The sequence below is a fragment of the Micromys minutus genome (genome assembly GCF_963924665.1).
Source record: "Micromys minutus genome assembly, chromosome: 26".
Lineage (NCBI taxonomy): Eukaryota > Metazoa > Chordata > Mammalia > Rodentia > Muridae > Micromys > Micromys minutus.
The window spans coordinates 39,036,961-39,181,139 of record NC_137961.1 but is presented as its reverse complement, the minus strand read 5'-3'; the positions used below and the strand labels follow the sequence as shown (position 1 = coordinate 39,181,139).

Genomic DNA, 144,179 nt, shown 5'->3' with positions numbered 1-144,179 from the left:
CAATTTTGCTTTCAGGTCAGTTTTCTTGGACTAAGTTTTTAATTCTTTTTACCTTGAAATGGTGTCTATTCTTACTGCTAAAATGTGTTTTTATTAATGCAGCTAAAGGATAGATCCAGCTTTTGATTCCATTCAGCTAATCTGTATCTTTTTATTGTGTAATTTAGTCTATTGATTTTCTGAAAATTCTTAATGAACAATGTAGGTTGATTCTTGTTATTTTGTTATAGTATTGGGGTTTTCCCATTTTTAAACTTGCTGTCCTGAAATTATCTTTTTGCTTTCTGTTTTTCTGTGTATAGTTAGATACTTTAGGTAAACTTTTCCTTCTAATAACTTTAATATAGTGTGTTATGTACACTTGAATGTATAAAAGATGGTGTCTTTACATGAAATGCCTTTCTTCATTTATTTTGATTAAAAATTTCCTTAGAGTTGTCTGGGTTGGAATCTATCATCACTTGGAATTTGTAAAATATTGGACCAGACTCTTCTGGGTTTTACAGTCTGTATTGAAAAGTCAAGTGCTATTTCATAGGTCTTCCTTTATAAATTATTTGCTCTTTTTCCCTTGAAGATTTTAAAATCCTTCTATTATTTTGTACACTTTCTGTTTTAATTATCATGTGCAATATGGAATTTTTTGTAGTCTGGTCTATTTGTAGTTATGTATCTTTCTTGTACCTTGATAGATACATCCTTCCTTAGGGTGGTGACATTTTCTTCTATTATGTTATTGAAATATTTTCTGTGCTTTTGACCTAATTATTCTTTACCTTTCTACATTCTTCCTATTATTTTTAGACATTATCTTTTAATAGTGTTCTAGATTTTCTGGATATTTTGAGCCAGAACTTTTAAATATATGTATTTATCATTCTTTTTTTCAAAGTTATTCATTTCTTCTACCTTGTTTACAAAACCTCAGATTTGAATCTTCCCTCTTCTGTCTTGTTTTCTTTTGCTGTGGTTTGCTTTTGGTGTTCCAGTTATCCATTAGTTTTGGTAATTTCTTATGATTCCATTTCCAGTTCCATGTCATAAGCTCTTCCCTTCATTTCATTCAACTTTATATTTTCATAGATTTTCTTAATGGACTTATTTATATAATCTTCACGGATAATAAATATATTTGTAATAAGTAGTCTAAAATAATTTTTCTTTTGAGTGTTGGTTTATTGGATTTCTCAGGGCCTATTTTTCTAGGGTATCTTAGTTTCTGGATTCAGTATAATGTCTTGGATGTTAATTATTTTGTTTTTCTGCTGGCAAATAGACATTTGATGTAAGATGACTGTGATTGTATGCATTTATATATGATATTGTATTGGTTGGATTCTTGGTTTTCATTGTCTTCTCTGTATCTTGACAGAGTATGGTAGCTAAATGTTGCCTGTATGAGACTGTTTCTGAGCCCGTGCCAATTACAGCCTATAGTTCCCCGATGTAGAAAGTATTCCTGGGAATTGGAAACTGTCAGAAAGGAATAGGAACCAGGCTTGAATGGTTGAATGCTGAAAGGCTTCACAGGTAAGAAAAGACATGGGTCTTTTATGAATATATGCTTCATGCTCTGACAGTGGAGTTAGAGAAAAAGGAGAGACTGCAGTAATGTATCTGCTACAAAGCTAAGTATAAGGCAGGGTATTGTAATTCAAGTAAGGAAAGAGAGTGAAGAGTACATATATGAAACCCTGATTGTTTTACTAGACTTTTCCTAGGAACAATTATCCATGGGTTTGCTACTGAGACACGGAAATGAAAGAAGGGAGTAAGGCTATAGAAGAACCATATTCTTCCATATGAATATGGTCAGAGAAGAGGAATAGGCTGCAGCAAGTATTTTGCTATACATCTGCGATAAGATAGGCATTGGAATTGGAGTATATAAGGAAGGTTTTTAAAAAGTTTTAGTGGCTGTATATGAGGTGGATCCCTGGGTGAGGCAGTTTCTGAATGATCTTTCCTTAAATACCTGCTCCTCTATTTTCCCTGTATTTCCTCCCATGAGTGTTTTATTTTCATTTCTAGAAAGGATTTTGGGATCCACATTCTGGCCTTTCTTCTTTTTGAGCTACACAATGTCTGTGAATTATTTCTTGGTTATTCAGAACTTTTTGGGCTAGTATGCACTTATCAGTAAGTAGATACTATGTGTCTTTCTTTGTGACTGGGTTATGTCATTCAGGATGATTGCTTCTAGTTTCATCCACTTGCATGGTAATTTCATAAAGTCATTGTTTCTAATAGCTGAGTAGTACTCCATTGTGGAAATGTACCATACTTTCTGTATCCATTCCTCTCTTGAAGAACATCTGGGTTTTTACCAGCTTCTGGTTATTTTTTATAAATGAGGATGATATGAACATGGTCAAGCATGTGTCATTGTTATATGTTGAAGTGTCTTTTAAGTATAAATGCAGGAGTGTTATAGCTGAGCCCTCAGGTAGTACTATGTCAGGTTTTCTGAAGAACCACAAGACTGATTTCCAGAGTGGTTTTACCACCTTGCAATTCCACCAAAAATGATCCTCTTTCTTCAAGTCCTAGCAAGCATCTGTTGCCACCTGAGTTTTTGATCTTAACTATTCTATATATATATATATATATTCATGCATTGAACCGTCCTTGCATTCCTTGCTTAATAATGGTGAATGATAGTTTTGATACTTTTTTGGATTTGGTTTGGATTCAGTTTGTTAAAATTTTGTTGAGTATGTATTCATCAATGTTCATGAGTAAAATTGGTCTGAAGTTCTTTTTTATGTAGGGCCTTTGTGTGATTTCAGAATGAGCATAGTTATGGCACTGAAGAATGAGTTGGGTAGTATACCCTTTGTATCTATTTTTTGGAAGAGTTTGGAGAGTATTGATAATAGGCCTTTCATGAAGGTTTAATAGAATTCTGCACATAACCCATCTGTTCCTAGACTTTTTTTGGTTGGGAGGATTTTGATGACTTTTTTTTTTTTTAACTTCCAAATGCATTATTTTGACCAGAAAAAATAAGTTAGGTATATTTTATTTATATTTCTTTTTATTTCAATTTTATTGTATATTTTCAGTATTTTCACTTAAAATTTTAAACCCTTTCCCCCCTAATTTTTTATTTCCCACCCCTGAACTTGCTTTCATGAAGATGCTCACTCTCCCAATCACTATCTTCCCATAAGTGCCTTGGCTCCTTGATGATGTTGTTCTTCCCATGAGGTTGAAAACCTTTTCAGCTACTTCAGTCCTTTCTCTAGCTCTTTCATTGTGGTTCCCGTATTCAGTCAATGGTTAGCTGTTAGAATCCTCATCTGTATCCATATGAATCTAGCAGAGTCTCTGAGGGAAAAATCATATGTGGTTACTGCCAGTCAACACTTCTTGGGAAAAGGAATAGTGCTTGGGTTTGGTGGCTATATATGAGGTGGTTCTCCATATGAGGCAGTTTCTGTAGATCTTTTTTCAATCCCTGCTCATCAGTTTGAGCTTGTATTTTCTACCATGAGTGTTTTGTTCTTCTAAAAAGACTGAGTCATCCACATCCTGGCCTTTCTTCATTTTGAATTTCATATGTTTTGTGGATAGTTTCTTAGGTGATCCAACATTTTTGGGCTAGTATCTACTTATAAGTGAGTACTTACCATGAGTGCTAGTGCTCTTTTATAACTCGGTTACCTTACTCAGGATGATATCTTCAATTCCATCACTTTCTCTAGGCATTTGTTTCATGAACTCGTTGCTTATAATTGCTGAGTAGTACTCCATTGTGCATATGTACCACAAGTTTTGTAACCATTTCTCTGTTGAAGGACATCTGGGTTCTTTCCAGACTCTGGCTATCATAAATAAGGATTCTGTAAACATGGTAAAGCAAGTGTCCTTGTTAGATGTTAGAGCTACTTTGCGTACATTCCCAGCAGTGGTATAGCTGGGCCCTCAGATGATTTCTAAAGTTGTTGTGTCAGCTTACAACCACACCAAAAATGGAGGAGTGTTTCTCTTTCTCCACATTCTTGCCATCATCTGCTGTAACCTAAATTTTTGATCTTAGCCACTCTGACTGGTGTGAGGTAGAATCTCAGGGTTGTTTTGATTTGCATTTCCCTGATGACTAGGGATGTTGAGCATTTCTTTAGGTATTTCTCAGAAATTTGTTATTCCTCTCTTGAGAAGTCTATATGTAACTCTGTACCCCATTTTTAAATACCATTCTTTAATTTTCTGGAGTCTACTTTCTTGAGGTTTTTGTATATATTGCATACTCACCCTCTATCAGATTCAGGTTTGGTAAAGATATTTTTCCAATTACTTGTGTGCCATTTTGTCCTTTTGACAGTGTCTTTGGCCGTACAGAAGCTTTGCCATATCATGAGGTCACATTTGTCTATTCTTGATCGTAGAACATAAACCATTGGTGTTCTGTTCAAGAAAATTTCTCCTGTACCTGTGTGTTCTAAGTGCTTCCCCACATTTTATTCTAATAGTTCAAGTGTACCTGGTTTTATGTGGTGGGCTTTGATCCATTTGTACACGAGCTTTCTAAAAAGAGATAAGGAGGGATTGATTTGCATGCTTTTACCAACTGACAGCCAATTAAATCAGCACTATTTGTTGAAGAGGCTCTCCTTTTTCCATTGAATATTCTTAGCTCCTCTGTGAAAGATCAAGTGGCCATAGGTATGTGGGTTTAGTTCTGCGTCTAGGATTCTATTCCATTAATCTACTTACCTGTCTCTGTACCAATACCAGACAGTTTTTATCACAATTGATCTGTAATACAGCTTGAGGTCAGGGATGTTGATTCCTTTGGAGGTTTTTTATTGTCAAGAATGTTTTTTGCTATCCTTCATTTTTTTATTATTCTAAATGAATTTAAAATTGCTTTTTCTTATTGTATAAAAAATTGAGTCGAACTTTTGATTAAGATTGTATTGAATTTGAAGTTTGCCTTATGCAAGATGGCCATTTTTACAATATTGATGCTTCTGATCCAAGAAAATGGAAAATCTTTCCTTCTTTTGAGGTCTTCTTTGATTTCCTTTCTCAGAGAATTGAAGTTTTTGTCCTACATACATATCACTCTCTTGCTTGGATAGGGTCACACCAAGGTATTTTATATTCTTTGTGACTATTGGCTAGGAATCAATTCTCTAATTTTGTTCTCAGCTTTTTTATCTTTTGATTAATGGAAGGCTATTGATTTATTTGAGTTACTTTTATATCCAGACAATTTGCTCAAGCTGTTTATCAGCTTTAAAAGTTCTCTGCTTTAATTTTCGGGGTCACTTATGTATACTATCCTATCATCTGCAAATAGCGATATTTTACTTCTTCCTTTCTAATTTGTATCCCTTTGTCCTTTTTGTTGTCTTATTGCTCTGGCTAGTATTTTCCTGTACAATATTGAATATGTAGGGGGAAAGTGGACAGCCTTGCGTAGTTCCTGATTTTAGTGTGATTGCTTCAAATGTCATTCCATTTAGCTTGATGTTAGTTACTAGTGTTCTCTATATTGCTTTGATTATGTTTAAGTATGAGCTTGAAACTCCTGACATTTCCAAGACTTTTTTTTTTTTTTAATGAAGAGATGTTGAATTTTCTAAAATCTATTCTCAGGTTCTAGAGAGATAATCGTGTGTTTTTTTCCTTTGAGTTTGTTTATATAGTGTATTACATTGATGAATTTTTGTATATTGAAACATCCTTGCATTCCTGGAATGAAGCTATTTCTTCAGGGTAAAAATGTATTGGTCTTGATGTATTCTTTGATTTGGTTTGCAAGTATTTTATTGAGTATTTTTACATCAATATTCATGAAAGAAATTGGTCTAAACTTCTCTTTCTTCATAGGGTCTTTTTATGGTTTAGGAATAAGCATAATTGTGGCTTCAAAGAATGAGTTCAGTAGTGTTCCCTCTGTTTCTTTTTTGTGGAATATTTTGGAAAGTACTAGTATTAGGTCTTCTATGAATGTCTGATTGAATTCCTCACTAAACCAATCAGTTCTTGGGCTTCTTAGATTAGATAATTTTAGATGATGGCTTCTATTTCTTTATGAGTTATGGGGCTGTTTAGATAGTTTATCTGATCCTGATTTAGCTGTGGTACCAGGTATATGTCTAGAATTCTGTCCATTTCCTTTAGATTGTCCAGTTTGTTTAAGTATATTCTTTTTGTAGTAAGATCAAATGGTTTTCTGACTCTCCTGAGTTTCTGTTATTATGCTTCCCCTTTTGTTTCTTATTTTATTAATTTAGATATTCTCTCTTTGCTTTCTAGTCAGTCTCACTAAGTGTATATCTATTTTATTTTCTCAAAGTACTAGCTATGGCCTTTGTTGATTCTTTGTATATTTTTATTGTTTGTTTTCTCTTCTTTTCTTATTTGATTTCAGCCCCAAGTTTGATTATTATGTGCTGTCTACTTGTTGGAATAATTTTCTCAATTCTTGCATCCACTTGGGGTTATCCCCTCAGCAGGCTTGCATACCTGGACCCTGGGAGAGATACACATCCCCCTTTTGTTATAATATTTGGCCCAGTGACAAGCCACTTGACACCTGGCCTTCCAGTTCCCAGTTGCTAAAATATAATTACAGACTTTCATCCTAGGGGGTGACTCTTACACCCAGCAGCTTGGGAATTTACATTCCTCCTTTGTAATTACTTGAGGGTATAATACTAGGACCACTGTCTAAGTGAGGGATGACTGCAGGCTGCCCTGAGAGAGGGCAGTTCAAGATGGAGTAAACTTTCTGGTAACACAAATAATGGACTTGTGTCTTTCTTTCAAACCCTTTTAGGCCTTCGCCCAGTTAGGAGTAGCTGTTAGTGGTACAGGCACCACAAATGGAGGACCACACCATCTCCTGCATCTACTTCTCTTAGGTATATTTGATTCTTTTTGTTCTAGAGCTTCCAGGTATGCTGTCAGTCTTCTAATATATACTCTTTCTAGTTTGTTTTTGTAGGCACTCAAAGATATGAATTTTCCTTTTAGTATAGCTTTCATTGCATCCCTTGCATTTAGGTATGTTATACCTTCTATTTCATTAAATTCTAAGACATTCTTTATTTCTCTATTTTTTTGACAAAGTTTTTATTAGGTAGATCATTGTTCTGCATCTAAGTGTATGTGGCCTTTTTGTTATTTTTGTTGTTATTGAAGACTAGCCTTAATCCATGGTTATTTGATAGAATGCATGAGATTACAATCTTTTTGGATCTGTTGAGGTCTATTTTGTGTCTGATTTTGTGGTCAATCATTTAGAAGGTACCGTGAAGTGTTCAGAGGAAGGCATATTCCTTTGTTTTAGGATGAAATGTTCTATAGATGTCAATTAAATTCAGTTGGTTCATAACTTCTGTCAGTTTCACTGTGTCTCTGTTCAGTTTCTGCTTTCATGATCTGTCTACTGATGAGAGTGGAGTATTGAGGTCTCTCACTATTAATGTGTGTGATGCATTTTGATATTTGAGCTTTAGTAACATTTATTTTAGGAGTGTTGGTGCCCTACTATTTGGAGCCTAGATGTTCAGTATTGAGTTTGTCTTGGTAGATTTTTTTCTTGATGAGTAAAAAGTGTCCTTCCTTATCTTTTCTGATAACTTTTGGCAAAAAAAAATCTTATTTATTTGATATTAGGATGGCCACTCCAAATTGTTTTTTGGAACTATTTTCTTGGAAATTTTTTTCTCAGCCTTTTACTTTGAGGTATTGTCTGTCTTTTTCACTGAGATGAGTTTCCTGTATGTAGCAAGAAGCTTGATCATATTTATGTGTTCAGTCTGATAGTCTATATCTTGTTATTGTTTAATTGAGTCCATTGGTGTTAAAATATATTAAGGACTAGTGATTGTTGTTTCCTGTTATTTTTGTTATTAGGGGCAGAATTATATTTGTGTAGTATTTTTGTTTTTGGTTTGGTACAAAAAGATTATTTTCTTGCACTTTCTAGAGTGTAGTTTCCCTCTTTGTTTTGGGGTTTTTTATTGATTATCCTTTGCAGTGCTTGGTGTTTAGAAACATATTGTGTAAATTTGCTTTTGTCCTGGAGTATCTTGGTTTCTCCATATATGTTAATTGAGAGTTTTGCTGGACAAAGTAACCTGGGCTGGCATTTGTTTGCTTTTAGGATCTGTATGCCATCTGTCCAGGATCTTGCAGCTTTTCTAATCTCTGTTGAGAAGTCTGATCATTCTGCCTTCTTGTGATATTTGTTCTTTTTTTCTTACTGCTTTTAGTATTCTTTCTGGGTTTTGAAAGTTTGGCTTTTTGACTATTATGAGTCTGGGGGTTTTTGTTTCTGGTCCAATCTATTTGGAGTTCTGTAGGCTTCTTGTATGTCATGATTAACTCTTTCTTTATGTTGGTGAAGTTTTCTCCTATGATTTTGTTGAAGATAATTACTGGGCCTTTTAGTTGCCAGTCTTCACTCTCTTCTACATATATTATCCTTAGATCTGGTCTTCTCATTGTGTACAGGATTTCCTGGATATTTTGTGTTAGTGGCTTTTTCATTTTTGTATTTTCTATGAATAACATGTCAATGTTTTCTATGCTATCTGAGGGAGAGTGCTCCTGCTGCTCTTCTGTGTGTTTAACAATCTACAGGCGAGCAGAGTCCTCATAAAGATGGACTGGTTTTCCCATAAGAAAATCCATGGGAAATCTCTGCGGCTAATGAGTAGATTCTAATGGCAACAACTTAGCAAGATTTTCATTGATAGTCTTGTTCTCTGCACATTTTATGCTAGAATACATGAATTTCTATCAAGTTAACTGGTGCACCTCCCTTTAGTAAGAAAACAAATTGCTTGTAAGTTGTAATGAAAATTGATCTTCTTTGATCTACCTTTGCCTTGTTTTACTGACTTTAGCAAAATTAATATATATACATATAATAGTTTTGTATACAATATAAAATTGTTACCAAGACCATGCCAATTAGCATATTCATTACATCATAAAGAAGCTCTCTACTTGTGTACCTGTGCTGAGAATACTTAATCTCTTTCTTAGCAAATTTCATATATGCATTACTAAACTCAGTAATTACGTTGTATAGTATGTTCTCAGGGCATACTATTCTTAAATATTCTATAAATGAACTACTTCTGACATTTTTGTTAGACATGATGATTTCACTGAAAAGGTCTCTGTATTACTCACTGAGATCTATATTAGGAGAGAAAAGGGAAAGCTCAGTTGTGAAGAGAATCTTTAGAACATATGGGATGCTAAAATGTACTCATCTACCTTAATTTTAATGTAAGGTAGATTCTTAGCTCATTGCTCAAATTTAAACAGTCCTAAAGTGAAAAAGCAAAAATTCTTTATCAATGCATTTCATGACATGCTAGTTTTTATAAGAAAGTATTTAAAATAAAATTATCTCTTTAAAAAAAAAAATATATATATATATTGCATGCTTCTAGTACCAGTATATGGAAAGCTAAAGCAGTATGAAGAATACATGAGATTAAAGACAATCTTATCTATTCATCAAATCTCTATAAAAGATTAGAGAAATATAAAGAAAGGAAGGAAGAAAACAGAAAAGGATAAAGGGAACAAAAGTTGTGTGTATTAAGGTAAGGTTTATTTTTATTTATTAAAATATTTTTCTATGTACACTAACAAAGATTCCAGTGTTGGCCAAGTATATTTAAGATAAATAAATTCATTGTAGTATTACTGAATACATTAATTTCTCCATATAATATACTATACTTGAAAAAAAAAAAAAAAAAAGATGACGTCCCGGGTTTCGGCACCAATATTAGTGGAAGGATGAAGAGAGTGGGACGCAAGGGAGATGCTTCTGTGGGGCCCATGTTGGAAATCCTTTCCCCCTGAGGGACCAGCCATAGGATTGTATAGTAGAGAAAAGAGTTTATTCAGGTCATGGGAGAGTTAAGAGGGTGGTAGAGGCAGAGAGAAAGAGAGAGAGAGAGTAGCAGAGTAGAGGCCCGCCATGAGCACGTGGAGGGAGAGTGGGGAAGGAAAGTGAAGAGGAGAGGTAGGGGTGGGTAAACAAGGCTGCAAGAGCACAAGAGCAAGAGACAGCGGAGGGTTCAAGCAGCTCCTTTTATAGTGTCAGGTCACTGGGGCTGAGCATACCTGGCTATTGCTGGGTAATTGAGGGGTGGGATTTACAGAATCCCAACAATACTAGTATTTGTAAGGTTTTATTCTTCAACAGAAGAAAGTAGTCTATTTTAAAGTAAAAAATGATACTTCCTGATATCACTATAAGATTATGATATCTCTGAAATTACATTAAAATCTTTCTGTTTGTAGTAGATTATGACACCACAAAGACCTGTAGTTGTGCATGATGCAATGATTATGTGAACAGATAAATTTTATTCAGAAATGAATCATATATATTATACCACTCAGTTTCAGAGATCACTATGGGGATAGGGCAAAGAGAGTATTTGAACCATAGGTAGAAGATGACCACAAAAAGCATATGTTCTGGACATAGCAGGATACTTGCATGTATAAACACACAGTAGTTATGAATGAATGTGTACATTAAGTATTTGTGGGCCTAAGCCAGGAAAAGATTACAGTATGGAAAGGGAGTTAAGTACAAGTTCCACCCATACCTTAAGAACTATTAGGAACTTATTCTGAGAAAAGAAAGATCAGTTTTCTCCAAGTGCATATTCCCTGATAAGTCAAGCAGACTCTAATAGAAGGCTACACATCTAAGGAACATGAACAACACAAGTGCAACTTGATGGGAAAATAAAAGACTAATTCAGCAGTTAAAGGAAGAGAACATGTATCTGTAATTGGCAGAAAGGATGTTTTTATTTATTTTCTTATTGCTGTGATAAAAAGGCATGATCTCAGCAATAAATGAATAGACAAAAACAATTGTCTTACAGTTACAAAGGAATAAATGATAACAATGGAGAGGAACCAGACAATGGAAATAGACAACAGGAAGTTGGATCAGCAGCACATGGCTTTTGACAATTCAAAACCTACTTTACTGTCATCCTTTCTCCTGTAAGACCACACCTCCTAAATCTACCCAACAGCAACAACAAATAGTTTTCAGTTGCTTAAAATATGTGGATATCTTATTCAGAGGTGAGAGAAAAGTTAATCAAATATGTAATATAGTATAATTAATATAGCTTGTAGGAAATTCTAAAAAATTAATTAAAACATAAAAATAAATACATATTCTATGTATTTAATGTATATTTAAAATCTTTTGACATATGTTTATATTTAAGTTTTTACAAGTCAAATTAATTTAACAATAAAATTTTTACAAACCTATTATTTTTGTAGTGAAACATTTAATTCTATTCTAGCTACCTTGATGCCATCCTTCATCATAGAATATGATGCATTATCCTTCATCATAGACACTTTTCCATGTGTAACAGCATCACAAAGCTCATTTTCATATCTACTTAAAATGAACTGTGTGCTTTGATCATGATGTCCCTTCTCTTGTTCACTGTTCGCATCCTGATTCCAAATTATATCTCTCTTCTTATGAGTTCAATACTATCAGAATTTAGCAGAAGTAAAACACTATAAAGTTTTCTCTGTTGCTCCTGATTCATTTGCCTAAGCTGAGCATTGTCGATGTGCACACATTTTGCTTACAATGACAAAAATTATTTAATTTTTAAGGCAGGATATTATAATTAATGTGTTTTATATAATTTTATGAGTATATATTAATATTTATATACACATATATAAAATTATGTTTTTATATTTTATCTTATGAGAATAAAAGAACAATTAAAACAATAATTTGGAAATCTCATTCATTGCAACTCTATTTCCTTACACTCCAGAGATGCATTTGTAGACCAATATGATCAGGAATGGTTAAATCCTTCATTCTATTTCCCACAATATCTGCTCTAATGAATAATTCTTTCAACACTTAAAAATTTAAGTACAAAATGCCTGGGTTTCTGAGTTTTTCCCCATAAATGGGAAATATCAAAATTTCCTTCTGAATTCTAGTAATGCATGCATTAGGATTTTACACAAAACTGTTAATTTTCTTCTGTTTCAAAGTATTTACTTCTAAGTCAAACATCTCTATCATATCTCTTTTCTGGGATTCAGGACTCCTCATAAAATGGCAGATGTAGAGATGGCCATATCCAGAGGTAATGGATGACGCAGTGTAAGAATACTTGCCAGAGGTGGCAGGTCCATTTTCTACATAAACTCACAGTAACTGTGACAGAATTCATAAAATCTGAACACTATAAAGTTAGAGAAGATCCTGGTATGGATGCTCTTCAAATTCCAATCTTATTTAAAGCACTTAAGTATCAGGTATCTAAAGGTTTCTGGAAAAGAGGTTCTTTATTTTCTTTATTGTGACCTCTGAGAAACTATGTGCATTTCAGTAGATAGCCTCACATTTCTGCAAATAAAATAGCACTAAGTGATTCAGCAAGTTTAAAAAAAAAAAAGTACAAGAATTTAGCAAGCAATAATCATAGAGAGTGATAGAAAAGAAATTGGTGGGGAAAAGTATGGTGTAAATTTTAACAAAATCATATTCTCAAAAAAGTAAACCAATACAAATGGGCCTCTAAATACTACTTTTATTAAACTACATGTTATTTTTAAGGTAAATTTATTGTGGAGATTATGATATACCTTTATCATAATTGAATTTCATAATAATCATGAAGTCTTGGCAGTATAAATGGGCTGTACTCATGGTAACTATACAAAAACTAATGCAGATTTATGCTTAGATTCATGCCAATTAAGCAGAGAGAAAGGAAAGTGCATTCATCCTTCCAAAAATCAACTGCCTTGAAATGTCAGTGGTATCATGGTTGAGAAGCACTGTCATAGATAATTGTGACCTTATTACAAAATTGACATGAATTTATTCAACTCATATTTTCTTTGCATGTACCATTTCTCATGAACTGCCCTAGATTTTCCTAATTTGGTGGTGAATATGATACAAAAAGTTATCTAATGGAATTAAAATTGTTAGTGGGGATTTTGTAGAAATTTAACCTGCTGAGCAATCTATAAGCCTCAAGAAAACCACATCCTCTGAAATACATGCACGAATGCTCACTGCTAGAGTATGCTCAGCTTGACGATTTCTTACTCACTTGGTATGAAGTTAAATTTGAACTTTTCACAGAATAATCCGTTAAGAGAGAAAACATTCTATGTTATGTTCCAATATCTTCTCTATTTATGTTAAGTGATTAAGATCTATCTAAATTCTTAATAAAGAAGCACAATTAATCTCATTTTTAAATTTAGGAAGGAAATTAATAAGTTTTATACAAAGGACAGTAGTATTATAAAGATAATTTGAGAAGAAATTCTTCCACAAAAATATTTAGGCAGAAGTATAAAATTATATTGACAGAGTTCAATGCTGTCAACCTCCCTGAACCCAACCTGCCAGACAAGATAGAAGAATATATTGAGAAACGCAAACGGTGAAGAGTAAACCACAAAATGTTTACATATATACGCAGTAGAAGGACAACTTGAAGTTTGAATTTGCAGTGACATCAGCCTCATTTAATTCGGCCTACATTACCGTGGGTGTAAAGAATAAACTTCATAAAGACTGTAGCAATACAAGCCTGACAAAAAATATCCAAGCATTAAAAATTGGAGGCAGATACTAAGTCTCAAGATAACCAACCAAGCAGCAATATGCCACTGAAGCTTGTTGTGAAAGACAAGTAAATTACAAAAATAAAATAAAGTAAAAAAAAAATTAAAAAGCAAAGAAACTTTACTCCAAGTGAATGTGTTTGGTTATCCCAAGCATACTCAAGGCAAGTCCCCTCCTCAGGAGTTCATGAGACAGGCATATTGAACTCCATGATCTCTTTAGTGGCCTTTTGTTTTGTTTGGGTTGCTTTTTGTCTTGTGTTTTTATGTGGTTTTTATATTTTTAAATTGTTTATGTTTTTTTTGGATTTTTTGTTGTTGTTCAGTTTTTGAGAAAGAGAATTGTACCTTGGGATGATCTGTGAGAAAAAGAAAAAAAAATGATTGAAAATATCAAATGAAATAATATTTGGAAAGAAACATATCATTAAAAGAATATGCCCTATCTTTACATAGACAAGGTTAATAGAAACTTTGGGGTTTTGCCATCTTTTTTTGTACTCTTTTTGTTTTTTACTGGCTGAATTTTATTACATTTCAATTGTTAGCCTTTCCCATATTCCCCTTCATAAACTCCCAATCTCACCACTCCCTCTGCTTTTATGAGAGGATTGCCCCACCCACCCCCTCTCGACAACCTGCTCTAACATTCCTCTACACTGGGGCATCAAGCTTTGGCAGAACCAAAGGCTTCTTTACCCATTGATGCCCAACAATGCCATCCTCTGCTTCATATGCAGCTAGAACAATGGCATGTGTACTCTTTGGATAGTGGTTTTATCCAGGGAGGCTCAGGTTGGTTGGGATACTTGTTCTTATAGGATTGCAAACCCCTTCATCTCCTTCAATACATTCTGACCCTTCCATTGGTGACCCCATTCTCAGCTCAATGGTTGGCTATTAATATCCACCTCTGTATTTGTCATGATCTAGCAGAGCATCTCAGGATGCAGCTATATCAGGCTCCTGTCAGCATATATTCCTTGGCATCAGCAATATTGTCTGGGTTTGGTGGCTGTATAAGGGCTGAATCTCCAGGTGGGTCAGTCTCCAGATTGCCTTTGTTTCAGTTTCTGCTTTAAATTTGTCTTTGTACTTGGTTTTGTTAATGTTTTGCTTGCCCTTCTAAGTAGGACTGAAGCATCAGCACTTTTGTCTTTCTTTCTTTCCTTCTTCCTTCCTTTCTTTCTTTCTTTCTTTCTTTCTTTCTTTCTTTCTTTCTTTCTTTCATTTTTTTGTGAATTGTAACTTGAATAATCTGAGCTTTGGGACTATTTGGGGCTAATTATCCACTTCTCAAGGTATGATTGGCAATTTGTTTACCTCACTCAGGATATTTTCTGGTTCCCTTCATTTGACTAAGATTTTCAAGAAGCAATTGTTCTTAATAGCTGAGTAGTACTCCACTGTCTAATATACCACATACAATTTTTGTATGCATTCCCTTTTTGAAGAACATCTGGGTTCTTTCCAGCTTCTGGCTATGAACATGGTAGAGCATATATTCTGGTTATATGTTAAAGAATGTTTTGGGTACATGCCCAGGACTGGTATACCTGGGTCCTCAGTTAGTACTATGTCCAATTTTCTCAGAAAACTCTAGACTGATGTCCAGAATGTTTGTGCCAGCTTAATATCCCAACAACAGTGGAGAAGTGTTTCTCTGTCTACACATCCTCATCAACATCTATTGTCACCCGAGTTTTTAATAATACCCGAGTTTTTAATAATAGCCATTCTGAATGGTGTGAGGTAGAATCTCAGGGTTGTTTTGATTTGCATTCTTATGATTCAGATTGTTGAGCATTTCTTTAAGTGCTTCTTAGCAATTCTATATTTCTCAACTGAGAATTCTTTGTTTAGATCTGTCCCCCATTCTTTAATAGAGTTATCTGTTTATCTGGGTTCTAACTTCTTGAGTTCTTTGTATATATTGGATATTAGCCCTCTATTAGATGGAGAATTGCAAAGTTATTTTTCCATTCTGTTAATTGCTCTTTTGTCCTAATGAAGGTGTCCTTTGCCTAACAGAAGCTTATCATTTTTAATGAGGTCCTATTTGTTTATTCTTGTTCTTAGAACATAAGCCAGTGGTGTTCTATTTAGGAAAATTTCCCCAGTATCCAGGTGTTTGAGGCTCTTCCCCACTTTCTCTTTGGTTAGTTTGAATGTATCTGGTTCTATGTGGAGGTCCTTAATGAACTAGGACTTGAGCTTTGTCCAAGGAGATAAGAAAGAATTCATTTGCATTCTTCAGCATGCAAACCTCCAGTTGGAACAGCACCATTTGTTGAAAATGTTGTCTTTTTTCCAGTGATGGTTTTAGCTTCTTTGTCAAAGAACAAGTGATCATAGGTATGTGGGTTCACTTCTGGGTCTTCAATTTTATTCCACTGATATACCAGCCTGTATCTGTATCATTACCATACAGTACTATTAATACTGATCAAAAAATAGCTTGAGGTCAGGGATGATGAATCCCCAAGTGGTTGTTTTATTGCTGAGAATAGTTTCCACTATCTTTTTGTTGTTGTTGTTATTTCAAATGAATTTGCAAATCGATCTTTTCAAATCTAGGAAGAATTGAGTTGTACTTTTGATGGGGATTGCATTGAATCTGTAGATTGCTTTTTACAACATGTCCACTTTTATTGCATTAATCCTGCAAATCCATGAACATGGGGAAGCTTTCCATCTTATGAGATCATTTTCTATTTTATTTCTTCAGAGACTTGAAGTTCTTTTCAAACAGATCCTTCAATTGCTTTGTTAGAGTCACACCAAGGCCTTTTATATTGGTTGTGACTATTGTGAGTGGTGTTTAACTTAATTTCATTCTCAGCCTGTTTATCCTTTGAGTAGAGGAAGGCTACTGATATGTTTGCAGTAATTTTATATCCAGTCACTTAGCTGAAGTTGTTTATCATCTGCAGGATTTCTCTGGTGAAAATTTTGGGGTCACTTATGTATACTATTCTATCATCTTCAAGTAGTGATATTTTATATTTTGACTTCTTTCTTTCCTAATTTGTTTCCCATGGACCTGAATATTGTCTTGAAGCTGTTTGCATTTTAATGTTATTTCCACTTGCCCAAGAAGGGCTGCCCAGTCAATTACCAAGAGGTGAAGTCAATTGAACCTTACCATTTCAATTAGTAAAATAAAAGAAAGCCAGTGACTGGGCACAGTGAGGGAGGTGGAGAGAGGGGAGTTCTCAGAGATTGAGGACAGGGGTGGCACGATGGAGGTTCCCAATGACCTTCTATATCCAGGTGATAATTGGCATTAAATAGATATAACCATTAAGGATTTTATAGGTCTAGTATCTCATAAAGAAGGGCAGTTTTATTCTTTGTCTTTTTGATGCAATCTTGTTGTGTAGAGGGTTTGTGGATTGAGAGTTGACTATATAAACCTCTATAAAAAAAAAAAAAAAACTATTGTGCTGTAGAGTTGAGTTTGTGGGATTTTGGGGTACAGAAAGACCCTGGGATAGAGGTGGAGAACAGGCAGTAGTAGTAAACTGTAGAGGGAAAGGAGTTGTACGAACAGAGTGAGATACAGGTGGTGGCTTGGACCTGGTACATGAGGCTCCATATCAGAGTCAGGCCTGAGGAGTGAGACCTCAGGTCCAATAAAAAGATAATGTTGATTTATTTTTTTCATATTTTCTGCAACATTAACCTCCTTTCATTGCCTGATTGCTCTGGCTGACTGATTTCCAGGGTTGTACCAGCTTACAACTCCACCAATAATGGATGTGTGTTCTTCTTTCTCCACATCCTACCAGCATCTGCTGTCATCTGAGTTTTGATCTTATACATTCTGATAGGTGTGAGGTGGAATCTTAGGGTTGTTTTGATTTACATTTCCCTGATAACTAGAGATGTTGAGCACTTCTTTAGATGCTTCTCAGCCATGTGATATTTCTCAATTGGGAATTTTTTGTTTATCTCTGTAACCCATTTTTAATAGGATTGTTTGATTCTCTGGTGTCTAACTTCTTCAGTTCTTTGTATATATTGGATATTAGACTTCCATCATATGTGGGGTTCGTAAAGATCTTCTCCCACTCTGTTGGCTGCCATTCTGTTTTCTTGACAGTGTCTTTAGCCTTACAGAAACTTTGCAATTTCATTGAGTCCCATTTATTGATCTTTGACCTTATAGCTCCAGTCAGTGGTGTTCTGTTCAGGAAATTTTCTCCTGTGCCTGTGTGTTCTAAGGTTTTCCCTACTTTCTCTTCTAATAGTTTAAGTGTACCTAGTTTAATGTGGAGACTTTGATCCACTTGCACTTGAGCTTTATACAAGGAGATAAGAAAGGGTCTATTTTCATTCTTTTTCATGTTGAGTGCCAGTTAAGCCAACACCATTTGTTGAAGAGGCTGTCTGTCCTATTTCCATTGAATTTCTTCAGCTCCTTTCTCAAAAATCAAGTGACCATATGTGTGTGAGATTATTTCTGGATCTTCTATTCTCTTCCATTGATCTACCTGCCTATCTCTGTACCATGTTATTATTGAGTAGTACATTGTTCAGTTTCCATGTGTATGTGGGTTTTTTGTTGTCTTTGTTGTTATTAAAGACCAGCCTTCGTCCATGTTAATCTTATAGAATGAATGGGAATAAGTCAATCTTCTTATATATGTTAAGGCTTGTTTTGTGACAAACTATGTGGTCAGATTTGGAGACAGTGTTGTGAGGTGTTGAGAAGAAGGTATATTCTTTTGTTTTAGGATGAAATGTTCTATAGATGTCTGTTAATTCCAATTGGTTTATAACCTCTGCCAGATTTTCTGTATCTGTTCAGTCTTCTTCCATGAGAACTTCTGGAGTAACCTCCCCAGGCCTGTGCCTCAGGTTCTCCCTTGTTCCAAGAAGCACCCATGTAGCTGATCTGGGAGCTGAAGTTAGATATAAAGTGTTTCTTACAAGAGTAAATAAAATTCATTGTCACAGGAAGCGACTTTCAGGATAAAGCAGTGATAGCACAGGCTCACAGAACAAAATTATTAAAATTAAAATTAAAAAATTTCATGGCAAAGGACGTACAAAGCACAGCCTACAGAATAGAATGGAAACTACTTTTACCAAGTGTATATATTTGATAGAGGGCTAACATCAAAAATATATACAGAACAATATTAATATCAATAAATATACCCTAGATATTAGGAAAACAAATAACCCAATTTAAAAATGGGGTACAGATCTCAGCAGAGAATTGTTGGAATGAGGAAACACAAATGGGTGAGTAATGCCTAAAGAAATGTTCAGCATCTTTAGCTATCAGGGAAAGGCGAATCAAATCTACTTTGACTTTTCATAGTACTTCAATCAGAAAGAATAAGATCAGGAAAACAAATGGCATCTCATGTTGGTGAGGATGTGAATTAATGGAAACACTCATCCATTGTTGGTGGGAGTGCAAGCTTGTACAGCCACTGTGGAAATAGTGTAGTGGTTACTCATGAAGATAGAATCTATCAACCTCAAGATGCAGCTGTACAAGTTTTGGCTCTATGCACAAAGACTTTTCCTTATATTACAGAGACACATGTTCAACCATTTTAATTGCTGCTTTATTCATAATAAACAGAAATGAAAACATATTCTGTAGAGAAGTATTCATTCAGAAACACTGCTGTTCTAGCTGAAATATAAATGTGCATTTAACCCCAGAATGCAGAGACCAGCAGGTCTCTGAGTTTAAGGACAGCCTGCTATAGACAAGTTTTAGGGTAATGAATTTAGATCAGAATGTTGTAGTACACATCTTTAATCCCAGCACCCAGAAAAAAATGAAATATATAAATCTAAGTTCAGTTAGACAAATGAATTCAAATCAGTCAGTTTAAGGCAATTTAGAGTTACAGAGTCAATTACAGTTGAGTGCAGGCAGTGGAACTGAGTTCACTGAAATTCAGTTCAGTCAGCAGAGGCATTGGTTCAGTAAGTCAGTGCACTGGAGCTGTGTATGGGAATTTTAGTACAGGTGAGCAGAGGCAGTTGAAGCCACACAGTAAGGTGCCAGAATTTTAAAACTGATTGTTCAAGTTACTTTGAAGCCAAGCAGAACAATTTAGTAAGAAGCCAAGAGAAGCCGGATTGAATCAGCTAGCTTGCAGAGCAGTTTGAGCCACAGTGGCTGAGTTTCAATAGCCAGCCAGAGTTCTAAAAGAACTAGAAAAACTGACCTTATCCAGTAGAATATAACTCAGCTGTTAAAAATAAAATCAGAAAATTTGAAGGTGATTTTATAGAGCTACTGCTGAAGAGTATACCTACACAATTCATCGAACACATAAGTCAACCTAGTAACTACTTAGAGACATTACCATTACTGACTACTGTTCCATGTACTGGAAGGTATTGTGCATGTTACCATATGAAAATTTAACAGCAACACAGTTTAAATACACTCAGTCAACAGTGATCAAATGCATGCAAGATGTGCTATTTATTGCAATTGTGGCACAGGTTTTGTAGAAGAAAGCAAACAATATCTTATTGAATTTAAAACCCTCTTTATTAGTTTGTACAAATCTTTGAAAGGCTTTGTATTACCAGGAACCTGAGCAGGGACAGTCAAGAGACCAAGAAAAACCGTAAGGTTTTACTAAAGAAACAAACAAACAAAAAAAAAAAAAAAGCATAGCAATAAATTGAGTCTCATTTATATTCTTCTATCCTAATAGATCTCAGCCATCACTGGAGAAGCTTCTTCCTGAAGTCAAATACAGAACCTCACAGCTAGACAGACAGTGTACAGAGAGTGAGAGATCTTGGACCATTTATTTCTAAATAGAATCTCTCTATGAAATCCCTTTTCTTGGATCTCAGAGAACTCTACAGAAGAGAAGATCAAATGATTGTAAGACCCAGAAGGAATGGACGACACCGAGGAAACAAAGTGCTGTAAACACAGCAGAACTGAAGTACATATGGCCTTACAGAGACTACGGTAGCATACATGAGGTTTTATTTGTCTGTGCCTTATAAGGTACTAACACTGATTTGAGAAGTCACCTTTAACCTCATTGCTAACACAGAAGTTATTTCCAAAGGACATTTTTGTGTCACTGTCTCACTTAGGTGCACAAACCATTTTAATGACACACCCTGTGCAAAAAACTCCCTGGCATTTCTGGAGTTTCTTTATCTTAAATTTGTTTTTAGAACTTTTCTATCTTTTCCTTTCATAGGCCTTAGGCACATATATTACTGTTTCAGTTTAGGTGATTAATGGGATTTCTTTGTGTATGAGGTTGTATGTCATTGTTCCTAGGTGCTTGTGCTTTCATGAGATAGATCATGTTTCCCCTCATCCAACTGCTCTCAGAATCTCCCTGTCTTCTTACCTATTCCCTCAAATAAATATAAATAAATGTATAAATAAAACATATAATATCTATGCTATATTTTAATTGTGACTTTACACTAACTAAATTGCCAAGAAAATCAATATTTAATAAAACTCAAATCTTAAAGAATATTTATTATAGGATTTCTTTTTATATATAATATAATGGACTGTCTTATTTCATTCACTTTCTTCTTTTGTTACCTTACTTTCTAGACACCATTCAGTGACCAAATTTTTTTAACTTGTTTTAGTGAGATTCAAAATGTACATAGTGCATTTCCACCATCTCTTTCCCATCTTTGTCAGACCTGCTGAGCCTGAGCTATACGGGTAAGCTTCACTTCCTTCTCCCACCCATTTTCCTGCTTGCTGAATCCTCCGGGCACATGCTGCCCTGATCAGCCTGCTATCCCAGGCAGACACTCATTCCCCTGACACTGCTCTACCCACCTTCATTGTATCAGTAGCTCCCGTCTGTTCTTTGGTTAGTGGGTCAGACTCTGAGAGTGTCAGGAGTCCATGGAAGGTGATTTTGTTGGTCTCCATGCACATATGTAACAGACGTGTAGCTTGGTCTTTATGTTTGTGCTGAACTAATGGAGGAGAAGCCATACCAAAAGCTATTGCCTATGTGTGGGATACCTTCTTCTGTCCTCAATGGCAGTTTAAGCACCTAGCTTCAGAGAAATTTGAAGTGCTAGATACCCAGGTTGACCCCTACCTGCTCAGAGAAGAAAGGGATTTGAGGGGCTGAAGAATTATAGAAGCTGGTGCCAGGAGAAGGGTGGTGAGCAGGATATAAAGGTAATAAGTAAAAATTAATTAATTAATTTAAAAAGACCTGTAATTATATATTTAATGTTATTTTATTTATTGTTGTTACCTATGAATAAATTGGGATGAGTAGTTTTCAATTTTTGTAATTAAATGAGAAGATTATAATTTAAAATTCTTTCTAAAGAATTTTCTATGAAAAAAATGAGAATCATTTAACCTTTAACAACTTTATGATCAAGCATTTTTGTTATTGTTTAAGTACTAGTAATGTCACAGTAAGGAAGATAAAAAATTATGAGCAAAATCACATTTTGTAGAATAAGCTTCATGTACTATTGAAACTTAATGCAAAGCTCATTCACACAAATACAAGTACCTTGTCTCCGAATCCTATTTCACTTTGCTATTGCTTTTCTTTGCCAATAAAATATATTTTAAAACTTACTTTTGATGTGTAAATCTAGACCCTTGATTTTCCATATTTTTGTCACTGCTTGGGGACATAGACATTATATTCTTTATTAAGTTCACAAGTTTACATATTTTTATTATTGATACAGTTATTAAAATGTTATTTTGAGAATATGCTGCTCAGTGAATGGTACATCAACCTTTAAAATACATTGTGTAAGTTGATTGGACTTTAATGAAGGCCAGCCAACACTGAACCCATGTCAATGCCATTTCCCTATAGGTACATTTTGGAGGGTTAGGAAAGGAACAGCAATAAAAACAAAGCAAAAGCCCAGATTGAGTGTCACAGAAGTGCCTCTGGAGGATTTCCACCAGTAAGACTAATGTTGGCTATGAGGCTAATTTCAGCATTGCTTTTCTCTAATATGCGATAATGATGTGATTTGGATCATGCACTCTGACTTAGAGATTATTTTGTCTGTCTCAGTTCTCATTTATCAGTCTCAATATTTACCATCACTTGTCTAATTTGATCTCATCCAAATGATAATATCCCTTTTATAGAATCTAGAGGAAAATGTTCTTATGCAATTACAGTTTCCTATTTAGTTTGAAAAATCACCATGTTCTAATTTGAAAATCTCTGCATGGTTAAAAAACAAGAAAATGACAAAAAAACTTCACCAATATACACTGATTCTGTGGAAGCAGTGAATGAGGTCATCCAGAGTTTACTACAATGTGAAAAGTAGAAATACCACCAGATATCACTTGAACTTGGATGCTCAATGTTAGTATTTTTCAACAATGAGCAGTTGTGAAGGACAGTCACTAAATGTCATCATGAAAGCTTGTTTTCTTGTTCTAGATGAACATGTTTTAACGATCACACTGTCTTCTAAATATGTTTATCCATGTCCATAGTTTATGGCAGCTTTCAGCTTCATTCAGAATTGCTTTTCTTGCTACAACAGGAGTAAATGTGGCAACTCACAACTGACCAAATTGCTAAGACTGATGACTGTTTATTCTTAAATTAAACATCTATATCACCCCTCCCAAGGCTCATACAATTTATTAGAAGTACAAAAAGAAGTACAGAGCTTATGGATGGAAATGAGCATTTTGGACTCAGTTTTCTAGTTCTGAACTGGCTGTTGAAGACAGTACCTTACTAAATATTTGGTTACCTGAACAAGTTCTGCACAGATTCAAACTCTTTATTATACTGACATGGAAGTGATGGGTGATTATTCAGCTTCAGATTATTAAACATTGTAGGAGAAACAGGCATTTTTTCTACATTCATAAGTTAAACATGTTTGTGTAAATGTCCTATTTTCCTTAAAAAACAAAAACTAAACAAAAAACCAAAGCAAACTTTCCAACCAAATGAACAAAAACCCAGCTCTCAATTCACAGGGATTAAGAAATAGTTTATTTTAAAACTATAACATGAAGGATCATGGCTAAGGAAAACAAGTTTAGGTGTTTAGTTCCATATTTCAATGTGGAAATAGTTTTATGGTATTTTACAGTAACATAGAAAAAATTATAAAGAATGAAATTCTAAAAACATAATGGGTGACAACATCAGAGGTGTGGGTCATTGTAAGATGGAATCCTAGCATCTATAGGTGTCAGAAGACATCTGATAACATTCTGAACTCTTCTATTGATAAAGAATAGAATTCTGTTAATATATTCCAAAAAGTTTTGTTATTAGGAAAGTAAATCTAACATAGATGTTGGTATGGAATAGCTCTTTGATATAAATTGTGTCTCTGAAAATGCAAAACTTCACCCTCAATATACTTATTTTTTTCAACAGTCAGCTAGTTCATGTGATAAGCTTTTATCTAAAAATTGTTATTCATATCCTTATACAAACTGAGATATTCAAACATAATGGTATGTATTGGAACATCTAAGTGCTCTCTCTCCCTACCTCTCACTCACTACCACCTAACATACATAAATAAAAATAGAAGAAGCATTAGTTGGGAAGAAGAAGTAAGGTGATCAGAGTATATTGGGAGGTGAAGAGAAGAGAATTGGTGTGAATATGGAAAATATATACATACATATATATATATATATATATATATATATATATATATATATATATATATATATAATTACCATAGTTAAATCTTAGATGGATGAAATATGAAAATATACATGACCTTCAAAAAGTGCAAAAAAAGGAAATGTGAATTAATCTATGAATTAACATTCAGGAAGTACATTAGAAAATGTAATAAACACTTTTGGTTTGATTGTCTAAGAAAGACTGACAATCTTCAAAATTATTTTATAAAAAAGTCAAGGATTAAAATGGATGTATTTAATAGTCTGTAAAATAGTCATTGCATTTGTAAATTATAGTCAGTATTATTAAACAATATGCCTGAGGTTTGCCAACTGACTTTATTGATGTCATAATGTAATACTGGGCATCAAAGCAAATTACAGACTTATTAGAACGTGAAACAAAGAGGTCTTATTAGAAAAATTCATAGAAAGAATGACAAGAAAGAAAGATATCAGAACTTTTGATCATATTCTAAATCAATGTGAATATAAAAGAATGGCTGAAATTAAGGGCTAGTAAGATGAGAATACAGTGAAGTTCATGGTATGAAGGAATTCTTACCTTTTGAAAACACCTGACTATGTTATATTAAGAAAACATTACAAAGTAGAAAGTTGTGTCATTATGAAAGGCTACTCTACAAGCAGTTATTTCAAATATTCCACAAAATTTCAAAAAACTTTCAATGTGGTCTTTATGGAAAAATTTTTAAAGCTGCAATTTTAAGAAATGAAAACTTTCAGTTTCCATACATAAAAATGTCATATTTGAAAATATGAAATCTTTTTTTAGGGCCTTCTTGGTATTACCAATACAGAGAGTATTTAAGTACCAAGGCCAAGAAATCTGGATCATTTTGCTTTGGAAATTGCCTTGTTTGTAATTTAGCCTAACAGAGGTACTTTGCTGTAAATGAGCAATTATCCAGAAATCTTAAAGCAAAGGATGAAAGGTTAAGTGAGGAAACCTGATGGGATGCATATTCCCACTTAGTTTCAAACACCAAATATATAATAGATGGTTCTTTTTGAAAACCACAAAAAGATGAAGCTAATTGCTCACTTTTCCATGGCCAAGTCAATGTTAATGTCCACATAATATTTTCATGCTTTGAAGAGACTCATATTTGGCAGCATAGGCCCACTATCAGGCCAAGAGTTTCTAAACGTATGTTGATTCTTATGTCAACACTTAAATTATATTCAGCTTGAAAAATCTATGTTAAATTAATTTATATTATCTAGTAAAACTAAATTATTTAGATTTTCTCTAATAAGGATTAAATTAAATTACTACAGTTAAAATAATACTTTCCGTTTTCCAGAGAAAGCAGTTTTTTTTAAACTTTACTTTTGAAGCACACTTTAAGAGATCAACAAGAACAGATTGATACTTTTGTAAAAGTGAAGCTACTTTTAGTGAAATTTTTAACATTTTAAAATTTACAAAATAATTTTCTTAATTGAATACAAAAGGCTAAGAGTGCTAGCAAGAGCTAAAGTGCTAAAAACACACCTCAACGGTCAGAGGGCACATTTTAGGTGACAGTCCTCTTCTCATCATGTGGGTTCTTTCCAGGCTTGTAATTAAGCACATTTATCCATTGGATATCTTGCTTCCCATGGGATTTTATATTTCATTTTGTAAACTATTATCTGCATGCTATGAATTAGTAGTTCAAGGGATGCTTGTAGTCTATTTTTTTATATTTATAGAAATACAGAAAGCTGTATCATGGCTATTACAGACTGAAGAAAATTTGTTAATCTTTGCATTTTGATATGTTTTCATTCTAGAGTAACTTATTCACAGCATTTGCATGACAGACATTAAACTTTATCCTCTGCTACGATTACCATTGCATTATCATGTACAATACATCTCCACTGTACAAATCTTTCTATTCTGAATGTAATGATGACAATTTAAGATCTTGAAAAAAGTAGTTAAAAATGGTATTAGAAGATGGAAAGATCCAACTATACAGAACATTATTTTATGTTTTTAAAATACTAGTTTGATATATGATAGATAAATGGTTGAGGATATAGAACTAGATGAGAGATTGATGAGATATAGGTTCATGATAGATAAATAGATGGATAGATAGGTAGATAGAAGATAAAATTCTCTGATGATAAAACTCTTGTTATAAACCAGATTCTCTAACAAAAATCCTAATGTCATGTAAGAACTCTAGGACTGATTATTTGGGAGAATACAAGAGACACCCAAGGCAACATAGGCTATTTTCTCTGAATCTAAATATCTCTTAGACATTGGTGAAAAGATATTATTAATGGAAAAATTACACAGTTCAGACACAAAATGTGGAAGAATTGGGTTATGCTAACCTAAAAGACTTATACAAGAGAACTATCCTAATAATTTTAGAAAATGCTAAGAAAGCTGCCAAGGGAGGAAAACAATGAATTGTTCTACCCATCTATAAATACTAAGAACTACTATACTGACCAGAAAAACAAGACAAGATATCATAAAATGTACAATAGTGATGCTTATAATTTGGGGTAATCAAAGTTGTCTAGTTACATATAATATAATATAATATAATATAATATAATATAATTAATATAATGTAATGTAATATAATGTAATATAATATAATATAATATATTATAACATAATATAATATAATATAATATAATATAGTATTATAATATAGTATTATAATATAATATAGTATAGTATTATAATATAATATAGTATAGTATTGTAGTATAATATAATATATGTAGCTTATATTTCTAGATAAGTGTAGCCAATAAACTCCATCTAAGTATTTTTTTTTAATTATGTTATTGTATATTCTCTGTATGAGCATTTTAAATGTTATGCCCTTTTTTCCCACCATGCCCATCCTCACACCCCCTCCACTTGTTTCCATAAAGGTGCTCCCTCTCCCTATCACCCACTCCACCTCAGTGCCTAGGCATTCCACTATACTGAAAACAGTACCTTCACTGGACCATGATCTCTTCTCCCATTGATGTCAGAAATGATATCCTCTGCTACATATGCAACAGAAGCCTTGTGTGCTCAATGGTTAATGTTTTAGAACCTGGGAGTTTTGTTGGTTGATAATTTTGTTCTTCCCATGGGGTAGCAAACTTTTCAGCTTTATCAGTCCTTTCTCTAGCTCTATCATTGGGGACCCCTTGTTCAGTCCGATGGTTAGCTGCAAGCACCCTCAGCTGTATCTGTATGACTCTGGCCGCACCTCTGAGGAGGCATTTATATCTGGTTCCTTCCAGTAAGTACTTCTTGGCATGAGCAATAGTGCTTGGTGGGATGAATCTCCAGGTGAGACAGTCTCAGATCTTTCCTTTAATCCTTGCTCCTCTATTTGACTTTGTATTCCCTCCCATATGTGTTTTGTTCTTCCTTCTAAGAAAGACTGAGGAGGCATCCACATTCTGGCCTTCCTTCTTTTTGAGCTCCATAAAGTCTATGAATTGATTCTTGGGTATTCAGAGCTTTTTGTGGCTAGTATCCACTTATCAGTAAATGTGTGTGTTCTTTTGTGGGTTAACACACTCAGGATAGTAGTTTCTAATTCCATTGATTTGCCTAGGAATTTCACAAAGTCATTGTCTCTTATAGCTGAGCAGTACTCCATTATGTAAACATACCATATTTTCTGTATCCATTTCTTTATTGAAAGACATCTGAGTTCTTTCCAGCTTCAGACTAATATAAATACAGCTGCTATGAAAATTGTGGAGCATGTGTCCTTACTATATGTTAGAATGACTTTTGGGTATATAGCCAGGAAAAGAATAGCTAGTTCTTCAGGTAGTAGTATGTGTAATATTTTGTGGACCACCAGACTGATTTCCAGAGTTGTTGTGCCAGCTTTCAATTCCACCAACAATGGAGGAGTGTTTTTTCTTCACATACTGTCCACCATCTGCTGTCATCTAAATTTTTGATCTTAGCCATTCTGACTGGTGTGAGGTGCAATCTCCAGGTTGTTTTGATTTGCATTTCCCTGGTGACTAGGGATGTTGAGCACATCTTTCTGCCATTTGATATTCCTCAGTTGAGAATTCTTTGTTTACATCTGTACCCATTTTTTTAAAATAGGATTATTTGATTCTCTCCAATCTAACTTCTTGAGATCTTTTTATATATTAGTTATTAGTTTTCTGTCAGATGTGGGATTGGTAAATTTCCTTTTTCAATCTGTTGGCTAACATTTTGTTGTCTTGACAGTGTCCTTACTTAGCCTTACAGAAATTTTGCCATTTGATGAGGTCCCATTTGTTGATTCTTGATCTTAGAGCATAAGACTTTGTTATTCTTTTCAGAAAAATTTCCTCTGTGCATATGTGGTCTAAGCTCTTCCTCACATTTTCTTTTAATGCTTTCATTGTACCTGATGTTATGTGGAGGTCTTTGATCCACTTGGACTAAAGCTTTGTACAAAGAGATAAGAATGGATCAATTTGCATTCTTCTGCATGCTGACTGCCAGTTGAACCAGCACCATTTGTTGAAGAGGCTGTCATTTTTCCATTGAATGTTTTGTCAAAGATGAAGTGACCATAGGTGTGAGGGTTCATTTCTGTGTCTTCAATTCTGTTCCTTTGATCTACCTGCCAATCTGTAATATAACTTGAGGTTAGGAGTGGTGATTCCTTTTGAAATTCATTTATTGTTGAGTATGGTTTTCACTATCCCAGGTTTTTTGTTTTTCCAAATAAATTTCCAAATTGCCTTTTCTAATTCTATGAAGAACTGAATTAAAATTTAGATGGGGATTGCAGAAAATCTGCAGATTGTTTTCAGAAAGATTGCCATTTTTACAATCTTGATTCTTCCAATCCATGAGCATGGGTGATATTTTTATCTTTAGAGATTTTCAGATTCCTTCTTCAGAGGTTTGAAGTTCTTGTCATACAGATCTTTCAGGTGCTTGGTTAGAGTCACACCAAGTTATATTGTACTGTTTGTGACTATTGTGAAGAGTGTAATTTCCCTAATTTTTTTCTCAGTCTGTTTATCCTTTGAGTAAAGGAAGGCATGTGATTTTTTTCAGTTAATTTTATTTTCTGCTACTTTGCTGAAGTGGTTTTTCAGCTGTAGTATTTTTCTGGTAAAATTTGTTTGGATAACTTGGGTATACTGTTATATCATCTGCACATAGTGATACTTTGACTTCCTTTCTAATTTGTTCCATTGACTTCCTTGTACTCTCTGACTGCTCTGAATAGGACTTCTGGTAGTATATTGAATAGGTAGGGGAAGATTGAATAGCCTTTTCTAGTTTGCGATTTTCATGAGATTACTTCAAGTTTCTCACCATTTAGTTTGATGTTTGCTACCTGTTTGCTGTATATAGCTTTTACTATTTTTAAGTATGAGCCTTGTATTCCTTTTTTTTTTTTAATTAAAATAACTTTATTTTACAAAACAAAGATAAGTGTACAGATTTTAAACATTTTTTTGCTTAAAATTATACATTTTTGTCAGTACTTTTTTCAGATTTTAACATAATTTTTACATAAAACTATATGAATATATTTTTTAGTCAGTACTTGATTTTTTTCAATGTTTGATAGTATGCCTTGAAAACTTAATAGTTACAATGAGCTAAAGTACATGTAAAACAAAATATAACATGGAATTAGTTAAAGTTTTCTTGTTTTGTAAATATTATTTTTGTTTTGTTTTGTTTTCTTTATTTCTTGGACTTCATACAGTCTGTGAGTTGTTTCTGGGGGAGTACAAGTCTCTGGGGTTAGCATCCCACTATCAGTGACTGCATATTATGTCTGTTCTTTTGTGACTGGGTTATCTCACTCAGGATGATATTCTCTAGATGCAGCCATTTTCTTAAGAATTTGGTTAAGTCATTGTTTCTGGTGGCTGAGTACCATTCCATTGTGTATATGTACCACAATTTTTGTATCCATTCATCTACTGAAGGACATCTGGGTTCCTTCCAGCTTCTGGCTATTATAAATAGAGCCGCTACGAACATTGTGGTGCATATATCTTTGTTGTGTATTAAAGTGTCTATGGGGTATATGCCCAGAAGTGGAATAGCTGGGTCTTAAGGTAATACTATATCCAATTTTCTGAGGTATCGCCAGACAGATTTCCAGAGTGGTTGTATTAGCTTGCAACCCCATCAACAGTGGAGAAGTGTTCTTCTTTCTCCGCAGCCTTGCCTTGAATTCCTGATCATTACAAGAAGGTGTGTTGAATATTGTCAAATGCTTTCTCAGCATCTAATAAGATAATCATGTGTTTTATTTTTTGAGTTTGTTTATATAGTGTATTACGATAATAAATTTCTCCATATTGAGTCATCCCTACATCCCTGGAATGAAGCTTACTATATCATAGTGAATGATTATTTTAAACATGTTCTTGGATTCTGTTTGTAAAAAATTTTCTTGTGTATTTTTTGTATTGATGTTCATGAAGAAAATTGATTTGAAGTTTATTTTCTTTTCATAGTCTATGTGTCATTTAGGTATTAGTTTAATTGTGACTTCGAAGAATGAGTTGAGTAATAACAATTTTTTTTCTATTTTGTGGAATAGTCTGGAGAGTGTTGGTATTAGGCCTTTTATATAAACCTGATAGAATTCTGCACTGAACTCATCTGATCCTGGGCTTTTTTTGGGGGGGGAGGGGCAGTGGGGTGGGAGGCTTTTGATGACTCCTGCTATTTCCTTAGGTAGCTACTAGATGAGTAATCTGATCCTGACTTAACTTTAGTACCTGTTACCTGTCTAGAAATTTGTTCATTTCTTCCAGATTTCTGAATTTTTGATTAGTGTAGGGTTTTGTAGTAAGATCTGATGATTTCTAGAATTCCTTCATTTTCTGTTGTTATATCTCTGTTTTCATTTTTTATTTTGTTAATTTGGATACTCTCTCTGTGCCCTCTAGGTAATCTGGCTGAGGGTTTATCAATCTTTTTGATTTTCTCAAAGAATCAATTCTTGGTCTATAGATTTTTCATAGATCTTTTTGTTTATATTTGATTCATTTCTTTTCTGAGTTTGATTATTTCCTGCCATCTTCTCCTTTTGAGTGTATCTGCTTCTTTTTGTTCTAAAACTTTTTTTTAGTGTATGCTCTCTCTAGATTCTTTATGGAGGCACCCAGAGCTATAAGTTTTCCTCTTAGTACTACTTTCATTGTGTCCCATAAATTTCTGTATGTTGTACCTTCATTTCATTAAATTTTAAAAAGCTTTTGATTTCTTTCTTTATTTCTTCCTTGACCAAGCTATTCCCTATGTATGTGGGCTTTTTGTTGCTTTTGTTGTTATTGAAGACTACCCTTAGTGCACGGTGATTTTATACGATGCATGCAATTATTTCAGTATTCTTATATCTGATGAAGCCTGTTTTGTGACAAACTATATGGTCAGTTTGAGAAAAAAATAATGCTTGTTGTTTCCCATTATGTATGTTCATAGAGGAAGAATGTTGTTTGTGTGCCTTTATTGTTTTGTTTTGCTTTATTTTGTTGCAAGAGGATCATTTTCTTGCTTTCCTTAGGGTGTGGTTTCTTTCCTTTCTTTTGAGTTTCTGTTATCTTTTGTAGGGCTGGATTTGTGGACAGGTATATTGTAAAGTTGGCCTTGTCCTAGAATACCTTGGTTTCTTTATCTATAGTAACTACATCTACGGTAATTGAGAGTTTTTGCTGGTTATAGTAACCTGGGCTGACTTTTGTGTTCTCTTAGGGTCTGTATGTTGTTCATCCAGAATCATCTAGTTTTCAGAGTTTTTGTTGAGAAGTCTAGAGTGATTCTGATTGGTCTGCCTTTATATGTTACTTTTCCTTTTTCCCTTACTGATTTTAATATAATTTTTTGTTTTGACCTTTTGGTGTTTTGACTATTATGTATCAGAAAGAATTTCTTTTCTTTTCCAATCTTTTTGAAGTTCTGTAGGCTTCTTATATGTTCATTTTTATCTCTTTCTTTAGATTAGGGAAGTTTTCTTCTATAATCTGTTTTACTGGGTCTTTCAGTTGGGAGTTGTTGCTCTCTTCTACACCAATTATCCTAGGTTTGACCTTCTCATTCTGTCCTGGATTTTCTGGATGATTTGGATTATGATTTTCTACCTCTCATAGTTTCTGTTTTGAAGTCTTTTGCAATCCTGAGTGGTCTGACTTTATGTTACTTGTGCTTTTTCCCTTATTGCTTGTAGTATTTGTTCTTCTTCTTCTTCTTCTTCTTTTTTCCCCAACATTCAGTGTTTTGACTATTATGTGTCAGGAGGAGTTTCTTTTCTGGTCCAATCTATTTGGGGTTTTGTAGGCTTCTCATATGTTCATGGTCATCTAGTTCTTAAGGTTAGGGATTTTTTTTTCTATGATTTTTGGAAGCTATTTAGTTGGCTTTTTACTTGGGAGACTTTGCTGTCTTCAATACCTTTTATACTTAGGTTTTGTCATTTCATTGTGTCCTCAATATTCTGGATGTTTGGGGTTAGGAGCTTTTGGATTTTTGTGTTTTTCTCTAACTGTTGTGTCAATATTTTCTATGTATCTTTTGCCCCTCAGCTCCTCTCTTCCATCTCTTTTTGACTGTTGGTGATGCTCGCATCTATCCCTCCTAATTTCTTTCCAAGGTTTTCTATCTCCAGTGTTTTCTCCTTTGTGATTCTATTATTGTTTCAATTTTCATTTTTAATTTTTTCATTTGTTTGATTTTGTTGTCCTATAGTTCTTTAAATGATTTTTGTGTTTCCCCTTTAAGGGCATTTACTTGTTTTCATGTGCTTTTCTGAAATTTTTTAATGGAGTTACTGATTGTGTTTCTCATGGACCTCCATCCTTGTCATAAAGTATGATTTTAAGTCCATATCTTGTTTTTCTAGTGTGTGGAGAAATCCAATACTTCCTGTGGTTGGAGAACTGGGTTTTCATGTTGCCAGTCTGTCTTGGTTTCCATTGATTATCTTCTTGTGCTTGCTTCTTGCCATCTTGTTATCTGTTATACTTGGTGATCTTTTTTCCTCTCACTGAAGCTTGTCTCTCCTATTTCTGAAGGCTCTTGGGCTCAGGAGGAATATTACTTTTGGGTACTTGGCGCTTTCTGGGCAGGCGGCATGTTCTGATGGTGGCGATCCAGTTCTGTCTTCATTGACTTAGATGGGAGAAAACTTCTGAAGCTCTTCTGGGTACTCAGCAGTCTGCAGACAAGCCCTGAATCCTAATGGCAGAGATGTGGCTATATCTCTGTGACAGAACAGACCTGTTCCCAGACAGCACCTTGCTACCTGCACCCTAACAGTTCCCAATCCTCTCTCCCAGGATAGTGAGTGGGTGGGGAGTGGGGGTCTCACCCGTGGGCTCACCTATTGGCTCAGTTGGAAGAGTGGCTGTGAGGCTCTTCTGGGTGCTCATCAGTCCAAGGACAGGCCCTGAGTCTTTATTTGAAAGACTCAGTTTTGTCTCTGAGTCAGAACATATCCATTCCCAGACATCATCAAACTACCTGGGCACTGAGAGTTTCTGGTAGTCTCTCCATGGATATTCAGTAGGGGGGAAGTGGGGGGCTCACCCATGGTCCCAGGTGAGAGAGTGCTTGTGAGGCTCTTCTGGGTGCTCAAAGTTTTTTTTTTTTTTTAATAGTAGATAGATACTATGATGGTTTGAATATGCTTGTTTCATGGGAAATGGTACTCCTAGGTGATGTGGAAGTTTTATAATACGTGTGGCCTTGTTTGAGAAGGTGTATCATTGTACATGGGGCCATTGAGGTCTTTAGGTTCTTAAGTTCCATTCAGAGTGGAACAGAGATATGACCTCTTTGGCTGTCTTCTGATCAACATGTAAAACTCTTGATTCCTCCAGTGTCCTGTATGTCTGCACACACCCAAGCTTCCCACCATGAGAGAAGACTGAACCTGTGAAGCTAGAAGCCAGCCACAACTACCTGTTTTTCTTTTTAAGAATTGCCTTTATCATGATGTTTTTTCATAGGAAGAAAAATGATAACTAAGACAGAGACTATTCTAGAAATCTATAGCTTGTCAAAATTTCAGAAAGAAAACAACTGTATGGCTTTTAACTCAAGTTATTTTATTTACAGCAAAATCAGTAAACAAAAATTTATGAAACAGCCACAGAAGAAGAGATGGAAGGATGGCAAAAGTTAAAGGATCAGAATGTGTATTTTGAGATGGTGTCTTCCAGACATAAGAGAAATTACACCCATAAAATCTATGATTATTTTAGTTTCTTTTTTAAGGTTTCACTACACAAATTAGAATCTAAGGAAATCAATGCATACACCAAGTTACGTTGACATTTTAGCTACATTCATAAACTTTTATTTTGACTCTTGTTCTGTCCTATAACAACCAGCATATTTTAGTTGATCTCTAACTTCATTGGTCTTGTTTAAATGCATTATGTATAGATTTCACTGCTAAAAGGCTATAAAAATGGGGGTAGAAAGTATTGGCCAAGGAACTAGAGACCACAGTTCCTATTGTGCTCTATAGTGATTACTGATTGTGCCTCTTAGTTAAGAAAAACAACAATAAAAATTGCTAAGTCATCTACTAACACATCTGTGACAAAACAAAACTTCTGTTGTTCTTATTAATGGTTCCATCTCCATTGTGAGCTCCCAGAACACCAGTGCTCTTATTAACCTATCTTTTAACAGGTAGAGGGCTCCCTCCTGTGGGCAAGTAGCTGAAACAGTTTCCATGGCAACAGAAATCTCCAAATCCTCATATCAAACCCTAACTAAGAAATCCCAAGATTGCATACAAAGACAATAGAAATTGGAAAAAAACTAAGAAAAAAAAGAAATATTGATTAATAAAGAAAAGATTGCAAAAATTTCTAAAAACTAAGTAGAAAAATTGGAAGAAGAAAGGAAGAGATAACAACAAAAACAAAACACTACCATAAACAAATTTATTAGAACATGAAAAGAAAAGAAAAAGAAGCCAGTAGCAACATTATCATAGAAATGTCCTAAAGTTAATCATGATAATGCATTCACTGTGGTGGTTTGAATAAAATGAACATTATAGATTCCTATGTTTGAATACTTGGTCCACTGTAAGTGAAGTTACTTGGGAAGGATTAAAAAATGGGGCTTTCATGGAAGAAATGTGTTGCTGGCTGTGACTTTTGGGGTTTCAAAGCATATATCAGTCCCAGTCTCTCCCCCCTCCCTCTGTCCTTCCTTCCCTCCCTCCTCCCTCCCTCTTTCTCTCTGTCTCTGTCTCTTGTCTTTGTATAAGGATATAAGTTGTTAGTTACTGTTCCAACATCATGCCATTCTGCTCAGATAATCTCTGCCACTTAAGGGCAGGAATTAGAGTTGGTCAGGAATTAATTCTCTAAAATTTTAAACAAGAACTGCCCCCAATGAAATGTTTTAATGGATTAGAGTTGACTTAGTTAGAGTGTCTCCTTAAAGTAATAGAACTTTTATAAGACACTCATTTATACTATCAAATGATGATAAATATTTAAAATGTGAAAAATGATTAGTGTAATTAATTTATTAAATGTTTCTATAATTAATAGGTTCTGCTGAACAGTATTATGCTAATCTTTCATTTTATTCATATACAAAATAAGAAGTAATATATATATATGTTTATGATAAGAAGACAAAGAGAGAAAAATGATAGATATTCTTATTGTATAAATATATCACATAATAATAATGTTTATGACTATGTTCAAAAGTTTATCAAATAAACTTTTTATTATAAGTCAATAAAATATTATAAATTTGGAAAATATAATCGAGCCTAATTTCATGCTTGACATTCAAAATAAAGTATGTGTGACTAAAAATGAATGATGAATATTTATCAGGAATATGACACAAGAAAAATGAAGGAACTATAAATTTTCAGTGAAGATTAAAGTATTATAAAGTGCAAACTTAGATCGCAGGAAATATAAGAATATTTGAAAGCTTATCTGGAGAATAGAGATACATATTTTCCTTTAATCAGGGTTGTATACTCTGCTGTCTTGAACATAGCTGTAAGCACTCTTAATTGTGTAGATGAAGGAAGATATCAAAAAAGTTCCAAAGAATATTAGTAGTCATTTATATATTATAGACCAAGGGGTGGAATGGAGAAATGTTAAAATGAATTTTCGAACGTGCATACAAAAGTTATTGTTAATGGAGAAGACAGATTATCTCAAATTTATAAGCTTCAAGCACTTCATAAAAGGAGTTCCATGTACTATATTTAGAAAAATAAGATTTGAGTGTCTCAAGAGTTCAGGATAATTTTAGAGTCTTTATTTTTTCATTTCATTAATATTTTATTAGATAGCTATTTTAGTATAACATCTCTACAAATCAAAAACTTTTAGGGATTGTAGCAATTATAAATTAACTGAAAAAACAAACTAGAAGAGAAGTTAGAAAGTATTTTTGGTGCATGACACAGTTGAGAACTACTTAGGTTAATCAATTTCATCAGACCTGTCCATGATGATTTTCTGAAGTCCAACAGTAAAGAAACAGGAAATGTCTAGAAGACACATAGAAGAAGAACCTGACCATCAGTCTTCTGTTTTCCACTACTGTCTCACCATGAGTGTTACACAGCTGAAATATGTTCATATTTTAATTTATGAATACTAATATTATATTCCTAGAAGGCAATAAAAGGCCTTGCTGTGAAACTCAAAATTTTGCAGTTATGATCTGGTCCTTCCATTGTGAAAATTATTTCTGCAGCTACTGGCAAATTTAAGATGAATTTTACATGTTAAAGAAGTGAAAGTGGAGAAAGAATTGTCCTATAGTTATTGACTATATGAGCCACTATGGGCATCTGTGTGATATCCAACTATACATACCAAAAATATGTTACATATATAGACTTTGGAAAATAGGTAAATTTAAACCTGGGTTTATAGTCTTCAAAATTAACAAACTTAGTGGCTTACAAATTAGTAATTTATTCAATATTTTGGTTAATATACAGGAATATAAACAGATAAAAATATAATTAAAAATATAGAGAGAAAGGGGGAGAGAGAGAGGAAAAGGGAAGAAGGCATAGAGGGTAAAGGAAAAGAAAGAGAAAAGGAGGAGAGAGAAGAAAATTTGAATCAAAAGTGAGATTTACATTCCTTTGCTTTATATAAGAATATTTAGCCCCAGAGAATAAAGTGATAATTTGGCTATGAAAGACATTACAAGCTTTTGCAGTGAGGTCAGGAAAACACCTAGTGAGAGGTCTCTGTGTCAGTCAGCTTACATGCTGGCATAATTAGTATATAGAATGGTTATTGTGAAAAGGAAATCAAAAACTTCTTTGCTTAGTTAATGTTGCCTTTTGCTGGGGTTACCTAGGGAATATTGATGTTAAGAATGATAGGAAATCGTTAAAAACATTCTGGCAGTTCATATAACAGAAGCCCCATATTCCAGAAACATCTAAGTTTGTCTGGAAACCAAACCACCATATGTACCTTACCTTCCACTGCTAAGTCAAAATGGAGTGTTTCGAAATGAAAGGGTGTTTCAAAATGCTAGGTGTGATGATAATAGAAAATATATAAAATTAATTTTAAATGTAAAAGGATTAGGGATGAAGTAACTTTCATAAAAGAAGCTTGAAAATTAAATCTGTATATAGGTAGTATTCTTTCCATTTTCTTTTTTGAGCACATGATACTTTCCAATTTGTGTCTAACTGAGTCAATTCTCTTTCTAGAGGCAGTGTCAAAATAGTCTATGTACTGTTTGTTTTCATTTCTTTCCTACGTAATCCAACTAGAATTGAAACATCACTATTCTATCCTCCAAATACTCTGGTTCATTTGTTTTTCAGTAACAGACTTTTAGGGATTTGTTGTATTTATTTATACTTACTGCATCTTTTTTATAAATTATATTCGAGTCCCGGTATTATTCCTTCTCTGCCATTTGATTGGGCATAGTGGGTTTATATTAATTTGCAATTAGTTTATATATACATCATGATATTATAAATTTTATTTGATTACTGTTTTCATTTATGTCTGATATGTATTTTAAATGATCCACCTTAACCACTGTATTTATTACAATTTACATTATTTTCATAGCAGTTACTATGGAGATAAGATACAGCACCTGCATTGTGGAAATAATGTGAAAAAACATGAAGCTATTGCTTTGTTCCTTCTATTTTGTAATATTAATATACAAATTACCTGTTTATAAATGACAACCATTCCAATATTGTTTTGTAATTATTGTTTTTATTGTATTTTTAAACAATAAAAATGGATCCAAACAAAATTTTATTCATACTAGTTTTGATATATGCTCATGTAGTCACATCAAAGCTGCAATATTATTCTATATGAATTTAAACGATTAAATGAGAGAATTTTATCTCCTTTGAAACCAAGTATTGTGTTTAAATTCTAATGAAATTCTGAAAGCATAGTATTATTTTGGCTATTCTTTTATCTTTTAAAAATTTTTATTGCATATTCTCAGTATTTACATTTCACATGTTATTCCCTTTCCCCACACTCCCATCCCCTCTCCCCTCCCCTTGCTTTCAGGAAGGTGCTCCTTCTCCCAACTACCCAGTATCAAATCAGTGCCTTAGCATTTGCCTACACTGGGAAAACAAGCCTTCACTGGAAGTAAGGCCTCACCTCTCTTTGACACCAGATAATGCTAACCTCTGGAGCCGCTGTTCCCTCAATGTCTACTCTCAATGATGTTTTAGTCCCTGGGAGCTCAAAAGAGTTTTGTCGTTGATATTGTTGTTCTTTCCATGGGGTTGCAAACCTTTTAGCTCCTTTATTGGGGTTTGAAATGGTTAACTGCAAGCATCCTCATCTGTACTGTATCAGGAGGGTACTGGCAGAGCCTCTCAGGAGGTATCCATATTAGGCTTCTGCCAGTACGCACTTCTTGCCATCAGCACTAGAGCCTAGGTTTAGTGGCTGCATATGAGATTGGTCCCTAAGTAAGTCGTTCTCAAGATGATCTTTTCTTCAATCGCTGGTCCTGTATTTGTCCCTGTATTTCCTCCCATGGTTTATTTGTTCTCCCTTCTAATGAGGATTCAGGTGCCAACATTCTGGCCTTTGTTCTTTTTGAGCTTGATAAGGTCTGTGAATTTTTCTTAGGTAATCTCATCTTTGGGGCTATTTTCGACTTATCAGTGAGTGCATACCATGTGTGTTCTTTTCTTGTTGGGTTACCTCACTCAGGATGATATTTTCTAGTTTTATCAATTTGCCCAAGAATTTCATGAAGTCATTTTTTTTTTACTAGATGTTTTTACATGTTTTTACTCTACTGTGTAAATTTCCATGTTTTCTGTATCTATGCCTTAGTTGAAGGATTTCTGAATTTTTTCCAGCTTCTGACTATTACATACAAGGCTGCTATGAACACAGTAGAGAATGAGACTCTATTCTATGCTGGAGGATCTTTTGAGCATATGCTAAGGAGCTGTATAGCTGGTTCTTTATGTAACACTATATGTAGTTTTCTGAGGAAATGTCAGACTGATTTCCAGAGTGGTTATACCAACTTGCAATCTGTTGACAAATGGAGGAGTGTTCCTCTTTCTCTACATCTTTGCCTGCATCTGCTTCACCTGAGTTTTTTTATCTTAGCCATTCTGACTGGGGTGAGGAGGAATCTCATGGTTGTTTTGATTTGCATTTCACTGATGACTAGGGATGTTGAGCATTTCTTTAGCTGCTTCTCAGCAATTCAACATTCCTCAGTTGAGAAGTCTTTGTTTAGTTCTGTACCCCATTTTTAATAGGGTTATTTGATTGTTTTGGGTCTAACTTCCTGAGTTGTTTGTATATACTGGATATTAGTCCTCTATCAAATATAGGATTTATAAAGATTGTTTCTCCATCTGTTGGTTGCTATTGACAATGTCCTTTGCCTAAATCTTTGCAATTTAATGAGGTTCAATTTTACATGCTTGATCTCAGAACATAATCCACTGCTGTTCTGTTCATGAAAATTTCCCCTGTGCCTATGTGTTTGAGAATCTTCTATTTCTCTTCTATTAGTTCTGGTGTATCAAAATTTTAGGTAGAGGTCTTTAAACATCTTGGTCTTGAGCTTTGTACAAGGTGATAAGAATGTATCAATTTACATTCTTCTACATGCTGACCTCCAGTTGAATCAACACCATTTGTTGAAAATGCTGGGTTTTGTTTGTTTGTTTGTTTGTTTGTTTGTTTGTTTTAATTTTTTCCCTCTGTATGGTTTTAGTGTCTTTGTCAAAGATTAAGTAACCACATATGTGTTTATTCCTTTCATGGTCTTCAGTTTTATTCAATTGATCTACCTACCTGTCTCTGTACTAATATTGAAAGATTACTGAATTTGGGGAATTACCTCACTCTAGTTCTGGGAGAACTTACAGAAAGCCTATCTTGTTGAAATCAGGCAAGAGTTTTATTAGGTGAATAGGGGGAAACCAGAGCTCTGGGACAACACATAGCTCACACAGGAGATAGAGGAGTCGGCCCCGAACTCAATTAGGGGGGCATATTTATAGGGAAAATTACATAAGCACATCAGGCACATAGCAATTTTATTGACTGATTTAAATTGGCATACTCTGCGTAATTTGCACACAATTTACCTCTAGGTTATTGTATTTTGGGACAAACTGACCTTGTATTTGTTTTTCTCAGGACTGCAGAGCCAGACCTTATCAATGGTCTGGGGTTGGGCCATTTCTTTGAACATGTTACTTTGTTTTTAGCCTTGAGACATACTTGTTTGTCCTCAAGGCAGGGTTGATGGGGCTAGCTTAAAATTTTAATTCTTTTAATATCATACTTTTTTTCATGATTGTTCTGTAATAGAGCTTGAGTTTGTGGTTCTTGATTCAACTGGAAGTTTTTTTTTTTTTTTCCTTTTTATTCCAAATGAATTTGCTAATTGTCTTTATGACTTTATGAAGAATTGAGTTGAAATTTTGATGGGGATCACATTGAATCTGTAGATTACTTTTTTCATGATGGCCATTTTTACTATATTAACCTGGCTAATCCATGAGCATGGGAGGTCTTTCCATCTTCTGAAATTTTCTTTGATTTCTTTCTTCAGAGACTGGAAGTTTTGTCATACAGATCCTTCACTTCCTTGGTTAGAATCACACCAACATAATTTATATTTGTTCTGATTATTGTGTAGAGTGTGCTTTCTCTGATTTCTTTCTCAACCTGTTTGTTTTTTGAGTAGAGAAAAGCTACTGATTTGATTAAGTTAATTTTATATCCAGCCACTTTGCTGAAGTTGTTTATCAAATTTAAGAGTTCATTGGTGGAATTTTTGGAATCACTTAAGTTTACTATTATATCATCTGCAAATAGTGATGTTTTGACTTCTTTCTTTCCAATTTATATCCCTTTCACCTCTTTTTTGTTGTTTAATTGCTCTGGCTAAAAATCCCAGTACTATGTTGAATAGCAGCTAGGAGAAAGTGGGCAGCCTTTTCTAGTCCCTGATTTTAGTGAGATTATTTGAGTTTCTATCCATTTGGTTTGACGTTGGCTACTGCATGGCAGTATATTGCTTTTACTTTATTAAACTATGTGCCTTGAATTGCTGACCAAGTCTTTTAAGATGAAGGGGTGTTAAATTTCTCAAATGATTTCTCAGCATCTAATAAGATAATAATGTTGTTTTTTCTTTGAGTACTTTTTTTAATATAGTGGATTCTATTGATGGATCACTGGATATTGAACAATTCGTGCATCCTTGTGTTGAAGCAACCTTGATCATGATGGATGATGGATATTGATGTGTTCTTGGATTTGGTTTGCAGAAATTGAATATTTTTGCATCCATGTTCTTAAGGGATATTGGTCTGAATTTCTCTTTCATTGTTGGGTCTTTGAGTGGTTTAGGTATAATCATAATTGTGGCTTTGAGAAATGAATTTGGTAGAGCTTTTTTTTTTTTTCTATTTTGTGAAATAGTTTGAAGACTATTGACATTAGGTCTTCTATGAAGGTCTAATAGAATTCTGCACTAAAACCATTTGGTCCTTGGCTTTTTTTGATGGGAGACTTTTGATGACTTCTTCCATTTCTTTTGAAGTTTTTGGACATTTAAGATGGTTTACGTGAACCTGATTTAATTTTAGTACCTGGTATCTGTATAAAAAATTATCCATGTCCTTCAGTTTTTCCTGTTTTTGTTGAGTATCTGGTTTTGTAGTAGGGTCTGATAATTTTTTTTTTTTGAATTTCCTGTTTCTGTTGTTATTTCTCCCTTTTGTTTTCTAATTTTGTTAATTTGGATATGATTCCTATGCCCTTTAGTTATTCTGGCGAGGTGTTAATCTAACTTGTTGAGTTTTCCAAAGAAACAGCTTTTAGTTTTGTTGATTCTTTATATAGTTCTTTTTGTTACTACTTGGTTGATTTCAGCTCTGAGTTTGATTATTTCCTGCTGACTACTGCTCTTGGGTGTATCTTCTTTTTTTGTTTTATAGCTTTCAGCTGTGCTGTCAAGCTGCTACTGTATGTTTTGTCTAGTTTCTTCTTGGAGACACTCACAGCTATGAGTTTTTCTCTTAGTACTGCTTTCACTGCATCCCATAAGTTAGGGTATTTTATGGCTTCATTTTCATTAAATTGTATAAAAATCTTAATTTCTTTCTTTATTTTTTCCTTGACCAAGTTATCATTGAGTAGAGTATTGTTCAACTATTATGTATATGTAGGCTTTTTGTTGTTTTTGTTGTTGTTTTACACCAGCCTTAATCCATGGTGATCTGATAAAATGCATTAGATTATTTCAAAATTCTTGTATCTGTTGAGGCCTGTTTTGTGAACATTTGTATGGTCAATTTTGAAGAAGGTATCATGAGGTTATAGGAAAAACTTATATTCGATTTTATTTCGTGGGGGGGGGGTGAAATGTTCCATGAATATATATCAAATCTATTTGGTTTGTAACTTATGTTAATTTCATTGTGTCTCTGTTCACTCTTTCCATGATCTGTCCATTAAGGTGAGTAGACTGTTGAAGTCTCCCACTATTATTGTGTATAGTACAATGTATGTTTTGAGCTTTAGTAAAGGTTCTTTTATGAATGTGGATACCCTTGTATTTGGAACATAGATGTTTAAAGTTGATAGTTCACACTGGCAGATTTTTTTTTTTTTGAATGAGTAAATAGTGTCTTTATTTATCTTTTTTGATAACTTTTGGTTGAACGTCACTTTTATTCGGTATTTCAATGGCTACCCCATCTTGTTTTTTGTGACTATTTGCTTGGGAAATATTCTTCCAGCCTCTTACTCTGAGATGGTGTCTGTCTTTGTAACTGAGGTGCACTTCCTCTATGCCGCAAAATGCTGGATCCTGTTTAAGTATCCACTCTGTTAGTCTATGTCTTTTTATTGGGGAATTGAGTCCAAGACATATTAAGGACTAGTGATTATGGTTTCTGGTTATTTTTGTGGTTAGAAGTGGAATTATATTTGTTTGAATATATTCTTTTGTGTTTGTTGCAAGAAGATTATTTTCTTGGTTATAGTTTCTCCCACAGTGTTGCAGATTTTCATTTAGTACCCTTTGTAGAGCTGGATTTGTGAGAAAATGATGTGTAAATTTATTTTTGTCATGGAATATATTGGTTTCTTTATCTATAGTAATTGAGTGGTTTCTGGGTATAGGAACATGGGCTAGCATTTGTGTTCTGTCATGGTCTGAATGACATCTGTCTGTGATCTTTAAGCTTTCCTGGACTCTGTTGAAAATTCTTGTGTAATTTTGATAGGTCTTCCTTTTTTTTTGTTTTTGTTGTTTTTTTTTGTGCATTTGATGTTTTGACTATTATATAAGGGGGGGATTTCTTTTCTTGTCCTGTCTATTTGGAATTTTTAAGCTTATATGGTCAAGCTTATCACATTTTTAGGTCAGAAAAGTTTTTTTTCTATAATTTTATTGAAGATATTTACTGATTCTTTAAGTTGGGAATCCTTGCTATTGTCTATTCTTGTTATTCTTAGGTTTGGTCTTTTTATTCTGTTCTAGATTTCCTGAATATATGGGATTAGGAGCTTTTTTCATTTTTCATTTTCTTTGTTTAAACAATGTTTTGTATGGTATCTTCTTCTTTTTAGAGTTTCTCTTCTATCTCTTGTATTCTGTTGATAATGCTTACATCTATAATTCCTTTTTTTTTCCTCTCTAAGGTTTTCTTCTCTAGAGCTTTATCCCTTTTTGGCTTATTTATTGCTTCAATTTACATTTTTTACATCCTGGATGGTTTTGTTCAATTCCGTCACCCATTTGGTAATGTTCTTCTATATTTCTTTAAAAGAGTTAGTCATGTTCTTCTTCAAGTCCTCTAACATCATCTTGAAATATGATTTTAAATCTGAATCCTGCTTTTCAGGTGTGATAAGATATCCAGAACAGTTGGAGAACTAGTTCCGGATGATTTCTTGTAAACTTGGTTTCTGTTGCTTATGTTTTTGTACTCGCTGTTTGCCATTTGGTTGTTTCCAGTGCTCCTGTCCTAGCTGTCTCTGACTAGTGCCTGTCCTCCTTGAGATCCTGATTGTGTCAGAACTTATCACAGTCCAGATATCTCTGTGATTCTGTGATTCTGGGATTCTGAATGTGTCAGAATTCCTGGTAGTTAATTTGCCACTGAGATACTGGACTCTCAAGGTGACCAAACTACTGAATTCCATGAGTGTGTCAGAGCTCCAGTGCTCCTGGGTTTGTCTCATCTCCTGAAAGTCTAGCTTCTTCTATAATTCTGGGACTGTTAGCACACATGTATTCTTCTTATCATGTGTTCCTATAATCCTATGATACTAGGCATTTTAGAGAAGTTGGGCTTCCTCTGCATGTTTTGGATTGTGTGTGCTACCAGTGTCTAAGGTCTGCTCAGGCCTCAGTTCCCTATTGGTTTTTTTTTTTTTTTTTTTTTTTTTTCTTTATCCAATAATATTTTATTTGTAAAGTTTTTTTTTTTTTTTTTTTTAGGGGTTTTAAATTTTATTTTATTTCCATGGTTAGCTTCTTTTTTTTTACAACTTTATTTTACAAAGCAAAAATAAATGTACAGATTTTAAACAGTTTTTTGCTTAAAATTATACAATTTTTGTCAGTATTCTTTTTCAGATTATAACACAATTTTTACATAAAACTATATGAATATATTTTTTAGTCAGTACTTGATTTTTTTCAAGGTTTGATTGTATGCCTTGAAAACTTAATAGTTACAATGAGCATAAAGTACATGTAAAACAAAATATAACATGGAAATAGTTAAAGTTTTCTTGTTTTGTAAATATTTTTTGTTTTGTTTTGTTTTCTTTATTTCCTGGACTTCATACAGTCTGTTAGTTGTTTCTGGGGGAGTGCAAGCCTCTGGGGTTAGCATCCCACTATCAGTGACTACATATTATATCTGTTCTTTTGTGACTGGGTTATCTCACTCAGGATGAAGTTCTCTAGATGCAGCCATTTTCTTAAGAATTTGGTTAAGTCACCTGATTTTTGACAAAGAAGCAGTAAACATTCAATGGAAAAAAGACAGCCTATTCAACAAATGGTGCTGGTCCAACTGGCACTCAGCATGCAAAAGAATGAAAATAGACCCTTTCTTATCTCCTTGTACAAAGCTCAAGTGTAAGTGGATCAAAGATCTCCACATTAAATCAGATACACTGAAACTATTAGATGAGAAAGTAGGGAAAACCTTAGAACACATAGGCACAGGAGAAAATTTCCTGAACAAAACACCAATGGCTCAAGCCCTAAGGTCAAAGATTAACAAATGGGACCTAATGACATTGCAAAGTTTCTGTAAGGTTAAGGACATCGTCAAGAAAACAAAACGGCAACCAACAGAATGGGAAAAGATCTTTACCAACACCACATCAGATAGAGGCCTAATATCCAAGGTGTACAAGGAACTCAAAAAACTAGACACCAGAGAATCAAATAACCCTATTAAAAATGGGGTACAGAGCTAAACAAAACGTTTTCAGTTGAGGAACACCGAATGGCCGAGAAACAACTCAGGAAATGCTCCACATCCTTAGCCATCAGGGAAATGCAAATCAAAACAACCCTGAGATTCCACCTCACACCAGTCAGATTGGCCAAGATCCAAAACTCAGAGGACAGCAGATGCTGGTGAGGCTGCAGAGAAAGAGGAACACTTCTCCACTGTTGGTGGGGTTGCAAGCTAATACAACCACTCTAGAAATCTGTCTGGCGATACCTCAGAAAATTGGATATAGTGCTACCTGAAGACCAAGCTATTCCACTTCTGGGCATATACCCCAGAGCCACTTTAATACACAACAAAGATATATGCACCACAATGTTCATAGCGGCTCTATTTATAATAGCCAGAAGCTGGAAGGAACCCAGATGTCCTTCAGAAGATGAATGGATACAAAAATTGTGGTACTTATACACAATGGAATACTACTCAGCCACCAGAAACAATGACTTAACCTATTGGTTTTTAATACCCATATATTTTTTTGTAACTAGTGAACAAATCATCCTCTTAAATAAATAAATAAACAAATAATTTAACAAGTAAATAATGGGAAGAATATACTTTTTTCTAGAGCCTATCAAGACCATTTTACATCCTATTTTTTTAACCATTGCCATAGTAAAGTGCATAAAAGAATTTTGACTTGTTACATAAACTTGTACTTCCAATAGTTGAGCTTAGATTTGAAGATCTATATTCTGTATCATATTTTGAAAAACTTTACCTCCTATGTTTTTCAAATACTGTTTTTATCCTCTGCTCTAATACTTTAAGTTTCTACAGTGAACTTCTTGAAGGTCTGGGTCTCTCTCAATCTTTCCTGCAGATCTCTTTACAACCTGAACTGTAAAGACTGTACCTATCACTTCAAAGTTCCTCAAAGCATTACTGAAATTTTTTTTTGAAAAATTGGTTTTATTAATTTACATTTCTACTTCTGTTTTGTTTATCATATGATTCACTAGATTATTTGTTTTTTATTTAACATTCTATTATTAGTTCCTATTATATGTAACAGCATTATTATATTTTACTTGTTTAGGTATTATTAATTTATAATTTTGTATTTTTTCTTACAACTTTATATAAAAAAACAGGGATACATGTACATATTTTTAAAAGCATTTTGCTATATAAATATATTTTTGTCAGCACTTGATGATTTTAAAGGTTTGATAGTATGCATTGAAATCTTACTAGTTACAATAAGCATAAAGTATATGTAAAATGAAATTTAATACAGAAATAGTCAAAGTTTTCTTGGTGTGCATACATTAAACAAAGTAATTTTTATATACCAAAAATTTTCACAAGGTTGTCCTCTTGGCTCTTGAGTTATTAATGATTTAAAGTCTACATATACCCCACTCTAAGAGGGTGCTATACACTTATAGTTGTTGTTGTTGTTGTTGTTGTTGTTGTTGTTGTTTCTAAGAAGGACTGGGGCTTACACATTTTGGCCTTTCTTTTTTTGAGCTTCTTATGATCTGTGAGCTATTTCTTGGAAATTCAGATTTTTCAGGAGCTAGTATCCAATTATTAGTGACTGCATATTATGTTTTTTTTTTGTTCTGAGTTATCTCTTTTGGAATGATATTTTCCAGATACATTCATTTTCCTAGGAATTTTATAAAATCATTGTTTCTAATAGCAGGCTAATATGCTATTATGTAAATATATGACAATTTCTGTATCCATTCATCTACTCAAGGATATTGAGGTTCTTTCCAGCTTTTGGCCATTATAAATAAGGCTGCTATGAACATGGTAAAGCATGTGTCCTTGTTATATGTTGGAGCATCTTTGGGGTATATGTCCAGAAGTGGAATAACTGGGTCTTCAGGTAATACTATGTCCAATTTACTGAGAAACCACCAGACTGATTTCTAAAGTGGTTGCACCAGTTTACAACCCAACCAACAGTTGAGGAGTGTTCCTTTTTTTCCCTGCATCCTCAAATTTTGACCTTTTTTTTTCTATAACCCATTTTTAATCTTTGCTGCTCAACTATAAAATATTTACCTTTTAAGGCATAACTCTTCTTCTTTCTCTTCTTCAACTTATTTCTTGACTAATTACAAAATCTTTTAAGTCAGTGGTATGATATTAATCTCATAATAGATAATAGATAATGATTAGCAAGCAACATAAGTTTTATTTTAATAGAATAATGCAGCTATTTGTTGTAATTGAAAGGATGTAATTCTATTTCATTTCAAAATATATTTATGCTCTTTTCTAAGTTTCTACCATATTTTTTTCTATCATAAAATTCTTTGGACTTTTTTAAAATACTGGACCATTTAGATAAAAATATTACAATAAATATAATAGTTTTTTGCTACTCCAAGTTTATTCATTTTTCTCCTTTCTAAATTTTTAATAGTTTAGTCCATCTTTTACTATTTCTTCAGCAATTTCTATGGATGTACTTTCTAGACTGACTCAATTAATAAAGCATGCTATTGGGTAATCCAATTGTTTTTTAAATGTGTAATTTATTATTAACCTTTCCATCTCATAGTATCTTTATGATATATGTTCATCAGCTAAAAATAGATTATTTTTTCTTCAATCTTTCATATATCTGTATTTTTCACTTTGTCAGTTATGTCTGTGGAAATTTGTCTATCCTCCAACTTTAACAGCTTTGTAATAGCCTTAGCGTTAACTGCCTTTCATAGGCTTTTCCTTTTCCAAATTTCTCCTGTGCCTGTGACATTTTGACTCATGATTGGAGAGATATAAGGGTTGTGAAGAATTACTAAATCAAACTGTTTATACTACTAATGTTATACAAACACTGGCCTTTAGTTTTATTTATTTGTTTTTTACAATAGTGACATGGGAAAGCATTAAGTATGACATGAATGAATCTCACTCCACAGCCATGCCTAGAGTGCAATAGCAGCTTTGAACAGATTAGACAAGCAAAATAGTAACACTGGAAAATTTGCTTAACATTGCTGCTCATTGGGATATGGTTTATAACATCCCTGAAGTGCAGATAAAGAAGATTTGATATTTATCCCCAGCCAAAGCTTTTCAGAATTATTGTTTTTCTGAGTATCAATATCTTATATTTTAAAAGTGATTTTCAGTATAATATGTTTTCTAATTTAATTTCCAGAGTCATCATGCATTGCATTTTAGTGCTTAAAATTTTGTAATGAGAGCGTGGTTTTATTTGGCTCTAATTCAGACATCTAAAAAATAAAATTAGCACATCATGGATGTAATAGTTTGAATGATAATGGCTCAGAAAGTCTCATATATTTGAATGGTTGGTACCCAGTTTGTGGTATTCTTTGAGAAAAGGTTTGGAGTGGCCTTTTTGGCAGAAGTGTGACACCAGGAATAGGCTTCAAGGCTGCACATTTTAACTAGCTTGCTTAATTACTAATTGGTTTCATATTGCTTCATTTTAACATAGCCTAGCAAACATATCAGTCTATAACTGTACTTTAGTTTTTCCTTCTGCTATTGGAGAGAAGAATTACAGATACATTTCTTCTCTTTTTGTAGCTATTTTCTAACTCATCAAAAGAGGTTACAAAAAATGGGAGACTTTTTTCCTATGTAAAAATTTTGAAATTTTATGATTATATTTGAGTCTGAGAATTAGCATATAATCTGGTTAAGGGACAACTAATAAAATAGGTATTTCTTACCTTTATGTGAATTCTGGGGATCAAATTATATCATCAGTCTTGTGTGGCAACACTGTTTTAAAAGACATAGTTACTGCTAATTTTGAAAGCTGAAGAAAGACACGGTTTAAAACATGAACAATCAAACATTATTACCTTCTGGTAAATCCCACTTAATTGAGATTATTTACTCAGGAATTATGAGGAATTTCTTTTTTGGTCCAACGTATTTGGAGTTCTTCAGGCTTCTTTTATGCTCATGGTCATCTCATTCTTAAGATTTGGAAAGCTTTTTACTACAGTTTTGTTGAAGATATTTGTTCTGCATCTTAGCTGATATTCTTAGCCCTCTTCTATTTCTATTATCCATATGTTTGGTCTTCTCATTGTGTTCTGGATCTCCTAGACATTTTTGGTAAGGAGCTTTTTGGTTTCTGCATCTTCTCTGACTGTTTTGTCTATGTTTTCAATGTTCTCTTTGTCCCCTGAGAATCTCTCTTACATCTCTTGTAATCTGTTAGAAATACTTGGATCTGTGACTCCTGATTACTTTTTTTTGATTTCTACCACTAGGGTTGTCTCTTTTAGTGTTTTCTCTACTGTGTTCATTTCTTTTTTTTTAAATTCCTTTCCATTCCTTCATCTCTTTGGTTCTGTTTTCTTCTAGTTCTTTGAGTTATTTGAGTGTTTTTCTTGTTTCTTCTCTAAAAGCTTCTAATTCTTTGTGTTTTTTCTCCCATTCTTGTTTAAGTTTCTCTATCATCATCTTGAGGTAGAGTTTTGAGTCTGAGTCTTCTTTTTCTAGAGTGTTTGGCATTCTGCTCTTTGTTGTGATGGGAGAGCTGGGTTCTAGGGTTGCCAGGTTTTCTTGTTTTTCCTGGGGTATGTTCTTTTGCTTTCCTCTTGCCATCTTGTTGTCAGTGATTGGTTCTTGCCTTTCGCTTGTACCTGGCCTGTTTCCCTGGATCTCTGCTTATCCTTGTTGTGGATGGTCTGAGTGCCTGTTCTTCACCCAAAAGCTGCCAGCTGGGAACAGAAGGCTCAATGCTGTCTTCCTGGTTCCTGGATCAGGCAGGGCAGGGGCACATTTTCTGCATGTGCTTGGCAATCTCTCTGCCTCCTGGCTAGTCAGAACACCTTGTCACCAGGCATGGATGTCCGCTGTTCCTGGTGGCAGATGGTCCGAGCCTCACATTGAATTTCTAATCATTCACTATTTCATTAGATTTAATAAAATGCTCCTTATACAAAACTGAAAATAATTCTGCCAGTAAAGCATTGAGGAAAAACTACAATGTACAGTCCAGAAATTTATTTTAAAATCCTCATATAATTTAACTTTGTATCCTCTTCTTTTTGAGTTATAAACTTTGTCTCTTACAAGACATTCTACTAAATGCTGTTTTAATGAGGTTTTCATGAACCTTTGGGGATCAAAATAACTTTCTTACTGAAAAAAGTTGGGGAAATTCTGACTAACTATGTCTTTTCTTTTATTTTGTTATTCACTTGAGTAATGTAAGCATGAAGTATGAGTTTTCTTATTAAACAGGGAGTTATCATATACTGTAGGCAAAACAAACCATGGCTAGGCAACCATATTTTTTTGAGAATAGAATATGAAACAACTAATAAAAACATGTTAAAAAGAAATCTTTTGGGTTTAAAAAATATTTTTTTCTTCAAAATCTTATTCAGTAGTCTCACATAATATAATAATGTAGTCATACATATTGTAATATCATAATTTCTTCAATAAAAGCTTTTTATGATTGAGATGACATGCAAAGAATATGTCACTATTTGGATGAATTAATCAAAATGAGTTTTTATTTCCTGCAGCTATCTCTGCAGCTATGTAGATAATTAAAAATATATTTAGCATTACATAATAACCTATAAGAAGATTATTTAAGTGTTTTAATATATAACCAAGAGCTTTTCACCCATGCCCAAATTCACTGACAAAAAAAGACTATGAGACTTCTTATATATGCATAAATACCTGGGCCAAAAACTTTGACTCATTTCTGCTACCTTATAACTCATTTGTTCTGAATGAACTAGTCTAAATCATTTCACATGGCAAATTACCTCTTTGTCAGTTTCATGCAACCATCTTACTGAGAGTTCTGTGGAAAGTCCTCTCTGTGTTTGACTCTATCTCAGAATCTTCTCTTTCTGAAAGAACTCATAAATTCTATTTCCTGCCTAAGCAGTCCACATTTTAATGATGATTGATGCTTCCATAGAGTATATAATAAATTGTGTCCATATTTTGCCTTTTGTCCAATAAAAGGCTCTTTCTCTTGTAATACTAAAATATAAATAATAATGATTGTAAAAAATATCAGGTAAGGTTGCATTTATAATGTTCAGTCCATATGTATTTGGGAACTACGAATAAAGTACTCCATTCACAGTTCAATCACAGTGAGTTCTGAGTACATGCACATAAATTAATTTCTATCACAACATGCATTACCAACCTAATTTTTTTAGACTTTAATGATTTTCCTAATTCCTAAATAACTTAAGCTTAATTATGAGACCATAGATATCCAGACTTCAATATCATCAGACATGTGAGTAGGAATAGAAACATAGAAGTAGCTTTCATGACTTTAGAAATGTCAGAAAAATCTTGCTTCCTTGGCAGTCCAATAAATATTATCTGTGCTGTTGTAGCATCATATTTACTTATATTTAGCATTCTGGCATAGAATATCTGCCAGATATGTGTGTGTGTGTGTGTGTGTGTGTGTGTGTGTGTTTGTGTGTATGTGAGAGAGAGAGAGAGAGAGAGAGAGAGAGAGAGAGAGAGAGAGAGAGAGAGAGAGAGAAGTAATAATTAGGAATGAAAAACTACTTAATCTGTCTTGGTAAAACTCAGCAATTGACTTACCTGATCTTATTTGTCCAATTTAGGAAGCATACAGTTAACAGTTGAAGAAAGAGCAGTTTGTTGCCTAGTCAACAGATTCCCACATATGAAGCAACCTCCATAAGGAGGTTCTTAGATTCTCAATGTCTCCTTTGAAAAGGAATGGGGGCGTGTCGAGGACTAGCTATGTATCAAAGTCAGGAAAGCTTTTTAATATTAAACCTTTTTACTATTGTTTTTCTTTTTCTTTTTTTAAACTGCAGGTTTTAATCACCTCTTGGTCTACGCTCCAACTGTTTCATATCACATCTCTCCCTACTATAGGGCATTATATCTAAGGTTCCTCCCTTTAAGTGCTGAGAGTATTTAACCTACTACATTTTTGTTACATTTTGGAGGGTCCTCCCAAACTCTGACCTCCCATGGTTGCTTGTTACCACTATTTCTGCTGGCCTTACATTATTCATTCATTTTCTTTCACCCAGAACCAGATTATATTTCCCTCTCAACCCTATTGCCTTTCCCTTCCAGGTCCTTTCCTTTTGTCCCTCCCCCTTGCGGTTGCTTTTTTCTCCCACTGATGTGGGACTGAAGTGTCTACACTTGAACACTTCAGCTTGCTGACCTTTTTGAGTTTTTTGGACTGTATCTTGGGTGCTCTGTACTGTTTTGGCTAATATCCACTTATTAATAAGTATATGCCATGTATGTCATTTTATTTCTGAGTTACCTCACTCAGGCTAATATTTTCTAGTTCTATTCATTTGCCTGCAAAACTCAGGATTTCCTAGTTCTTAATGACTAAATAGTAGTATTCAACTGTGTAAATGAACCACATTAAATTGTTGTCAGACATCTGGTTGTTGCCAGCATCTGGCTATCACAAATAAGGTCACTATGAACTGATAGAACACATGCCCCTGTGGCATAGTAAAGCATAGTCTCAAGAGTGGTATTGCTTGGTATTCAGGTAGATCTATATCCAGTTTTCTGATGAACGTCCAGATTGATTTCCAGAGTAATTGTACTGGTTGGCAAACCCACCAGCAATTAAAAAGTGTTCATCTTAATCCAAATCCTTGCCAACATGTCTTGCCATGTGAAGTTCCAATCTTAACCATTCAGATTTGTGGAATCTAAGAGTCTTCTTAATTTGCATTGATCTGATCACTAAGAACTTGAAATATTTCCTTAGGTGCTTCTCAGCCATTCAAGATTACTTTGTTGTGAATTCTAGGCTTAGTTCTATACACCATGGTGGGGTTTTTTTTGTTTGTTTGTTTGTTTGTTTGTTTTTGTTGTTTTTTGTTTTGTTTTTTTGTGATTGGCTTGTTTGGTATTTTGGTGGTTACCATCTGATGTTCTTTTTCTATATTAGATATTAGCCTTCTATTGTATGTGGGTATTGTGAACATTTTTTTTTCAATCTGTACATTGGAGATTTCTCTCATTGACTATGTCCTTTGTCTTATAGAAGCTTTCCAGTTTCATGAAGTCCCATTCATCAACTCTTGATCTTAAATGATGAGCCATTGGAGTGCTGTTGAGGAAATTTCTCCCTGTACCAATTAGTTGAGAGCTCTTTCCAACTTTATCTTCTATTAGATTGAAAGTATGTGGTTTACAGTTGAGGTCCTTGATCCACATGATCTTGGGATTTGCAAAGATGAAAAATGTGACAAAATTTATTTTTCTATGTACAAACAGCCAGTTAAACCTGAAGCATTTATTGAATCTGCTTTCTTATTTCCACTGTATAATTTTTAGCTTTTTATCAAAGGTAAAATGCGTATGAGTGTGGTCTTATTTCTGGATCTTCAAATCTATTCTATTTCTTAACCTTTGGTCTCTGTACCAAGACTATGAAGTTTTTTTTTTATCTCTATTGCTTGAGGTATAGAATGCTGATTTCCCCAACCATTATTTTATTGTTATGAATTTGTTTTTGCTATTCTGTTTTTTTGCTTTTCTAGGTGAATTTGACAGATTATGTTTTTATGTCTTTGAAGATTTATGTTGAGATTTTGATGGAGATTGCATTAAGTCTATTGATTACCTTTGGTATTATGGACACATTTTACTACATAAAGTCTGCCAATTCATCAGCATGAAAGATAGGGCCTAATGAGTAGTGCTAAGAGAAGATTTCATAGCACTAAGTGACCTGGTTAAAAAAAAAAAAAAAAGAAAGAAAAAAAACAAAACCTGGAGAGAGGAGAGAACTTACATTCCCAACTTACCAGCACACATGAGATCCCCCCCCCCCAAAAAAAAAAGATTCAACAAACTCACCCAAAAGGAGTAGGAGTAGATAGCAGGAACTAGACAAACTCATGGCTGAAATCAAACAGTAGAAACATAACAATATAATCAACAAAACTAAAAGCTGGTTCTTTGAGAGAATAAACAAAATAGATAAACACCCTAGGCAAACCAACTAAAGGGCCTAGAGGTGTGTCCAAATGAACAAAATCAGAAATGTAAAGAGACAGACAACGTCGGAAATCGAGGAAAGTGCACAACAAACAGTGAAGATCCAGGTACATAAGCCTGGTGAAACGGCACTCCAAGTACCTGGGGAACAGAGAAGTCTGTGCCAAGTACTCAGAAAGTGTGCCCGCCCCAGATTACTTCAGGGAAGCAGGAAGCCTGCCTCAGGGTCTTTGTTTTCACCCAGCGGCCCATGCGTGCAGAACAGGCACACAGTTCATCTACCAGCAGAAAGAGCTGAGATCCAGGGACACTGGCCAGGTACAGGGGAGAGAGGAGACACAATCACTGACAACAAGACCACCTATAAGCACAGACAAGACGATGGCAAGAGGAAAGCAAAAGAACATACTTCAAGGAAATCAAGAAAACTTGGCAACACCAGAACCCAGCTCTCCCATCACAGCAAACAGCAAAATTCCAAACATTCCAGGAAAAGAAGACTCAGAACTAAAATTATACTGCAAGATGATGATAAAAATCCTTTAACAAGAACAGGAGAAAAAGCATAATGAAACAGAAGCTTTTAAAGAGGTAATACGAAAAACACTCAAAGAACTCAAAGAACCGGAGTAAAAAAAAAAAAAAAAAAAGAACCAAAGAGATGAAGGAATGGCAGTAGGAATTTAAAACGGAAATGGAAACAATAAAGAAAACAATAAAACAGACAACCCTAGAGGTAGAAAATGATATCAGGAGTCACAGAAGCTAGCATTTCCAACAGACAACAAGAGCTGGAAGAGAGAATCCCAGGTTCCAAAGACAACATTGAAAACATAGACAAAACAGTCAAAGAAGATGCAAAACCCAAAAATCTCCTAACACAAAATGTACAGGAGCTCCAGGACACAATGTGACCAAAACTAAGGATAATAGGAATAGAAGAGGGCAAAGAATATTAACTAAGAGCCACAGTACATATGTTCAAAAAAATGTAGAAGAAAATTTCTCTACACTTAAGAATGAGATGACCACGAGCACAAATGAAGCCTACAGAACTCCAAGTAGAGTGGACAAGAAAAGAAATACCTCCTGAAACATAACAGTCAAAATACCAAGTGCCCAAAACAAAGAAAGAATGGTAAAAGCAGTAAGGTAAAAAGGTCATGTAACACATAAAGGCAGACCAATCAGAATCACACCCGATTTCTCAACAGAGGCTATGAAAGCTAGAAGATCCTGGACAGACACCATGTAGAAACTAGGAGAACACAAGTGCCAGCCCAAGCTGCTATACCCAGCAGAACTCACAATCACCATAGATGGAAAGACCAAAATATTTCAAGGAAATCTAAATTTACAAAACATCAGCCCACAAACCCAGCATTAAAATGAATTACACATAGAAAACCCAATACAAGGAGGGAAACTACATCCTAGCAAAAACAAGAAAACTCATAAGCAAGAAAACCAAAAGAAGAGACACACAGGCACAAATCTACCTCCAAAAGCAAGAATACCAGGAAACAGCAACCACTATCCCTTAATATCTGTTAACATAAATGGACTCAATTCTCAAATATAAAGATATAGGCTATGAGACTGGACACATAAACAAAAACCAGCATTTTGCTGCATACAGGAAACTCATCTCAGAGACAAAGACAGACACTATCTTAGAGTAAAAGGTTGGGAAAAATAACTTCCAAGCTAATGGCCCCATGAAGCAAGCTGGAAGGGCCATTCTAATATCGAATAAAGAAGATTTTCAACCAAAAGTTATGAAGAAAGATAAAGAAGAACACTTTTTACTCATTAAAGGGAAAATTTCCAGAGGAACTCAAAATCCTTAAAATATATGCTCCAAATACAAGAGTACCCATACTCATAAAAGAAACCCAGCTAAAGCTCAAAAAATACATCGCACCCCACACAGTAATACTGAAAGACCTAAACACCCAACTCTCACCAGTGGACAGATCATGGAAACAGAAACTGAACAAGGACACAGTAAACTTAGCAGAGGTAATGAACCAATTGGAATTAATAGATATCTACAAAACATATAATCCTAAAGCAAAAGAATACACTTTCATCTCAGCACCTCTTGGCACCTTCTCCAAAACTGACCATATAATCGATCACAAAACAAACCTCAATAGATATAAGAAGATTAAAATACGCCCATGCATCCTTTCAGATTACCATGGTCTAAGGCTTATTTTTATAACACCAAAGACAACAAAAAGTCCATATGCACACGGAAACTAATCAATGCTCTATTAAACTATAGCAAGGTCAAAGAAGAAATATAGAAAGAAATTAGGGATTTTCTAGAATTTAATGAATTCCAACAAAGCATACATAAATCTATTGGAAGCAGTGTAAGCAGCACTGAGATGAAAACTAATACCTCTGAGTGCTTCCAAAAAAAACTGGAGAGAGCATACAGTAGCAAGTTGACAGCACAGTTGAAAGCTCTAGAACAAAAGGAAGCAGATAGAGCCAAGAGGATTAGATAGCAAGAAATAACCAAACTCAGAGCAGAAATTGAACAAATAGAAACAAAAGGAATCATTATAGAATCAACAAAAGCAAGAGCTGTTTTTTTTTTTTTTTGAGAAAATTAACAATATTGATACACTCTAAGCCAGACTAACTAGAGGGCAAAGAGAGAATATCCAAATTAACAAAATCAGAAAGAAAAGTAGTGACATAACAACTGAAACTGAGGAAATTCAAGAAATCATCAGATTCTACTACAAATGCCTATATGCAACAAAGCTTGTATATCTGCAGGAAATGGCTGAATTCCTAGGCAGATACCAGATACTAAAGTTAAACTAAGACCAGGTAAACCATCTAAATAATCCCATAACACCTAAAAAAATAGAAGAAGTCATCATAATCCCCCCAACCAAAAAAATCCCAGGTCCCCATGGGTTCAGTGCACAATTTTATCAGACATTTATTGACAATTTAATGCCAGTACTCTCCAAACTATTCTACAAAATAGAATCAGATGAATCACTACCTACCTCATTTTTTGAAGCCACAATAACGGTCATTCCTAAACCACACAAAGACCTTACAAGGAAAGAGAAATTCAGACCCATCTCACTTATGAACATTGATACAAAAATACTCAAAAAAAATCCCTGCAAACCTAATCCAGAAACACATTACTAAAACAATAATTCACCATGATCAAGTAGGCTTTATCCCTGGGATGTAGGGAAGGTTAAATATATGGAAATTCATCAATGTAATCTACCATATAAACAAACTCAAAAAAAAAAAAAAAAAAAAAAACCATGTGGTCATCTCATTAAATGCTGAAAGAGCATTTGACAGTATTCAACACATCTTCATGTTAAAAGTTGTGGAAAGAACAGGAATCCCAAGGCCCATACCTAAACATAAAGAAAGCAATATACAGCAGACCAATAGCCAACATCAAATTTAACAGTGGGAAACTTGAAGCAATCCCACTAAATTCAGAAACTTGACAAGGCTGCCCACTCTCCCCTTACCTATTCAACATAGTATTCGAAGTCCTGTCTGCAGCAATTAGACAGCAAAAGGAAATGAAAGGGATACAAATTGGAAAGGAGGAGGTAAAAGAAATCACTGTTTGCAGACTATATGATATTGTACATAAGTGACTTCACAAATTTCCACCACAGAACTTCTACAGCTGATAAACAAGTTCAGCAAAGTGGGCTGGATGTAAAATTAACACAACGAATCAGTAGCCTTCCTCTACTTAAAGGACAAACATGGGAAGAATGAAATTAGGGAAAAGATACCCTTAACAATAGTCACAAACAATATGAAATACCTTGGTGTGATTCTAATTAAGCAAGTGAAGGACCTGTATGACAAGAACCTCAAACCTTTAAAGATGAATTCGGGGAAGATCTCAGACAATGGAAAGATCTCCCATACTCATGGATTGAAAGAATCAACATTTTAAAAATGGCCATCTTACCAACAGCAATCTACAGTTTCAATGCAATCCCCATCAAAAACCAACCCAATTCATTGAGTTGAAAAGAGAAATGTGCAATTTCATCAGGAATAATAAAAGACATAGAATAGCGAGATCCATCATCAACAACAGTAAAACATCAGTGGGAATCACCATCCCTGACCTCAAGCTATATTACAAGGAAATTGTGCTAAAAACTGCATTGTACTGGTACAGAAATTAGCATGTGGGTCAATGGAATAGAATAGAAGATCCAGAAAGAAGCCCTCATGTATACAGTCACCTGATTTTTGACAACAGAGCTGTAAACATTCAGTGGAAAAAGGACAGTCTATTCAACAAATGGTGTTGGTCCAACTGGCACTCAGCATGCAGAAGAATGAAAATAGACTCTTTCTTATCTCTTTGTATAAAGGTCAAGTGCAAGTGGATCAAAGATCTCCACATTAAACATGGTACACTGAAACTATTAGATGAGAAAGTAGGGAAAACCTTAGTACACATAGGCACTGGAGAAAATTTCCTGAACAGAACATCAATGGCTCATGCTCTAATGCCAAATATTGAGAAATGGAACTTAATGAGATTGCAAAGTTTCTGTAAGGCTAAAGACTCTGTCAAGAAAACAAAACAGCAGCCAACAGATTGGGAAAATATCTTTACCCACCCCACATCAGATAGAGGCCTAATATCCAAGTTACACTAAGAACTCAAGAAGCTAGACACGAGTGAATCAAAGAACACTATTAAAAATGGGGTACAGAACTAAAGAAAAAGTTTTCAATTGAAGAATATCGAATGGCTGAGAAACATCTAAGGAAGTGTTCCACATTCCTAGTCATCATGAAAATGCAAATCAAAATAACCCTGAGATTCCACCGCACACTAGTCAGAATGGCTAAGATCAAAAACTCAGATGACAGAAGTTGCTGGTAAGGATCTGAAGAAACAGTACACTTCTCCACTGTTGCTGGAGTTGTAAACTGGTACAGCTACTCTGGAAATCAGTCTGGCAATTCCTCAGAAAATTGGACATAGTACTACCTGAAGACCCAGCTATTCCACTTCTGGGCATATACCCCAGAGAAGCTCCAAAATACAACAAAGACACAAGCACCACAATGATCATAGCAGCCCTATTTATAATAGCAAGAAGCTTGAAAGAAACCAGATGTCCTTTCATTAGGTGAATGGATACAAAAATTGTGGTTTATTTACACAATGGAGTACTACTCAGCTGTCAGCAACAATGACTTTTGACATTCTTAAGAAAATGAATGCATCTAGAGAATATCATATTAAGTGAGATAACCCAGTCACATAAGAACAGACACAATGTGCTGTCCCTGATAATTGGATACTAGCCCCAAAAAGCTCTGAACACCCCAGAAACAACTCACAGACTATATGAAGTTCAAGAAAAGAAAAAGAAAATGAAAAACCATTATGCTTTATCTTTAAACACCAAGAAAGCTTTGACTAAATCCAGGTTACATCTTGTTTTACATGTATCATGTACTTTATGCTCACTGTAACTAGTAAGATCTTAGTGCACCCTATTAAACCTTTAAAAAAATCAAGTACTGACATTAATGTATTCATATAATTTTATGCAAAAATGCATAAAATCTTTACATTTATCTTAAAACCACCAGGTCCTACTACAAAACCTATAATCAACAAAACAGGAAAATCTAGAAAGTATTCTAGACAGCTATCACATAACAAAAATAACCAAGGGCAGTTAAACTCTCTAAAAAGGCCATATCCTATAAGAAATTAGAAGTCAGTAAAATCTCTCAGCTAAAAAAAAAAAAAAAAAAAAAAAAAAAAAAAAAAAAAAAAAAGTCAGGGCCATAAAGACCCATACCTAAACACTAAACATAACAAAAACAATTTACTGAAACAACAGCCAATATTAAATTAAATGGAGAGGTACTTGAAGCACTCTCAGTAAAATCAGGGACAAGACAAGAATGTCCCCTCTCCCCATATCTATTCAATATAGTACTTCAAGTGTTAGCTATCGAAAAAGACAACAAATGATATCAAGGGTATATAAATTGGCAAAGAACAAATAAAGCTATCACTATTTGCAGATGATGTAATAGTATGCTTAAGCAACTCCAAAATTCTACCTAATAACTCTCTAGCTGATACCAACTTCAGCAAAGTGCCAGATATAAAATTAACTCAAATAAATCACTAGCCTTCCTTTTTACAAATAATAAACATTCTGAAAAAGAAATTATGAAAACAATTCCCTTTATCAAAGCTACAAATAATATAAACTTTAGCCAATCAAGAGATCTATCTCAATAAAAAATATTTAGAAGCACTATACTGTGGATCTCTGAAATTTTTAAAAACGTCTGTCTGTCTGTCTGTATGTCTGTCTGTCTATCTACAATATATTTGAATACCAAATAAGAGAAACCATGCTTGTTTCTCACTATTTACTACTTGTTAAACTGCTGAAACATATTTATTTTATAAAATATACTAAGATCTAACATGACTATAAGTTTAATTGTCAGACTACTAACTTGCAGTTCTCAATTATTTGAAATAATTTCTGAGAGTAGCTTTCAAGGTCTAGAACATAATATTACTCATTTAAAAATTAAATAGGTATGATACTTTAAAAATAGTTGGTATGCAGTATGATGTAACCAAATATAAACTTAATATATATACAAATGGAAGATTTTTGGATAGTAGTAGTTTTATAGTTTAAGAGTAGATTCAATAACTCACCATTTATTTCTATTATTCCAGTATTATTTCTATATGACCCTTTCATAATCATTTCTTTCTTTTTACCCAACACTAGAAAAAAGAGAAAAAAATAAAAGAAAAAGGGAAGAAAAAAGAAATTCCTGAATCTAACTTCACTAGTTTTATTTCTATGCTGTCCAAGACAATAACATGAAACCATACCCATTAAATGTTGACAAACATCCATCTTTAATGAATCGCCAAAATTCATCTACACTACCTCTTGGGAATAGAACATCAGTTTCTTAAAATTGGTCCCTGCTGATTCAGATTATCAAGGTTTCTTTTTTTTTTGGGGGGGGGTGCACAACATTGTTGAGAAATTGGATAATATTATGAAAGCTAGCTGTAGTTTTTGTTATCCAGACTTTGCATCCTGCTGGACAATCTACAAAATGTCCTGTGCAGATATCTGAGGAGAGAGCACTGATGCAGTCTGAGGAAAGATCACATTGGTTACTTGTCTTCTTTAATGTCTTCTTCTTCTCTTCTGTGAATATATAAACTTTCAATAGTATTATACATTTCTATATTAATATAAGAATGATAAAATGCATAAATAAAGATGATTTTTACTTTGCTCCCTGTATAAGCAGGCAAATTATCTGTTAATTTTTATAAGTTAGTTTGGAGATTTTATATATATATATATATATATATATATATATATATATATATATATATATATGCAATTCCTTCTGTGTTGTTTAAAATGATAGTGTAACTGAAGTTTTGGCTGGAGACATTTTCATGTATAGCCAATCTCATTGTCGTTCCCAATTAGAAGAAGCATTTTATGTTACTCATTTTGATTATTTTTAAAATTTCCTTTTACGTCTGCTCCTGGCATTCATGTCTGCAGTCAAGAACTTAGAAAGGTCTTTTCTAGTCAAACCCAACTTTTATTTGTATTGAAGGCATTCATAGTTTTTCTTCTTCCATTCAAACAAACTCAATACATCTTCCCCAACATAAAACAAATCAAACTCGTTTAGTTAAGAAGTTTTTTACATTTTTCCCTAAAATTTTGTTTTTCAGGAGCTGTATTGCCTGTTTCAAAGATATTTAAAATGTAAAGTCAATAACACATTATTTAAATTATCTCTGAAAAATCCCATATCCTCTTTTTGTTCTATGAGGATTTCTTTTCAAGTCCTATTAGACCTCTCAACAAAAGATCTAGAATATTGTATTCTAGTGAATACAAATGTCAAAGCATCATCAGATTTAGTCTACAAAGGTGTCTCCAAATAGTCATCACCCATGTGCAAGTTCATTGATAGGGGTTGTTCTTCAGGTATTGATTCATCTAAGTGTACAAACATTCTTAGAAGTTTTATACACTTAAACTATTTTTCTGATTGTTTATCTGTTCAGAATTTTGAAAACATTTTTAACATTTATTTATTTATTTATTTATTTATTTATTTATTTATTTATTTTAGAAATTCGTACTTAAACAGTGTATGGACACCATTTCTTCTCATGCTGTCAACACTCCATTGTTTCCATATACTTCATCACCACACCCTGACAAGTTACCCATCTCTCTCTCTCTCTCTCTCTCTCTCTCTCTCTCTATCTATCTATCTATCTATCTATCTATCTATCTATCTATCTCTATCTCTCATTTTGTCACAATTAAAAATAGCATGCACAGGAGTTTTCTTTTATGAAGTCATTTTGTTGAACACGTACACTGTGCTTTTGATACACATGGTCTGGGCAAAATGTAAATTGAGAAGACATTGCCCAAACTGGGCTGAAGAGCCTTGGTGTGCTAACTACCTTTCTCTGGGGATACTAGTAGACCGCAACCCTTTTGTAGATGTGTTTCTAACTGCAGAGAGCATTCTAAGTATATTTTAAAATTGGATATTTTGAGGGTCTATGCACTTGCTACTTTTGAAAGAAAGTAAAAAAAAAAAACTATAACAAATGAGTTCTTGTACAAGACTCATTTTTCAATAGAAAAATATTGAACCAAACTTTTACTTTTCACAAATATCAGGATCAAAAATACAATCGTAACAGGACCAAACAAAAAATGAATCCTGAGAAACTATTAGATTCTTATTTTATAAGATAAAATCATGCTCCCTTCAAAGTAAATATAAAAGTCATATTTAAAAAAAATAATTACTAATCACTAACACAATTTTTGAAATTTGTAAAGATATGACTTGTACTAAATTCTGCCAGTTATTGATTTTTTAGAGACTTTGATAATGGCAAAGCAAGGGTTCCTTCAGTTTTGATTCCTATGATAGTACTCATGTGAAGCAAGCACAGCCCAATATTGTCTCTAACTTTACCTTTAGAGTGAGTAGTTGTTGATTATTTGATTCCTATAGACTTTGTTTCAATTATATTGGATATTCTCTGTATTTACATTTCAAAAGTTATATCCTTCCCACACTCCATTTAACTTGCTTCCATGAAGGTGCTCCCTCTTCCAATCACTCTCTACACCTCAGTGCCTTGGCTGGTTGATGATGTTGCTCTACCCATGAAATTGCAAATCATTCAGCTCTTCAGTTCTTTCTCTAGCTCTTTCATTGGGGTCCCCGTGTTCAGTTATTTTTTCCTCCTGCAAGCATTCTCATCTGTATATCTATGACTCTGAGAAAGCCTCTGAAGAGACATTCACATCTGGTTCCTGCAAGTAAACATTTCTTGGCATTTAGCAAAAGTGCTTGGGTTTGTTGACTGCATATGGGGCAGGTTACCAGGTGAGTCAGTTTTAGTAGGTTTTTTCTTTAATCCCTTCTCCTTTCTTTGACCTTGTATTTCCTTCCCTGTTTTGTTCTCCATTTTAAGAAGGACTGGAACATCCACATTCTGGTCTTCTTTCTTTTTGAGGTATATAAGTTCTATGGATGGTTTCTTGGGTATTCCAAGCTTTAGGTAAGACTAGTATCTGTTTATATGGGAATACATACCATGCGTGTTTCTTTTGTGACTGGATTACCTCACTAAAGAAGATAGCTTCAAATTCCACACATTTGCCTAGGAATTTCATAAACCTGTTGGTATTAGTAACTGAGTAGTACTCCTTTGTGTATATGTACCACAATTTCTGTACCTACTCCTCTGCTGAAGTATATCTGGGTCCTTCTCAGCTGCTAGATATTATAAATAAGACTGCTATAAACATTGTTGCATATGTGTCCATGTTAGGAGTTGGGGCTACTATTAGGTATATGCTCAGGGGTGGTATAGCTGAGTCCTTAAATATTACTGTCCAGTATTCTGAGGAAGCACCAGACTGATTTCCAGAGTTGTTGAACCAATTTACAACCCCATCAACAGGGAGGAGTGTTCCTCTTTCTCCACACCCTCACCATCATCTGCTGTCACCTGAGCTTTTGATCTTTGACATTCTAACTAGTATGAGGTGGAATCTTAGGGTAGTTTTGATATGTATTTCCCTGATGACTAGGGATGTTGAGCATTTTTTTAAGATTTTCCTAGCGATTTTTCTATTCCTCAGTTGCAAAGTCTCTGTGTACCTCTGTACCCCATTTTTTAATAAGATTATTTTATTCTCTAGAATCTAACTTCTTGAGTTCTTTGTATACATTGAATACTAGCCTCTATCAGATATAGGATTGGTAAAGACCCTTTTCCAATATGTTGATTGCCTTTAATCCTTTTGACCATGTCCTTGTCCTTACAGAAGCTTTGCAATTTCATGAAATCCCATTTGTTGATTCATTATCGTAGAGCATAAGTCATTGGTGTTCTGTTCAAAATATTTTCCCCTGTGCATATGTGTTTTAAACTCTTCCCCACTTTCAGTTCTATTACTTTCAGTCTACCTCGTTTTAGATGAAGGTCTTTGATCCACTTGGACTTACACTTTGTACAAGGAAAAAAAAGGGACCTATTTGCATTCTTATGCATGCTAACTGCCAGTTGAACCAGCATCATTTTTGAAGAGGCTTTCTTTATTCCATTGAATATTTTTGGCTCATTTGTTAAAGATCTAGTAATCATAGGAGTGTGGTTTCATTTTTCAGTCTTCAATTCTATTCCACTCATCTACCTCCCTGGCTCTGTACCAATACCAGGCAGTTTGTATCGCAAATGATCTGTAATACTGCTTGAGGGCAGGGATGGTGATTTTCACAGAAGTTTTTTGTTGTTGTTTTTAAGAATGAGTTTTCCTATCCTTTTTTTTTATTCCAAACAAATTTGCAAATTGCTCTTTCTAACTCTATGAAGAATTGAGTTGGAATATTCATGGGGATTGCATTGAATTTGTAGATTGCTTTAGGGAAGAAGACCATTTGTATTATCTTGATCCTACCAATTCATGAACATGGGAGATCTATCTACCTTCTGTGGTATTCAGTTTCCTTCTTCAGAAACATGAAGCTCTTGTAGTGATCCTTCACTTCCTTGGTTAGGGTCACATCAAGGTAATTTATATACTTTGTGACTATTGCAAAGGGTATTTATTCTCTAATTTCTTTCTCAGCCTGTTTGTCTATTGAGTAAAGGAATGCTACTGATTTGTTTATGTTAATTTTATATCCAGCCACTTTGCTGAAGGTGTTTATCAGCTGAAAAAGATTCCTGGTAGAATTTCTGGGGTCACTTATGTATACTATTATATCATCTGCAAATAGTGATATTTTGATTTCTTCCTTTCCAGTCTTTACCCCTTTGACCTCTTTTAGTTGTCTTAGTACTCTGTTTAATATTTCTAGTATTATATTTAATAGGTAGGAAGAGAGTAGACAGCATTCTCTAGTCCCTGATTTTAATGTGATTGCTTCAAGTTCCACACCACTTGCTTTGATGTTGGCTACTAGTTTGTTGTATATTGCTTTTTCTATATTCATGTATGAGACTTGAATACCTGACTTTTTTAAGACCTGTTACATGAATGGTTGTTGAATTTTGTCAAATGTTTTTCAACAACTAGAGAGATAATCATGTGATTTTTTTTTCCTTTGAGTTTGTTTATATAGTGGATGACATTAATAAATTTCCATATATCTAAAGATCCTTGCATCCCTGGGATATAATCTTTATTTATCATGGTGAATGATTGTTTTATGTGTTCTTGAATTCAGTTTGCAATAATTTTATTGAGTATTTTTTCATCAATGTTTATGAGGAAAATTAATCTGAATTTCTCTGTTTTTACAGGAACTTTGTGTGGTTTAGAGATGAGCTTAGTTGTGACTTTGAAGAATAAGTTGGGTAGTATTCCCTCTGTTTCTATTTTGTGGAATAGATTGGAGAGTATTGGTATTAGGTCTTTGTTGATGGTCTGATATAATGCTGCACTAAACCAATCAGATCCTGGGCATTTTTTGGTTGGGAGGTTTTGGATGACTGCTTCTATTATTTTCGGGGTTATGAGGCTGTTTAGATAGTTTATGTGATCTTGATTTAATTTTGATACCTGGTATCTGTCTATGAAATTGTTGTTAACTCTATATTGTCCTGTTTTGCTGAGTATAGGCTTTTGTAGTAGGATCTGATGATTTCTTGAGTTTCCTCAAGATTCTGTTGTTATGTCTCTATTTTCATTCCTGATCTTGTAAATTTGGATACTCTATGCCCTCTGGTTAGTCTGGTTAAGGAATTTTCAATCTTGTTGATTTTTTTTAAAGAATCAGCTCTTGCTTATGTTGATTCTTTGGGTAGTTCCTTTTGTTTCTATTCAGGTGATTTCAGCTCTGAGTTTGATATTTTCTGCCATCTCCTTCTCTTGAATATATTTGTTTCTTATTGTTCTAGAGCTTTCAGTTGTTCTGTGAAGTTCTTAGTATTTGTTCCTCCCAGTTTCTTTTTGGAAGTGCTGAGCACATTGAGATTCCTGCTTAGCACTGCTTCCATTGTACCTCATAAGTTTGTTTAGGTTCTACCTTCATTTTCATTAAAATCTAAAGAGTCTTTGATTTCTTTATTTTGTTGTGATCAAGCTATCACTGAGTAGAGCATTGATTACTCCTTGTGTAGATGGGCTTTTTTCTTGTTTTCGTTATCATTGTAGGGCAGCTATAGTTCATGGTAATCTGATAAAATGCATGGGATTACACTTATTTTCTTGTACCTGTTGATACCTGTTTTGTGACCACCTATGTGGTCAATTGTTGAAAAGGTTCAATGACATGTTGAAAAGAAGGTATCGTCTTTTGTTTCAGGATGAAATATTTCATAGGTGTCTGTCAAATCCATCTGGTTCATAATCGCTGTTAGTTTCACTGTGCCTCTGTTCAGTTTCTGCTTCCATGATCTGTTCATTGATGAGAGTGGGGTGCTGAAGTCTCCAACTTGTGATATAGTATATGCTCTGAGCTTTAGTATAGTTTCTTTTGTGAATGTGAGTGACCTTATATATAGAGCATAAATATTAAGATTGCAACTTCATCTTGATAAAATTTTTCTTTGATACGTAAAAAGTGTCTTTCCTTGTTTTTTTCAATGACTTTTGTTTGAAAATGTATTTTATTCAAAATTAGAATGGCTACTCCAGCTTGTTACTGGGGACCATTTTATTGGAAAGATTTTTTCCCAGCCTTTTACTCTGAAGTAGTGCCTGTCATTGTTCCTGAGATTAGATTCAGTATGCAGTAAAATGCTGGATCCTGTTTACATAACCAGTCTGATAGTTTATGTCTTTTTATTGCAGAATTGAGTTCATTGATGTTAAGAAAAAGAAAGGAATAATGATTGTTGTTTTCTGCTATTTTTATTTTTAGCACTAATGTTATGTTTCTGTGCTTTTTTTCTTTGGTGTTGGTTCAAGAGGATTAGTTTCTTGATTTACCTAGGGTGAAGTTTCTCTTTTTATGGTGGAGATTTTCCATCTATTATTGTTTATGAGGCCGTATTTGTGGACAAATACTGTGTGAATTATTTTTTGTCCTGGAATATCTTGGTTTATCCATCTATGGTGATTTGGAGATTTGTTGGATATAGTAACCTGGGCTGGAGCTTGTGTTCCTTTAGAGTCTGTATGATGTCAGACCAGGAACTTCTAGCTTTCATAGGTTCTGTTGAAAAGTCTGGTGTGATTCTGATTGTTCTGCCTTCATATGTTACCAGTCCTTTTTCTCTTACTGCTTTTAGTAATCTTTTTTGGTTTTAAGAGTTTGTTGTTTTGATTATTAAGTGTTGGGAAAAGTTTCTTTTTTTTAATTGAACAACTTTATTTTAAAAAACAAAGATAAAAATACAGATTTTAAGCATTTTAAAATAAAAGTATATGAATACATTTTTGTCAGTACTTTTTTTTAAGGTTTGATAATATGCATTAAGATCTTCTTTTTTATGTCATTGCTTAGCTTTTTTTAATAAGGTTTGAAAGTGTGCATTAAGATCTTACTAGTTACAATAAGCATAAAGTACATGTAAAGCAGGATATAACCTGGAATTAGTCAAGGTTTTTTTGGTGTGTAAGGAGTAAACATTATGCATTTTTCTTTTCTTTTCTTTTCTTTTTTTCTTCAAACAGTCTGTGAGTTATTTCTGGGGTGTTCAGAGCTTTCTGGGGTTAGTATCCAATTATCAGTGACTGCATATTATGTCTGTCCTTTCGTGACTGCACAATCTTGTTCAGGATGATATTCTCTAGATGCATTCATACATTTTCTTAAGAATTTCATAAGGTCATTTTTTTGATAGCTGAGTAGTAGTCCATTGTGTAAATATACCACAATTCTTGTACCCATTCATCTACTGAAGGACATCTGGGTGTTTTCTAGCTTCTGGCTATTATAAATAGAGCTGCTATGAACATTGTAGTGTATGTGTCATTGTTGTATGTTGGAGTGTCTCTGGGGTAAATGCCCAGAAGTGAAATAACTGGGTCTTCAGGTAGTACTATGTCCAATTTTCTGAGGAATTGCCAGACTGATTTCCAGAGTGGTTGTAAAAATTGACAACCCCACCAACAGTGGAGAAGGGGGCCTCTTTCTCCACATCCACACAAGCATATGCTGACATCTGAATTTTTGATCATGGCCAATCTGAATGGTGTGAGGTTGAATCTCAAGTTTGTTTTGGTTTTCATTTCCCTGATGGCTAATGATGTCTAGAACTTCCTTAGATGCTTCTCACCCATTCGATATTCAATTGAAAACTTTTTGTTTAAGTCTGTACCCTGTTTTTTAATAGGGTTGTTTGATTCTCTGGTGTCTAGCTTTTTGTGTTCTTTGTATATCTTGGATATTAGGCCTCTATCAGATGTGACTTTGGTAAAGATCTCCCACTCTGTTGGTTGAAATTTTGTTTTCTTGACAGTGTATTTAGCCTTAGAGAAACTTTGCAGTCTCATGAAGTTCCATTTGTCAATGTTTGACCTTAGAGCTCGAACAATTTGTGTTCCGTTCAAGAAATTTTCTCCTGTGCCTATGAGTTCTAAGGTTTTCCCTACTTTCTCATCTAATAGTTTCAGTGTACCTGGTTTAATCTTTGATCCACTTGCACTTGAGCTTTGTACAAGGAGATAAGAAAAGGTCTATTTTCATTCTTCTGCAGGCTGTGTGCTAGTTGACCAACACCATTTGTTGAATAGGCTGTCCTTTTTCCATTGAATGTTTTCAGCTCCTTTGTAAAAATCAGGTGACCATATGTGTGAGGGCTCATTTCTGAATCGACTATTCTATTTCATTGATCCATGTGCCTATCTCTATACCAGTACCATGTAGTTTTTTGTAATATAGCTTGAGGTCAGGGATAGTGATTCCTGTAGATGTTTTCTTGTTGTTGAAGATAGATTTTGCTATTCTAGGTCTTTTGTTATTCCACATAAATTTACACATTGCTCTTTCCAACTCAATGAAAAATTAGGTTTGTATTTTGATGGGGATTGCATTAAATCTGTAGATTGCTTTTGGCCATTTTTACAATGTTGGTTTTTCCAATCCATGAGCATGGGAGATCTTTCCATTTTCTGAGATCTTCCTCCATTTCCTTCTTTAGAGGTTTGAAGATCTTCTCATAGAGGTCCTTCACTTGCTTAGTGTCACACCAAGGTATTTTATATTTTTTGTGACTATTGTGAAGGGTATCTTTTTGTAATTTCTTTCTCCACATGTTTGTCCTTTGAGTAGAGGAAGGTTGCTGATTTGTGTGAGTTAATTTTGTATCCAGCCACATTGCTGAACTTGTTTATCAGCTGTAGGAGTTCTCTGGTGGAATTTGTGGGGTTGCTTAAGTACACTATCATGTCATCTGCAAATAAGGATGTTTTTACTTCTTCCTTTCCCATTTGTATCCCTTTGATTTCGTTTTGCTCTCTAATTGCTTAGGCCAGAACTTCCAGTACTATTTTGAGTAGGTAGGAGAGAGTGGGCAGCCTTGTCGAAGCCCTGATTTTAGTGGGATTGCTTTCTAATTTGATCCAGTCTATTTTGGGTTCTGTAGGCCTTTTCTAAGTCCTGATGCAGCTGCGTTGTTCTGGCCTTGAGCCAGAAGTGTACTGTTCCAGTCAGTACTGCTGCCGGTGCAGTGAGAGTTCTGGGGTGCTTCTCCTGGAGCAGACAGTGGGCAAAAGTAGTTGACTCACCCTTCTTCTTATCATGGAGAGCACTCCTACAGCTTTTTTGAGCTCCCAGAGATCTATGGGCAGGCGATTTCCCTTCGCTTAATTATTATTGTTGCACATACACACATATAAATATATAAATACAGACATATATGCATACATATACACAGACACAAACACACATTGACATATCCTAGTTTCCTTGGCTCTAAAGTCTTTCTTCCTTTCTGTGATGATTTACAAGCTTTAGTTATAATGACTGTGTTGTGGTTATTCAAATGCAACAAATTAGTATTTATTTCCCTATTGTATTCAAATGAGAAGCATAAATTATTTGCATACACATTTTGTGTCCTATCACAAAAATTTTAAAGACAAGGTGTTTTGATTCTTCTTATTCTTAACTAGTTGGCATTCTTACATTTGATATGACTTTCAATCAACTTACTATATTTATATATTAAAATAATTCTTTCATAAGAATAAACTCCATATTTCATAGCATATTTTTATTTTAATTCTTATTAATAATAAATTATTAGAAACATATTAGTACTTAATATGAAAAGTATATTGGACAATATATACAAATGTAAAATTATTTATAGAATCACTCTGTATTAATTTGTATTTTTCATGAATTTGTTTAGATGATAACCTAAAATTTCATGTTTAAGCATGTATAAATTTTCCCCAGAATCCTGGTTCTCTCTCTCTCTCTCTCTCTCTCTCTCTCTCTCTCTCTCTCTCTCTCTCTCTCTCTCTTTCTCTCTCTCTCTTTTTCTCACACACACACACATACACACACACACAAAAGTAAACACATACACAGAGACACATATACTTTTTAACAATTTTGTTTTAACAACTTTAGTTTACAAAACAAAGATAAATGTAGAGATTATAAGCAGTTTTGCATAAAATTATGCAATACATTTTTGTCAGTACTTTTTTTTCAGATTTTAAAATAATTTTTACATAAAACTGTATGAATGTATTTTTAGTCAGTACTTGATTTTTTTAAAGGTTTGATAGTATGCATTGAAAACTTAATAGTTACAATGAGCATAAAGTACATGTAAAACAAAATGTAACATTGAATAGTCAAAGTTTTCTTGTAGTATAAAGGTTTTTTTGTTTTGTTTTGTTTTGTTTTCTTTATTTCCTGAACTTCATACAGTCTGAGAGTTGTTTCTGGGGGAGTGCAAGCCTCTGGGGTTAGCATGCCACTATCCGTGACTGCATATTATGTCTGTTCTTTTGTGACTGGGTTATCTCGCTCAGGATGATATTCTCTAGATGCAGCCATTTTCTTAAGAATTTGGTCAAGTCATTGTTTCTGATGGCTGAATAGTATTCCATTGTGTAAATGTACCACAATTTTTGTATCCATTCCTAATCTGAAGGACATCTGGGTTCTTTCCAGCTTCTGGCTATTATAAATAGAGCTGCTATGAACATTGTGGTGCATATATCTTTGTTGTGTATTAAAGTGTCTCTGGGGTATATGCCCAAAGTGGAATAGCTGGGTCTTCAGGTAGTATTATGTCCAATTTTCTGAGGTATCACCAGACTGATTTCCAGAGTGGTTGTATTAGTTTGCAACCCCTCCAACAGTGGAGAAGGGTTCTTCTTTCTGTCCAAACTCTCCAGCATCTGTTGTCATCTGAGTTTTGGATCTTGGCCAATCTGACAGATGTGAGGTGGAATCTCAGGGTTGTTTTGATTTGCATTTCCCTGATGGCTAAGCATGGTGAGCACTTCCTCAGATATTTCTCAGCCATTGGCTATTCCTCAAATGAGAACATTTTGTTTAGCTCTGTACCCCATTTTTAAATAAGGTTATTTGATTCTCTGGTGTCTATCTTTTTGAGTTCTTTGTATACATTAGATATTAGGCCTCTATCTGATGTGGAATTAGTAAAAATCTTTTCCTATTCTGTTGGCTGCGGTTTTGTTTTCTTGACAATATACTTAGCCTTACAGAAACTTTGCGATCTCATTAAGTCCCATTTGTTAATCTTTGACCTTAGAGCTTGAGCCATTGGTGTTTTGTTCAGAAAATTTTCCCCTGTGCCTATATGTTATAAAGTTGTCCCTAGTTACTCATCTAGTAGTTTCAGTGTATATGGTTTAATGTGGAGATGTTTGATCCACTTACACTTGAGCTTTGTACAAGGAGATAAGAAAGGTTCTATTTTCATTGTTTTGCATGTTGAGTGCCAGTTGGACCAGCACCATTTGGTGAATAGGCTGTTCTTTTTCCATTGAAAATTTACGGATCCTTTGTCAAAAATCAGTTGACCATATTTGTGAGGGCTCATTTCTGGATCTTCTATTCTATTCCATTGATCCACATGCCTATTTCTGTACCAGTACCATGCAGTTTTAAGCACAATTGCCTTGTAGTATAGCTTGAGGTGAGGGATAGTGATTCCCTGAGATGTTTTCTTGCTGTTGAGAATGGATATTACTGTTCTAGGTCTTTTGTTGTTCCATAGGAAATTGCACATTGATTTTTCCAATTCCATTCAGAACTGTTTTGGAATTTTGATGGGGATTGCTTTGAATCTGTAGATTGCTTTTGATAGGATGGCCATTTTTAAAATGTTGATCTTTCCAATAAATGAGCATGGGAGATCTTTCCATTTTCTGAGATCCTCCTCAATTTCCTTATTTAGAGGTTTGAAGTTCTTGTCATACAGGTCCTTCACTTGCTTAGTTAGTGTCACAGCAAAATTTTTCATAGATTTTGTGACAATTGTGAAGGGTTACTTTTTCTAATTTCTTTCTACACATGTTTGTCCTTTGAGTATAGGAAGGCTACTGATTTGTTTGAGTTGATTTTGTATCCAGCCACTTTGGTGAACTTGTTTCTCAGCTCTAGTAGTTCTCTGGTGGAGATTTTGGGGTCACTTAAGTACACTATCATGTCATAGGCAAGAGTGATGTTTTTATGTCTTCCTTTCTGATTTGTATCCCCTTGATCTCCTTTTGCTGTCTAATTGCTCCAGCCAGGACTTCCAGTACTACGTTGAAGAGGTAGGGGGAGAGTGGGCAGCCTTTTCGAGTCCCTGATTTTAGTGGGATTGCTTCAAGTTCCCACCATTAAGTTTCATGTTGGGTATTGGTTTGCTGTATATTTCTTTAATTATTTTTAAAGTATGGACCTGGGATTCTTGTTCTTTCCAGGACTTAACATGAAGGGGTGTTGAGTTTTGTCAAATGCTTTCTCAGCATCTAGAGAGATGACCATGTGATTTTGTATTTGAGTTTGTTTATATGGTGGATTACGTTGAAGGATTTCCTTATATTAAACCTTCCCTGCATCCCAGGGGTAAAGCCTACTTGGTCATTATGAATGATTTTTTTGATGTGTTCTTGGATTCGGTTTTCAAGGATTTTGTTGAGTATTTTTTGCGTCAATGTTCATAAGTGAGATTGGTCTGAAGTTCTCTTTCCTTGTAGGGTCTTTGTGTGGTTTAGGTACAAGGGTTATTGTAGTCTGAAAAAATGAGTTGGATAGTATTTCATTTGATTCTATCTTTTGGAATAGTTAGGAGAGTATTGGTGTTATATCCGCAATAAATGTCCGATAAAATTCTGCACTGAACCCGTCTGGACCTTGGCTTTCTTTGGTTGGGAGGCTTTTGATGACTTCTTCTATTTCTTTAGGTGTTATAGGGTAATTTATATGGTTTACTTGGTCCTGGTTTAACTTTGGGATCTTGTATCTGTCTAGGAATTCGTCCATTTCATCCAGATTTTCCAATTTTCTGGAGTATAAGATTTTGTAGTAGGATCTGATGATTTCTTGAATTTTCTCAGTTTCAGTTGTTATGTCTCCACTTTCCTTTCTGATTTTGTTAATTTGGATACTATCTCTTTGCTTTCTAGTTAGTCTGGCTAGGAGTTTATCAATATTGTTAATTTTCTCAAAGAGCCAACTCTTGGTTTTGTTGATTTTTTCAATGCTACTTTTTGTTTCTATTTGGTCTATTTCTGCCCTAATTTTGATTATTTCTTGCCGTCTACTCTTTTTGGGTATATCTGCTTCCTTTTGTTCTAGGGCTTTTAGCTGTGCTGTCAGGTTACTGATGTAAGCTCTCTCCAGTTTCTTTTTGGAAGCACTTAGGGCTATGAGTTTTCCTCTCAGTACTGCTTTCATTGAATCCCATAGGTTTGGTATGTTGTGTTTTCGTTTTCGTTGAATTCTAGAAATCCTTAATTCCTTTTTTTATTTCTTCTTTGACCCTGCTATCATTTAACAGAGTGTTGTTTAGTTTCCATGTGTATGTTGGCTTTTCGTTGTCTTTGTTGTTATTAAAGATCAGCCATAGACCATGGTGATCTGAGAGGATGCATGGGAGTATTTCAATCTTTTTATATCGATTGATGCTCCCTCTGTGTCCAATTATGTGGTCAGTTTTCGAGAAGGTGCCATGGGGTGGTGAGAAGAAGGTGAATTCTTTTACTTTAGGATAATATGTTCTGTAGATATCTATTAATTCTAGTTGATTAACAGTCTCTGCAAGTTTTGAAGTGTCCTTTTTCAGTTTCTGTTTTTATGATCTGTCCATTGGTGAGAGTTGGGTATTAAAGTCTCCCACTATTATTGTGTGGGTTGAAATGTATTTTTGAGCTTTAGTAGGGTTTCTTTTATGAATGTGGGTGCTTTTTTATTAGGAGCATATATGTTAAGAATTGAGAGTTCCTCCTGACAGATTTCCCCAGTAATGAGCAAAAAGTTTCCTTCCTTATCTTTTTTGATAACTTTTGGTTGGAAATTTACTTTATTCGATATTAGAATATCCACTCCAGCATGCTTCTTGTGGCTGTTTGCTTGGAAGTTTTTTTCCACCCTTTTACTCTGACATAGTGTCTGTCTTTGTCTCTGAGATGAGTTTCCTGTATGCAGCAAAAGTCTGGGTTTTGTTTATGTATCCAGTCTGATAGCCTATGTCTCTGTATTGGGGAGATGTGTCTATTTATGTTAATAGACATCAAGGAATAGTTGTTTCTGTTTCCTGCCATTATTGCTTTTGTGGGTTGAGTTGTGTCTGTGTCTTTTTCTTCTTTTAGTTTTCTTGTTTAGGAGTTTTCTTGTTTTTACTAGGCTTTATTTTCCCTCATTGTGTTGGGTTTTCCACCTATAATTCAGTGTAGTGCTGGGTTTGTGGTCAGATATTGTGTAAATTTTGATTTGTCTTAAAATATCTTCATCTCTCCATCTATGGTGATTGATAGTTTTGCTGGGTATAACAGCTTGAGCTGACACTTGTGCTCTCTTTGGGTGTGCATGATATCTGTCCAGGCTCTTCTAGCTTTCATAGTCTCTGTTGATAAATTTGGTGTGATTCTGATTGGCCTGCATTGATATGTTACCTGCCCTTTTTCTCTTACTGCTTTTAGTATTCTTTCTTTTCTTTGGGCACTTGGTGTTTTTACTATTATGTGTTGGGAGGTATTTCTTTTCTGGTCCAACCTATTTGTAGTTCTGAAGGCTTCTTTTATGCTCGTGGTCATCTCATTCTTGAGGCTAGGGAAGTTTTCTTCTATGATTTTGTTGAAGATATTTACTGTGCCTCTTAGTTGATACTCTTCTCCCTCTTCTATTCCTATTATCCTTAGTTTCGGTCTTCTCATTGTGTCCTGGATTTCCTGGACATTTTCAGTTAGGAGCTTTTTGTTTTTTGCATCTTCTCTGGCTGTTTTGTCTATATTTACAATGTTGTCTTCTGTCCCCGAGATTCTCTCTTCCATCTCTTGTAGTATATTTGAAATGCTTGCTTCTGTGACTCCTGATTTCTTTTTTAGGTGTTTTACCTCTAGGGTTATCTCTTTTAGTGTTTTCTTTATTGTGTCAATTTCTGTTTTAAATTCCCTCATCTCTTTGGTTCTGTTTTCCTCTAGTTCTTTGAGTTCTTTGAGTGTTTCTCTTGTTTCCTCTTTAAAAGCATCTGAAGCTTTTTGCTTTTTCTCCCGTTCTTGTGTAATTATCTCTATCAGCATCTTGAGGTATGATTTCAGGTCTGCGTCTTCTTTTTCTGGAGTGTTTGGCATTCTAATGATTGCTGTTATGGGAGAGCTGGGTTCTGGTATTGCCAGGTTGTCTTGGTTTCCTTAGGACATACTCTTTCGCTTTCCTCTCGCAATCTTGTTGTCAGTGATATGTTCTTGCGTTTTCCTTGCATCTGGTCTGTGTCCCTGGGTCTCCACTAGTCCAGGTTTCAGATTGGCCTAACCCTGTTCTGCACCCTGAGGTCACTGCATGGTGGAAACAGAAGTTCCAAAGTTGTGTTCCTGGTCCCTGGATCAAGCAGGGCTGGGGGTGGGCTTACTGTGTGCACTCCGCAAAGATCTCTCTGCTCCCTGGCTGCCCAGATCTCCTACTCACCAGTCTTTAAGGCTTTAGGAGCTGCTGATCCGAGTGGCAGATGTACCGCACCCTGTTCTGCACTCTGAAGTCGCCACCCGGTGGAAACAGAAGTTCCAATGTTTTGTTCATGGTCCCAGTCTTTAAGGCTTTAGGAGCTGCTGCTGGAGAGGGGACAGGTGGGCCGGGCCCTGTTCTGTGCCCTGAAGTCGCCACTGGGTGGAAACAGAAGTTCCAAATTTGTGTTCCTGGTCTCTGGATCAGGCAGGCCTGGGGGTGCGCTTACCGTGTGCACTCCTCAGAGATCTCTCTGCTCCCTGGCTGCACAGATCTCCTATTCACCAGTCTTTAAAGCTTTAGAAGTTGCTGATCGGAGTGGCACATGGGCCGCACTTTGTTCTGCACCCAGTATTTAAAACTTTAGGAGCTGCTGATCTGAGTGGCTGATGGGCCGCACCCTGTTCTGCACCCTGAAGTCGCCACTGGGTGGAAACAGAAGTTCCAAAGTTGTGTTCCTGGTCCCTGGATCAGGCAGGCCTGGGGGTGCACTTACTGTGTGCACTCCACAGAGATCCCTCTGCTCCCTGACTGCCCAGATCCCCTACTCACCAGTCTTTAAACTTTAGGAGCTGCTGATCCGAGTGGCAGATGGGCTGCACCCTGTTCTGAATCCTGAAGTCGCCACCAGCTGGAAAGAGAAGTGCCAAAGTTGTGTTCCTGGTCCCTGGATCAGGCGGGTCTGGGGGTGTGCTTACTGTGTGCACTCCTCAGAGATCTCTCTGCTCCCTGGCTGCCCAGATCTCCTACTCACCAGTCTATAAAGCTTTAGGAGCTGCTGATCCGAGTGGCTGATGGGCCGCGCCCTGTTCTGCGCCCTGAAGTCGCCACCAGGTGGAAACAGAAGTGCCAAAGTTGTGTTCCTGGTCCCTGGATCAGGCAGGCCTGGGGGTGCGCTTACTATGCGCACTCCACAGAGATCCCTCTGCTCTCTGGCTGCCCAGATCTCCTACTCACCAGTCTTTCTTAACAATTTTTTATACTGTCCACATGCAAAGGATTTCAGTATGGTTGATTTTTTTATAGTTCTCTTCCATCCTCTGCTATTTAGATTAAAATTTGAACTTATCAATATCCATAGGAGAATACTTATTTAATTATTTTAATTTTAATTAATGCTTCTGTGGGTCTATAACAAATATTCATCTTTCAAGGAACCATAGAAGGGAAAGGAACAGGAAAAGCATCAGTGTCTGCTATTCATCAACTCTGGTGCTCTCAGAGACTGAACTACCAACCAATGAATACACACATGCTGAACCTAGGCATCCCTGCAAATATGCAACAGTTATGTAGCTTGGTCTTCATGTGGGTCACAAACCACTAGAATGGGGGTTATTCACAAAAGCTGTTCCCTGCACATGGACTATGGCCTTCTAGTTAGGTTAAATTATCTGGTCTCAGTGCAAGAGGATGTGCCTAGCTTAAAAAGTCTTCATATACCAGAGTTGGAGGATATCTATGTGGTATCTACCTGCTCAAAAGATAAGGGAAGATGGGGGAAGGAGTAAGAGTGGTGGTGATCTAAAGGGGCCAGTGGAGCAGAATATAAAGTGAATATGTAATAAAATAAAATGTCCAAATGAGAAAAAAGAAAGAAATGAAAGGAAAAAATATTGACTCAATATATTAAAAGACCCTGTTTTCATCACTAGCACCCAGATGGTTGTTCAATATGCAATTCAGTCCCCAAGACATTTTACCCACATGATATATTGACATACATGTAGAAAAACCACAATACACACAAATAAAACTTTAAAAACTGTGTGACAGGACTAGTTTCATAATTTATGTAAAAGATATAACTACAATTCATAGTTACATAATTGCATGGAAGGAACTCTTCCCTCAAGGCATTTCATTTTAAGAGAAGAAAACTGATTTCAAAGCAGAGAATATGTTCACAGACTGCACTACAGAGATACCTTGAGCTTTTAAGCCAGGAGCAATCTTAGAGGTTGATGCCTAGGCTTTGTTCAAAGACATGTAGCAGAATCAGGCTGAGCAGCTGGACTCCCATCTGCATGGTGTCTATGTTTGTACACTTATGTTGCATAATGTGTAGAGGATAAAATCTATAAATATCTCTATAATTCAGTAGCCTTTTCACAAAATGTAATCATTACAAAATCTTAAAAAATACCAGTCAATTCAAAAAAAGAAAGAATTTCTGGACTTATGGTATTTCTGGACAGCAGTATGAACTTATGGTATTTCTGTGCATATAGAAATTTAAAAAGAATTGGAAAAAATCAGGTCATATAATTTGAAATATGTGTGGTCCACATAGAGGGTTATCATTTTAGATATAAATGAATGAAATGATAAGTAAATGTATTAAAAATATATGTAGGGTTAAAAATAATTGTTTTCTACCTAATGACAAAATATCTATCACAATCCTGTATTTTATCTACATAGAAAAATGATGTTGATTATTAGTTTCAAGAGAATAAATAATCAAAGCACTTTTATTAAGTAAATTTTAGAAAAGTTCTTCTGTTGTGTGAATAATTTATTCTGTAAAACTGTTATAACTCTTGAAAATACTAAAACATATCAATGTATTTTAAACACACAAACACACACACACACTTGACACAAGGAGCATCTTATCCTTATGGATTTTATTTTCTTCTACAAAAAGTAAGAGAAAAATAACTTGAATTATTTGAGACATTATGAAAAAATTAATAATGCAGAAAACATCTCATAGCCACTTAATCGTTAAGCTGGCATTTCTCAAATGCTAAGCATCTGCATCAGATGGTGTAATTTTGAACAATTAATCTCTTTGCTTTGGAATTTTAATTATAATTAAAAGAGGTTTTTAAGAGCTTGTAATAACTGCTGAGATAAAGATAACAACGAGGTTTATTGACACAATAAGTGGTAAGCAAAAATCAGATGTGATGAAGTAGATGGTGTTATTTTTGACAGATATAATGGCTAACACCAATATACATGCTTTATTGAGATGAGACTGCATACAAATTTATTGTACCACCCTTGGAAGAATGAAGTACTCTGCTAAGATTACTTGTTGTGTAACAGTAACTTCTTCACAAGGTATGACAACCTGTGTATACCTGAACTCAATCCTCATAATTCAAAGTAGAACTATGGGTCATTGATGTAGAAAACTTGTACTTGACCCAGTGATATTATGAAAACAAAACTCTCTGTCTGTCTGTCTTTCTGTCTGTCTGTCTGTCTCTCTCTCTCTCTCTCTCTCTCTCTCTCTCTCTCTCTCTCTCACACACACACACACACACACACACACACACACACACACACAGAGAGAGACACACACACAGAGAGACAGAGACAGAGACACAGAGAAACAGGGACACAGAGACAGAGAGACAGAGGGGCCCAGTAATTTTAAAAGGTTTGAAATGTTTTGGTAAGGATTATTTTCAACATTAATGTCATCATCTGGCATACATACCAGCATCTGAACAATGGAACTTATAGAGCATTTTGAGCATGCATACAAGTCCTTGCTCTGATACTGAGCTATCCCTCTTGTGTGTGTGTGTGTGTGTGTGTGTGTGTGTGTGTGTGTGCGTGCATGCACAAGGGCATCCCTGGATGCTAGAGAAAGACATTGGATCCTTATGATTTGAATGGCAGAAAGTTTTGAACATATCATTTGCTTCAAGGAACTCGAGTAAGGTAATCTGAAAGACCTCTCAGCCCTCTAATTTTTTGTTTTTTCACCTCCTTCTAAGAAGAGGTTGTGTTTTCATAAAAATGTAAAGTTAAGCCGAGAGTGGAATCTCATAATTGTTATATCAGTACCAGGGAGGTGAAACATGAAAATGACTGTCAAAGTCAACTTGAATTAAACATCTCTTTCTCTTTGTGTCCTAAAGTAGGAAACTCTCAAAACTTTCAATGAATCTTCCTATTAATAACAAATGGCATCCACAATTTTTATGTGTCCACCAAAACAAAGTATGTATAGAGAACCAATGGTATATTGTATTAAACATTACCTGAATGAAGAAACCTACAAAATATCTGCTTCTGAATTCCATAAGAGTTTTGAATGGAGTACATGAGTTTCAGTAAATACTGAGATACATACAAAACAGAATCTTACCAAATTTCATCAGCATTGTGTTTAGGGCTTTATTACAGATTCATATTGATCCACTGAGCACATGGTTTCCTATGTCAACCCTCCAGGAAGACTTGGCTGGGCCTTTGATCAACATAGTTGATATTCCTTGTGAATATACATACATTGTGAGTTATCAGGTGACCATAAACTTAGTTTCCATTCATGGTGTCACAGATGATAAAAAATTACTTAAAACTTGGGAACAAAAGGACTAAAGAAATCGAAAAAAAAGGCAAGAAAAGTTCTACATTATATAACACATACTTTTTATTTTTAGACATTACAAATATCAAAATAGTATTGAAAGTCAACAAAATTAAACTTCCATAAACTGTTGTGAATACCAAACATTTCATATATTAAAAACCCATTCATTTCCTTCTCTTATTTTGTAAACACCCTCTTTCAACACAGTGCAGTTTTCAATTATACTAGTTATAGTCATTCTAAAAAGTATGTGTATGGCTGTTTTTTCATAAGTATGTAACTGTGCATTGTATATATTTATATATGCCAATAATGGCCAGATAACAATGTTCTGTCCCCTGTAACATGATTAAGACAGTTGTGAACTTCTATGAGGGTGCTGAAAAGAGAACACCTATCCTCTCAAAGAGCAGACAGTTTTTTTACCCACTTAGTCATGTCTACAAACTCCCACTTTTATTTTTAGGACTATGTAAATGTCTTCTTACCTTTTGCAGAAAGTTGTGCTACAGCTTTTATCTTCTTAAATAAATAAAATCAACATTTCATTTATCTATATAGCTTAGATATTCTACATGTAAATTAACATAGGTAAATGCTTTGAACTATGTCATGGGTGTGGAGATTACATTGCTTGTCCTATCTGTAGCTGGTTGGTTGAGAATTCTAATTTTGATGATTGCAATTATTTATTTGTTTAGAATATGTGGATATTTGCATAAAATATTTCTTTCTATCATTTGTGAATAAAGGTATTTTATTCTGCTTTTTCTTAGAAGCTATTTTTTAATATTTGTTCGAAATTCTATGTATTTACACTTCAAATATTGTCTCCTTCCCCCCACCCTACTTCCATTCCACTTACATCCATGAAGGTGCTCCCTCTCCCAGTCACCCTCTCCACCCCACTGCCTTGGCATTCCCTTATAATGAGAAAATGTACCTTCACTGAACCAAACACATCTTTTCCCATTAATGTCAGATAATGCTATCTTCTGCTACATATGCAACTGGATTCATGGGTCTCTCCATGTGTGCCAAAATTGTTGGTATTTTAGACCATGAATATTCTAGAGGGTTTGGTTGGTTGATAATATTTTTCTTCTCATGATGTTGCAACACTTTCAGCTTCTTCAGCTCGTTCTTTATTTCTTCTTTTATTGGGATTCCCTTGTTCAGTTTGATGATTATCTGCAAGAATCCTCAACTATATCTGTATGACTCTGGCAGAACCTCTAAGGTGACATCTATAACGAGTTTCTGACACTAAGCACTTCTTGGCATCAGCAATAATGCTTGGGTTTGGTGGCTGCCTATGGGTTGGATCCCATTCTGGTCTTTCTTCTTTTTGAGCTTCATAAGGTCTGTGAATTGTTTACTCAGTATTCAGAATATTGAGGTTATAGTACTCCCTTATCAGTGAGTACATACCATGTGAGTTCTTTTGGGACTGGGTTTCACCACAAAGGAAAAACTCACTTGAGTTTTTGTTCTTAGCCATTCTGACTCTATGAAGTTTAACTTCTTGAGTTTTTTGTATATATCAAATATTAGTCATATATCACTTGTAGGATTGGTAAAGATTCTTTTCCTATTTGTTGATTTCCATTTTGTCTTCTTGACAATGTAGCCTTACATAACTTATGCAATTTAATGAGGTCCCATTTTGCAACTCCTGCTCTAATAGCAAATGCCATTGGTGTTCTTTTCAAGAAAATTTCCCCTGTGCCTATGTGTTCTAATTCTTCCCCATTTTCTCTAATAGTTTCAGTGTCCTCAGTTTTATGTGGAGGTCTTTGATCCAGTTCTACTTGAGCTTTGTACACAGAGATAAGAAGGGATCTGTTTGCATTCTTCTGCATGATGACTGCCAGTTGAACCATCACCATTTGTTGAAGAGGCTGTTGTTTGTCCATCAAATGTTTTTATCTCCTTTTTGTTAAATTTCAAGTGTCCATTAGGGTGTGGTTTCATCCTGGGTCTTCATTTGTATTTCATTGATTTACCTTCCTGTCTCAGTAATACAAATGGGTTTTATCATGATTAATCTAAATACTGCTTAAGATTTTAGATGGTGATTCCTCCTGGAAGTTCTTTTCTTGTTGAGAATAGTTTTCAGTCTCCTGGGATTTTTGTTATTTTAAATGAATTTTCCAATTGTTCTTTCCCTGAAGAATTGTGTTGGAACTTTGATGGGGATTGCATTGAATCTGTAGATTGATTTTCACTAGACAGCCATTTTTACTATGTTTATTCTTACAATCCATGAGCATGGAAAATTTTTATTACCTTCTCAGATCTTTAATTTTCTGCTTGAAATACTTGAAGTTCTGGTTGTACAGATCATTCACTTGCTTGGTTAGGTAGGGTACACCAAGGTGTTTTATATTTTTGTGACTATTATGAAGAGTGTTGAGTCTCTGTTTTCTTTTTCATCCTGTTTATGGTTTGAGTAGAGGCTACTCCAGCTTGCTTTTTGTGACCATATGTTGAAAAAAATTTTAAGCCTTTTAATCTGATACAGTGTCTACCTTTGTAGCTGAGATGAGTTTCCTTTATGCAGCAAAATGCTGGATCCTGTTTCTGTATCCAGTCTTATAGTCTTTGTCTTTTTATTGGGGAATTGAGTCCATTGATGTTATGAGATATTAAGGGATAGTGATAGTTGCTTCCTGTTGTTTTTGTTGTTAGAGTTAGAATTATGATTATTTGATTTTCTTGTTTTTGTTTTGTTGCAGAAAGATTATTCTGTTGCTTTTACTAGGGTGTAGTTTCCTTCCTAGTATTGGAGCTTTCCATTTATTATCCTTCATGGGGCTGGGTTTGTGTACATATGCTTTTGTTCTGAAATATCTTGGTTTCTCAGTCTGTGGTAATTGAGAGTTTTGCTGGATAAAGTAGCCCGGTCTAGAATTGTGTTCTCTTAAGGTCTGCATCACGTCTGTCCCAAATCTTCTAGCTTTCATCATGTAAGTTTGGTGTAATTTTGATCAGTCTGCCTTTATATGTTATGTGTCATTATTTCCTTATTTACTTAAGTATTCTTTGTTTAAGAACTGGTGTTTTGACTATTATGTTTTAGGCAGGTCCAGAGTCCTGATGGCAGTGACTAGGAACAATTCTTATACGCAAGGGACACTGTAAAGTTCTGTGATAAGAGACAGTTTGATTTAATGTTGGCATTTGCTCTTTACTCACATGTGAATAATCCTGGATTCAACGAAAACCAGCACAAATAGACACTTTTCTATGGCTGCTGTTTTATGTTGTATGTAAAATTTGTCTGTTTTGTGGACAACTTACAAGTTCTTACTAATCATTTTCCTTAGTTTGATAGTCAGCATGAGAACTTCTTGTCTATTTGCTTCTTTTATTTTTTGTTTAGTTTTGTTTAGTTTTGTTTTTACTATAAAGTATGTCTGATAATTCTTGGTATCTTATATATATATATATATATTTATTGTTAGAAATTATACATCAAGTTATGTATGTAACAAGAAAGTTTTACCTTCATAAATTTGAGGATGATTAAAAACAATATGCTATATATTCCTACATATGAAAACCAGAAATCTTTTTATTCTTAATGTTAAAATGCTTTTCTTATCCCAGTTTACTTAGGATGACTTAGGTTTTTAACATCCTCATACTGTAGATGCATGTATTAGCATGAAGACTGTTCTGTATACCTGTTTTAGTTCATAAGTCTCTTTGCTGCAGTTTCTGGCCTAGGCTATTGTAAAAAAGTCTGGTTTTCTTACTGTTATCATCTTCCCCAGATTTACACACACACACACACACACACACACAAAAACACCAACAACAAAACAATAAAAAGAATAAGAAATCTTTATTATAACTATATACATATAAAATAATTAGCAACAAATTAGCATATATTACATCATATTTCTATAATAAACCTAGAACATTCTTTAAGTTATTGTAATTTTAAATTGCTGATAGACAGACATGTTCAGAATGTTGTCATCAATTGAACTTATAACTAATTTTGATATAACTTGACATTATAAATCTATGACCATAACATTGACACTAGAATTGTTAGTAATTTACCATAAATAGTTATAGCATTGCAATAAAAATAAATACAACATGGGGTCATGTATTTAGATTGTAAAAATTGCCATAGATAGTGTGAGTAGTCAAGAGAGAACACCAAAAAATATTTTCTTCCTGTGCCCAGTGAGACTCTTTCTTTTAAGTCTTGGGATTTAAAAGAATACACAGAATAGTGAAAGAATAAAATTTTATACCAATCATAGTATCAATAAAACTGTGCTTATGTTAATAAAATTAAATAAACGTTCAAATGTGTGTACACACAGTTTTTTGGAAAAAAAAATGTGTTGAAGTTGGTCAAGAGAATAATCTAGACACGCTTTTTTTTTGTTTGTTTTTATTGGATATTTTATGTATTTTCATTTCAAACCTTATCCCTTTTTCTCCTACTTCCATTCCCCTCTCCCTCTACTTGTTTCCATGAAGGTGCTCACTCTCACAACCATTCTCTTTACCTCAGTGCCTTGTCATTCCTCTAAACTGGACCAAAGGCCTCTTCTCCCACTGACGCCAGACAATGATGTCCTCTGCTACATATACCACTGGAGCCATGGGTCCCTCCACGTGAGTTCATTGATTGGTGTTTTAGTCCTGTGAGCTGTGGTGGGTTTGGTTAGTTGATAATGTTGTTCTTCCCATGGGGTTGCAGCCCCTTTCTGCTCTTTTTGTCCTTTCTCTAGCTCCCTCATTGGGGATCCCATATTCAGTTTGATGGTTACCTGCTAGGATCCTCATTTGTATCTGTATGATTCTGGCAGATCCCCTGAGGACTCTTTTAGTAACACAGACTCAAAGAAGAAGAGTATGTAAATGGTTAAAAAGTTTAATGATAAGGCAAAGCCAGATAAATGAAGTCCATACAAAAAAAGGAATATGTATATTTAATTGGTATAATGAATAAAATGTTAAAAATAATGAATAAATTTAAAATAACAAAAAAAACCCCAATATTCTGTAGATGTCCGTTAGATCCATTTACTTATAGGGTCATTGCATCTGTCTTATTTTGTTAGGTTTTTATCATTATGGACAGTTTGTTTGTGACAGTGAAGTATGGAAATAACCCACATTCTCACTGTGGGTTAATCTGTGATCTTACATTTGTTGGCATTTTTTCTTCTGAAATTAGATGAATATGTGTTTAATGCATAACTTCTGGATTATAATGTACTCTGACTAATTTGTTCCTCTAATGAGTATAAACAACCTTAATTTATCTCTTTTTAACATTTTTGGTTTGAAGTCTGTTTCAACAGATATTTTCACATCTACACCTGCTTGTTTCCTAGCTCCATTTGCTCAGAATATATTTCAAATCTTGTACTCCAAAATACTGTTCATCTTTAATATAATGTATGTAACTTGTAGGCAGCAAAAGATGGACCATTTTTTCTAAATCAATCTGTTAGTCTGTACCTTTTGTAAGTCAACTGAAATCAACATTATTCACAGTTATTATTTAAAGGTGTTTGTGTAAATATTTGTAATGTTGTAGATCTTGTGTGTGATATATGTCCTGATCACCTAAGCTGAAACAATGTATTTATTCCTTGTGGTCTCCTGCATGTGTTTATTGTTATATTCACACTGAAGGTTTCCTTGTAGTATCTTTTGTAGAGTTAGTTAGTAGTCATAGATCCTTTAATAATATTTTATAAAAATGTTTTATTTATTTTTTAGATTAATAGATAGTTTCATAAATACGGTGTCTAAGTCAACAATGCTGACATTCCAGAATTTGAGCTACATCTTCCTCTGGCCCTTCTGGTTTATAAATTTCTGTGGAATAATGTGTGGTTACTAAAATGGTCAATTTTGGTAAGTGACATGATTTATCTGTCTTGAAGCTTTCTAGTTCTTTATTTTGTGTTTTTAGAACAACCATATATAATGAGGGTTTTCTTTTTTTATTTTTGTTATTTCTTGGTCCATGGGTTTCTTATACTTGGATGAGTGTCTCTTGACATACATTTGAAATTTTTTCTCTGATTTTATGGAAAATACATCTAAATCACCATTTGCCCTTAACAAAATGGTGATTTGTTCTCTTTTTCTCTCCACTTCTCTCTCTCTCTCTCTCTCTCTCTCTCTCTCTCTCTCTCTCTCTCTCTCTCTCTCTCAAGAAACTAGACTCTAACAAACCAAATAGTCCAATTAAAAAATAAAGTACAGATTTTAGCAGAGTGCTAAACAAAGGAAGATCAAATGTCTGAAAAAATAAATGAATGCCCAATATCTTTAGCCACTAAAGAAATTCAAGTCGAAGAACTTTGCTATCCAACACTAACCAAAATGGCAAAGTAAGATCAATAATACAAGTGACAGCTCATGTGGCTGCTGATGGGGAGAAAGGTAAACCTTCATTTTTTACTGGTGAGAGTACAAACTTATATAGGCACTATGGAAATCAATATAGTAGCTGTCAGAAAATTGGGAATCAATCTACCTCAAGACCAAGCTATATCACTCCTGTATGTACACCTCCAAAATGATCCAAGTTACCACCGCAAGCACACTGGCTCAGCGAAGTTCCGAGCAGCCTTATTAATAATAACAAAAAAACTGGAAACAGCCTAGATGTCACTCAACTAAACAATGAATGAAGAAAATGTGGTATATGTACACAATGTCATATTACTTATCTGTGGGAAAGTATATGACATCTTAAAATGGGCAGGTTGAAAGGGGGTGGGAGGGAGAGGGAACATCCTCATAGAAACAGGGAGAGGATGGTGGGAGGGGAGAGGGGGAAAGGGCATCACAAATAAAATGTAAATACATAAACTATCCAATAAAAAACAAATAGGCAGGCAAATGAATGGAATAACAACAATAAAAAATTAAAAAAAAAATTCTAAGATAACCTAGGCTCAGAAAGACAAACATGGATGAAGTCACTTATAAGTAGGCATTAGTTGTAAAGTAAAGGATAATCATGTTACAGTACATAGACTCAGGCTAAGTAACAGGAAAACTCTAGAGGGAAACTCTTTGATCTACTTGGGAAATAGAAAGTGAGTGAACTGGGAGCAGATGCAGATTTTCAAATGAATTATAAGTTTTAGATTGCCTGTATAAATGGCACATAATCCAGGTACTTTATTTACAAGGTATAAGAATAGATTTTAGGGCTATTGTAACTTACATCCTTGTTACTTGTTATTTCTCCTGGCCATGTGTTCATGGTTCATCTCTTCTCATGGCTGTTTCCTCCTCTCCCTGTCCTTTCTTCCCTCCTGTCTCTGTCTGTGACACATCATAAGGTAACTCAAAACCCTCCTATGACTATCTATTACCCAATCACAGGCTTTATCCTTTTGAGCAGATAACTTGGAGTAAAAAGGTTATCAAAATAAAAGCTTGTGGGTGCGTATTTCTCAATTATTTTACTAACATTGTAGTGTGTGTGTGTGTGTGTGTAAAGATTAAGAAGGACCATTTAGGATTCAAAAACATGACAGAGAGCTCAACCCCAAAGAAGGAATCTCCTTATCTCAGTAGCTATGAATTTCTTACAGTTCTTTATTTAGAGGTGGGATTTTCTTATTTTTCTTATATACTTTGTCATTTCTGTTTGTCATGTGTGTGTGTGTGTGTGTGTGTGTGTGTGTGTGTGTGTGTATGTGTGTGTGTATTGTGATGAGCTAGAAAGTTATGAACAATTTATAGTTTTATTTTATTGAGGGTGGTAATGACATACATATTTGAATTTAAATTACTACAATAAACACAGATCCTTTAGTTACAAAAGAGTTCTTGGGGTATTAGATAGAATGCATTGTATCCAGCTACTTCATACACTTAATAGAAGATAAAGGGCAAGTTCTTTGTCTTCTGAGTCACTGATTATACTACTTCTATGCTATTACTTAATAGCCTAGAGAATTTTTTGTGGTTTATTTTTATTCTTTATATACCTATTTTATATAACTTATTTTGTTCTTTCCCAGGTTTAAATATTTTACATCTCTCTCTCTCTCTCTCTCTCTCTCTCTCTCTCTCTCTCTCTCTCTCTCTTTCTCTCTCTCTCTCTCTCTCTCCCTCTTTATATATATATATATAAAGGATTAAGAACCATATATTAGTAATACATAATCTTGAAAATTTGTAATCGCAAAATTAATCAGGAATCATATTTGCTTATTGCAAACAAACTGACCACAATATTCTTCAGGCAATTTGTAAAAATAAGTAAATTTAAACAACATCCACCTAAATATATGTAACATTTTTACATAAAATTAACATATGGTTATGCATATAACTTTCCAAAGAACATAACAATAGATAAGCAGAAAAACACTGTTGACAGTGATTATTTATGTTACTGTTTCTGTGCCTTTATACAACGTTTGCCAATACAGAAAATGATTATTTTACTTTATATCACCGGGATAGTAATAATATATGTCAAAAAATAATTTTTGAGAGTGAAATTTGATTTAAATTCCAGAGTATAAGGTATATAAGATTCAACAGGAAAAGCAAAGCAAATAGGATTAATGACTGACTTTTTTCTACAATAAAAAAGGAAAAAAATAGAGATTGGTGTATTCCAAGTGCACAGAATATTTTTCATATAAATGATACTGGTATAAATAAGTAATGGTTTTTTATACAACTTATGCTTTGTATTGTAAATAGCCTGTACTTATAGTGATTATGTATCAAGAGAAATGGAACAGTAGATGCATTCCGGATAATGTGAGCAATTTATTAGTTTGGGCTTGAATTCAATTTCTCTGTCATATTTGCTTACTAGAGTATTCTCAGCTTGTGCAAAGACTTTATTATTTTGGAAGAGAAGCAGCATAACTGTAGCCTTCCATATTTAAGGGTAGAATTAAAACCTTCTGTTCTGGTGATTTGTACACAAATTAGAAAGTCAAAAGCTTTCTTATGTCAAGTTTTCTTTTTTTCAACCATAGATGTCCAAGAAACAATCTCATAGAAAATAAATTAATATTAATTTTTCAGTTAAATATTTTAATAGATTTGTGTTAGTATGCTCACTTTACTGCTTATCAATAGGTAGTTGCTTCAAAACGGTATGGTTTATTTCCTTAATTATCATTTTAGTTAAGTTTATTCATTGTTATTATAAAAGTTATTTTAAGATATACATTTTTATAAAAAGGGCATTATAAAAAGGTACCACACAAGTATTTTAAATCCATCCTCATTAAGTTAAGGTAACAGTTTGAGGATCGCTAATTTTGCTATTTCAGTAGTCATATGAATCTGATCATAAATCATTTAAAATATAATTATAAATATTATCATTTAATTAATGCTGTTAAAATTATTCATAAAGGATATTTTGTTAAAATAATCTCTTAAAGTCTATCAATAGTGTGTGAAAGAATTGAATAATGAGAAAAATATATTCAATATGATTAAAAATAAGCTTTCAGTTTAATTATAGATATTAATTGGAGATAATAAACTTGCATCTTCATTTCAAATATTATCTAATAACTTTGCTTCTGCTTTCCCTGAGTAGCTCCTAACAAAACAAACTCCCTGAAGATTAATGTTACAAATATAGTGATCCAGGGTATATTTGAAACAATGGAAAAGGGAAAAATCAGAAAGAAACCTGAAAAAGTTGACTTGCAGGAAACAAAGCACAGGGAATGAACATGTTTCTCATTTTTTACTTTGAATTTATTCTAAGAGCAGAGACAACTAGGGAACAGAGAATTAAAACAACGTACAAATCCCAGGTATGAAAAGCAAACATGTGCAGGACCTACATTGAATATCCAGTGCAGAAGTGTCATCATATGCATTCAAATCTCTTTTCTTTTTTTCATATTTTATTGGTTATTTTATTTATTTACATTTCAAATCTCATTCCTTGTTTCCTCTCTGCAAATCTCCTATCCCATCACCATCCCCTCTGCTTCAGTGAAGGGACTCCTCCCACCTCACCCACCCAATCCTGCCTTACTGACTCAGCATTCTTCTACCTGGGGCATCCAATCTTCAGAAGATCAAGGACTTCCCTTTGCTTGATGACAGTTAAGGCAATCCTCTGCCACACAAGCAGCTGGAGCCATGGGAGCTCTGGGGTATCTGGTTAGTTGATAATGTGGTTCATTCTATGAAATTGTAAACCCCTTTAAATCTTTCAGTCCTTTTCCCAACTCCTACATTCGGGTCCCCTTCCTCAGGCTGATCGTTGGCTGGTAGCATCTGTATTGGTCAAGCTCTATCGAAATCTCTAAGGGGACAGCCAACTAGGCTTGTGTCAGCAAGCACTTCTTGGCATCAGAAATAGTATCTGTGTTTGGTGACTGTAGATGGGATGAATCACTAGGTGAAACAGTCTCTGTGTAGCTTTTCCTCCACCTCTGCTCCACTTTCTGTCCTTCATTTCATTTAGACACAAGCAATTCTGTCTTAATACTTTTGAGATGGGTGGGTGGCCCCATTCCTCAGCCAGAGGCCATGTGTAACCTCTGGATATTGTCTCAAATGTATTCATTCCCATTTTAAGAATATTTCAGCTAATCCCACATACTCAGGGAGACTGGAAAACACTATTGAATTATAAATTGGTCAGAGAATAAATAACGAAATTAAAGACGTTTAAGAACTTAATGAAAATGAAGGCACAACATAAGCAAATTTCTGAGACACAGTGAAAGCAGTACTCGGAGGAAAACTCATAGTTCTGAGCGCCTCCATAAAGAATCTGGACCAAGCAAACAATTGCAACTTAGTAGCACATCTGAAAGCTCTGGAACAGAGAGAAGCAACTATACAAAAGAGGAGAACACAGGAAATAATCAAACCCAGGGCTGAAATCAACAAAGTAGAAACAAAGAGAACTGTACAAGAATCAACAAAACTAGGAGCTGGTTCTTTGAGACAATCAACAAGATTTATAAACCATTAGCCAGACTAACCAGACGGTGCAGAGACAGTATCTAAATTAAAATCAGAAATGAAAAGGGAGACATAACAACAGGAACTAAGGAAATTAAAACAGAAAACTTCAGCTCCTTCTACAAAGGTCTATTCTCAAAAAAACCTGGAAAATCTTGAAGAAATGACAGTACTCTCATAGAAGAAGGAGGAAGGATGGGATTAAGGGCTTTCCACATGAGATATCAGGAAGGAGATAACATTTGAAATGTAAATAACCATAATGTTCAGTAAAAAAAAATAGAAAAATAATTTTGTTAGCTTGAGTTTCTGCCATTATAGCACATTTATATAATAAGTTCAAGTGAGGAAAGATGACTCAGCTTTTAAATGAATTTCCTTGTCTTCCTGAGGATCTTAGCATATATCAGGAGGCTCACAGCCATCTGTAATTCAAGTTTTGTGGGATCCCATGCATTTGAGAGCCACAAGCTAGTGTACTCACACCCACCCCCACATATATATGAATCCAGACACATATATTCACATAATTTAAAGTGATAAAATAATATTTTCTAATAACAAAACACGCGGGAATATTTTTCTGGTTTCTGTCATTAGAGTAAGAGTTATTTTATCAATACCCTATGCAACTTCTTAGGAACTAAACTTCTGACTGAGAAGTGCTCAGCTATGAAGATGTGACTTATATACAGATTTTTGTGGTGTTTCTTTATGCATACAAACACACCAGAATCAATCAGTAAAAATGAAAATGCATTTTCTTGAGTTTAATTGAATGTACTACCAAGCTTTGAAGATAATTGTGAGTTTACTCTCATAGCTTGCTAATTTAATTCTTTAACCAAAGAGTACACATAGAGGGACCCATGACTCTAGCTGCATATGTAGCAGAGGATGATATTGTCTGGGCTCAAGGGGAAGAAAGGTCCAGTTAAGGTGTGTTTTCCCTGTGCAGGGGAATGCCAGAGTGGTGAAGTTGGGCTGGGTGGGTGGGAGGGGAAGCGCCAGCACAGAAGCAGGGTGAGAGAAGATGTGATGGGGAAACCCAGGAAGGACATATATTTGAAATGTAAATACATACAATATCCAATAAAAAATAATAAAAAATCCTCATTCCAAAAGAAACTCATTTTAACCTATAAGGGAACAAATCTTGAATATATGTTAGATATGTTTTTAGTATTTTTTGCCTTTTTACTGTTGATTTTGATAAATTAGTCCTAACAATACTTTGCACAGTTTCAACTTGTATCTTAGCTATGTCTCAGAGTTCATCCATTGCCTACTAAACTCCATTTTCACAGAATGCAGCTACTGGACTTTGAAGCCACTCTAATCAAATTTCCTGATAATGGTTTAAGATTGTGTTTCTTTTATAAAAGGGATGTTTTTATATACTTAGAGCACTAATCCATTAATACTACTAAAGTGCTTGTTTTTACTTTCCAAGAGCACAAGTAAAAGTGTTAAATAGTAAAATAAATAAATAAATAAATAAATAAATAAAAATAAATTAAAAAGCATATGAAACCATTTGATGATCCTGAGAGGCTTTTACAATAAATCATGTCATCTATTGTCTGGTCTTTCATATTAATGAAGTTAAATCATAGCAGGTAATTAGAAAATTATTATTAACTTGACATAATTTTTGTAAGACTGCAGATGAATAGTAGAATGCAATTTCTACTGTCTGGCCATTTTTAAATAGAGAATACCTAGAGCTACTATAATTTGGAAAATAAATTTACACACTTTTTTGTTCCCCATAACTGTTCATCTTGACTGGACAAAGTATTCATTACTTAGTGACAAAAATCAAAACTTTTAAATAAAATAATATTCATTGATTCTTTCCTCCAAGACACTTATAAAATAATCAGAGTCCCATTATGTTTGAGACCCTGTAGTCGATGAGACTGGTAGGTAGGTTCACATGTAGTGGAATCATCATATGAATAAAGGGGCCTCATATAACCAATATTTAGATTTTGAAAGGATAAATTGTATGGCCTATAAAACAATCTCAATTTAACTGTATTTCTAACTGCTTAGTAATCTTAGCATGTCTAATATCCCATTTTTATATCATCTCCTTAGTCCTTCTATCTTCTTCCCATGCTATCTTTCCACTTTACAATGTGTTTAAGTTAATTATCAGCCATATGATATATAACACCATGCTAACATTTACATGATTTTCTTTTAAAAACAAAATTCTCCAAAAAACCCCCATGACTTACTTTGCACACACACACACACACACACACACACACACACACACACACACACACACACACGTATATATACTGAACCATAACCATATATTAGATGGATGTTGGGCAATCCTGGGGAAGAGGAGTGTTGTGGGAGTCAGATTAGTCGAGGACACCACAGAAAAACCCACAGTATCAAATAACATGGGCTCATAGGATATCACAGAGACTGAATTGACAAGAAAGGAACCTGTGTATAGGACTGACGTATGTCTCATGAATATATATTCTGGTTGTCTTCTTGAGGAGATTCCAGATATGGGAGAACAAACTACCTTTGACTCTGCGGAACCCTTTTCTCCCACACAGCTACCTCATCAAGCCTTATTAGTAGAGGGAGTATGTAGTCTCACTGCATCTTGATATGGCATAGCTGCTATAAAGAGGCCTGACGTTTGCTAAGGAGAATCAGAGGAGCTATGGAAACAGAATAAGAGGGGAGGGGGGTTGTGGTGAATGGAAGATGGGAAACTGAACTTAGGATGTAAAAAATACAGAAAGGTAATTGAGTACCAAGGCCAATATAGCATGAAGGAAATATTTCCTTCAGAGGAAACTAAAATAAATCAATATTGAAACGTGAGTGACCAAATGGGCAAATGGTAGTTTTACATTAAGGTAGATTATGTGCAGTCTGGTTTTCCTGGTACAACTACTCTGCCTGTTGTCTCACCAAATTTGTTGAAACTCACCCTTGGATCTGACACATGGGAGTGATGCAGAGAGAAAGCCGTACATTTAGAGAGAAGAAGACTGATAAGGGAGTCACAAAAGTTCCATTGCATAACACATAATGGATATATGACCGATGACCATGTTCAACTCTCAGTGTTGATTTAACAGAAGCCTACATGTATGGTTTTTCCTTTTTAAGGCAGTAGCCTAGCACCTTAAAACTGTTTTATTTTATTCATAACAAATTTCTAATAATCTACATTTCAAATGTCATTGAGAATTTTCACTTCACATATTGATGTTTGGGGAGTATAAATTTTATTTAAATTTATAATTACAATAAAATGTATAAAATGTTTCAAGGCTACAGAAAGGAAACAAAAGGATGTATTATTCTAAGTGGCTTATGTCCCCAATCAGAATGAACACTTTTGATTCTTCAGTCCCTCATCATCAGTGATAATGGACTTATTTCAGACTTCAAAACTTCAGTTTTCAGTGTAATTTCCTCAGTAGTTTTCCGGTCTTTATTACAGTTTTATGATTTTTTGAAGTTTTTATTATTTCTCTGAAAATTAACTACACTGTGTTTTGATCATGTTATCCACTTACTCTGTCTCCTCCCCAATCCATTGATTTCTTTTCCATCCAAGCTTGTTTCTTCTTTATATGTTTGTCTTTTGTTTTTTTTAACCAATGAAATGCTGTTAGTACTCTCTTTACACTCTTAGATGTGTGGCCTTCACTGGTACATGTTCAATCTACCAGAGTCTACAGCTAGAAAGAAAATTGACTATTCTCCGAATACCTACCAACATCCCACAACTCCTTATGTACTGCTGTGTTGTCATGTCTTCCTTTCAACCTCAAAATAGAATTTGATCTGCCTCGAGTTTGCAAAATTCTGTGTGCATTTTCTCAGTTGCTCTCAAATCTAAGTTCACCTGTCCTGCTATTTCCATAATACACTGTCTCTTTAAGTTCTCCATCATCTGTGCCTTTTACTATCTTTCTTCCCTCTCTCATACTGTGATCTCTGAGCCTAGGTAAGAGGACTGTGGTACAGATACTCCTTTTAGATTAAACATTCTGCAACCTCTTATTCTTACAACTGTACCCATTATAGGTCTCCATGTTAATCCTGTTATATTGCAGATCTAATCCTCTGACAAAAACTGATAGAGCCCCTGATCTTTTGTTGTAAGGATAACCACTTCAGCAGCTCATTTCATAATATATCCAAATAGTTCACACAAATAGCATTATATTCTCCTATTGTTCCCATAGTCTGTTTTGACATATATTCTTGATTCCAATATGAATGCATCAAATATTAAGTTGGACTTGTGGACCTTAAATCCAATCAGAAAGTGATTGTTTATTTCAAACCACTAATTTTTCTATTGCATCATTAGTTTTGTCCTAGTTTTGCTGATTGATAATTGTCAGGGTTCACAGTTGGGTGATATTCATCATCACTTTTCTCCTTTATAGATCAGTGTTTATCACCTTTCAGTTATATGAAAGATACTGTAGTAAATGAGGATTCCAGGTGAATATCAGCATCATTTTTTATGTCTTATAGTTCAAGTAAGTGGTGTCCTCAGTACTAAGGTTAGGTTTCCAAATTATAGAAAATAAATAATATGAGCATTAGTATCAACTTATAATGTTTTGGCATATATGGTAACTTACTTGCCAAGAAATCTAAAAAAATATATATAATAATCACTCATTCCTGGTACTTCTATTTTTGTTAGCCTCTGATGTCTATTGGACATTGACATATTGTTAAATGGTAGTTCAATTTAATTTTTTATTACTATGTATATGTTCTAAAATGATTCTAGTATTAGGTTTTTACATGGTATTTTCAATGGCTGCTGTGTTATTTATCCCTTGATATATATCCAGTCTACACCCCCACAATTCTCCTTTCCGTTTAACTCATCTTCTACTATTCATGTTTAACACTTTTTATAACCATGCTATTTTCCTTTCTTTGGAATGTATTTCTTATCATCAGTAATTTTATGACTTCTATAGGTAACGCACACACACATGCCCACACACACACACACACACACACACACACACACACACACACACAAACAAACATATTTCTAGAGGTTTCTGAGAACCCTCAAATCTGCTTTCACAGTTGTTGAAATGGTTCTCACCCTCTTCAGCTATAAAAATACTTTTATCTATACCAGAATCCTCTTCCAGCAAGGACAATGGCAATCCCTAACTACCCATCTCTAAGATTCTGAAAACAGTTCTTATACTGATATTTAATCTATTATGAGTTGAGTTTTGTGCTGAGTGAGAAATAAGAAAACAATTTAATTCTGCATAAAGTTTTCCATGTTGCCCAGCATATTTCTTTAAGGTTTCTTTTCTCCATTCCATATATAATCTGCCTTAAAATATGAACATAATGCTTCCTCAATTTTATTTCACTAATGAATAAAAAAGTTTTTCCAGCACCATGCTGTTTTTATTACTATAGCACTATCACATAGCTTTATTTCTGAGATTTAGATACATAACTCCAACAGGCTTTTATCTCTTACAGTATTGGTTTGACTATCTTGTGTTTTTGTAACTACATATAAAATATGAAGAATTATATTAAAATGTGAAGAATTATATTGAATTTTTGAAAGCTATTGCTTTGAATTTGTAGAGCATCTCTCATATGGTCATATATGGATGTCAATTCTCATAGTATATTAACGCTTCAAATCAATAAGCATGGGTAGGGGGCCTTTCATCTTCTTGCATCCTTTTTAATTTTCTTTATATGTGTCTTAAAATTTTTATTGTACACTCTGAGTCAGCATTGTTATCTCTCTAAGAATAACGTACATGTTCATAGTTAGTGCAGGAGTGTGGGTGGTCTGCCTCCACTTAGTTCTCTACAGCAGTGTCTTCTCATACAGCATGGAGTTATAATTCTCCCCTCTCCCAGATACTCCAGAACATCCTATTATTATACATCTATATCTATGTTTTATGTATGTTCCTGTGTATCTATTATTTATCTCTGAGTATATGTCCATATTTTTGTTCATTCTCCTAAACATGTATGATCTATTTTTGTATCTATTCATCTAAATTATATATATGCATATGTCTATATGTATGTGTAGACAATGACATTTTTTGAATAACAACACAAAAATTAAATTAGAAGTGAAAATGTTCTTGACTCTTAATCAAATCCTTGACAAACAAATTTCGAACACAACTTCTTTTATACCCTTTCCGTTCTCATTGTGAAATAACTGGATCATCATGAGAAGTGTTGATTAAATTTAAAAAATCAGAAAAGTTTTGATAAAAGAACAGTGATATACCTGTGTAATTGTGCAATGTCAGGGGGACACCAAGTGTGAAGTTGATTTTAAATCCCTTTTTTAGTTCATGGCTATGCAGTCATGTTGGTGAGATTTTTATGTGTGCAGGTTCTGACATCACAAGGAGAAACAAGTTTGTAGTGAACTCCTCAGTCTTCTGGCTCTTACCACTCCTTCTGCACCTTCTTCTACAATACCTGCTGATACACAGACTGTGATTTTTTTTGGTATACAACCAGAACAATGACAACAATAGAAATGCTACTGAGACAATTTGTCAGGTAAACAAAATGTTGTCAGTTTAGACTTTCTTTTAGTGGTTTTCACAAGTGTCTTCCCTGATCTTCATAACATTAAAATTTCATGAAATTTTCATCCTTCTTACTGCAATACAGAAAGAACATAACAAAACAAGTTGTAAATTCAATTCCTTAATTCCAGGCACAGGTTTCTATAGGGTTTGAGGCTCTGACTCTATTTGCAGTAAGAATGGCAATAGGCAGACAGGCATGGAGCTGTGGTAGTAGCTAAAACTTCTAACTGAAGAACAAGTACTAACAGACGGTGCTAACTTAAGTCCACATATATCAGGCATTACATGAGCATCTTTATCCCCTTTACGTTTTAAATTTAGCTATGTTCACCCAAGAATGCTAGTCTGATTTGCTGTGTGAATTATGTTATTACTTGAAGCATAATTACTCCAACATGAATAGTTGAGTATTCCTTTCAAATCCTATTGATGACAATATTTAAAGTGTGTTCATTCATTTTCTTATGTACAGCTTTTCTATTTTGAGGAGATTCACTTACCATGTTAGGTAAAATAGACATTAGAGAAAGAGAAGCAAACAGAAGAGTCACAGTTTAGAGAAACAGAATCAAACAAAACAGAGTCACATACATACACACACACACACACACACACACACACACACACACACACACACACTCACACGCACATTCATACACTTATAAACACATGCACACAAACATACAAATGCACATACACTTTCACACACATACATGCACTCACTTACATGTAAAATCATCCACACACTAACACACACACACACACACACACACACACACAGACAGACACACACACACACAATCATTGTAAGAATGTGGAGAATCAACAGTGGACATCTGAATGCTTGAGAAGATTAAATACAGCAATTGTGAAGTCCATTTAATTCCAAAAGAGTGATCCCACTGGGTAGTCTCACTTTGATTTATGATGTACCCTCCTCTTTCAGTCAATTGTTTCTAAAAATGCCTTAAAACATACCGAGCATAATATCTAAACTGTAAGACATTTGACCTGAATACAATGAATAAATTGTATGAATTAATAATTTCTAGTTATGAGTTATAGGTCAGCTTAGTTTTATTCTTTTGCATACTGTACTTCAAATGTATAAAATGACAGACAACTCTTGCTCTATAGAGAACGCTTCCTCTCTCTCCTCACGTACATGTTGAATCTATACCTTCATCCACTAGTCGCTGGAAAATGAGCCTATTAGGAAACAGATTCAGAGAGTCATAAGAGTTGAGCCAGCCCTGATAGATACACCAGACCACTCCTTAATGCCAAGCTATTAACTTGGAATGGATTATGAAGACATAGCAAGGGAGTGAATACACAAGACTTGAAAGGGGATCTCATCACATTACAGATTAAATAAAAATTGATAATGGAGTTTTAGCTTTTATAGTTTAGAATAAATCATGTTCATGTTTAAGTCACTCAGTTTGTTTATTGTTCCCTTAAAATAAACATATCACTTAATAAAGCCTTCCATCAGATGCTTTTAGTGTAGAAATATTATAATAATGTACTAGTAATTATATTATTATTTATCATACTGTATTCCCAAATAATTTTTTATTGTTTACCTCCCACTGAAAAGGTTACAATTGGCAGTTCTATTTGCCAGTTTTTTTTTTTTTTTTTTTTTTTTTGTTAGCTATGATAATGTATCTGGTCTCTTTTGTGCTCCACAAAGATAATCCTTCTGGGATTGGAAGAGAAGATGCTAACTAACAAATTCTAAACACATTCTTACTTCTCATAATACTATGCTGAGCCAGGAACAGGATGAATGTGTGGAGACACAATATCACCAAGCAGAATATACTTGATCAAAAGTGATCTGAAGCCTTGACTCATTTTTGTCATTTCCATAGCACTGAAATCACATTTGGACAATATATTTCTAATGCTGGGAGTCAAACATCCTGTAGTTTAATCAGTTATCCTTCAGATTGTAAATCACTACCCGCTAAAAGCATCCTAAGAGAACCAAGCAATAAATAAACCGATGCAGGGATCTATCATGATTCATGTAATAGTGTCTGCTCTTCAATGGGGTGGCTTAGGCAGGAAATAGAATTTGCTTTATCATATGTTTTTGCTAGTGACTTAAATATTCACTATTTTCAAGCTCTGCGACTTTTAAAATTCCAGTTCACTTATTCTTCAGGGACATCACCTTCTTATGTGCCTTTTAATTTATTTTGTCAGAAAACTCATTTCATACAAGTGGATACTAATCTGCTTGTCCATAGGTGCACAGAAAGATAAATGTAAATATCCTATGCCTTTGTTCTGTCACCAGTGTGCTGATTCTCAGGACAGAGTTTATTTCTTCAACTCCTATTGGCTGTTTATTTTTTACCAGAGGAAAAAGGAAAATGGGAACAACTGGTAATCTAACTGACAGGGAAAATGCTGAAAGAATGAGAGTAAATTTTGCATCTTCTGTGAAAGCTAACTCAATATCCATGTAGGCATTTTCAGTTTAATAAAGAAACACTACTTTTGAAGAAAACATAAAATAATTACTCAAAATTTCACAACATCTGGGGCATGCTGATCTTGGCAGACCCTACTTTGCACTCCCAGGTATAAGAGTTTATAAGAAAGCTACAAAGGGTATGCTCCTCTCTTGTGATGCCAGGCATACAGATTGAAGATGTTTAGACTGGGAGTTAGCATGAGTTATCAGTCACAGAGTACACAGCTGTTCATCTTCATACCTATTTTGCTGTATATTCTATAAACATATATTAGGAAGTTAATATTTTATAGGATTTAGGCATATTTAATTAATTTGTCATTATGTTAAATACAATAGTGTATATATATTTTTCTAGTTTTTGGGTATGGTATCACATGTCTAATATAGATCAAGAACGTAAAATTTCAAAAGGTATATTTTTAAAGTTAGATAGTTATCACACCTCAAAACTCAGGATTTGATCTTATTCATTAAAGTTGGCCAATCATTTTTTTGGTTGCTAAATCAGGTTTGTACTTATTTTTTGAAAATTTAATATTTCTCAATAACATTAATTCTCTCCCACAAATCTTCCCAAAGATATTCTCATATTCTTCACCAACCACTTTATATTCCTTGCTCTGTCTTAAGCAGAGCTACAATAAAACATAGACTTTGTTTTGTGTTGGCAGACTACTCTAGTATGAGGCCTGCTCTAGATTCTATTTGATATTTACAGTGATACTGCAGTAAATACAATTTAGTTTTTCTCTACCAGCATCATTAGTTATCAGTATCTCTTTGAGTATGAGTATGAGTTTATGACTATTTCTCCTCTCCATGCAGAATTTTTCTGAGTTGAGGATGTGCAGTTCTTTTGCATGATGTCACAGACTCTTTGATTTTAAATGTCCATCTGCCTTATTGTGTCTTAAAACCAAGGTTTTATTGAGGTTATTCTCTATTCCTGCTTCATAGAATTCTTTCAACACCTTTTCTCCACAGATCTCTGTAGAGCTGTGATGTCTATACACATACTTATGGCTTAGTAGCACAAAACCCTATGTTATCTCATGTTGACCAGCTATCAGTTCTCTGGTAATTGTCATCTGTGGAAAGAAGCTTCTTAGGTGAGTTTCATGATTCACTAATCTATGGTTAGAGCAATAAATCTTTAGGTGCTTCTCCATTGTTATGTTGTTTTTACAGAATGATGGAAGTAGGTTATTCGCTGGAACCAATCTCCTACCTAGTTTCAGGTTTGTGTCCCAATTCACAGAGTTACACTTGGCATCCATCTCTTGGACTATGTCTTTTTTTTTTTTTTTTTTTTTTTTGAACTTTATTTTAAAAAACAAAGATAAATGTACAAATTTTCAAAGCATTTTTGCATAAAAATATATGAATACTTTATGTCAGAACTTGATTTTTTTAAAGGTTTGATAGTATGCCTTAAAACCTTACTAGTTACAATGAGCATGAAGTACAGGTTACAAGATGTAACCTGGACTTATTTAAAGATTTCTTTTTTTTTAAACGACATTATTTTACAAAACAAAGAAAGATGTACAGATTTTAAACATTTTTTGCTTAAAATTATACATTTTTGTCAGTAATGTTTTTTCAGACATTGAAATAATTTTTACATAAAACCATGTGAATATATTTTATTTCGTCAGAACTTGATTTTTTTCAAGGGCTTGACAGTATGCATTGAAAACCTAATAGTTACAATAAGCGTAAAGTACATGCAAAACAAAACGGAACATGGAAATAGTCAAAGTCTTCTTGTTTTGTAAATATATGTATATTTTTTTGTTTTCTTTATTTCTTGGACTTCATACAGTCTGTGAGTTGTTTCTGGGGGAGTGCAAGCATCTGGGGTTAGCATCCCACTATCAGTGACTGCATATTATGTCTGTTCTTTTGTGACTGGGTTATCTCACTCAGGATGATATTCTCTAGATGCAGCCATTTTCTTAAGAATTTGGTTAAGTCATTGTTTCTGGTGGCTGAGTAGTATTCCATTGTGTATATGTACCACAATTTTTGTATCCATTCATTTTCTGAAGGACATCTGGGTTCCTTCCAGCTTCTGGCTATTATAAATAGAGCCGCTATGAACATTGTGGTGCATATATCTTTGTTGTGTATTGAAGTGTCTCTGGGGTATATGCCCAGAAGTGGAATAGCTGGGTCTTCAGGTAGTACTATATCCAATTTTCTGAGGTATCGCCAGACAGACTTCCAGAGTGGAGAAGTGTTCCTCTTTCTGGACAGCCTCTCCAGCATCTGCTGTCATCTGAGTTTTGGATCTTGGCCAATCTGACTGGTGTGAGGTGGTATCTCAGGGTTGTTTTGATTTGCATTTCCCTGATGGCTAAGGATTTCTAGCACTTCCTCAGGTGTTTCTCGGCCATTCGGTGCTCCTCAACTGAAAACGTTTTGTTTAGCTCTGTACCCTATTTTTTAATAGGGTTATTTGATTCTCTGGTGTCTAGCTTTTTGAGTTCCTTGTACACCTTGGATATTAGGCCTCTATCTGATGTGGTGTTGGTAAAGATCTTTTCCCATTCTGTTGGTTGCCATTTTGTTTTCTTGACAATGTCTTTAGCCTTACAGAAACTTTGCAATCTCATTAAGTCACATTTGTTAATCTTTGATCTTAGAGCTTGAGCCATTGGCATTTTGTTCAGGAAATTGTCTCCTGTACCTATGTGTTCTAAGGTTTTCCCCACTTTCTCATCTAATAGTTTCAGTGTATCTGGTTTAATGTGGAGATCTTTGATCCACTTGCACTTGAGCTTTGTACAAGGAGATAAGAAAGGGTCTATTTTCATTCTTTTGTATTCTGAGTGCCAGTTGGACCAGCACCATTTGTTGAATAGGCTGTCCTTTTTCCATTGAATGTTTACTGCTCCTTTGTCAAAGATCAGGTGAAAATATACATGAGGGCTCATTTCTGGATCTTGTATTTTATTCCATTGATCCACATGCCTATTTCTGTACCAGTACCATGCAGTTTTCAGCACAATTGCCTTGTAATATAGCTTGAGGTCAGGGATAGTGATTCCCGCAGATTTTTTTTGTTGTTGAGGATGGATTTCACTATTCTATGTCTTTTGTTATTCCATATGAAATTGCACATTGATCTTTTCAATTCCATGAAGAACTGGGATGGAATTTTGATGGGGATTGCATTGAATCTGTAGATTGCTTTTGGTAGGATGGCCATTTTTAAGATGTTGATTTTTCCAATCCATGAGCATGGGAGATCTTTCCATTTTCTGAGATCCTCCTCAATTTCTTTCTTTAGAGGTCTGAAGTTTTTGTCATACAGGTCCTTCACTTGCTTAGTAGAGTCACACCAAGGTATTTCATAGATTTTGTAACGATTGTGAAGGGTACGTTTTCCTTAATTTCTTTCTCCACATGTTTGTCCTTTGAGTACAGGAAGGCTACTGATTTGTTTGAGTTAATTTTGTATCTAGCCACTTTGCTGAACTTGTTTATCAGCTGTAGGAGTTCTCTCATGGAATTTTTGGGGTCACTTAAGTGCACTAACATGTCATCGGCAAAGAGTGATGTTTTTATCTCTTCCTTTCCGATTTGTATCCCCTTGATCTCCTTTTGCTGTCTAATTGCTCCAGCCAGGACTTCCAGTACTATGTTGAATAGGTAGGGAGAGAGTGGGCAGCCTTGTCGAGTCCCTGATTTTAGTGGGATTGCTTCAAGTTTCTTGCCATTAAGTTTGATGTTGGCTGTTGGTTTGCTATATATAGCTTTTTTTATATTTAAGTATAGGCCATGGATTCCTGTTCTTTCCAGGACTTTTAACATGAAGGGGTGTTGGATTTTGTTGAATGCTTTCTCAGCGTCTAGTGAGATGACCATGTGATTTTGGTCTTTGAATTTGTTTATATGGTGGATTAAGTTGATGGATTTCCTTATGTTAAACCATCCCTGCATCCCAGGGATGAAGCCTACTTAAACATGATGAATGATCGTTTTGATGTGTTCTTTGATTCGGTTTGCAAGGATTTTGTTGAGTATTTTTGCATCAATGTTCATAAGTGAGATTGGTCTGAAGTTCTCTTTCCTTGTAGGGTCTTTGTGTGGTTTAGGTACGAGGGCTATTGTAACCTCAAAAAATGAGTTGGGTAATAGTCCATCTGATTCTATCTTTTGGAATATTTTGGCGAGTATTGGTGTTATATCCTCGATAAAAGTCTGATAAAATTCTGCACTGAACCCGTCTGGACCTGGGCTTTTTTTGGTTGGGAGGCTTTTGATGACTTCTTCTATTTCTTTAGGTGTTATAGGGTTATTTAGATGGTTTACTTGGTCTTGGTTTAACTTTGGGACCTTGTATCTGTCTAGGAATTCATCCATTTCCTCCAGATTTTCCAATTTTGTGGAGTATAAGTTTTTGTAGTAGGATCTTATGATTTATTGAATTTCCTCAGTTTCAATTGTTATGTCACTACTTTCCTTTCTGATTTTGTTAATTTGGATACTCTCTCTTTGCCCTCTAGTTAGTCTGGCTAGGGGTTTATCAATCTTGTTGATTTTCTCAAAGAACCAATTCTTGGTTTTGTTGATTTTTTCAATGGTTCTTTTTGTTTCTATTTGGTCTATTTCTGCCCTAATTTTGATTATTTCTTGCCGTCTACTCTTTTTTGGGTATATCTGCTTCCTTTTGTTCTAGGGCTTTTAGCTGTACTGTGAGGTTGCTGATGTGAGCTCTCTCCAGTTTCTTTTTGGAAGCACTTAGGGATATGAGTTTTCCTTTCAATACAGCTTTCATTGCATCCCATAGGTTTGGGTATGTTATGTTTTCGTTTTCGTTGAATTCTAGAAAATCCTTAATTTTTTTCTTTATTTCTTCTTTGACCCTGCTATCCTTTAACAGAGCATTGTTTAGTTTCCATGTGTATGTGGGCTTTTTGTTGTCTTTGTTGTTGTTAAAGACCAGCTGTAGCCCATGGTGATCTGAGAGAATGCATGGGAGTATTTCAATCTTCTTATATCTATAGAGGCTCGTTCTGTGTCCAATTATGTGGTCAATTTTCAAGACGGTGCCATGGGGTGGTGAGAAGAAGTTGTATTCTTTTACTTTGGGATAGTATGTTCTGTATATATCTATTAATTCTAGTTGGTTTAAAGTCTCTGCTAGTTTTTTAGTGTCCTTGTTCAGTTTCTGTTTCCCTGATCTGTCCATTGATGAGAGTGGGGTATTAAAGTCTCCCACTATTATTGTGTGGGGTGAAATGTATTTTTTGAGCTTTAGTATGGTTTCTTTTATGAATGTGGGTGATTTTTTATTTGGAGCATATAAGTTAAGGATTGAGAGTTCTTCCTGACAGATTTCCCCTGGACTATGTCTTAAATACAATAAAGTGTGTTCTGTTACTCTCATGCATCACAACTTAACATATGGGCGCATCTTTCCAGCAGGTCATTATTTTAGTGCCGGGCTGAATTTGATAATACCTTTCCAGTTCCAGCATCATGCATAGTGCCTTTCATAACTATGTTAGGCAATATGGGTAACATTTCCAGCTCAAATCTAAATAGTTTTCAAGTCCACTCTTTATCAGTCTTTGTCCACAGTTAATAGGAGAAGACATCGATGGAAATTCATGTTACAGTTTTCTCATGAATTCAGTGATGCAAATCATCGAGTTAGACATTTATGAGCGTCTGTTTACATGGCTCTTAAAACTTTCAAACATCCAAATGAGTTTGATGGAAACTTGAGAAGTTTCAGGTTTTGTGAGGAACTTCTGTGAACTCGACACTCAAGAGGCTGAAGCAAATTATCTAGTGAAGTAATTTAATACACAGACAACTTTATTTAAAAACCTAAGCACAAAAATAAAGTGGAAAATAGGTATTGGTTTTAATAATTAAGCTTTCATTTGAATACAATATTTTCACAGTCCTTTAGATTGAAGCCCTTCAAAATAAAATGTTTGTTTAACTGGAGTTTGTATTTGATCCTATGTTAAAATATCCTAAGAAAGTCATCATAGCACACTCTTTCTTACACACTAGATATATACAAGTTCCCAGGCTTGCTGCTCCATACCACAAACACTTAGCCAAATTGTAAAGGATGAAAAAAACTATGTGAAGGACATTTATCTACACATTAATATTTTACCAAGTGCTAATCAAGGAGAGAAAATTATTAGAAATTCATTATCCTAATACGCACAGGCAAAATAAATACCAGCTACTCCCGTTACAGCAAAACTGAAGCAGTTTGCTGACACTTGGCTTTCTGAATGCCATTTATTTATATTTATCTCGCAGAGGGTGGTACATGATGTATAGGGAGCACATAACCAGCATAATTAATCCAAAATTCCCCACAGACTACAGTCCCCCCCCCCCAACAACACAGAATACTAATAATGGAGAGTAGAGCATTGGAATTCAGGAATGACATTGAGATATCCATTAACATTCCCAACATAGAGAACAACTACCCCAAGGTGATTAATGGTAAATTAGCTAATTAATTATTTCCCTCTGGTCAACTGGAACAACATGTCCACTAAGAGAAAACCTTCGGGGGATTTAACTGCTGTCACAGAAATGTTTAGAAAGGTCAAATCATTTGTCAAGTTAGGGGCAGGGTCCTGCTTCTGACAATATTAGATATTTCAAATCCTAAGAATGGCAGTTTCACATTCTTGCCTCAGGGTTCCTACTGAATCTCAGGGTCTTTCTATGCCTGTGCTAAAAGAAGCAACTGTGTCCCAAGGCCCTAGGGCTCAGGTCTCCAAAACACAAACAGACATTGTCTGAGCTGCTGAATTCAAAGGCAGTCATATTTATCAAGTTCACAGTCTTTTATTCATGCAGTGCTGAAGCCCAGAACTAGATCTCAAGCTAGAGACAACCTAGCTGCAGGGTGCTGAACATTCAGGAGAAAAACAGATTCAGTCAGAGAACTCTGATCTCTCAAAGCTTACTTAAACAGACTTTTGAGGAAATAAATTATGTGTTTTGTCCATCAAAAATGTGTACTGTAATTAGAATCCTTTAAGTAATTAGAATCATACATGTTTAGAGAGACTAAGGTACAGAACTTCAACAGTGAAGCAAAGACTTACTCCCAGGCAGAATCACATGGTGTGTGGACTTAAAGGCTGGAAATTACTTTTCAGATTGTGTTTTGACAGTTAGCCAAGGAAAGAGCTGAAGGGGGCATTATTTTGCACTGGATTTTTCAAAATGAATACCATAATGATTTTTCACTCAGTGAACTACTCTTCTGGATAAGTAAATCTATCCCAAATTCAATTTATAAGCTTGTTTTGGAAGTAAAATCTAGAAGAAGTACAAGTACTGACTCAGAGCTTAGAATAATAAAAACTTGATATCTTTTTGTGCCTCTGTTTCTCTTTGCATTTATGTCAACATAGTAGATATGAAGATAAGGAGACAATGGTATTTAAAGCCTTTACATGTATTCGCCAATGATGCAATATGCTCCGAGGATGAAATATCATTGTGATTTTTATACTGAAGATAAAATTGAACACATATTCCACCTGTAGGTATTAGCTTTCTTTTATCAGTTGTCCATCAAGAGACATGAGCAAATATGTTTGAGGGTGAGAAAAACTGACCTTATTTAACGAGGGTTATGAAAACCTGTAGTTTGAGCAGGGCAGATAAGATATCTGCTCACCAGATGTCTGATTCAAATCACAAACATGTATCATATTATGTTTGAATTTTCTAAATTTTCTGAGAGTAATATGAACAAACATTCTTAGAAATGGAATCACTGAAGAAATTTTTTACAAAACCGTCAAATGGATATTGACAATTTTTTATATATAACCCAATGGTGTACCATTGGGAATTTTGTTTTGAACAACTTTATTTTAAAAAAACAAAGATAAATGTACAAATTTTAAGCATTTTTGCATAAACATATACGAATACATTTTTATCAGTGCTTGGAGATTTTTATTTTTTCAAAGGTTTGATAGCGTGCATTAAGGTCTTACTAGTTACAATGAGAATAAAGTACTTGCAAAACAGGGTGCAACTCGGAATTAGTCAAAGTTTTCTTGGTGTGTAAGGATTGAGAATAATGTTTTTTTTTTTCTTTCTTTTTTTTCTTGAACTTCACACATCTGTGAGTTGTTCCTGGGGTGTTCAGAGCTTTCTGGGATTAGTATCCCATTATCAGTGACTGCATATGATGTCTGTTCTTTTATGACTGGGTTGTCTCACACAGGATGATGTTCTCTAGATGCAGCCATTTTCTTAAGAATTTTGTTAAGTCATTGTTTCTGAAAGCTGAGTAGTACTCCATTGTGTAAATGTACCAAAATTTTTGTATCCATTAATCTACTGAAGGACATCTGGGTTCTTTCCAGCTTCTGGCTATTGTAAATAGAGCTGCTATGAACATTTTGGTGCACGTGTCTTTGTTGTATATTGGAGCATCTCTGGGGTATATGCACAGAAGTGGAATAACTGGATCTTCAGGTAGTACTATGTCCAATTTTCTGAGGAATCTCCAGACTGATTTCCAGAGTGGTTGTACCAGTTTACAACCACACCAACAATAGAGAAGTGTTTCTCTTTCTCCACATCCTTGCCAGCATCTGCTGTCCTTTGAGTTTCGGATCATGGCCACTCTGACAGGTGTGAGGTGGAATCTCAGGTTTGTTTTGATTTGCATTTCCCTGATGTTAAAAAATACTTTTTCATTTACCTTTTCGTACAAAAATAATCCCAAGTTGACAAAAATATTCTTCAAGATTATTCCTGTATAAATGTCTAATTTGACTGTTAAGATGCTGATGGAAATCAGAAAATTATGGTTTTTTTTTTTAAAATTAATAAACAATACTTCAGTCTATATTTGTTATTTCTGATCTTTTTTCTCATACAAATGAAATAATGTATTACTGGTTGTTTGTATTTACCACAGAATTGTTATTTTTTCTTAATTGAACCTGTATTTTACATATATGAATGTATAAACAAACTTTCATAATGATAACATAATTCAGAAAAGTAAAAGTTGATCAGTATTTCACTTCAGGGGAGTGACTGAGCTCTTGTGTCTTTAGGCATATGGAGGTAATTTCAGATAATTTCAGAGAAATGAAAAGCTGGCCATATATGTTCTACCACAACTAAAGATGAGTGATGCTTGGAAAGATTTTTCATGTTAAGAATCCCTTAAGTCTCCCTTACAAACATTTAGAAGTAAATTTAAGAGCCAAGAAGTGACTATGCGACCAAATACTCGGCAAAGCCTTGCAGCTCATTGAGAAACCATGGTTTTCTGACAAGTGCAGTGGTTCCTAGAAGTCCCTGTAATATAGATAGAATCTGGGGACGTGTCATTCTCAACAGTTGAATCGTGACATCATAACACAGGCTGAAAAGCCATTTCATTGGCACCCCATCTTGGAGGAGTATTTCTGGGCATACAGGTAGAAGAGTGCTATTACTGTTTCACAGGCAGCAAAGTGAAAGGAGACACCGTTGTCAACATCCCTTAATTTCAGATATTATCATAAGTCATGTGCTGACTTCCTGAACTGGTTTCTGAACTGGTTTAAACATACCATATCTTTGATAGGCAGAATTATTATTATGATTATTGTTAAGATATTGAAAGACATATTATCTCTTGTCCCTAAAATAAACTTCAATTTTGTCATTTTAAGTTCACCTTCCACTCAGGCATACTATATACATGTACACACACACACACACACACACACACACACACACACATATACATGTGATAGCAATTAAAAGAGACCTTACGAATTTAAAAGTGAGCAAGGCATATTATATGGGAAAACATGGATTGGGAAAGGGAAGAGAGGAAACACTGTAATTATATTATAATTTCAAAATGTTTTAAAAGGAGAAGGAAACAGTGCACACTTTTCACCCTTTGTACTTGCTACAGTCACTGGTTTGATGATAATTATTTCTTGTCTGTCAGTCAAGATATATAAAATTTGACATATTTATAATATTAGGTCACATATATGATGTCTGTATTAGAGACAGGATAGTATAAAGTATAGAATTATATCTATCCTGTGAGTGTGTTAAATTTCTATATCAAGTCATACAATTCTTGCTTTTGTAGAAAACCCAGAGACTACAATGAACAGAGCCATATCATTTCATATGCAAACCTTAACTCTCGGACTCTAATGGTGATCCATGTCATATACATGAGCAAAGCTATATGAACTCACAGGAACTGAAGCAGCATGTATAGTTCCTGTAATATTCTCTATGTTTTTATTATGGTTTCTAGTTTAGGGGTTTTATGGGATGCCTGAGTGTAAGAACAAGTCATTGTCGCCTCTGGTGCCCTCTCTCGGTTCTTTCCCTTTGGTCAGTTTGCTCTAATGAGATAGTTTTAGCTTTATGTGCTTTAGAATTTATTCAGTATTTTATTTTGTTAAATATTTGAAATGGATGAATGAAGGTAAACCTAATCACGGGGAAAAGGTTAATAACAGAACTATCATTTCTGATGAGAGGGAAATAAGTTCTTCTTCAATGGAACGGCACTGGTTATCTCGGCTCTCAGGGCAGAGCTCTTGCTCAGGAGTCGGCACAATGGATCAGCTCTCAGGGCAGAGCTCACGCTCAGGAGTCGGCACAATGGATTGATTCCACAGGTCTTTTGGTGAACTTTTCTTTGTTAATTGTTTGGTATTGTTTGTTTGTTTGTTGATCTGTATGTGTTGATTTTAGGTAATGTGTTTTGTTTTCTTGGTTTTAGGAAAGTTTCTACTGAAATTTTTTGAGAAAGAAATTTAATTTGTATATGAAGGAATGAATAGAGGATGATCTTGGGGAAAACAAAGAATATGATCAAAATATATTCAAATTCAATTTTGTTTTAAATAATAAACATGAAAAATTAAAACTATGCTCTGCAAATTCAGACAGGTTATTTTATTTCTACCACATTTTTTTAAACCAAAAAGAGTCTTCTATCAAACTTAAGCTTTGTGAGAACACAACTACATAAAATGCTTTTTTTTAATAACAAGAAAAGTTGATTTTATAGTAGAAAGAATGAAACGTGAAGTCACAGAAAGGCTTTTACTAATGTTAATACTGTGTTGTACATGCAGAGCATATTGATATACTCAGAGTTTTCAATGTATGTAGACAATGTGTAAGCTTAATCACATTTCCTCTTTCAATTAATTTATTTTTATTTTTACATTATTTATTGGATTTATTGGATTTTCTTTACTTAGACTTCAAATGGTATCATCTTTTCTGGTTTCCCCTCTGGAATACACCATCCCATCCTCATTCCCTTGCCTCTATGAGAGTGTAACTCCACACACCCACTCCTCCCCGCACCTGGCATTCCCCTACACTGGAGTATTGAGCTTTCATAGGGCGAAGGGCCTCTCCTCTCTCTGATGACTGATAATGCCACCCTCTGCTTTATATGCTACGGGAGCCAGGATCCCTCCATGTGTATTCTTTGGTTGTGGTGTAGTCTCTGATAGCTCTGAGGAATCTGATTGGTTCATATCATTGTTCTTCCTGTGGGGTTAAAAACCACATCAAATCCTTCAGCTTTTGCTAGCCGAGTCTCTCAGGAGAAAGCTGAATCAGTTACCTGTCTGCATGCACTTCTTGGCATTCATTCACAATATTGTGTGGATTTTGTGACTGTATATGGCCTGGATCCCTGGGTAGGACAGTCTCTGGGTTCTTTCCAGTTTTTACAAACAAGGCTGTTATAAAAATATTGGACCATGTGTTCTTGTTATATATTGGAACATCTTTTGGGTATATGCCAAGGAGTGGTATAGCTGGGTCCTCAGGTAGTACTAAGGCCAATTTCCCGAGGAACTGCTGAACTGATTTCTAGAGTGGTTGTACCAGCTTGAAATCTCATAAAAACGGAGGAATGTTCCTCTTTCTCCACATCCTTGCCAGCATCTGCTGTCACCTGAGTTTTTGATATTAGTCATTCTGACTGGTGTGAGATAGTATGTCAAGGTTGTTTTGATTTGCATTTCCTTGATGACTAAGGATGCTGAACAATTTTTAGGTGCTTCTCAGCCATTTGATACTCTTCAGCTGAAGATTGTCTAGTGCTGTTCCTCATTTTTATTAGGGTCCTTTGATTCTCTGGAGTCTAACATCTTGAATTATTTGTATATTTTGAATATTAGCCTTCTATCAGATATAGGATTGGTAAAGATTTTTTTCTCCCAATCTATTGGTTGTCTTTTTGACTATGTCCTTTGCCTTACAGAAGCTTTGCAATTTCTTTAAATCCTTTTTTAAAAATCATTTCTTGGATATTCTCTGTATTTACATTTCAAATGATATCCCCTTTCTATCTACTCCCATACCCATCCCTTTTCCCTGCATCCATGAAGATGCTCCCACTCCCAACCACTCTCTCCCATCTCAGCACCTTGGCATTCCCCTACACTAGAAAAATGAGCCTTCACTAGACCAAAAGCTTCAAGAGCTTACTGGCAGGAGCCTGAGATGAATACCTTAACACCTTCTCTGCCAGAGCTATAATGATACAAATGAGGATGCTTGTATCTAACCATTAGACTGGGATCCCAATGATGGAGTTAGAGAAAGGACTGAAGAAGCTGAAAAGGTTTGCAGCTCCAAGGGAAGAACAATGATATCAACCAACCAATGACCCTGTGAGCTCCCAAGAAATAAAACACCATCCACTGTGTGCACATGAATAGACACATAGCTCCATTTGCATATGTAGCAGAGGATAACATTGTCTGACATCGATGGGAAGCTTTGCAGTTTTATGAGGTCTCATTTGTCAATTATTGATCTTAGAACATAAACCACTGGTGTTTTGTTCAGAAAATTCCCCTGTGCCCATGTGTTCTAGGCTCTTCCCCAATTTCCCTTGAAGTAGTTTAAGGTTTTCAGGTTTCATGTGAAGGTTCTTGATCCACTTGGACTTAAGCATTATAAAAGGAGATAAAAACAGATCAATTACATTGTTCTACATGCTGAACTCCAGTTGAACCAGCACAATTTGGTCAAAATGTTTCTTTTTGTTTTTGTTTTCCCCACTGCTGTTTTTAGCTCCTTTGTCAAAGATCAAGTGGACATAGTTTTGTGGGTTCATTTCTAGGTCTATTCTATTGATCTATCAGTTTTGTTGCTTTTGTAGTAAGATCTCATGATTTTTTGAATTTCCTCTGTTTCTGTTGTTATGTCATCATTTTCATTTTTCATTTTGCTAATTTGGATACTGTCCCTGTTTATTCTGGCTAGAGGTTAATTTATCTTGCTGTTTTAAAAAAAAAAAACATCTCCTGGTTTACTTGATTATTTATATTTGTATTTGTATTATTTGTATTTGTTTCTACTTGGTTGATTTTGGCCCTGAACTTGATTATTTTCTGCCTTCTACTACTCCTGGGTGTATTTGATTATTTTCTTAATAGAATTTTTTGGCGTTCTGTCAAGCTGCTAATGTATACTCTATAGAATTTGTTTGTAGAGGCACTCAAAGCTGTGAATTTTCCTCTTAGCACTGCTTTTCTTGTTTGCCATAAGTTTGAACATGTGTGCCATCATTTTCTTTGAATTCTAAAAAAGTGTTTAATTTCTTTCTTTTTTCTTTTTTACCCAAGTTATTATTGAATAGAGCCCCTTGTTCAGTTTTTATGTCTATGTGGCCTTCCTGTTGTATTTGTTGTTATTCAAGACCAGCCTTAGTCTAAGGTGATGGGATAGGATGCTTCAGGTTATTTCAATCTTCTTGCATGTGTTCAGGCTTGTATTGTAGCCAACTATATGGTCAATATGGGAGAGAGTACCATGAGCTGCTGGGAAGAAGATACATTCTTTTGTTTTAGGGTGAAATGCCCTATGGATGTCTATTAAATCCAATTGGTTCATAGTATCTGTTAGTTTCACTGTATCTCTGTTCATGTACTGTTTCCATGATCCACTAAAGAGAGTGGGGTATTGGACTCTCCCACTATTATTGTGTGTGGTGCAATATATGCTTTGAGCTTTAGTAAAGTTTCTTTTAAAAATGTGGTTGCATTTGGAGCATAGATGGTCAGAATTAAGAGGTCATCTTTGAAAATTTTTTCCTTTGATGAGTATAATGTCTTCTTCTTCTTCTTCTTCTTCTTCTTCTTCTTCTTCTTCTTCTTCTTCTTCTTCTTCTTTTCTTCTTCTTCTTCTTCTTCTTCTTCTTCTTCCTCCTCCTCCTCCTCCTCCTCCTCCTCCTTCCCCTCCTCTACTTCTTCTTCTTCTTTTTCTGATAACTTTTAGTTGAAAGTCAATCATATTCCATACTAGAATGGCTACTCCAGTTTGTTTACTAGGACAATTTTCTTGGAAATTTTTTTTCAACTTTTGACTCTGAGGTAGTGTCTCTCTTTGTTGGTGATATGAGTTTCTTGTAGGTAGCAAAATGCTGGGTCCTGTTTGTGAAATCAGTCTGATAGTCTCTGTCTTTTTATTGGTTAATTGAGTCCATTAATGTTAAGGTACATTAAGGAATAGTGATTGTTGTTTTCTTTTATTACTGTTGTTATTGGTGGAGTTATGTTTGTGTGGGTAACTTCTTTTGTGTTAGTTGCAAACTTTTTTTCTTGCTTTTCCTAGGGTATAGTTTCTCTCCTTCCCTTCAAGTTTTCCATCTATTATCCTTTGTGGGACTGAATTTCTTGAAAGATATTGTGTAAATTTATTTTTATCATGGAATATCTTGGTTTTTCCATCTATGATAATTGCCAGTTTTTCAGAGTATAGTAGCCTACACTGTTCTTTTTGTTCTCTTAGGGTCGGAATGACACCTTTCTAGGAGCTTCTAGATTTTTTGGTCTCTGTTTAGAAGTTTGTTGTAATTCTAATGGGATTACCATTATATGTTACTTGAGTTTTTTTCCCTTAATGATTTTAATATTCTTTGTTTTGTGCATTTGGTGTTTTGACTATTATATGATGGCAAGAATTTCTTTTTGGTTCCAGTCTATTTGGTGTTCTGTGGGCTTCTTGTATGCTCATTTCTTCAGGTTAGGGAATTTTTCTTATACAATTTTATTGAAGATATTTACTGGTCATTTAATTTGGGAGTCTTTGCTCTCCTCTGTGACTATTATTCTTCCATCAATCTTCACGTTATGTCCTGGATTTCTTAGATGTTTTTGGTTAGGAGATTTTTGCATTTTGAATTTTCTTTGACTTTTGTATCAATGTTTTCTATGGTATCTTCTGTCCCTGAGATTCTTTCTTATATCTCTTGTATTCTGTTGTTGATGCTTGCATTTGTGATTCCTGATCTCTTTCCTGGGTTTTCTGTCTCTAGGGGTGTCTCCCTTTGTGATTTATTCATTGTTTCTATTTTCATTTTTTGGTCATTGATAGCTTTGTTCAATTCCTTCTTCTGTTTGTTAGTGTTTTCCTGTATTTCTTTCCTTCCTTTTTATTTTTTGAAGGTGTAAGGGAATTTTATTGGGAAGGAAGTTGTCAACTTAAACAGCAGCAAATGAAGAATGCACAAGGAAATTCCCTGTCCCTGTTGTCACAGATAGAAGTAACCTCCAGAATGTGGGGTAGGGGGCCTTTCAATCTGTGACCCCAAGCCCAGATGCATTAAGCACTTTCCCATTCAATTGAATACTTCTGGATTTCTACTACAAAGTAATTTGTTGTAAGAGAATGGAAAAGCAGCTTCTGAAGGAAACCCCCAAGAAGGTCAAGAAAGCAAATGCAGAAATCAAGAAGTTATTATTACAATCACTTTAAATTGTAATGCACTACATTTCCATATCTTCACAGTAATACAAAACACAAGTGACTTGCAGAACTAGTTCATATTACTTAAATATCAAATGTGCTCTCAGTCCTCTACACAAGTGTCTGGAAGTTACTCGTGTTTATATGAGATGAAGCTATTTATACTTTTCTACAGTAGTAACTGCAAACCAGGAATGTAGAGACAACACAAACTAAAGGATGGAGTTTTCCCAAAACTGCAGTGTGAAAAGACTATAAACAGTTGATTCCATACACATGAATGTGCTTTTTTGCTAGAGGAAATCCAAGTGGAATAAGGAATAGAGACGTAAAAATTTATTCTTGAGGGGATGGAGGTTGGTGCCCTGGATGTCTTTAGCTCTCGACCCCCTAAGCTGCGTCACATTCTTCTTCTGCACTGTCTGGAGTCCATAGTGTTACATTGTCTCTAAGCAGCTGCATGATGAGCTGTCTTATAGGAGTCATAGTTCAGTGCATCAAGCTCTACAATGGCCTCATCAAAAGCCTTTTTAGCCATTGTGCAGGCAAGCTCTGGATTATTAAAAATCTCAGTAAAATACAGAAAAGTTACAAGCCAGCCCCAGGAGGATTGGATGTGTAGGTTGCATCTCTTTCTTGCTTATATAGAATAACTCTTGGTAGGCTCCTCGGGAATTTTCTATCCTTTGTTTTCAATCATTGCCATAAACTACTTCAGCAAGATTCTGGAAATATTCTCCCTTCATTTTCAGATAAAAGACATTACTCTCTGGATTGTTTGCATTGTCTATTAAATACTTATCCAACAATTCCAGGACTGTGGTGCAGATGGGTCGCAGTTCAGACTCCACTTTCTCCCAATACTCCTTTGTCGGAGGTGTCGGTCTTCTGCTCAACCCTTGAGGTGAACCTGCAGCCCTCGACCATGTTCTTGTAGGCCACTGATAGCAGGTTGCCCTCCTTGTTGGACAGTTTAGCGACCTGCTCTGCCACAGCTTTCATGTACATAGCCATGTTGTCATAGCGCTAGGCCAGCTTGGCCAGCTTGGCCTTCAGGATCAGCTCTCTCTTCTCCATGGCAAGCGAGGGCGAGCCCCAAGCCTTCTCTGGAGTCCTCATTCTAGTCTCAGTCTGTCAGAGCTCTTGGGAGTCAAGTTTCCTCTGAGATAATGAAGTCCCAGTGTGTCCAAACTCCTGATGTTCTTAAGTGTGTCAGGGCTCCAACACTCCAGAGTGTGTCCCATCTCGTGGGAGTGGAGCTTCCTCTGTGATCCTGTGATCCTGGGCCTGTAAGTACACCTGTGTTCCTGTGATCCTGTGATTCAGGGTGTATTTGAGCCCCTGGGTGACCGGATTCCTCTGGGTCTTTGGGAGATGGATATTATGATGGTTTTCATATGCTTGCCCAGGGAGTGGCACTACTTGAAGGTTTGTCCTTATTGGAGGAAGTGTGTCATTCTGGGGATGGGCTTGAAGACACTCCTCCTAGCTGCCTGAGGATGCTTAGTCTGTTCTTGGCTTCCTTTGGATGAAGATGTAGAACTCTCAACTCCTCCTGCTCCATGCCTGCCTGGTTGCTGTCATACTCTTGTCTTGATGATAATGGACTGAACCTCTGAACCTATGAGCCAGCCCCAATTAAATGTTGTTATTTATAAGACTTGTCTTGGTCATGGTATCTGTTCATAGCAATGAAACCCTAAGACAAATATGAAACCAGTGCCCAAGGTCTGCTCAGGGCTCAGGTTCTGACTGGAAGGAATCTGGGCCACTGGCATCCCTTGATCCCAGGGGACCTGTTACCTCTGTATATTGGGACAAGATGTGTCTTCCTCACCTGGTATCCTGGGTATGTTAGAGCACCTGGGCTACAGATTTCCTCTGGGTGTTGTGGGGAAGGGTGAAGAACCAGTGCCCAAGTGCAGTCTGGAAGAACTACATAAAATACTTATTTCGGAGTTATTTATATACATACTGAGGAGCGAGAATATGAGTACCTTTGCCTGCTAGTTCATGAATTTCGTTATATTTTATTATTATTACCTATAGTTCACACTGTCTCTAGTTGCTTTGACATGCAAATTATTTTATTTTATTGTTCAAAATATTTGTCCTTTTGACAAGAAATCCAACTCTAGACTGTATATGAATTCCATGCCCAAAATAATAGCAATAAATGGTTAATTCATGTAATAAACTAACAATTTGAATTAATTTGGTTTTGAGCCTTTGTAAAAATGTCTAGTGTCTCTGATGATTCATATTTGTTGTCAATGTGATTTCTGGAAGAAGGAATCATCAACTGAAGAACTGCTTTGACTAGAATGACCTGTGCGTAAGTATGTGGGCCATTTTCTTGATTTCTAACTAATATAGGAAGGCCTACACTACTGTGTACATGGCTAACTCAGGGTACACTGGCATGGCTGGCATAAGCAAGTTCAATCTGAGTCTGGAAGGAAAGAGTAAGCAGTAGTTCTCTGTGGTCTCTGTTTACATACTTGCCTCTAGGTTCTTATCTTGAACTTCTTCCCTGGCTTACCTTGATGATAAACAACTTCAAATTTTAACCTGAAATAAATCTTTCATCCCCACATTCGTTTTGATAAGTATTTTATAGAATCAGCAAAAAGCAAAGTAGAACAGCGCCCAAATGTAAAATTCTAAATAAGTGAACCTCCATAACTGTTATTGCTCTCTTAAAAACAAACAAACAAAAAACAATACAGAGCCAAGCATTTTACACTCAATCTCTTTTGTTTTCTCCTTGTTTTATGTAGGCAAGAAGTCTTCACAAACAAAACCTAGAAACTACATGAACTTTCACTATGTGGACATTGTGATGAGACCAGAAAATAAGACAGTGTGGTATAAGATGACTGATTTATACCCACAGAAGTATACAAATGTGAAAGGTAAGTGAAAATTGAGAACACTGAGGTTGGAAATTATGCCTAAGTATCAATTTGCTTTATGCTAGTAGAAATAAATAAATGGTATTAACCTAATGTGTTATTATTCTTCTGTTAAATGTTGCTCTAAATTTTTAGAATATCCAGGGTTACTGATGTGCAATTTTATGATTTCAGTAATTTCAAGTATTCGTTCAGGTATAATGTTAACTAAGGAATTCTTATTTTTAAATTGATCTCTCATAAATGTTCTGTGGAATGGCTAAACTTCAGAAGCTAATGCTAAAGAAAGAAGAGTGCTATATATCTGTGGAGCTATTTTCATTTCTGCGTTAGCATCATAAATTTCAGCAGTCAGAAAATAGAATAATTATTAAATACACCATGAGTTAGTTCATTCTAGAACATGGTACCTTAGAAGTGTTAATATGATGTAAAATGACCATATAGACTCTATTATACTCTCATAATTTAAAATGATATTATCATTAAATGTTGGTGTATTTAAATTTAATCATTTTATACCACATTATAAACATGACATATAACTAGGTATGGAAATAACTTGCTGCCCTTACTCCATGGATATTTTTTCTGGTTATATAAAACCCTATATGCCATTCATCATATTTTAGATTCCACAAAAACCCCAAATTAAGAAAGTTACGAGAATGTGCTTTGCACTTTAATAATATTTTGTTGGCAACACAAATATTTAATAAATTGCCAGCAATTTAAAATAAAAGAGCCAAGATCATATAAAGGTCTCTCAAACATTATTATTGCTAACTTTCTTATGAACTACAAAAACATAAACATTTTACTGAAGGTCAAATAATGTTTCAAAAATGTTATTCTAAAAATAATATTTATACCTATTAGCTTAATTGTCTCCTACATTTTCAGTTTTATCCATGTTCAAAACAGTAGATAATTTTAGAGAATTATGTTAAAAACATGTATTTTATGACATCGTTTATCAATTATAAAATCTCCTGATACTTATGAAATTAAATTTCAATATAGGAAATGTTGAATCAGTTAAGATATGAAAATGTGAATGAGAACTCCAAAAATTTAGGACATCAGATTAAAAAGTAAACCAAATGTCAACTACCTGTCTGACAGTACACATAATCACTTTTAGTAGTACTTCCTATCAGTATTATTAAAATAACACCTGCTGAGATCTTAGAACTATTCTCTCAGCTCTAAACCACAATATATCTTAAACCAGCATCTTCATTTTGAATAATCTGGAATGACAGATAACGGAAGTGCTTGCTTTGTAGCCTGTTTTAAACCTGTTGGTTGCCTTTAAGATTGGACAGCCCAGACTCCATGTGGAAATGTGGTGGTACAGCTTAAATGTGCCTAGAAAAGTAGGTATAGAAGGTGGGATTGTCATCAACAATAGCATATCATTTGAATAGCAAATTACCCTTATCATTCTTAAAATTAAAAAACAGGACAATTCTCCCCCAAAAGATGAATAGAATACATTAGAGTCAGAGTAACATGGTCCAGCAATGTTAGCAATGAATCATTTATTATAAACAGCCAGTATTTTTATTAGATATTTTAATTTAAATTATATCTAGTCTGTCTCTACTCTAAAAGGTCATATGCTACTTATTAATGACATTATAACATGATTCACTATAGATAATCATAATTTATACCTTAATGTATTTCATGGTGATGTGATATTTGAAAAATGAGAAGTAATTCATTTTCAGTATAACCAAAGCTTCAATGAAGTAATCCATTGAAGAATGGAATTATTCAGGTTATATTGGTTTTCCATTCATAGTGAGGATAACACCTCTGGTAATTTGCACATGTCATCTAGTTAATATCACAGACAAAGAAGTGGGTGAATTGAAGTACAATAAGAGAAGTAAAGATGCTGATTGACTGGAACATTATAACTTTTATTACATACTGTGGGCCCAGGATGTTATAATAATTAGTCTGTCAACTCAATTGTTACTCTTCATTAAAAATGAATATAAGGGAGCAATTAATCTCACAACTTTAGCTTCATTAGAAAATTATGCTTTGGAGTTAGTAGCAGCTTGGTTTCTCAATCTAAAGAATGTATCATTTTTTAATTAAAGGTTTTCCCTTCATTATTTTGGTTTTTGTACTTAAGCAGAAAAATATAAGCTTATATATAAAGTATGTAAAATATTTTCATTATTTCAAACTTCTCTTCAGAAATTCATTATGTATACAGTAGCTTTTTTTTTCTTGCTCCATTTCTTCTACAAGTTTGTAGACTCAGAATGGCACGTGGCTTGAAAATAAATAATATTTTTTAAAATGCTGATAGTGCTAAGAGCTGTCTGGAATAAAATAGAAAAGTTTTCTACATACAACCAAAAAGTTTTGAAAATATCTGAAGCTTGGGGTGAATTTTCTTCCTTTTGTTATAATAGGTGTTCAAAAAATATTAATAAAGAGGTACCTAGTCATAAACTCTTACCAACTTGTCTTACAGACTGACCACCTGCTGATGAAACTACAAATCAGCAAGTAATAGTAGAACCCAAATCATTTCAGAAGTATTGATTTTACTTTCTGTATTTGACTGGGATAAACACAAAATACAGAGACAGTTTAAAGCCAAGATCTTTTCTTTTCACTGAAAAGTATTTTAATGCATTGCGTATTTAAAGATAAAAAGATGTCTGCGAATCTTAATGTAGTAAACATAGAAATATATATTGAAAAGTGGAACACTTCCTCCATTTCCTTCTTTAGATGTTTGAAGTTCTTGTCATAAAGGTCCTTCACTTGCTTAGTTAGAGTCACACGAAGGTATTTTATATTTTTTGTGACTATTGTGAAGGGTATCTTTTCCCTAATTTCTTTCTTCACAAGTTTGTCCTTTGAGTAGAGGATGGCTACTGATTTGAGTTAATTTTATATCAAGCCAATTTGCTGTACTTGTTTATCAACTGTAGGAGATCTCTGGTGGAATTTGTGGGGTCACCAAAGTACACTATCATGTCATCTGCAAATAGTGATGTTTTTACTTCTTCCTTTCCAATTTGTATCCTTTTAAATTCCTTTTTGATGTCTAATTGCTTCAGCCAGGACTTCCAGTACTATGTTGAATAGGTAGGGGAAGACTGGGCAGCATTGTAGAGTCCCTAATTTTAGTGGGATTGCTTCAAGTTTCTTACCATTAAGATTAGTGTTGGCTGTTGGTTTGCTGTAGATTGCCTTTATTATATTTAGGTATGGGCTTTGGATTCCTGTTCTTTCCAAGACTTTTAACATAAAGGTGTGTGGAATTTTGTTGAATGCTTTCTCAGCACCTAGTGAGATGACCATGTGCATTTTTCTTTTCTTTGAGTTTATTTATAAGGTGGATTACATTGATGGATTTCTGTATCTTAAACCATCCCTGCATCCCAGGCATGAAGTCTACTTGATCATGGTGAATGATAGTTTTGATGTGTTCTTGGATTCAGTTTGCAAGGATTTTATTGAGTCTTTTTGCATCAATGTTGATAAGTGAGATTGGTCTGAAGTTCTCTTTCCTTGTAGTGTCTTTGTGTGGTTTCAGAATGAGTGTTATTTTAGCCTCAAAAAATGAGTTAGGTAGTGTTCCATCTGATTCAATTTTGTGGAATACTTCGGAGAGTATTGGTATTATGTCACCAATGTAAAGATCTCCCATGCACATGGATTGGAAAGATCAAAATTGTAAAAATGGCTATCTTACCAAAAACAATCTACAGATTCAAAGCAATCCCCATCAAAATGCCAACCCAATTTTTCATTGAGTTGGAAAGAGCAATGTATAATTTCATCTGAAATAACAAAAGACATAGAATAGCGAAATCCATCATCAGCAACAAGAAAACATCTGAAGGAATCACTATCCCAGAACTCAAGCTATATTACAAGGAAATTGTGATAAAAACTGCATGGTACTGGTACAAAAATAGGAACATAGATCAAAGGAATAGAATAGAAGATCCAGAAATGAGCCCTCACATATATGGTCACCTGATTTTTGACCAAGGAACTATAAACATTCAATGGAAAAAAGATAGCCTATTCAACAAATGGTGTTGGTCTAACTTGCTTACAGCATGCAGAAGAATGAAAGTACACCCTTTCTTATCTCCTTGTACAAAGCTGAAGTGCAAGTGGATCAAAGCTCTTCACGTTAAACCATATACGCTGAAATTATTAGCTGAGAAAATAGGAAAAACCTCAGGACACATAGGCACAGGAGAAAAGTTTCTGAACAGAACACCAATGGCTTGAGCTCTAAGGTTGAAGATTGACATATGGGACTTAATGAGATTGCCAAGTTTCTGTAGGGCTAAAAACACTGTCAAGAAAACAAAACAGCAGACAACAGAGTGGGAGAAAATCTTTACCAACCCCTCATCAGATAGAGGCTTCATATCCAAGGTTTACAAAGAACTCAAGAAGTTAGACACCAGAGAATCAAATAACCCTATTAAAAATGGAGTACAGAGCTAAACAAAGAGTTCTTAATTGAGGAATATGGAATGGTTGAGAAGCATGTAAGGAAGTGCTGGACATCATTAGCCTTCAGGGAAATGCAAATCAAATCAACCCTGAGATTTCACTTCACACCAGTCAGATTGGTCAAAATCAAAAAATCAGATAACAGCAGATGCTGGTGAGGATGTGCAGAAAAAGGAACACTTCTCCACTGTTGGTGGGGTTGTAAACAGGTAAAATCACTCTGGAAATCAGTCTGGGATTCCTCAGAAAATTGGACATTATACTACCTGAAGACCCAGTTATTCTCCTTCTAGCCATTTACCCCAGATATGCTCTAACACATTACAAAGACATATGCATGACAATGTTCATATCAGCTGTTTTTTATAATAGCCAGAAGCTGGAAAGAGCCCAGATATCCTTCAGTAGATGAATGGATACAAAAATTGTGGTACATTTACACAATGGAATACTACTCAGCTATCAGAAGCAATGACCTTATGACATTATTAAGAAAATTGATGTATCTAGAGAATATCATCCTGAGAGAGATAACCCAGTCACAAATGAACAGACATAATATGCAGTCACTGATAATTGGATACTAACCCCAGAAAGCTCTTAGCACCCCAGATACAATTCATAATCTGAGTAAAGTTCAAGAAAAAAAGAAAAGAAAAGAAAAAACATAATGTTTGCTCCTAATACACCAAGAAAACTCCGACTAATTCCATGTTTAGTCCTATTTTGTATGTACTTTATGCTCATTGTAGCTAGTAGGATCTTAATGCACACTATCAAACCTTTAAAAAAATGCCAAACAATGACAAAAAATGTATTCATATACTTTTATGGTAAAATGCCTAAAATTTTTACATTTATCTTTGTTTTTTTAAAAATAAAGTTCTTCAATTAAAAAAAAAGTAGAAGTGGAACACTTATTAATTTCTTTACCCTTACTCAAGGTTGACATATAAAATGTTATTGAAGATATGTCATAGTTTTCTTGAGAATTCGGTATTTAGTGCTACTTATAAAAATCTGAGGGGATAGCAAATGCTCTTTACAAGTGTGAATCAATACCAAAAAAATGTACTTTTACTGAACAGTGTTTGATGGAGTCTTTTCCCTCATGAATATATTGTTTGAGAGAAGACAAATTACAGAAATCTGAACTTTGTGTATATGTACTGCGTTGTGAAAGTTTCAACCTAAAAATCATAGGTATTTAAACCCAAATCCATAGTTAATGAAACTTAATGTCAAAGAGTATCTCTAAAACAGTAGTCAGTGCTACTAAGAGCCTACATCAATGCTGAAGAGTAACACCCATCCCAAGAATCTCAGTGAAACCAGGGAGTGCATGGGGTTCTAAAAGGGAAGAGGCAGGGAGCATAGCAATTGTGTACAAGGTACAAATCGTGCAATATAAAACTCCAAGGCTCAGGATCTGCCCGGGGAAGCCTGAGCTCGAAGAACTCAGGTGCCTTTATACCTGGACCAGTGGAGAGCCTGGAGCACAGGCCAAGAAGGTCACACCGGGTGTTCTTGGAGTACAGACAGCACCTAATAGGGAGGACATATTTCTGTTATCAGGACCCTGGATCTGCCCGGGGAAGGCTGAGCTTGCAGATCAGCAGAACAGACTCTTTTCCACCTGCACACAAAGGCCTGCCCAATGTCCAGCAAGAGAATGCCAGAAGCATAGTGGTCTCTGGAAAGTGTCCATCTTGGCCCAGAGAAACAGGTGGGTCTTTACCATTAGGACTCAGGACCTGTGTGCAGAGGGCTGTGCTGCCAGAATAGACTCACAAGAGTTCCCACAATTTTGCCCATGAAGACAGAACTGAGTCACTGCATTCAGAACTCACTCCTTGAGCACAAAGAGCCAAATACCCAAAAGAAATATCCTTCCTGAGACCAAGGGACCTCAGATCCACAGGAGAGACAAGTACCAGTCAGTAATCACAGATAACAAGATGGCAAGAGGAAAGCAAAAGAACTTAAGCAATGCAAACCAAGACAACCTAACATCAGAACCCAGCTCTCCTACCACAGCAGGTAGTGGATTGCCAAACACAACAGAAAAACAAGTCTTAGACTTGAAATCGTACATCATGATGATGATGGAGATTTTTGGAAAGAATGTGAATAACTCCCTGAAATAATTCCTGGAGACCCAGGAGAAATCACCCAGAGAACTAAAGGAATACAGATGAAGGAATTGAAAACAGAAATAGAAACAATAAAGAAAACACAAAAAGGGACAACACTGGAGATTGAAAACCTAAAAAATTAATCAGGGGTCACAGATGCAAGTTTCACCAACAGACTATAAGAGATAGAGAGAGAATCTCAGGGGCCAAAGACAACTAGAAAACATAGACAAAACAGAGAAGATGCAAAACCCAAAAAAGCTCCGAACCCAAAATGTCCAGGAGATCCAGCACACAATGAGAAAACCAAACCTAAGGATAATAGGAATAGAAGAGGGTGAGGAAAATCAACTAAAAGGTACAAAAATATCTTCAACAAAATCATAGAAGAAAACTTCCCTACCCTTAAAGAGATGACCATGAACATACAAGCAGCCTACAGAAGAACTCCAAATAGATTGGAACAGAAATAAATTCTTTCTGACACATAATAGTCAAAACACAAAATGTTCAAAACAAAGAAAGAATACTAAAAGCAGTATGAGAAGAAGGACATGTAACATATAAAGGCAGACCAATCATAATTACCCCCAAATTCTCAACAGAGACTATAAAAGCTAAAAGATCATGGACACACATCATACAGACACTAATAGAACAGAAATGCCAGCTAAACTCTCAATTACCATAGATGGAGAGTCCAAGATATTCAAAGACAAAATCAAATTTACACAATATGTTTACATAAATCAAACCTTACAAAGGATAATAGATAAAAAACACAACACAAAGAGAGAAATTACACCCTAAGAAAGCAAGAAAATAACTATGCAATAAAACCAAAAGAAGAAAGACACACAAACATATTTTTACCTCTAAGAAAAAAATAGCAGAAAACAACAATCATTATTCCTTAATATCTAATAACATAAATGCACTCAATTTCCCAATAAAGAGACATGGACTATCAGACAGAAAATGTAAACAGGACCCAGCATTTTGATGTATACAAGAAGCTCATCTCAGAGACAAAGACAAATGCTACCTTAGAGTAAAAGGCTGTAAAATAAAGCTCCAACTAAATGTTCCAAGAAACAAGTTGGAGTAGCCATTCTAATATCAAATAAAATAAATACCCAACCAAAGTTATCAAAAAAGATAAGGAAGCACAAGTTTTACTCATCACAGGAAAAATTTATCAAGATGAATTCTTAATCCTGAAGAACTATGCTCCAAATACAATAGAACCCACATTCATAAAAGAAACCCTACTAAAGCTCAAAGCATATATTGCAGCACACAAAATGATAGTGGCAGAAATCAATGGACAGATCATGGAAGCAGAAACTGAACAGAGACACAGCGAAACTAGCAGAAGTTATGAATCAATTGGAATAAACAAACAGTTATAGAACATTTCATCATAAAAAAAAGAATATACCTTCTTCTCAGCAGCTCATGGAACCTTTTCCAAAATTGACCATATAGTTGGGCACAAAACAAGCCAAAACAGATATAAAAGATTGAAATATTCCAATGCAGCCTATCAGATTACCATGGACTAAGGCTGGTCTTTAATAATGAAAAACAACATAAAACTCACATACATATGGAAGATGAACAGTGTTTTGATCAATGATAATATATGGTCAAGAAATAAATAAAAAAAGAAATTAAGGATATTTTACAATTTAAGAAAAATGAAAGCACAATATATCCAAACCTATGGGATACAAACAAAGCAGTACTAAGAGGAAAACTCATAGCTGTGGGTGCCTCCAAAAAGAAACTTGAGAGAGCATACACTAGCAGCTTTATAGGTCTGCTAATCTCTCTAGAACAAAAAGAACCAGAAACACCCAAGAGGAGTAGAATGTTGGAAATAATCAAATTCAGAGCAGAAATCAACTAAGTAGAAACAAAACAAACCTTACAGAGAATCAACAAAACCAGGTGCTCCTTCTTTAAAAACATGAAAAAATGGATAAACCCTTAGACAGACTACCTAAAGGGCACAAAGAGACTATCCAAATTAACAAAACAAGAAATGAGAGACATAACAACAGAAACAGAAAATTCAGGTAATCATTAGATCGTATTACAAAAAGCTATACTCAACAAAAATGGAAAATATGAAGGAAATGAATAAATTTCTAGACAGATACCATATACCAAAGTTAAATAAGAATCAGATAATTTATCGAAACTGTCCCATAACAACTAAACAAATAGAAAGAGTCACTGAAAGCCTCCAAAACAAAAAAAGGCAAAGACCAGATGGGTTCAGTGCAGATTTCTATTAGACCTTTACAAAAGACCTAATACCAATCACTCCAAGCTATTCTACAAAATTGAGACAGAGGGAGCACCACCCAATTCATTCTTTGAAGGCACAATTACTCTCATTTCTAAAAGAAACAAAGACTTTAAAAAAGGAGAATTTCAGACCAACTTCCCTCATTAATACTTATGCAAAAATGGACAGATCAGGGAAACAGAAACTGAACAAGGACACTGCAAAACTAACAGAGACTTTGAACCAAGTAGAATTAATAGATATATACAGAACATACTATCCTAAAGTAAAAGAATACACCTTCTTCTCACCACCCCATGGCACCTTCTCGAAAATTGACCACATAATTGGACACAGAACGAGCCTTCATCGATATAAGAAGATTGAAATACTCCCATGCATCCTCTCAGATCACCATGGTCTACGGCTGGTCTTTAACAACAACAAAGACAACAAAATGCCCACATACACATGGAAACTAAACAACGCTCTGTTAAAGGATAGCAGAGTCAAAGAAGAAATAAAGAAAGAAATTAAGGACTTTCTAGAATTCAACAAAAACGATAACACAACATACCCAAACCTATGGGATGCAAAGAAAGCAGTATTGAGAGGAAAACTCATAGCCCTAAGTGCTTCCATAAAGAAACTGGAGAGAGCTCACATCAGCAACCTGACAGCACAGCTAAAAGCCCTAGAACAAAAGGAAGCAGATATACCCAAAAAGAGTAGACGGCAAGAAATAATCAAAATTAGGGCAGAAATAGACCAAATAGAATGAAAAAGAACCATTGAAAAAATCAACAAAACAAAGAGTTGGTTCTTTGAGAAAATCAACAAGATTGATAAACCCCTAGCCAGACTAACTAAAGGGCAAAGAGAGAGTATCCAAATTAAGAAAATCAGAAAGGAAAGTGGTGACATAACAACTGAAACTAAGGAAATTCAAGAAATCATCAGATCCTACTACAAAAACTTATACTCCACAAAATTGGAAAATCTGGAGGAAATGGACGAATTCCTAGACAGATACAAGGTCCCAAAGTTTAACCAGGACCAAGTAAACCATCTAAATAACCCTATAACACCTAAAGAAATAGAAGAAGTCATCAAAAGCCTCCCAACCAAAAAAAGCCCAGGTCCAGACGGGTTCAGTGCAGAATTTTATCAGACATTTATTGGGGATATAACACCAATATTCGCCAAATTATTCCAAAAGATAGAATCAGATGGAATATTACCCAACTCATTTTTTGAGGCTACAATAACCCTCGTACCTAAGCCACACAAAGACCCTTCAAGGAAAGAGAACTTCAGACCAATCTCACTTATGAACATTGATGCAAAAATACTCAACAAAATCCTTGCAAACCGAATCAAAGAACACATCAAAACCATCATTCATCATGACCAAGTAGGCTTCATCCCTGGGATGCTTGGATGGTTTAACATAAGGAAATCCATCAACGTAATCCACCATATAAACAAACTTAAAGACCAAAATCACATGGTCATCTCACTAGACGCTGAGAAAGCATTCGACAAAATCCAACACCCTTCATGTTAAAAGTTCTGGAAAGAACAGGAATCCAAGGCCCATATTTAAATATAATAAAAGCAATATACAGCAAACCAACAGCCAACATCAAACTTAATGGCGAGAAACTTGAAGCAATCCCACTAAAATCAGGGACTCGACAAGGCTGCCCACTCTCTCCCTACCTATTCAACATAGTACTGGAAGTCCTGGCTGGAGCAATTAGACAGCAAAAGGAGATCAAGGGGATACAAATCGGAAAGTAAGAGATAAAAACATCACTCTTTGCCGATGACATGATAGTGTACTTGAGTGACCCCAAAAATTCCACCAGAGAACTCCTACAGCTGATAAACACGTTCAGCAAAGTGGCCGGATACAAAATTAACTCAAACAAATCAGTAGCCTTCGTATACTCAAAGGACAAACATGTGGAGAAAGAAATTAGAGAAAAGGTACCCTTCACAATCGTTACAAAAACTATGAAATACCTTGGTGTGACTCTAACTAAGGAAGTGAAGGACCTGTATGACAAGAACTTCAAACCTCTAAAGAAAGTAATTGAGGAGGATCTCAAAAAATGGAAAGATCTCCCATGCTCATGGATTGGAAAGATCAACATCTTAAAAATGGCCATCCTACCAAAAGCAATCTACAGATTCAATGCAATCCCCATCAAAATTCCAACCCAGTTCTTCATGGAATTGGAAAGATCAATGTGCAATTTCATATGGAATAACAAAAGACCTAGAATAGCGAAATCCATCCTCAACAACAAAAAAACATCTGCGGGAATCACTATCCCTGACCTCAAGCTATATTACAAGGCAATTGTGCTGAAAACTGCATGGTACTGGTACAGAAATAGGCAAGTGGATCAATGGAATAGAATAGAAGATCCAGAAATGAGCACTCATGTATATGGTCACCTGATTTTTGACAAAGGAGCAGTAAACATTCAATGGAAAAAGGACAGCCTATTCAACAAATGGTGCTGGTCCAACTGGCACTCAACATGCAAAAGAATGAAAATAGACCCGTTCTTATCTCCTTGTACAAAGCTCAAGTGTAAGTGGATTAAAGAACTCCACATTAAACCAGATACACTGAAACTATTAGATGAGAAAGTAGGGAAAAGCTTAGAACACATAGGCACAGGAGAAAATTTCCTGAACAAAACACCAATGGCTCAAGCTCTAAGGTCAAAGATTAATAAATGGGACTTAATGAGATTGCAAAGTTTCTGTAAGGCTAAGGACATCGTCAAGAAAACAAAACGGCAACCAACAGAATGGGAAAAGATCTTTACCAACACCACATCAGATAGAGGCCTAATATCCAAAGTGTACAAGGAACTCAAAAAGCTAGACACCAGAGAATCAAATAACCCTATTAAAAAATGGGGTACAGAGCTAAACAAATCATTTTCAGTTGAGGAACACCGAATGGCCGAGAAACTTATTAAGAAGTGCTGGACATCCTTAGCCATCAGGGAAATGCAAATAAAAACAACCCTAAGATTCCACCTCACACAAGTCAGATTGGCCAAGATCCAAAACTCAGATGACAGCAGATGCTGGCGAGGCTGCGGAAAAAGAGGAACACTTCTCCACTGTTGGTGGGTTTGCAAGCTAATACAACCACCCTGGAAATCTGTCTGGCGATACCTCAGAAAATTGGATATAGTACTACCTGAAGACCCAGCTATTCCACTTCTGGGCATATATCCCAGAGACACTTTAATACACAACAAAGATATATGCACCACAATATTCATAGCGGCTCTATTTATAATAGCCAGAAGCTGGAAGGAACCCAGATGTCCTTCAGAAGACGAATGGATACAAAAATTGTGGTACATATACACAATGGAATACTACTCAGCCACCAGAAACAATGACTTAACCAAATTCTTAAGAAAATGGCTGCCTCTAGAGGAGATCATCCTGAGTGAGATAACCCAGTCACAAAAGAACAGACATAATATGCAGTCACTGATAGTGGGATGCTAACCCCAGAGGCTTGCACTCCCCCAGAAACAACTCACAGACTGTATGAAGTCCAAGAAATAAAGAAAACAAAAAATATACATATATTCACAAAATAAGAAGACTTTGACTATTTCCATGTTGCGTTTTGTTTTGCATGTACTTTAAGCTTATTTTAACTAGTAGGTTTTCAATGCATACTGTCAAGCCCTTGAAAAAAATCAAGTACTGACTAAAAAACATATTCACATGGTTTTATGTAAAATTCATTTTAATGTCTGAAAAAAACAGTACTGACAAAAATGTATAATTTTAAGCAAAAAATGTTTAAAATCTGTACATTTATCTTTGTTTTGCAAAATAAAGTCGTTTAAAAAAATAAAAAAAATAAATAAAAGTTAAAGAAACAAAAAAAAAAAAAGAAATTAGACTTTAGAGAAGCAAACAATCCTATTAAAAATGTGGTCCAGAGCTAAGCAAAGAATTCTCAACTGAAGAATGTGGAATGGCTTAGAAGCAACTAAGGAAATTATTAACATCCCTAGTCATCAGGGAAATGAAAATCAAAACTACTCTGAGATTCCACATCATACCAGTCAGAATGGCTAAGATCAATAACTCAGACGACAGCAGATACTGCCAAAGATGTGGAGAAAGAGATACACTCCCCCAGTGTTGGTAGGGTTGTAAGCTGTTACATCCACTTTGTAAATCATTCTGGCATTTTTTTCAGAAAATTGGACATAGATCTTCCTAAAGACCCAGGTATTCTACTCCTGGGCATATACCCCCAAGGTGCTACAGCATTCAATAAGGAGATATGCTCCACCGTGTTCATAGCAGTCTTTTTTTTTTATAATAGCCAGAAGCTGGAAATAACCCAAATGTCCTTCAACAGTGGAATGGATACAGAAAGTGTGGTACATTTACACAATGGAGTACTACCCAGCTATTAGAAACAATGACTTTATGAAATTCCTAGGCAAATTAATGGAACTAGAGAATATTATCCTGATTGAGGTAGCCCAGTCACAAAGAACAGACATAATATACAGTTACTGATAATTTGATACCAGCTTTAGACAGCTCTCAATACCCAAGAAACAACTCTCAGACCATATGCAGCTCTAAAAGAAGGAAGGGGAAAATGTGGAAGCCTCAGTCCTTCTTAGAAAGAAAAGTGTATAGCACCCTCTCAGAGTGGGGTACACCTAGACCTTAAATGATTAATAATTCAAGAGCTAAGAATTTAGCCTTGTGTCAATTTTTGGCATTTAAAAATCATGTTTGATCTTTAGACACCAAGAAAACTTTAACTATTTCCATCTTTTGATTTGTTTTATATGTACTTTATGCTCATTGTAACTAGTAACTTTCCAGTGCATACTATCAAACCTTTAAAAAACATAAAGTACTGACAAAAATATATTCATGTAGTTTTATGCAAAAATGATTTTATAATTTGTACATTTATCTCTGTTTTTTAAAATTAAGTTGTTTAATAAAAAAGAAACAAGAAATAAAGAAATAAAATCTAATACATAAACTACCCTATAAGAATCATATATCAAAAGAAGAAATGAAAGAGATTTAATCTATCAGCAGTTATCAGAGGTAAGTTGAATATATTGAAATAAATCCTTTAGAACCTATCACCTTATTCTGATGCATTTACAAGAAAGTAAAGAGAGAACACATATTTGCAAAGAATTCGATGTTCCATAGCATGATGAGATGCAAACTCAAGAGTTTCACAAGACAGCCCAAACCATACTATTGAAATCATCAATTTAGTATTCTGAGAGCTAAATAAATTTCTTTTCACAAACAAGTAAGTCTTTAAGTATGTTATTTTTTATATTCACATAGAATAGAATAAAAATATGATAGTGTGGACTGTTATAAAAAGCATTTATTGTCAAACATTTTTGTAGTTTGGAGATCTACAAACAAGATAAGAGTTTTTTTTTTTTTTTTGCTTTTAGGGATTTGTTTGTATGTTTAATATCTCTATACACAAATTTTATGTAGGTAGCTGTATTCTTCATGTTCCATTCCAAGTTCTCTTAATGAGTGTGTTTGCTTATATATCTGGATACAAGTCTACTTTCCACGTTCTATAAAGAATTTGTATTTGAAAAAAAAAAAAAACTGTCTCACTTTATCTAAATAACCTTCTTTAAATGTCTTAAATACATTTATATATTACAATAGTGGGTCAGGGCTTCAACAAAAAATTTCAGGGGAACAGATTAAAGTCCATAAAACAATATCTATGAAATTAAAATGAAGGCACACCAATTTTCAAAGATTCATGGAGAAGGGAAGACTGGAAAAGGGGACAACATGTGAAATGTAGACAAATTAATTAATTAATTAAGAAAGAGAAAAGGGAATACACAAAACACAAAAATATATATAATCTCTAATATGTCTTTCATAGGATAGCCAATGAATGAAAGTGATTTTTTTTTCTAATTACCTTAGTCATGAAATATCTAACTAGTGAATCCTTGATTCAATCTTGTCTGTTACCCAATGTGTAACATAAAACACAGTTAAGAACAAAATGGGAGTATATCAAAATAATTCAATGTGGCTATGTACTATAAGTACCATAAATGAAAACAATCACTCCAACACACACACACACACACACACACACACACACACACACACACACAGAGAGAGAGAGAGAGAGAGAGAGAGAGAGAGAGAGAGAGAGAGAGAGAGAGAGAGAGAGGTAGGTAGGTAGGGAGGGAGGGAGGGAGGGAGGGAGGGAGGGAGGGAGAGGGAGGGAGGGAGGGAGGGAGGGAGGGAGGGAGCGAGGGAGGGTGAGAGAGAAAGGGGAGAAGAGAAAGAGGGAGCAAGGGTTGGAGAGAGGGTGAAAGAGAGAACAAATATAATACGTTCTAAAGATTCCCATGTTGGGTAGTCTCTGGGTGGTCTTTTCTTCAGTCTCTGCTGTACTTTTTCTCTCTGTATTTTCTTCCATAAGTATTTTGTTCCCTATTCTAAGACTGATGCATCCACATTTTGGTCTTCCTTCTTCTTGAGCCTCATATGGTCTATGATTTATATCTTGGGTATTATGAAATTCGGGGCTAATATCTATTTATCAGTAAGTGTATACCATGAATTTTCTTTTGTGTCTGGGTTACCTTAATTGTCTGAGACCAGTTTGATCAAACAACAGGTTCCCCAATTTCCTAAGTGCAGGAGTGAAAATTGAAAAAAAAAGAGACAGTGAAAATTGTAACATTACTTCTGCCAGTCTTGAAGCTGAAGGAAGCCTTTTTATTTAGTCCTCTTTTAAACCACTCTAATTACATGCAGAAAGATAACATCACTTAATAATAAAGTAAACCGTGTAAACATCTTTCTGTGGTCCAGGTGTGAAGATCAGGGCAAAAAGAGGATCCCAAAAGAAAAAGAGACTACCATACCTACATCCTACTTCCCCTGAACCTGCTCTGAGCTACAAGTGTAAATGTTCTGCCGTGAACTACAACTTTTAAGAATTCTGACAAGAGCTTCAAATGAAAATGACCTTAATCCATGCCGGGCCAGTTTCCTGTGAGTTGGACCAGAGGCAGATTCCTGCCTTGATGAGCTTCTGATTGTCCTGATGAAGTAGAATTTCTCACTGCCAACTGTTCAGTGGCACCAAAATGCTTTCCACACTCACTCAGGATTGTAATTTCTAGTTTCATTGATTTGCCTAAGAATTTCATAAAGTCATCGTTTCTACTAGCCTAGTAGTACTCCATTGTATAAATGTACCACATTTTTTGTACCCATCCCTCTGCTGAGGAACATCTGGGTTCTTTCCAGCTTCTGGCTATTATAAAGAAGGCTGCTGTGATAAAGCATGTATTCTTGTAATATGCTGGATCACTTTTAGGGACTAAGAGTGAATCAGAGACTAAAGAAAATGCCATCAAGAGGCTGCCCCACCTGAGGATCTATCCCATATGCAGCCACCAAATCCAGTCACTATTGCTGATTCCAAGAGATGCTTGCTAACAGCACCCTGATATGGATGTCTCCTGAGAGGCTCTGCCAGAGCCTTATTAATACAGATTGAGATGTTTGCAGCTAACTATCAGACTGAGCACTGAGACCATAATGTAAGACAGAGTTAGAGAAAAAAACTGAAGGAGCTGAAAGAGTGTGCACCCTCATAGGAAGAATAACAATTTTAATCAACCAGACCTCTAAGACCTCCCACAAACAATACTACCAACCAAAGAGTAGACATGGGGTGATTCATGGCTCCAGCTCCGTATGTTGGAGATGATGACATTGTCTGCCATCAGTAGAAGGAGAAGCCCTTGGTCTTGTGAAGGCTCATTTTCCCAGTGTAGAGGAATATTTGGGTGTTGAGTTGGGAGTGTGTGTATAGGAGGGGAAACATCCTCACAGAAGCAGGGGAGTTGGAATCGGAAAGGGGGAAACCGGGAAAGAGGATAATATTTAAAGTGTCAATACATAAACTTTCTAATAAAAGAAAAAAGGAAGGAAGGAAGGAAAGAAGGAAGGAAGGAAGGAAGGAAGGATGGATGAAAGGAAGGAAGGAAGAAAGGAAGAAAGGGAAAAATCATTCTACACAGGCCATCAGGCAGGTTGTGTCTGCCATATAGCTGGTTACCCTTCTCAGTCTCATATGTCTATATCCTCTGACTGTAGGGTGAATCTTCACTTCTTTCCCAGAATCTCCTCTGTTTCTCTGCTGAATGTCCATATTATATTTATTGCATCTGTTAATAGGCCATCAATGTTTTTATTGACAGATGATGTTTTCACACAGTACTTAAGAGTTTCTCTCTACATGTACATTAATGGTAGTTTGATATACATCTACTGTAATGGAACTTCTTAATCAGATCTTAGAGATTATTAATATGCTGATTTCCTATTAATACAGTCAATTTACTTTATAGCAAATAAAAAAATTGCTGTTTTCACATCCAGCTGATACATCTTTCTGATCATAAAACAAAAGCACTTCTTTATTAACTTACTTTTTATTGCAAAGAGTTGTTATGATATAGTCATGGAGTTTATTTGGTTTCTTGGCTTTTTTATTTTAATCAAAAATAACTCTAAAATTATACTAAATTTAGTGTAATAGTTATATTATACATGCTTTATACTCCTTGTTGCTTGTATAAAGGATTGTATTTTAAGAATCTCTAGATAGGAACCTATAATTTTATTGCTGATATCTATTTGATTATATCTAATAAAATAAGCATATGATGAATATAGAATGTTTAGCTTTTATCTAAAAAGTCCTATCATTTAATATAAATGCTAAAATTATAGTCATAAGTAGGAATATATATAATGCTCTCTTTGAAAATAATTTACTGCCAATTTTGAAGCATTAACAGTCAGAACATTTGTGTCATTTAACACGTTATCTTTGAAGATGGTACTAAATGTGTGAAATGAATATATATACATGTCTAAAGAATTATCCAGACCTAGTAAGCAGATTTGTTTCCTTTTGTTTTGGTAATTTCTTTATTTTGTATCTTTTCCTATCATGGTAATGAAGATGGAGTTCTAAGAGTTTAACATACCACATGTTCTCTTATTAGCTCATAATCAAATAAATGGTTTTAATATCTAATTTATGATGGATTTTAAATTTCCTGATATGTTATCCTGTGAATATCTGCGCATACTTTAGATGTGTAATCATCTTCCTTCTGCCGGTAATACACTTTTCACATCTTGCGGCAGAATTAATAATATATTTATAAAAAAAAGGATGGACTAAGAGTGAATAAGCAGAAAGCATTGTACATAATCCGAAAAGAGAAGTTGAAATTACTTTATATTTTGTTTCTGGTTCTTGTTCACCCAAGTATTGTGTGCGCCAACTCCTCGATAATATCAAACCAGATAATGGTTGAATAAACTAAAGGTTTTCGCCGCCATCATCCTAGCATATTTTGTAGACTAGAGGAAAACCAAGTACTACTGTTTTATGTTTGTCTGTTTGGTTGTTGTTGTTTTTAAAGAATGAAATTCGAAAGTAAAAATAAAATGACTCTGTTGGTCTGCATAGGCTCTGCCGCGGGCCACTGCCTCTTAGGGAGGTAGGAACTTCTAGTGCACTTATCCTAAGTGTTGGGATGCTGAGCTCTAAAGAAGCAGGATGCAGCACTCATGGGTTGGGAATGTGCTGCTTGGGGTGTGGGAAAGTCAATTTTGGTTCTTGGGTCCCTGGACCTGTGATGAAGCTAGGCTGAGGGGTTCTCAGTCTCTTGAACATGCAGGCAGTGCAGAGAGTCACAGAAAACAGATTCTGGGCTCACTCAGGCTGGGGGCAGACTCTAGCCTGGGGCAGAGTGTAGAGGAGAAATGGGGAGCTCCAGCTTATCTTAGGAATCATTGTTCTTAGCTTGGCAGGGACAAGCTTAGTGGCATCTGTGGCTGGGTGTGGAACAGTCTTCACTTGGATAATTAAGCTGCTGCTCTTTAGTATAATGCCTTCTCCATGGCTCCCCAATGGCTGATCTTGATGAGAGACAGTTCATAATTCTAAACTGTTTATTGTTTGTTCATGGCAGAAAATGAATGCATGATGTATCATACCCTCTTCTTAGGGTTGACCTGAGATTAAATACCTTTTACAGAGAGGAGTGTCTGGGAAGGAAAACTTCTACGTATCTCATTAGCATGGAGAACTCTGCTTTGGCCTACATGATCATAAGGCACATGTTTTTATGTGAAGAGTGTGCCACATGTTCCAGTCCAGGAATCTGACCTGGAGCTCAGAGTCATCTAAGCCTCAGGTGTGTGCCCACCAAGTGTCCAGGTCTCAATTTGCTCTATTTTTACCAAATTTGCTCCCTTGATTTTACAGTCCAACACGTTTCCTAATGATAATTTTGTATATACATGAATCAGTCTCTTTATTCAACAATCTTCAGATAATTTAGTTTCTACAACAGATGAAAACAAATAAAGAGATTTTATCTCATTTTGAGTTGTGTGTTTTCTAGACAACACTAAAGATTAAAGAAGCAATGGAATCGTCTTTGCCCACAGATATGTATAGCCCAGACAGGATAGAAAACACTACAAAACTTAAGAGTTAATGGGACCTGGGACCAAATAGATTGCAGCATATTAGTTCTCAAAGTTTCAGTGAGTCCGTGTTATTAAGGGTTAGTTAGCAGAACAATGAATCCCACAGGTAACTATAGCAGAAATCCTATTATAGGTACTACACATATAGATGTGGACAAAAATAAAACAGGTAATTCATACCTTAGAAATAGCCTAAGAATTCAGAGTTGCTTTTATCCTTTGGCAGAATACTTTAATACTTTTTAGATACCTTTTAATATTCTTGGTAACTTTCAGATTAGGTGAAGCTGTTATTGTTTCTGATTTTGTGATGCATCTTTGGCCTTAGACATGGAGTGACCCTAAGCTTTCAGAAAAGATCAGTAAAAATGGATGTGAAGATTCCATTGTGGCAATGAATACACACAGCTAGATTTCAGTAGCTATGATTCTATAAACAAATTTCTCAATGGAAGTATGAAGTGAACATTTCAGATTTTTTTAATAGCTCAGTTGTGTAATGTGATGTTTTTTCTGGAAGCTGTATTGTGAGTGGGCATTTTATGCTTTGCTGGACACGGACACAATAGAGGACAGGCTGTGTTTAGGAAGAATATAAATGGAATCTCACAAACAGTGAGAGGATGCTCTTGGATTGCTTGTGGTATTCTGGCTTATTCTGGTAGTTCCATGGACTCTCACTGATTTGGCAGAGCCTCCCTGTTTCTTCTGGAATCTGACACCATTACTGATCTGTATTTAGTATTTGTTATTGTACTGGAGTGTTGGTATTCTGACAATGAAGAGAGGAGTTATCTCAAGGTACTACTACTAAATAGGTCCACAACACCCTTTTCTCATTAACCATCTTTTTCTCCTACCTCCGGTGGGCAGGTTAGAAGAAAATGTGAAGCATTTAAAAACCCTAAAAAGTAGATTTTGAAACATTTAAGCCTACAGAAGTTTATGTGGCAGGATGTATGAGGTTTCTATGACTGTCTTCCTCACTACTAGATAAACATCATGAAATACGCATTTGTGAGTGTGACAGAAATGACAGATAGATCAGTCGCATTTTCTATAGCTGACTAAATTTGACACATAATTCATCAATAAGTGCTTCCAATTTACACTCTTCAACTTTCCTCTGTGTGACTTCCAATTGTTTTTGCATGAATACACATCTTTCTGTATATTTAACCAGGACTTCTCATGCGTGTGCTACTTCAGTGCTTCCTTAAAACATCATTTCGCTTACTAACTTAATGCTGTTTAAATAAACCTACAGGAGAAACTAATAGTTCATGAGAGTTTCTAGATTTTAGCTTTGTTATTTCTTGTTACCTTGGCTATATATTCATTAAGGAAATACAAGATTAACCTATAAAGATGATATAGCAATTAAAATCTGACTGGGGAAAACCTATCTAAATTAATACCCCAATTTTTCATAAGGTATTCTAAGATTATTCTTTTAAAGTATTTGGATCTTATATTCTTCAGTAGTTTAAACACATTTTTGAAAATAGAAAATAAAATAATGCCACAGGCATGAAAGAACCTAGCACCACAGAGGGAAAAAATTATGACTGTAACCTCATACGAATAGCTTTGAAATACACTTTTGGCATTTCTAAGTTTCTCTTTGATCACATTTCTAGGAAGAAAGTAGAAGACATCTTACAGGATGTTTTCAAATAATACTGGTGATTCTAAAAGAAAGATCAGGACTACCCAAAAACAGTACCTCTTATTGAATAGCATGGTTTCCTTTTCTATTTCTTATCATTGGGAAATAAAACAGGTGTATGTATAATGACTCACTATAGATGTTTAAGTAAAAATTTTATTAGCAATTAATCAAAGTGACATGTCTTATTTTTAAAATAGTGATACTAGCCAGTATATATTTGTTTATTTACCTACGATCGTCTTCTGATATAATCAAAGATAAACATAAAATCATTGAAATGAGCTGACTTTGAGGATGTAAAATCAAGACAGAGCAGCTTTGTTTAAGATATAAGTAGATTTTCGTCCTTTTATTTACTCAGCATATATTTAACAAACACATCAAATATATTTTTATCAAACTTGGCATTATCTCTTTGTGTATGAACACTGATGCTCTTTGACAGTGTAGGATTACAAAATTACAGAACCAGTTCTCCAAACCATTTAAGCCCTAAGATTAAGAGTGATGTTTGTTATTCACAGCAGGTGCTATGAAGAATGGTAATTCCAAACTAACTCTTCTACCATCAACAGCAAACTGAAGCCCACTAAAAGAGAGAAAGAAATCCCAAAGTCTTAAGACTTGAATACATCTCTTATTTATAGCAATACATCTACATTGCACAAAGCCTTCCCAAATTTTATAACTTAATTGCCTTCCTCTCTTTGCATTTATAACACCAATCATCTCCCTGTCTTTCAGCGTGTGTCCCAGAGAAAGGAAATAGAAATACAGTACATTATTCAATAGGATTTCATTGTGCACTGAGGGGGAAAAAGCAGGCACATATAAATGGAAATACATTTGAAAGCCTTCCCCACTGAATCCTGAAAAGAGGCAAAGCACTTCATTAGGATTTGTAAAGTCGATAGCAAAGTACTTCACACAAACTGCTACATTTGTGAATAAGGCACAAAATTGACTGTCAAGGAGATGTAAGACCATCTCAGCGTCCAATCTGTTTTACAGGGAGTATCCTGTGGTAACACTGAAACTCTGAAGCTATAAGATTTAGGTTTCATAAATTGGAGGTTTACCACTGAATCTTCATTAGACACTGGAATAAAACTTCATGATAATGACATTGTGGGAAGTGCACAGTTGATGTCAGGAATCAAATATAAATTTTACTGATATGTTATGAGAATTGCTATAAAACTGAAATCCACACACCCTTAATTTCAAATGTCAACAGTGATATGACTTAATCTTTTAGTGACTATAAATATATCTAATGTGTCTGATTGTATGGTTAGAAATACATATAAAGATCTTAAGGTTCCTTTTCTAATTTTAGGGTCACACACAAACAAAATAAATCCTCTGGTCTTTCATTCCTGATGACTCTCATTATTAAAAAGCAATAGTAATAAAAGTTTGCTGCTAAATAATAAACATGGGCTTGTTAGCACTTCCTCTGATACAGTACTTACATCTCCTTACCCTCCCATTGTCACATATCATGATCTTCTCCCTTGTTTTAATAAGATTTTGTATATGGAAGAATAAAAATTATCAGTAATATACATGGTCTTCATTGTACTTTCAAACATAACTTATAATTTAATATTTCTTGCATATGAAATGCTGTTTGAAATTCTTTGAAGTTAAAATGGATATTTTCTTTACATTCCTTAGCTTCTGAAATGTACAGTTCAGAGAACTGTTTGAATTCACATGATGTGACTTTTTAATATAAGCTTTTAAGAAAGAGTGATGCAATTTTCATAGGTGA

At 34.8% G+C, this 144,179-nt stretch overlaps 1 pseudogene across 1 annotated transcript; it reads right to left on the bottom strand.

Annotated features, from left to right (window-relative positions):
• Nucleotides 1-118,627: 118,627 nt before the first annotated feature.
• Nucleotides 118,628-119,314, bottom strand: LOC308437493 (14-3-3 protein theta-like; annotated as a pseudogene). The gene has a single exon. The product of its transcript is annotated as a 14-3-3 protein theta-like (transcript).
• Between the last annotated feature and the right edge of the window lie 24,865 nt (nucleotides 119,315-144,179).